This window comes from Hemiscyllium ocellatum, chromosome 42, assembly GCF_020745735.1.
Source record: "Hemiscyllium ocellatum isolate sHemOce1 chromosome 42, sHemOce1.pat.X.cur, whole genome shotgun sequence".
In the NCBI taxonomy this organism is placed as follows: Eukaryota; Metazoa; Chordata; class Chondrichthyes; order Orectolobiformes; family Hemiscylliidae; genus Hemiscyllium; species Hemiscyllium ocellatum.
In genome coordinates, this window is record NC_083442.1 from 10,660,705 (window position 1) to 10,804,883 (window position 144,179).

General features: G+C 42.6%; 4 protein-coding genes across 5 annotated transcripts in view; 3 read left to right on the forward strand and 1 right to left on the reverse strand.

Annotated features, from left to right (window-relative positions):
- Positions 1 to 4,797, forward strand: part of idh3a (isocitrate dehydrogenase (NAD(+)) 3 catalytic subunit alpha) — a 48,822-nt gene extending 44,025 nt beyond the window's left edge. The window contains exons 10-11 of the mRNA XM_060853625.1: positions 952 to 1,104; positions 4,250 to 4,797. Of these exons, the coding sequence (XP_060709608.1) occupies positions 952 to 1,104; positions 4,250 to 4,333 (237 nt within the window). The 3' untranslated portion in view covers positions 4,334 to 4,797. The remainder of the gene's footprint in view (positions 1 to 951; positions 1,105 to 4,249) is intronic.
- Positions 4,798 to 22,571: 17,774 nt separating this feature from the next.
- On the forward strand, positions 22,572 to 59,673 carry LOC132834763 (uncharacterized). Of its 2 annotated transcripts, XM_060853751.1 has the most exons (6): positions 22,572 to 22,768; positions 33,056 to 33,185; positions 36,616 to 36,798; positions 55,331 to 55,501; positions 57,079 to 57,452; positions 58,284 to 59,673. In XM_060853751.1, exons 1-6 carry the CDS (start codon positions 22,622 to 22,624, stop codon positions 58,350 to 58,352), a joined length of 1,074 nt encoding a protein of 357 aa, XP_060709734.1. In that variant the 5' UTR covers positions 22,572 to 22,621; the 3' UTR covers positions 58,353 to 59,673. The 2 variants fall into 2 exon arrangements, with proteins under 2 accessions (XP_060709734.1, XP_060709733.1); XM_060853750.1 differs by having other exon boundaries at positions 57,079 to 59,673.
- Positions 59,674 to 64,363: 4,690 nt separating this feature from the next.
- Positions 64,364 to 103,827, forward strand: LOC132834660 (dnaJ homolog subfamily A member 4-like). The gene is made up of 8 exons (XM_060853595.1): positions 64,364 to 64,547; positions 64,739 to 64,877; positions 77,384 to 77,564; positions 79,591 to 79,695; positions 95,590 to 95,817; positions 95,917 to 96,147; positions 103,400 to 103,500; positions 103,591 to 103,827. Exons 2-8 carry the CDS (start codon positions 64,746 to 64,748, stop codon positions 103,798 to 103,800), a joined length of 1,188 nt encoding a protein of 395 aa, XP_060709578.1. The 5' UTR covers positions 64,364 to 64,547; positions 64,739 to 64,745; the 3' UTR covers positions 103,801 to 103,827.
- A 20,339-nt stretch (positions 103,828 to 124,166) lies between these two features.
- On the reverse strand, positions 124,167 to 139,557 carry skic8 (SKI8 subunit of superkiller complex). Its single transcript, XM_060853716.1, has 11 exons — positions 139,417 to 139,557; positions 138,364 to 138,412; positions 138,248 to 138,275; positions 135,773 to 135,878; positions 134,159 to 134,331; positions 132,223 to 132,371; positions 131,040 to 131,133; positions 126,060 to 126,153; positions 125,854 to 125,946; positions 124,708 to 124,786; positions 124,167 to 124,565 (listed from the first exon to the last, which is right to left on the reverse strand). Exons 2-11 carry the CDS (start codon positions 138,373 to 138,375, stop codon positions 124,476 to 124,478), a joined length of 918 nt encoding a protein of 305 aa, XP_060709699.1. The 5' UTR covers positions 138,376 to 138,412; positions 139,417 to 139,557; the 3' UTR covers positions 124,167 to 124,475.
- Positions 139,558 to 144,179: the final 4,622 nt, after the last annotated feature.

Genomic DNA, 144,179 nt, shown 5'->3' on the forward strand with positions numbered 1-144,179 from the left:
TTACAGTTGGAATACTGTGAACAGTTTTGGCCACCTTATCCAAGGGAAGATGTACTGACACTAGAAATAGTCCAGAGAAGGTTCATTTGGTTGATTCTGGATATGTAAAGATTTTCTTGAGATGGAGTAATTTGGACATGTACTCATTGGAGTTCAGAAGAATGAGAGGTAACCTTATTGAAACATAAATAGATTCTTGAAGGACTTGCCAGGGTACATATGGAGAGATTGCTTTCCCCTTGTGGGCAAGCCATGAACAAATGGATCAGAATAAGAGGTCATCCATTTAAGACATGAGAAAATTATTCTTTTGGATAATAGTGGATCTGTGAGATTCTTTACCACAGGGCTTTTGAAGCTGGATTCAAGGCTGAGACAGATACTTAATCAGTATGGGGATGAAGGTTATGGTGTAAAAGGCAAAAGTGGAGTTGATTATCAAATTAGTCATCTCATTAAAGGACAGAGAAGATCTGAAGGGCTGAATGGCCTACTTATGCTCCTATATCTTATGGAGATGCAAGAAGAGTGAGGGTTCAAAGCAAGATGTGTTCACTGATATTTGTTTGAGATAATACAGGGCAAATAATCCTGGCTTACTGAAGGACCTCATTCAGCCATCATCTAATAGAATGGTAGACCAGGCTTGAACTGCTGATGGCTCCTGTTCTCAAGTTCCCTGGCCAACCTTTGGAATCAGGAACCCTTTTATAATGTCATGATCACTACTACTGGCTAGCTTTTGGATTTAAGTTCCACCTTGGCCTTCACCTCCTGATTACGCCATTACCACTGCATCACCCTCTCCTCTTAGCATCACTGTAAAATTGTGGACTTGTTCAGTGCAACTAATAATTTTCCTGTATCTTGTGAAAAATTAGAGGCATTTGTGTAAATGCTTGCACTAGGATCAAGTGTGCTTTGCTGATTGCCTTCTGTTGTGTTCTCCAGGTTCATGGAACTGCGCCAGACATTGCTGGGTTGGATTTGGCAAATCCCACAGCACTCCTGTTGAGTGCTGTAATGATGCTGCGACACATTGAACTCCATGATCATGCTAAAAAAATAGAAGCTGCCTGCTTTGAAACAATTAAGGATGGAAAGGTAGGTATGCTACAAATAAATTCCAGAAACACATCAGCATTTCAGGACCACTTGATCCTCTTTCAACAACTGAGCACTTATAAACTTGGTTTACCTCCAACAGTCAGTGCCTTCCCCAAACCTGACAGCCATAAGCTCTGTTTGTGAAAGGTGCATTACAAAACTGATTTCTATAAAGATAATAGGATTGTAATAGGGGATTTTAACTTTCCAAACATGGATTGGGACTGCCATAGTGTTTAGGGTTTGGATGGATATGTAGATGTACCTACTTGTGAAGGAAAAGTAACTGAGATGAGTGGGGGAGCATTTTAAGGCAAGTGATCATAATTGTTAGTTTTTTAAAATAATTATGAAAAAGGATAGACCTGATCCAAAGGTTCAAGTTCTAAATTGGAGTAAGGCCAATTTTGATGGTATTAGGCAGGAACTTCTGAAAGTTGATTGGGGAAGGAAGATCATGGATGAAGTGACAGTTGAAAAACGGGAGACCTTTGAAAATGAGTGTTCAGAGACAGTATGTTCCTGTTAGTTTAGGGTGTAGGTTTGCTCGCTGAGCTGTAGGTTTGATATCCAGACTTTTCATTACCTGGCTAGGTAACATCATCAGTGGTGACCTCCAAGTGAAGCGAAGCTGTTGTCTCCTGCTTTCTATGTTTGTCCTGGATGGGGTTCCTGGGGTTTGTAGTGATGTCATTTCCTGTTCGTTTTCTGAGGGGTTCATAGATGGCGTTGTAGTTGGAGTGCCAGGCCTCTAGGAATTCTCTGGCATGTCTTTCCTTAGCCTATCCCAGGATAGATGTGTTGTCCCACTTGAAATTGTGTTTTTTTTTCCCGCCGTGTGTAGGGCTACGAGGGAGAGAGGGTCGTGTCTTTTTGTGGCTAGCTGGTGGCTAACGTTTCTTCCTGTTTGTCCTACATAGTGTTTGTAGCAGTCCTTGCATGGAATTTTGTAGACGACTTAGGTTTTGTCCATGGGTTGTACTGGGTCTTTTAAGTTTTAGTTTTTGATTGAGTGTTGGTGGGTTTGTGTGCTACTCGGATTCCGAGGGGTCTTAGTAGTCTGGCTGTCATTTCTGAAACATATATGATGTATGGAAAAAAGGGGTGCCACCGAGGGGTGGCAGATGGAATTGAATTTAGATAAGTGTGAGATATTGCATTCTGGTAGGGTTTGATCTATAGGTAAAGGCTGTATAGGCTGGGGCTTTTCTCCCTGGAGCTTTTGGAGGCTGAGGGGTTATCTTTTCAAAGTTTATAAATTCATGAGGGACATAGAATGAATAGTCAAGGTCTTTTTCTCAGGGTAGGGAGTCCATACTAGAGGGCATACATTTTAAAGTGAGAGGGGAAAGATGTAAAAGGGACCTAAGGAGCAATAACACTCAGATGTCTAGTTGCACATAGAACATGCATGTTCTGTTCTAAACCAGGCAGTACAGTGAAATAGTAAAACACAAGGCAGTTCAGTAAAGTTGTAAGTAGTTAGAGAAACTGAGGGGAGTTTATAGATGTTGGTGAATACAGAGAGATCCAGAGAATCTCTACAGTTTGGAAACAGGCCCTTCAGCCCAACAAGTCCACACCGACCCTCCAAAGAGTAACCCACCCAGACTTATTCCCCCTACCCTATATTTTACCCCTGACTCATGTACCTAACCTATACATCCCTGAACACAATGGCCAATTCCTCTAACCTGCACATCTTTGGACTGAGAGAAAACCGGATCACCTGCAGGAAACCCACGCAGGCATGAGCCAAACACGATCCAGGGCCCTGATGCTGTGAGGCAGCAGTGCTAACCACTGTGCTGCTCTAAAATACAGGCAGTTTGAATGGAGGTGTTTCTCTGAAGGACAGAGAAGGCATGGAGACACGTGCTGCAGCAGCCCCTGCAGGCAATATCTATTCTCATCTGGGCAATGGGATGTTTGGCATGCTTATAAGAGTTGAATTTTATGTAAGTGAGATGATTGTATGGGCTTTGTTGCAATTAGACATTGCTGATATATAGAAGCAAAACATTGTGGTCAAAATCTGTATTTGTCATGGAATTTGTTTCTGCTTCTGAGAAGTAACAACTGGAAGAGTTGCACTTATTCAAGATAAATGCTGTGCAACATGCCATTCAGAAACTTCAGATTTCTGTGAAAGCTTTAGTTTGCTATTCTGCTTCCACTGCAGCAGCATTGGTCTCAAAATATTTATCCTGTCAATGGTTATGTTACCTCATTGAGGCCATGTCCTTTTTATGTCTGATGGAAAAACTTCTCAAAGTTTATTCAGCTTGCCAAACCTTTCCATTATCTTCCCTCATTCTTAACATTCACTTTTCAAGAGAAAGTTCTCACCGTTCTTTTCAATGGGTTCTGATTAATCTGTAAAGGATAGCTGGTGTGAGAAAATCCCAGGATGCTGTCCAGCATAATGTTGGGATAGATTTGAGGGAGAAGCTAAAATCTGGCAGCACCTGTGAGAAAAAGCAGAGTTTTTAGTCCAGTGACCCTCTTTCAGTTCTGCTTAACTCTACTTTCTCTCCACAGGTATTGCCAGGCCTGCTGAGTTTCTCCAGCAATTTGTTTCTCTTTCAGATTTCTTTGTTTTATTTTACTGTAATAGCAGTGTTTTCCCTAATTGTGAAACTTTCAAACCAGGAGGATTTGGAATAGAAATCTTCAGGTTGCTAGAATTGAGAAGTTTAGGCCATAAAATTGTCTATACAGTTTGAGGGAGAAAAACTAGAAGGTGTCATTTTAAATGAGACTGAGTTGAGATAGGAGAATATTTTTCTGGACTTGATTCTCTAATGGATAGAATTGGGGGGACAGTTAGAATGTTTAACGTTTGTTGAAATCTATCTAACTGTATTTTCTTTTGTAATAGAATGTTATGTTTTGTTCAAGAACATCTGCAACCTCTATTACAGTAACTAACCAAGTTAGCTAAACAAAGTTATCACAGATTTGACTTGGCCAGTATTTCCATCAGCTTAGGTCACAATAGGAGTCACACCTGTTAGTATACAGATTTCATGGCTATTTTCCATTGTGAGACAATGGATATTGTGCATGTCTGACAACTCTAGGTTCCATCAGTCCTTTCCATGTGTCTTGCCCATGCTAAACCATGCTGATCTTTTTCTAGGTGCTGACCAAAGATCTTGGAGGCAATTCTAAATGTTCAGAGTTTACCAGTGAAATCTGCCGAAGAGTGCGAGATCATGATTGAGTCACCGTTCATTTTCTTGCAATACCAGTTCCAACATAGATGGATTCTCTGTTACTGCTATGCAAACAACTGCTGTATATTGTCAAATGTCCTGCAACATTTATCATAACTTTTGATTGAAAGCTCTGATTTGCTTTCATTAGTGGCATTCCAGTTTGTTTTCTATTTAGAGTATTTTTTGTTCAGACTGACTGTGTTGATTTTTTTATTGAAAGCTGCTAATGAGATTGGTCATGAGATTTCATTGTTCAATGCCATTCCCTTTAATTAAAACGTATTACAACATGTCTTCTCCCATTTTGCCAACTCCTTGAAAGGCTGTTTTTAAATGTTGTTGCTTTAAAGACTGGACATTGCTTCTATTCCACTGTTGAAGATGGGAATCACAAATTGAGCTGCTTTTGTACTTGTTTAAGGAAACATTTTGCTGTAAACTGGCTCCAACCATAAAATTGATCACATCACATCACCATTTCAAATCTTTATCTAATTGCACACATTTGCTGACCTTAAGTTATGCCCTTTTTCAGACATAAGGGTGCATTTTAAAAGCTTTTAAATATTTTTTAAATTCGCTAAAATATTGACTACACCAGTGAAACTAATATAAAGTGTTCTGTACAGCTTTTAAAAGTCATTTTTAGTTATTTAATGAATGCTGTTATTCAAGTATGGTGGACTGATTATTGATTCGAAATGCTTATTTTTGTGAAATACCCATAATCAGCTGTATTAATAAAGCTATATGCACCAAGTTATTACTAAAATATATCCAGGAATATTTTCAATATAAATTGCCTTTAGGATTACTGCCCACTTGCACTAGTTTGTTATAGAGTTTACATTTGGTGATAATGAAGTTCAGCAGAAACTCTAGCAAAATAATTGACTTGGCAAAACCCATAATCTAAGTTCAAAGCAGTAACTGTTTGCTCCCCGTAATTAAGCTTCAAATCAGATGAGCAGTCATGTTGATGACTAGGGTTGAAACCATTTCAAACTAAACAAGAAGTTAGGAACTTGAATCCCAACTGAGTTGAGATCAATAAAGCAGCGAGGAGAAAGTGAGGACTGCAGATGCTGGAGATCAGAGCTTAAAAATGTGTTGCTGGAAAAGCACAGTAGGTCAGGTAGCATCAAAGGAGAGGGAGAATCAACGTTTCGGGCATAAGCCCTTCTTCCTGAAGAAGGGCTTACGCCTAAAACATCAATTCTCCTCCTTTGATGCTGCCTGACCTGCTGCCCTTTTCCAGCAACACATTTTTTAAACCTAAACAAAGCAGCACTGAGGAAGTGGGTCGTGAGATTCACCAACTCCCATTGATACGTCCTGCTTTCTCCTGACCTGCTGTCTGGAAGGACTTTGTTCCATTTTGCCAGTTGTGCTATTTCCATTCAGGTGATGAGAGGCTATGCAGAGATTAGAAGACTTAGTTTCATAGCTGCTCATTGGCATCAAATTATCAAGCAACATCAAACACTGAAGTGTTTTGCAGACATTGATTTTGTTTTTGTAAAAGAAGGAAGGCCATGACAGCTATTGGATTGTTTGGGGATAACATTGAAAGGCTGGCCATGGACATTCTCTACAAGGATCAAATTTGTTTAAAAATGCATCACTGAAAGAGAAATATTAATCTGCAAAGGGAAGAATTCTGAGGAACAACATTAATGGTGTAGCCTTTGTTTTTAAGAAGTTGCTGCTGTGTGGTAGAAAACCACCTCCATATGGTCAGATAGCTCTTTCAAACTGCTTTCCAACTCTGTGTGAATTAACAACAACTAATATATTGTAACTTCCATTGTAATGAAACATCCCAAGTGGCTAAACAGGAACATAGAACAGTACAGTGCAGAACAGGCCCTTTGGCCCTCGATGTTGTGCTTGCCTGTGAAATATTCTCAGCTCATCCCCCTACACTATCCCATCATCATCCATGTGCTTATCCAAGGATTGTTTAAATCTCTCTAATGTGGCTGAGTTAACTACATTGGCAGGCAGGGCATTCCACGCTCTTACCACTGAGTAAAGAATCTGCCTCTGACATCTGTCTTAACTACAAATTGAGGGGTGAGATTTATGCCCCATCATATGTCATCATCCTAGGAAAAAGACTTTCACTGTCCACCCTATCTAATCCTCTGATCATCTTGTATGTCTCTATCAAATCCCCCCTTAGCCTTTTTTCCACAATGTTCTAAAGTAAAATAAGACACCAAGCCAAATAATGAAAAGCTATGTCAAATAAGTTGCTCTAAAGAATGTCTTAAAGGTGGAAAATAAATATCAATGATCCATTTACTGCTCCGTTACACAGACCAGTGTTATGAGTGAAGATCTGGACCATGGCGGGGAGGTGGACAGTCTCTCGGTTCCATGATTGGTCAATAAGCACTCACAATCAGTCTGGTTCTTTAAGACTTCATTCTTTATTTCTTCATACGGCCGGGTGAAGAGCGTCCAGGAACACAGAGGTCGTATCCTTCTGTACTCCTCGGAGGAGCTGCACACCTGGCTTAAAACAAAGACATTTTTATACTTAAAGAAGGGTACAGGCCATGATTGCAAAGTACATTCAAACAATTACCAATCAACACAATACTGCCTTATTTGACAATTATTTGGTCCAATGATATTTCCTGGGAACCAAGATTGTTTTCCAACACTCAGGTGCCCCTTACCTCACTCACCGAGCCATTGCATCTGAAGGGCAGTTAGGATGGCCAGTGATGTCTTGTCTAGTTACTTCTTTGCTGTAAAGGGACCATTGTCTGCTAATCTCTATTGAGAGTAGGCTATAAGGCTGTCCTGCCTCAGACATCATGGGATGTGAATGGTAATTGAGAACAGAGAGTGACGACTTGAGCTTTACTATTACCTCAACTTTTGTGCAGCTAACATTTTCAGAATGGGCCAGGCCACAATGTGTGCGGGTGACACTCAAGATCAGGATATTGACACCAGCTGGACCATCTCTCAGTATTCTCAATATTTTCTGCTCCCACAATGCAGACTGTGATCAATCCAGCATGAGGTTCCAACTCTTTTTCTTCATTCCAGTAGAAAGACTACCTTGACACCATTGTCAGCCATGATGTCTGCCCAGATGAGAACTAAGCTTTACCAACCAAATTGAATGGATACTTTCTGGCAACTCTACATAGTGCAGATGTGACATGGATCATACTCTGAGACATAGTTTGCAATACTGTGTACTCAACATATGGAATGCAAGTATTGAAAAATACAACTGCTTTGAGGCTAACATCACTGTCATGGAAACTGCTATTGATGACACATAATTCATTCTAAATAATCCTGGGAGTGATTCAGATGGGAAGACAATGCATGCACAGCTGCTCACAGATTGCTCAATGCTGCCCCAGTATTGACTGGTTAAAACTGCGGGAATATTCAGATACTAGGAAACATGCGGATGTATCTGATTGGATCAAAAATACAACAGGTGCATCAACAAAGGAGACAGCTTCATTGAAACAAAAGCACAGGAGATTATAGCTGACTGATCAACAGGTGCTGAGATGGTTTAACACTAATGAATTGTACTCTAGGGAGAACAGTGTCCCTGCGGGAGCTATAACGTCACAGTTGGAGGAGCTTAGCAAAGCTATTGATCAGGTTGCTCCAGTTACTGATGATATACCACCTGACCTCAAGAATGGAAAGGTATCACTTAGGCAGCTGAACGAACTTCTTCATCTCTTCTGGACAGTGACCTGTTGCACAGGATAAAGGTGATGCAACAGTTGTAACCATGAAACTATCAGAGTGCCAGATTCATTCAGATTAAAAAAACGTGCGCCACTTTTTCCGTTTTAAAAGTAAAATAATTTATTGCAAATAACGTGGCAGAAATACGAATTGTGTTATGGCCAGGCCAGACTCCTACAAAATATTTCCAGAATGTAGCCTAGACTTTAACTTTTTCTTATTTTAAAGGCAGATGTGAAGTGGATATTTTGGATGTGATGCAGCTGGTTAAACCACTCAGCTTTAAGCAAACAATTTATTTACACACTAGACTTGAATCACGAACAAAAAAAAACTGAATTTAGAAGAACTCAACTATTGGAAAATTTAACCAACCTGATACAGCAACTTAACTCAGAAACTGTTCCAATCCAGTAACATCCCATGAACACATCCCTTGGCAAAAAGATAAATTGAAACACACATTCTTACGGGCAGGAGGGAACAACATCCAAAGAGATTTCAGAGGGAAAGTCAGTCAGGAATCATCTGCTGAAGTTTGCAACCTTTCCTGGACTCCAGCATTTTGTGACTGCCATAGCCAAACCAAACTAGAAAAAGCCTGTTGTGGAGAAGTGGCCACTCCCCTCCATTGTTAAACTAGGCTCTTCCGAGACCCCTCGGCATCTCTGCCTTTACGACTTCTCAAAAAAAATCCCAAGGACAAAAAAACCTTATTAATGTGACAGCAACGTCACAATTGTTAACTGTTAACTTTAAAACTTAAACTCTATCGCTTTTTTAAAAAAAAGTTCCCAACCCCACACAAATAAGCACACAAAGGGCCAAGTAACAAATGAGGTACAAAGAAAATTACAGCACAGGAACAGGTCCTACCGCCCTCCAAGCCTGCGCTGATCCAGATCCTCTATCCAAACCTGTCGTCTATTTTCTAAGAACCTGTATCCCTCAGCTCCCTACCCATTCATGAATCTGTCTAGATACATCTTAAATGATGCTATTGTGCCCATCTCTACCACCTCTGCTGGCAACGCGTTTCAGGCACCTCACCCTCTGCGTAAACAACTTTCAGTGTGTTTCTCCCTTAAACGCTTCCCCTCTCACCTTGAACTCATGACCCTGAATAATTCAGACCCCTACTCTGGGAAAAAAGCTTCTTGCTATCCATCCAGCTTTACTTCTCATGATTTTGTAGACCTCAATCAGGTCTCCCCTCAACCTCTGTCTTTCTAATGAAAATAATCCTAATCTACTCAACCTCTCTTAATAGCTGGTGTCCTCCATACCAGGCAACATCCTGGTGAACCTCCTCTACACCTTCTCCAAAACATCCACATTCTTTTAGTAATGTGGCAACCAGAACTGTACGCAGTATTACAAATCTGACTGAATCAAACTCCTATACAGCTGTAACATGACCTGCCAACTCTTGTACTCAACTCCCTGTTGATGAAGGAAACTATGCCTTATGCTTCTGGACCACTCTATCGACCTGCGTTGCCTCCTTCAGGGTACAATGGACCTGAACACCCAGATCTCTTTGTATATCAATTTTGTTATAGTTAGACATAGATGTTATAGAAAAGTACAGCACAGAACAGGCCCTTAGGCCCATGATGTTGTGCCAAGACTTAATCCTAATGTACAATATAGTAACTTAACCTACACACCCCTCAACTCACTGCTATCCATGTGCATGTCCAGCAGTCGCTTAAATGTCCCAATGACTTTGTTTCCACCACCTCAGCTGACAACGCATTCCATGCATTCACAATTCTCTGCGTAAAGAACCTACCTCTGATGTCTCCTTTATACGTTCCTCCTAGGACTTTTCCCCAGGACTTTTCCATTTGCTGTATAGTTTGCTCTTGCATTGGATCTTCCAACATGTATCACCTTGCATGTGCCCGGATTGAATTCCATCGGCCATTTCTCCGCCCAACTCTCCAAACTATCTGTGTTCTGCTGCATTCTCTGATAGTCCCCTTCACTATCTGTTACTCCACCAATCTTAGTGTCATTTGTAAACTTGCTAATCAGACCACCTATACCTCCCTCCAGATCACTTATATATACATATGACAAACAACAGTGGTCCCACGATGAATCCCTGTGGAACACCACTAGTTACAATTCTCCATTTTGAGAAACTCCCTTCCACTACTACTCTCTGTGTACTGCTGCCCAGCCAGTTCTCTATCCATCTAGCTAGTACACACGTGGACCCCATACGACTTCACTTTCTCTGTCAGCCTACCATGGGAACCTTATCAAACGCCTTACTGAAATCCATATACAACTGTATATGATAGCTTACACCCCTTCACTCAACAATCAACTTTGTCACTTCTGCAAAAAATTTGATTAAGTTGATAAGACATGACCTTCCCTGCACAAAACCATGTTGCCTATGACTGATAATCTCATTTTCTTCCAAATGGGAATAGATCCTATCCCTCAGTATCTTCTCCAGCAGTTTCCCTACCACTGACATCAGGCTCATCAGTCTATAATTACCTGGATGATCTCTGGTACCATTCTTAAATAGGGGGACAACATTAGCAATTCTCCAGGCCTCTGGGACCTAACCCGTGTTTAAGAATGCTGCCGGACCTGGGGACTTCTTCACCTTAATGCCTTTTAGAATACCCAATACTTCCCTCCTTATGGAGTCATAGATATGGAAACAGACCCTTTGGTCCAACTCGTCCATGCTGACCAGATATCCCAACCCAATCTAGTCCCACCTGTCAGAACCTGGCCCATATCCCTCCCAACCCTTCCTATTCATATACATATCCAGATGCCTTTTAAATGTTACAATTGTACCAGCCTCCACCACTTCCTCTGGCAGCTCATTCTGTACATGTACCACTCTCTGAGTGAAAAAGTTGCCCCTTAGGTGTCTTGTATATCTTTCCCCTCTCACCCTAAACCTATGCCTTCTAGTTCTGAACTCCCCCACCCCACGGAGGAGACTTTTCTATTTATCATGCCCCTCATAATTTTATAAACCTCTATAAGGTCACCCCTCAGCCTCCAACGCTCCAGGGAAAACAGCCCTAGCCTATTTAACGTCTCTCTGTAGCTCAAAACCTCCAACCCTGGCAGCATCCTAGTAAATCTTTTCTGAACCCTTTCAAGTTTCACAACATCCTTCCGATAGGAAGGAGACCAGAATTGCACGCGATATTCCAAAAATGGCCGAACCAATGTCCTGTACAACAGCAACATGACCTCCAAACTCCTGTACTCAATACTCTGACCAATAGAGGAAATCATACCAAACGCCTTCTTCACTATCCTGTCCACTTTCAAGGAGCTATGAACCTGCACTCCAAGGTCTCTTTGTTCAGCAACACTCCCTAGGACCTTACCATGAGGTGTATAATTCCTGCTAAGATTTGCTTTCCCAAAATGCAGCACCTCGCATTTATCTGAATTAAACTTCATCTGCCACTCCTCAGCCCATTGTTCCATCTGATCAAGATCCAGATATAATCTTCTTCGCTGTCCATTTCACCTCCAATTTTGGTGTCCTCTGCAAACTTACTATCTGTACTTCCTATTCATTTGATGAAAAGTCGAGGACCCAGCACCAATCCTTGTGGCACTCCACTGGTCACAGGTCTCCAGTCTGAAAAACAACTCTCCACCACCACTTTCTGCTTTCTACTTCGAGCCAGTTCTGTATCCAAATGACTAGTTCTCCCTGTATTCCATGAGATCTAACCTTTCTAACCAGTCTCCCACGGGGAACCTTGTTGTACGCCTTACTGAAGTCCATATAGATAATGTCCACCACTCTGCCCTCATCAATCCTCTTTACTTCCTCAAAAAACTCAGTCAAATTTGCGAGACATGATTTCCCACACAAAAAGCCATGTTGACTATCCCTAATCAGTTCTTGCCTTTCCGAATGTACATCCTGTCCCTCAGGATTCCCTCCATCAACTTGCCCACCACTGACGTCAGGCTCACTGCTCTATAATTCCCTGGCTTGTCCTTACCACCCTTCTTAAACAGTGGCATCATGTTAGCCAACCTCCAGTCTTCTGGCACTTCACTATGACTATTGATGATCCCAATATCTCAGTAAAAGGCCCAGCAATCACTTCTCTAGCTTCCCACAGAGTTCTAGGGTACACTGATCAGGTCCTGGGGATTTTATCCATTTTTATGTGTCTCAAGAAATTCAGCACATTCTCCTCTGTAATATGGACACTTTTCAAGATGTCACCATGTATTTCCACAGTAAACACATGCAAAATACTCATTTAGTATCTCCCCCATTTTCTGTGGCTCCACACAAAGGCCGCCTTGTTGATCTTTGAGGGGCCCTATTCTCTCCCTAGTTACCCTTTTGTCCTTAATGTATTTGTAAAAACCCTTTGGATTCTGCTTAACTCTATATGCCAAAGCTATTGCATGTCTCCTTTTTGCCCTCCTGATTGCCCTCTTAAAGTACACTCCTACTGCCTTTAAACTTTTCTAAGGATTCATTCGATCTATCTTGTCTATATCTGATATGTGCTTCCTTCTTTTTCTTAATCAAACCCTCAATTTCTTTAGTCATCCAGCATTCCCTACACCTACCAGCCTTCCCTTTCACCCTAACAGGAATATACTGTCTCTGGACTCTTGTTATCTCAGTTCCGAAGGCTTCCCATTTTCCAGCCATCCCTTTAGCTGTGAACATCTGCCCCTAATCAGCTTTTGTAAGTTCTTGCCTAATACCGTCAAAATCAGCCTTCCTCTAATTTAGAACTTCAACTTTTTGATCTGGTCTATCCTTTTCCATCACTATTTTAAAACTAATAGAATTATGGTTGCTGGCACCAAAGTGCTCCCCCAATGACACCTCAGTCACCTGCCCTGCCTTATTTCCCAAGAGTAGGTCAAGTTTTGCTCCTTCTCTCATAGGTACATCCACATATTGAATCAGAAAACTTTTTTATACACACTTAACAAATTCCTCTCCATCTAAACTCTTGACATTATGGCAGTCTCAGACAATATTTGGAAAGTTAAAATCCCCTTCCGTGACTACCCTATTATTCTTACAGATAGCTGAGATCTCCTTACAAGTTTGTTTCTCAATTTCCTCTGACTATTAAGTGGTTTACAATACAATCCCAATAAGGTGATCACCCCTTTCTTATTTCTCAGTTCAACGCAAATAACTTCCCTGGATGTATTTCTGGGAATATCCTCCCTCAGTAGAGCTGTAATGCTATCCTTTATCAAAAACGCCAAACCACCTCCTCTCTTGCCTTCCTTTCTGTCCTTCCTGTACATTTGTATCCTGAAACATTAAGCTGCCAATCCTGTCTATCCCTGAGCCACGTTTCTGTAATTGCTATGATAGCCCAGTCCCATGTTCCTAACCATGCCCTAAGTTCATCTGCCTTCCCTGTTAGGCCCTTTGCATTGAAATAAATGCAGTTTAATTTATCAGTCCTAACTTGGTCTCTGCTTTGTCCCTGCCTGTCCTGACTGTTTCACATACTTCTATTCTCAATTGTACCAGTCTCAGATTGATCTCTTCCTTCACTAGCTCCCTGGGTCCCACACCTCCCGATCTTAATAGTTTAAATCCTCCAGAGCAGCTCCAGCAAATCTCCCTGCCAGTATATTAGTACCCTTCCAATTCAGGTGCAATCCTTCCTTCTTGTACAGGTCGCTTCTACCCCAGAAGAGATTCCAATGATCCAAAAATGTGAATCCTTCTCTCATATAGCAGCTCCTCAGTCATGCATTCACCTGCTCTATCCTCCCATTCCTGACTTCACGAGCTTGCAGCACCAGGAGTAATCCAGATATTACTACTCTCAAAGATCTCCTTTATAAATTCCTGCCCAACTCTGTATATTCTCCCTTCAGAATATCAACCTTTTCCCTTCCTATGTTGTTGGTTCCAATGTGGCCAATGACCCCCTGTCCCCCTTGAGAACATTCTGCACCCTCTCTGAGACATCTTTGATCCTGGCACCAGGGAGGCAACACACCATTCTGATTTTTAGCTGCTGGCCACAAAAATATTTGTCTGTGCCTCGGACTAGAGAGTCCTCGAACACAATTGATCTCTTAGAACCCAACGTTTCCCTCATTACATTAGAGCCAGAAACTTGGCTGTTTGTGCTACATTCCCCTGAGAATCTATCACCCTCTACATTTTCCAAAATAGCATGCTTGTTTGAAATAGCCACCTGGGATAGCCACAGAAGACTCCTGCACTAACTGCCTACCTCTCTTACCTTTCCTGGAGTTAACCCAGGTTAACATAGATGGCTATGTGACTGTACATGATACTTTCCTCCATTCCTATAACTTCCATCCATCACATCCTCTTGCTCTTGTAAATTCCTCATTGCCTCGAATCCATTCAATTTGATAGGATTTGCAACCAATGGCATTTATTGCAGATATAATCCTCAGTAACACATAAACTCTCTCTAAACCCCTACATCCGACAAGAAGAATATATCACTCTACTAAAGACCATTTTTGCTTCTTTCAATCTACAGACCCAGAAAATACCTCTGTCTTATTCCTCTACAAAACACTGCTCCAGTCTAATATAATACTTACGGCTTACATTTTTAAGTTTAATCAAGAGACATATCTCAATAAAACATATAATCAAGAAAGAACTTACTCTATTCACTACTGCAGATTTACTGTAAATATTCACTTCTGTTTCTGTGCTGTGACCTCTCCCAAACAGGTTCCTCCAAGATTAGTTGTGAATTTCACTGTTTGTACATTTTCCCAGACGCACTCCAATGTCCACTGATACATGAATTTAAACAGCAAAGGCAGTAACTGCGCAGGTTCACTGCTGTATCCGTTAGCAGTGTGGGTTTCCTCTCTCTCTCTCTCTGTCTCCTGCACCGACCTCACCACGTGCTGCCTTTGTCTGTTCCTCTCCCTTTTACAAGTGCTGTTGTTTTGACTTATTTTTTCCAAAGTTCCAAAACAATGCAACAACATATAAAACAGTAATCGCTGCTCCTGGAGTTTGAGGAAATCACCTCCAACACTTAAAATACCTCAAAAAAGGTGCAGCCTGTTTACAGCCAGTGCCGACTTGACCTAGTGTAATCAAACGTCCATCCCTAACCTCAACATCTGTCAAGTCCCTCTCCTTGGTGAATACTGATGGAAAGTACTCATCATGGATCTCACCCATTTTCTCTGTCTCCACACATAATTTTCCTCCTTTGTCCTTGAGTGGACCAACTGTTTCCCTAGTTACCCTCTTGCACCTTACATATGAATTGGGATTTGGGATTTTCCTTATCTGTTTGCTAAAGATATTTCATGACCTCTTTTAGCCCTCTTAATTCCTCATTTCCCAATATTCTTCCAAAGCTTCATCTGTTTTCAGTCACCTAGGCCTTATATATGCTTCCTTTTTCCTCTTAGCTAGTCTCTTAATTTCAACCTGTCATCCATGGTTCCCTAATCTTGCCATTTGTATCCCTCATTTTCATAGAGACATGCCGTTCATGCACACTAATCAACCTCTCTTTAAACTTCTCTTTGCATGTCAAAAGTGGATTTACCTTCAAACAGATGTTCCCAATCCACATGCCCCAGCTCCTGCTAAATTTTGCTATAGTTGGCATTCCCGCAGTTTAGCAGTCTTCCTTTAGGACCACTCTTGTCTTTGTTCATGACTATTCTAAAATTTACGGAATTGTGATCACTATCCCCAAAATAATCCCCTCCTGAAACTTCAACCACCTGGCCAGGCTCATTCCCCAACACCACGTCCAGTATAGCCCCTTCCCGAGTTGGACTATTTACATACTGCTCTATAAAACCCTCCTGGATGCTCCTTACAAATTCTGTTCCATCTAGACCTCTAACACTAAGTGAATCCCAGTCAATGTTGGGAAAATTAAAATCTCCTATCACCACCACCCTGTTGCTCCTACATGTTTCCATAATCTATATACATATTTGTACCTCTATCTCACGCTCACTGTTGGGAGGCCTATAGTAGAGAGCCCCAAGATTGTTACTGCATCATTTCTATTTCTGAGCTCTGCCCATATTGCCTCACTGCACGACTCCTCCATAGTGCCCTCCTTCAGCACAGCTGGGATATCCTCTCTGACCAGTAATGCAATGCTTCCACCCCTTTTACCTCCCTCTCTATCCCACCTGAAGCAACTAAAGGATATTTAGTTGCCAATCATGCCCTTGCCTCAACCAAGTCTCAGCAATAGCAATAACGTCATATTCCCAGGTACTAGCTCATCGGCCTTACCTTCTACACTTCTCACCTTAAAACAAATGCACCTTAGACCACCTGACCCTTCGCATTCATCATCTGCTCCCTGCCTACTCTTCCCCTTGGGAATTGGTTTAGCTTAGTTGGCTGGATTGTTGCTTTACACAGTACTGTGATGCTAACAATATGGGTTCAATTCCCACCACTGGCTCTCCTTCTCAACCTCTTCCCTCAGGTTAAATCACCACCAGCCACTTCTCTCTAATGAAGAGAGCAGCCCCTATGGTCTGGTAAGACTACAACAATTCTTCCTCTTAGTCACGCTGACTTCATGACCTTGTTCCCCAAAGCCTTTAATTACTACTTCCTTACTGTCCATTAACCTTCTCATTTGGTTCCCATCCCCCTGCCACATTAGTTTAAACCCATCCCAACAGCATTAGCCAAAGCATCCCCAAGGACATTGGTTCCAGTCTGGCCCAGGTATAGACTATCCAATTTGTAATACTCCCACCTCCACCAGAACCGGTCCCAATGTTCCAAAAATCTGAACCCCTCCCTCCTGAACCATCTCTCAAACCACATATTCATCCTGATTATTCTTTCATTTCTACCCTGACTAGCACGTGGCACTGGTAGCAATCCTGAGATTACTATCTCTGAGGTCCTACTTTTTAACTTGGCTTCTACCTCCCTAAATTCTGCTTGTAAGGCCTCATCCTGTTGTTTTACCTATATCGTTGGTGCCGACATGCACCACGACAGCTGGCTGTTCACCCTTCCCCTTCAGAATGTTCTGCTGCTGATCTGAGACATCTCTGACCCGTCCACCTGGGAGGCAACATACCATTTGGGAGTCTTGTTTTCAATCACAGAACTGCCTGTCTATCCCCCTTACAATAGAATCCCTTATGACTGTAGCCCTTCTACTCTTTTCCCACACAAGGCTGTAGCCTCTTTCTCCAGAACTAACCATGTTGAGCTCTCCTCATCACATAACAACTGACACCAATTTAATGATGTCTCTGGGCAGAACTACCCTGAACTCTCTCAACACTAGTTTATCTGGGATTTTCCCTCGCTGCTCAAATAAGGTAATATTGTACATACAACTCTCAGTGTCTTCCAGTAAATTGCTTTTAAAACAGCCAAAACTTTCCACCACTTCTTTGATTTAAAGCAGTATTGATTCCCAATTTCAGTGTACAGTCTTTATATTGTTTTATTCTTCTCAATTGTTATTTACTTTAATTCATCCAAAACAGTGTATATTTACACATTAGCATTGACTGAATGCTATTTGCCATTGCCAGACTGAAGCCAAAAGCAGGCCAAGTCTCCATCAGAGAGTTGCTCGACAGTGATGTAACTCATTCCATCCTGAAGAAACAGACAGACTCTCACACTTATAAAGACCTGGTTTAACCATTAACATCAGGAAGACAAATGACACAGTCACATAGTCAATAATGTTAAGCTGAAGATTATTAACATGTTCACCTATCTAAGCTAAACATTTACCAGCAAGCTGTCTCATGAAGCTGAAATCAACACATACAGAGTAAAACCTGCAGCGGTTCTATCGAAACTGAGTACAAAAGTGTGGAATAGCAACTTGAGTGGGCACATAGATAATGGCAACAGGAGTCAGCCATTTAGCTCTTCAAGCCTGTTCCACCTTACAATATAATCATAGCTGAGTCATCCAATTCATTACCTGATTCCTACTTACCACAATCCCCCATAACCTTTGATCCCTTTAGCCTTAAGTAATATACCTAACTCTTTCTTGAAAACATTAAGTGTTTTGGCCTCAAGTGTTTTTGTGACAGAGAATTCCACAAGCTCACCATTCTCTGCGTGAAGAAATTTCTCATCCCAGTCCTAACAGATATCATTAGATATCATTAGACTGTGACCCGTGGTTCTGGAGGGACAAGCTTTACAGTGCATATCTCCAATGTCATGGTTCTGTGACAATAGGTAGATGAAAAAGGTGAACCCACCTTATCTGCCTCAGACATGCCTTGGCATCTCTAGACTGGAGAAGATGACCAACTCCAAGGAACTGTCGCATGTTATTTCCATCAGCAAGCATTGCTAAGCCAGTGATGTCTGTGCTTACTTGGCCATTTTCATCAGACAGATTTAAAAAAAACAAGAAACAAAAGAACAATGGATACTGGAAATCAAAAATAAGAAACAGAAATTGCTGGAAGTGCTCAGCAGGTCTGGCAGTATCTGTGGAGAGAAAGCAGAGTTAATGTTTCGGGTCCAGTTTTTATCATCGGGCAGATGATAGCCATATTCCTAAGGACTTTCTGCACAGTGAACTGACTACTGGTGGCTGGATGTCTATGACTCCACTAACAATGTCCACAAGCTAGATTTAATGATGAGAGTGACACCGACAGTCTTCACCAGTGATGACCTCTGGGGGCTGACTGTTTAGAAGGGCATTTGAAGAGAAAGAAAAAGCTCAGCTGCCAGGAAGAGGTAACAGAGGGCAGGAATCACACACCTTCTCATCCACTGTCTTTCTGTGCTGCAGATGTGGCAGGGACTATGATGTTAAAGTAAAGCTCCTGAATCAAACCAGGTGAAACTCAGTACAGAGTTGAACATCATGGGGTAAATCATTGTCAGGTTAGATCGAAGGCTACCAAAGAACATTTAGATTTAAAAGAGAACAAAAAAAGTGTATTAAATAAATCAATCAAACTTATGTTCACTAATCTGTTGCTCCTTGTTTTCAAATCCCCTCACCCCTCCCAATCTCTCTCTTTCTCTTCTAACCTCACAGTGGTCCATGAGGACTGCACTCCTTTAGCTCTGGTTTCATATCTATTCCCAATTATAATCATTCAACCATTGGTAGCCATGCTTACAGTTGCCTAGATTCAAACTCTGGAATCTCTCTCTCCACCTGTCTACATCTTGTTTTTCTTTTCTTTAATATTCCTTAAAACCTCTTAAGTAGATCAGATAACCAAAATCTTGGCCAAAGATACCTGGCTCAAACTCTGTTTTGCTCCTGTGACTTGCTTTTCATTGTGTGCTGTGCAAGTACGAGTTGTTCTTGCTACATGTTGGCTTTGCAGAACGTCACCATGCAAAAAGGATGTGTGACCCTGAAATCCCATCACCTGTCATTTCAGTTCTCTGCCGTGCCTGTCTCTGGCCTTTCTATGCTACATTGTTTGAGGTACTGCACCCTGACCTTTGACTCAGCACATTATCCAGTCTTCTGGATGAAGATTTACATTCAACAATTTTAAATCATACCATCTTCCAACATTCTGTTTCCTTCTGTACTATTATTTTTCTCTCTCATTTCTGTGCTTTTGCTTTCAGATGGCCACTGTTTAGGATCCTGCCATTTACACCCCCTCTTTTGTCTGTTTACCCATTCTCTCTTCCTTTGCCTTTTGGACTAAAAATCTTACGTCATTGATTCTCTTCCAACCCCTACCCTTTGCTTTTGTTCTTCCTGCCACCTCCATTTCATTTTCTCAAAATCAAAACATAACTAAGTTCTGATAAAAGATCACAGACCTGAAACATTACCTCTGTTTCTCTCCCCACAGCGGCTGCCCCCCCGCTGCTGAATCTTTGTAGCACTTTCTAGTTTTATTTCAAGTCTCCATGACAAATGGACAAGAAGGCAGCTCACCACCACCTTCTCCAGGGTGGTAAGGGATGGGTCTTAAATGTTGGTCCAGCCAGCGATAATAACTTCCTGTGAACACATTAAAAATAACACTCGCATTTTGATTTTGATATAGTGTCCTGCACACTATCTATCCCTTATAAATACCACAAGTACACATTATATCAGAGTGGTGTTTGTGATACCTAACATTTCCAAATTGGCTGCTGTATTTCTTACAGCATTTACTGCATTTCTGAAGAGTATCATTGGGCTATAAAAGTGTTGTGGAAATGAAGCCTTCTATCATTTCATTATTTGCTTATTAGACCAATCCACATGAGATGCCACATCACTTCCATTCTCTCCTCCCGAGAACATCTTGACACCAAGAACAGCTATGTAAGAATTCTACTCATTGACTACAGTTCAGCCTTCAACACTATATCCGCTCGAGACTGATTACTAAACTTAGTGATCTCGGACTAAGCCTCACTTTCTGCAACTGGATCCTCACCTAGCCAGGCCACAATCAGTGAAGACTGGGGACAATATTTCATCCTCACTAACACTCAACATTGAAGCCCCCCGGGGGTGTGAACAGCACCCTACTGTACTCACTGTATACCCATGATTACGTTGACAAATACTAGACTAATGCCATTTACAAGTTCGCTGATGACACCACCATAGTCAATCGAATCTCAGATGGCGACGAAACAGACTACAGACGGGAGGTCGAAGACCTGGAAAAATGGTGCACTGAGAACAACCTAGCTCTCAATGCCAGCAAAACCAAGGAACTCATTATTGACTTTTGGCGGGATGTTACTCATGCCCCCCTACACATTAATAGGACAGAAGTAGAATGAGTGGAGAGTGTCAAGCTCCTTGGAGTGGTCATCCACAACAAGCTTTCTTGGACTCTTTATAAGGATACACTAGTTACAAAGGCCCAACAACATCTCTTCTTCCTCAGGCAGCTGAGGAAATTTGATAAGACAGTGAATACCCTTGCCAACTTTTATAGGTGCGCCATCAAGAGCATTCTGTCTGGATGTATCACTACCGGTTATGGCAACTGTACCATTCAAGGTCGGAGATGGTTAAAGAGTGGTGAACTCGACCCGGACAATCACAAAGGCCAACCTCCCATCTATAGAATCTATCTACCAGGCCCGCTGTCAAGGAAAGGCCGCTAGCATTCTCAAAGATCTATCCCACCCAGGTAATGCTTTTCTACAACCTCTACCATCAGAGAGAAGATACAGAAGCCTGAACACATGCACCAGCCAGTTTCAAAACAGTTTCTACCTTACTGTTATTAGAATACTGAATGGTTAACATTCACCTGTACCTGTGTTTTTGTTTTTGCCACTGTTTACCTATTATTTACTTATCTATGCTATTTAGCTCTGTGATCTGCCTGTATTGCTCGCAAGACAAAGCTTTTCACTGTGCCTCGGTACTCATGACAATAAATTCAATTCAATTAAAATCAAAAGAGTGTATGAATAAACAAAACAAAACTCATTGCAAGGCAGGCAGTGACAATAATCTCATTGTATGTGCATTCCAGAGACCCAGAGACAAATGTTCAAGTGACAGCTGGAAGAAAAAGTTAGCCAAAGAGTGACCATGTAACTATAGATTAGGTTAGATTCCCTACAGTGTGGAAATGGACCCTTTGGACCAGCAACCCTCCAAAGCGTAACCCAACCAGATCCATTTCCCTCTGACTAATGCACCTAACACTATGGGCAAGTTAGCATGGTCAATTGACCTAACCGTGGGACTGTGGGAAGAAACCAGAGTACCTGGAGGAAACCCACGCAGACACGGGGAGAATGTGCAAACCCCACACAGTCACCCAAGGCTAGAATCAAACCTGGGTCCCTAGTGCTGTGAGGTAGCAGTGCTAACCACTGAGCCACCGTGCCACCCCATAGTTATCAAAAAAGAACTGGTTCACTAATGTCCTTGAGGGAGGAAAATTCACAATCCCTACCTGGTTTGGCTTGCGAGTGACCCCAAATCCACAGGAATGAGCTGAACCTTAAGTGCGCGCTGGACAATAAATGCTACTCCAGCCAGCGATACCCACATCCCATGCATGAACAAGAAAGAACTACATGGAAATGACGACCAAATAAACCTTAAAAAGTGGTGGCACGCTGGCCCAGTGGTCCATTGGTTAACACGGCTGCCGCACAGCACCAGGGAGCTGGGTTCAATTCTTAGCCTTGGGTGACTGTGTGGAGTTTACATGGGTTTCCTCCCACAGTGCAAAGCTGTGCAGTTTAGGGTGGATTGGCCATGCTAAATTGCCTATAGGAATTCTATGAAATGGAAAATAAAGGCATTTGGCAATAAGAAGGAAACCCCAGAGCATTTTCCATCCAATTGCAGTTTTAAAAGTGTTCTTTGCTGGCAGCCAATTCGCATTTAGCCAAAAGCCCACGGGCAGCAGCAAGCAATTTTCACTTCGGCTGTCTTTGGTGAGCAGTGTATTTAATCCCATTGCTTTTGCAGAGCCCAGGGGTGTGTACAGACGGAAGTTGGCACTATCCCCATTTGTGTGACGCCTGTTTGGGACTTCCCCGTGTTACCTGAGCAATGTTCAATGTTGTTGGATGATGGCACCGGGTTAAAGTTGCTGTCGAGATGCAGTCGGACCCGATCCAGTGGGCTCCTAGAGAGTACAGTCTAAAGGAATTTCTGACAGAATTCTGCTCGTCCTTACCGAAAATTGTGAAAGTCACCGAGGGCTTCCTGGGTGCCCGAGAGTTGGAGACACTCAGCGCCGAGACAGTGAGTAATTCATCGGTGGGAGAGCGTGAAACTGCAGCTCGATCAGGCAATGTTATCACATTATGTGGCGAATTCCGAACGAGGAAGTGTATTTTTCCCGGGGAGAAAGTTGTCAAACTTTATATAGGAATATGTACAAGATTCTTCCTGGATAGAAATTCAAGACTTTTTTTTCCCGAACGTTAACTATTAAACGAATAGACTTCCTCCAGGACAATGATTTGGTGTCTCTTCAATGCAGAAGTTTAATTTGGTACAAAATGCATTGTTTGCCCTCATTGAGGGAGTTTGGATGTTTCTTCACAGGATATGGTCCCCTCTGGTTGGATCAGCACTTAGTACCTATCCCCAAACATGACTTACTGCAAATGTGCAGGGCCACACCTGGAATATTGTGTGCAGTTTTGATCTCATTATCCGAGGAAGGATGGTCACTCTATGGAAGGAGTGCAGTAAATGTTTATCAAATTTATTCCTGGGGTGAGGGAACTGATAGATGAAGAGAAATTGAACTGTTTGGAATAATAGTCACTTGAGTTTAAAAGTGGTGGTTGTACTGAAACCTATAAAATTCTAACAGGACTGGACAGGGCAAGTGCAGGAGCTGTCAAGGTGAGGGTGAGGTCCCTTCTTGTCCATTTAGTCATGAAGGCTTTAGATAAAACCAGGAAGTGTTACAAAGAATTAGCAGGTGAGGTAGCCTGTGGGTAGAGAATATTTCGGATCAGTTATCAGAATTTCAAAAAGTAATGTTTTAGTTTTGAGAAAATGAAATGGAGGTGATGGGAAGAATGAAAGTGAAGGGTCATGCCTGGGTAGGGGCAGAAGAGAATAAATTATGCAAAATTTCTTGGTGCAAAAGGCAAAGGGTTTGGGAATGGTTAAAAAGACAACAGGCGTATCTAGAAAAGGTGTAAATGGCAGGATCCTAAACAGCTGCTGTCTGAAAACAAGTAAGAAAATGAAAGCAAGAGAGAGAGAAGTACAGAGGGAAATGTTGGCAAAGATTATGATCTGAAATTGTTGTTCGGGTTTGGCTGTTTATTCAGCACAATGACTTGTTCCCAAAGTTGCTAGGCCAGGAGTTGAGAACAGCATAGGTCAATAGGACAAACTGCCTAAACTAGGGAGATTCACAGAATTTGAAATGAAGATGGAGAGTGGAGAATCGGATGGAGTCTGAACAAATATGGAAACAAAAAGAGGAAATAAAATTGGATTGAGAGAGAAAATAGAAATTTGGAAAGTAGAAGCAGTTTAGGCCATTCAGCCCTTTGAGCTTGCTGTGCCATTAAATATAATCTTAGCTGATCAACCAACTCAGTCCCCTGTTCTTTCACTTTCTCCCCATACCCTTTAATTTATTTAGCAGAAAGAACTGTGTCTAACTCCTCCAAAAGATTCAATGTTTTGGCCTCAGACACTTTAATGTGACAGAATGTTCCACAGATTCACTACTCTCTGGATTCAGAAATTTCTCTTCATCTCAGTCCTAAATGGTCTCCCCCACAGTCATAGTCTATGACGAAAAAGTGAGGTCTGCAGATGCTGGAAATCAAAGCTGAAAATGTGTTGCTGGAAAAGTGCAGCAGGTCAGGCAGCATCCAAGGAACAGGAAATTTGATGTTTCGGGCATCTCAGATATGGAGATCAAAACTGCACACAATATTCTAGGTGTGATCATGTATAATTGCAGCGAGATGTGCCTGCTCTTGTACTCAAATCTTCTCGTTATGAAAGTCATCATACCATATGTCTTCTTCACTGCCTGCTGTATCTGCATGCTTACTTCCAAAGACTGTTGTCCAAGGATACCTAGGTCTTGTTGCATCTCTCCTCTTCCAATCTATCGCCATTCTGATAATAATCTGCCTTCCTGATTTGTCTATCACAACGGATAACCTCACATTTAGCCAGAATATACATTGTCTGCCATGTACAGAGGAACCTCAATTCCTCTGTACATGAAAGGGAGTATTTCAATTGGTTAATCGAATGCTGGATAACCAATGCCGGATAACATAGTTAGCCACGGATCGGGACCCGACGATCTTGTTCGAGTCTTCTGAAACTTGGCTCATCGAATTCCGGATAATAGAGGTTCCTCTGTATTTGTCCACTCGACTTGTCCAAATCACACTGAAGCATCTCTGCATTCTCCCACCCAACTTTGCATTGTATGCAAACTTAGAGACATTATGCCTTGTTTCCTCATCTAAATCATTAATGTGAATAGCTGGGGCTTGTTGTGGAAGAATTACTCAATGCTCTATTAAAAAAATTACCAGGAGACACAGAAAATCCTTCATGAAATTAAACTTTAATCTTGCAAAATCAAAGCTGTGGAAGCCAGCAAAATGTCTTCCTGACTGTCCAAAATCTTTTTGTTCTCCTGCAATTTATACAATTATTTTTCCCACACTTATCTGATGGCCTTAGCATACCCAATCATGCTGCCTTGCTTCGCCTTTCTAAACTAATCATCGTCTGCCACTAGTTCCCTCCATCACATTTAACCTATCACATTACAACACCATCATCTTCAGCATCAGCTCATCTCCCAGTCATTTAACTAACCCATCACAGTGCACTATTATTATCTGTTACTGGAGCCCTGTAACATGATCCCAAACATGCATTGCAACACCATGTTAACCACATAACTGCCAGAATAACTTCCATAGGCTCTAAACACTGATCCATGCGATACCCTACTAGTCACTGCCTGCCACTCAGAAAAAGACCTGGTTATTCCTACCCTACATTTCCATCCTGCTAACTGGTTCTCTATCTATGTCATATACTATATCCAGTTCTCCGTACTTTAATTTTAACATGGGACGTTATTGAAAGTCCTCTGAATCACATCCACTGGCTCCTCCTTATCTATCAGTTGCTATTTGCATCCTCGAAGAATTCCAGTAGATTAGATTCCCTCCAGTGTGGAAACAAGCCATTTGGTCCAACAAGTCCACACTGACCCTCCAAAGAGTAACTCACCCAGACCCATTTCCGACATTTGCCCCTTACTAGCACTATGGGCAATTTAGCATGGCCAATTCACCTGACCTGCACATCTTTGGACTGTGGGAAGAAACCGGAGCTCCCGGAGGAAACCCGCACAGACACAGGGAGAATGTGCAAACTCCACATTCAGCCACCCAAGGTGGGAACTGAACCCCAGTCCCTGGTACGGTGAGGCAGCATTGCTAACCACTGAGCCACCATGCTGCTGCCCATTTGTCAAACATGATTTCCCTTTCATAAATCCATACTGACTCTGTCCAATCCTGTCACTGTTTTTCAAGTGTTCTGCTATTAAATCTTTTATAACGGACTCTGGCATTTTTCCAACTACTAATGTCAATGTAGTCTATAATTCATTGTTTACACTCTGCCTCCTTTTTTCAATAGTGGGTTATCAGTTACCCTCCAATCCATAGGAACTGTTCCAGGGTATATGGAATCTTGAAGTATGACCACCAATGTGTCCAATATTTCTAGGCCCATCTCTTTAAGTACCATAGGATGTAGATTGTTGAACCCTGGGGATTTATTGGCCTTTAATCCCACCAATTTCCCTGGTACAATTCCCCACTAATATTGATTTCCTTCAGTTCCTCTCTCTCACTAGACTCTGTGTTCCCCAACTTTATTTGTGTCCACCTTTGTGAAGATAGAAAATACGTGCTTAATTGGTCTGCCATCTATTTGCTCCCCTTTATAACTTTTTCCATTTCTGACTCTGAGGGACCTAGTTTTATATTCACTAAGGTTTTTCTCCTCACATACGTGAAAAAGACAGAAGGGAAATGAAAGAAAAAAGGAATTGAAATTTTGACAAAAAAAATCCCAAAAAATTCACCATTTGAAGGAATGAATTTTTTATAATTTATTTGTTCAGGGAATGTAAGCATCGCTGACTTAAAACAAAATTTCCCATTACATGTTGTGGCACATCTCCAGCTCGGATGTGAGTTGAACCTTATGACCTAGATATAGGGGTCTACGTCTACACACCAAGATACCCAGCATCATTGCCAGCTATTTCCCTCTAAGTCTTTCTCTACGGTTCAGACCTCTTTGCACTGCAGGCACATCCAATTTGGAAGTCAATTCATGGAGCATGTCAGCACGCAATTCACTGTGTGTGGAATGTCAGATCAGCTACACAGTCATGCAGCTTTGCTAACCTCTATTGCCCATCCCTAGTTGCCTTATTGAAGGTGGTGGTGGTGGTGAACTGCATTCTTGAATCACTGCAGTCTTTGTGCTGTTAGACCCACAATACTATTAGGAATGGATTTCCAGGATTTTGCCCCATGATGCTGAAGGAGCTATATACTTACAAGTCAAGATGATGTGTGACTTGGAGGGGAATCTGCAGCTCGTAATCACTGGTCTAACATTCATATTTTCTATCTACCTACTGTACTTTATCTCCCATTCCGATCAGGTGCCAAAGAAACTTTTCTACCAGTGGTGGTACTAAGAGACTGCACCAGTCTTCCTTCAATGTGATTTCCTCCCTCTGCACATTATCTTCCAAAAATGCCACAAATGAACCCATTCCCAGATACTTGGGAAATGCACTTTAGTTAATGAGATTCTGTGGATCATGCTATCATCTAAGATTACCTTCAGATAGTGGACAGAGGAGTGTATTTGACTTTACAAAATTTCCAGAGCTGAGATGTTGTGTGACATGCCATAGTTGAGAGAAAATATCTTTAACATCAAGACTACATTCGACCAAAGGTCATCTCAAAGAGCTCTAGCAAAACTGGAGTCAATGTAAGTAAGGATATATGTTCGACACTGCTATTATTGCTTTTCCATGTCGACTCGTAGAGGATGAAAATAGACCTTTTGGTCCAATTCAGCCATGCTGACCAGGTTTTCCAACGTAAGCTAATCCCACTTGCCTGTATTTGACCTATGTTCCTGTAAACGTTTCCTATTCATGCACTTATTTAAATGTCTTTTAAATGTAGTAACTCTACCCATATCTGCCATTTCCTTGAACAGTTCATTCAACATACAAACCACCCACTGTGTGCAAACGTTGCTGCTCAAGACCCTTTTTAAATCTTTCCCCTCTCATTTTAAACCTATATCCTCTACCCTGGAGAAAAGACCTTGGCTATTCACCTTATCGATAGCCCTCATGATTGTAAACATCTAAACAGTCACCCCTCCACCTTCTAGGTTCCAGTTAAAAGAGTCCTGGCCAATGCAGCCTCTCCTTATAACTCAAACCGTCCAGTCCCAGAATCTGTCTGGTAAGTCATTTCTGAACCCTCTCCAATTTAGTAATATTCTTCCAGAACTGTGCACAGTAATTCAAAAGTGGCCTCACCAATATTCTGTGCAACCACAACATGACAACTCAACTCCTATACTCAAAGGATAAAGGTTAGCAGGACAGGGAAGTGATTGAAATCAGGATAGGGTTTTTTGAATTCCTTCATCTTATCCCTCTCATCCCATACCTATCATCACAAGTAATCTTTATGTTTCTTATTTAAAATCTGCCTGTTCAGAGTAGGTTTTGGTCATCTCTGGAGTGGGTATAACTTGAACCCAGGTCTCCTAACTCAGAGATGTGGACACTATCATTGTGCCAAACTTATTGCAGACTTTGTACAAACTAGTCATCAGATTTTATTGTCATGGAAATAGACTTTTTCTTTGAAATTATTGATGTTAATTCAAGCTATAACTCCTATGGCACACTGACAGATAACCTTTTTCTTCATTCGCTCAGGGAATTTGGGCAAACCTGGGTGGGCAAATAGTTATTGTCCATTCTTAACTGCCCTTGAGAAAGTGGGGTGAGATGCCTTCCTGAACTATTGCAGTCCATGTACTGGAAGTAGGCCCAGCATGATGTTAGGGAGGAAGTTCTGGGATTTTGACCCAATAACAGCGAAGGACCAATGACATATGTCCAAGACAGGATGATGAGTGTTTGGAGGGGAACTTGCAGGTGATGGTACCCCCATGTATCTGCTGTCCTTGTCCTTCTAGATGGCAGAGGTTATGAATTGGAAGCTGCTGTCTAAAGAGTCTTGGTAGATTTCTGCAGTGTATCTTCTGTATGGTACACACTGCGGCTATTGAACATTAATGGTGAAGGAAGTGAATATTGAAAGTGGTGAAAGAGGAGCCTGTCAAGTGGGTTGCTTTGTCGTGTCAAGCTTCTTGAGGGTTTTTGGAGCATCACTCATGCAGGCAAGTAGGGAGTATTCCATCACACGAAGTGGCCAACAATTGGTTCTCTCCATCTTAAAAAACAGTACAAACTTAACAGTATGATTGACTGGATATTAACAAATTATCAACACAATCTTAGTCCAATCAATGAGTTGCCCGATATCCAGCATTTTAAACTTTTGCAAGCTGTACCTATTATGTGGAAAAGTGCTCAAAGAATATATCTCAGTGCAAGTGGCTGTATTAATTATACTGATCAATGAAAGCCTGTTAAGTCCAAAGAAGAAGTAAAGTTTAGAATAATTACAAAATGTTTACACAATGTGGCTTCAAGAGGTCTGTTTTGACCTTTTTTTCAATGAAAGGTTTTAAGACAGAAGTCCTGACATGTCTATTAAAAACTTGTCAACAACTTTTGAGGCCTTGGGTTCATTTTAAGTTGGAACAATAGAAGCAGCCTGAAAGGGTGCGGTCAAGTTCCCATGAACCAGGGTTTTAAGTTTCTTAGTTTTTCAGTAGCAGTTGTTGTTGGGTCTGTTGCTGAATGACATCGCTCCCTGCTACACTTTCTCTGAGTTTTCTCTTAATGCTTTTCCTCCTGGGCTACTAAAATTACGTGTGAGACAATCTATTTTATTGACTTCACCTTTGCCAAGGGAGTGTTTATGGGGTGTTATTGGAAGAGTTAATTAATAATAGCTATTGTATCTGTTATTTGTTAAGCATTTCAACAGTTACAGTTGATGCCAACAGCACAGATTAGCCAATTAAAATGTTCCAACAAGAGTACCAAGTACAAGTACTAATCTCACGCACCTCATATCAAGAGTCATTAACACACTGTGTTTTACATCGAACTATGCTGGAATTGTGCAGGAGGCCAAGTAGAACATTGGACTGAGAGAGGGTGAAGTGTTGGCTTAGTAACAGAAAGGAAGTGATCAGCAAACACATTGTGTTTAAATCCTGATGCAATGATAAACTCCCTGTACTGACTAAAGGAACTAGTTTTGACTTATTATGTCACAGAAAGGGATTGTGTGGGTCATGGGGTAGCAGCTTTGGAATTGAACAACAGATAAATGTTCCTTTAAACAGGAAGCTGCAAAAGGGTTACAGTGCCACATTGTATAGGGATGAGGCAGTGGCTCAGAGGTCAGCACTGCTGCCTCACAGTGCCAGGGACCCGGGTTCAACCCCAGCCTTGGGCAACTGTCTGTATGGAGTTTGGAAGTCCTCCCTGTATCTGTGTGAGCTTCCTCCAGGTGCTCCAGTTTCTTCCCACAGTCCAAAGATGTGCACGTTTGGTGGGGTGGCCATGTTAAATTGCCCTGTAATATTGAGGGATATGTAGACTAGGTGGATTGGCCATGGTGAAAGTGGGATTACGAGGATAGGGTAGAGGTTTGGATAGGATTCTCATTGGAGAGTCAGTGCAAACTTGATGGGGTGAATGGCTGTAGGGCTTCTATGATATCTTGAGATGCCATAATATTCAAGCAGGCCAGGTGAACTGGCCATGCTAAATTGCCCATAGTGTTAGGTGTATTAGTCAGAGGGAAATGGGTCTGGATGGGTTACTCTTCAGAGGGTCAGTGTGGACTTGTTGGGACAAATGGCCTGTTTCCACACTGTAGGGAATCTAATCTATGGGCCAAGTGCTGGAAAGTGGGATTAATGTAGATGGATCAGTGCAGACTTGATGGACTGAAGGGTCTCGAAAAGGTTGACCAGTGCTCAGGAGGTAAAGGAGAATGAGGGAGGAATGGAGAGGGTTGGAAAAATTGATTTGATGCTGAAACAATTGTGATCAAACAATCTGTTAAATTTGGAGAGTAGTGGGTGGAAACTGAGGACAGATTACAATTTTTGAAGAGAAAATGAGGTTGAATGCTCAGAGTCACTTAAGGATCCATATTCAACCAGCAGCTAGGTCAGATGCCACAGAAGGATAGTTCAGATGCTGTGATATGTAGATGACATTTATGGTCCAGAATAAGTGGAGAGGGAATGGAATATTGCAGGTATATTGGATGCAAGTGAGTTTGCAATGGAAGACAGAGGAATAGACCTTTTAAAGGGTGGAGTGGGAAATTAAATCAAAATTGATTTAAAAATGTCAAGAACAATGCAAAAGCAAAACGTGACTCCGAAAAATCATAAACACATAATAAAGCATTTGGAGCTGAGTGGATTCAGAATGAAAAATGACATATCCTCCAAGGAAACAGGCCAAGGTGTTGAGTAGGCTTGAAGAAACTCACATGCGGAACATGACTTCCAATGTAGATGTGATGGTCAAGAAGGCAGGTCAGGAAATTTGGCATGTCCACAAGGACCCTCACCAACTTCTACAGAAGCACCATTGAAAACACACTATTCAGGTGCTCTGTCAACTGCTCTGTCCAGGACCTAATGAAGCTATAGAACATGATGTATAGAGCCCAGACCATCACGGAAGCCAACCTTCCATCCATGGACTCCATATACATAGCTTGCTGCTGCAGAAAAGACCCATCACACCCTGGTAATGCTCTCCTACAACCTCTTCTGTCAGGCAGAAGACAAAGGACATATACTGAACACACACCAGTAGGTTCAGCAACAGCTTCTTCTCCGCTGTTATTAGATTGATGAGTGGACTCTCTAGCTTCAAATAATGCTGATCCTGCTAACATTGATCTCACCTCATGCATGTTCTGTGCAATGTAACCTGTGTGCCTCTGTCCAAGTCTTTTCAATCTGTTCATCCTTGTTTAATATGACCTGCCTGTACTGTTCGTAAACAAAGGTACATGTGACAATAAATAAATTAATCAACCAAAGAGGTTGAACCAGGTAGCAGCCGTTGAAGACATAAGTATGTTTTGAAGGAGGAAAGAGGAAGTTAGAGAAATAAATCTGTTAAAATAGCAGAGAGCATCAGACAAGTCTCCATTGCAGTTAAGGAGTAGAAATATTTAGACTAGATGTAAAATTATTGTCACTTATCACAAGTACAGGCTACAAGAGTACTGTGCAAAGTGTGCAATGACCTTGGTACAAAATACCTGGCTACAAAATGATAGTTACACAAGTAGAAAAATTAAGACATCCATTATAAGGTTCAGCACTACAGTTTTCTTGGTATAAAAGTAGAAAAATAAAGTTTACAAAGTTAAAAGTTACATTAAATAGAGATGAGAAGGTGAATTAGGTGGGGGAAAGGCAGGAAGGATTAGGGAGAGTCGTTAAGGGTGATGCAGACTCAAGGCAGTGGTATTGGTAAGATTGAACCAAGGCTTTAGACATCTCAATAACCTTTCTCTGCACCTAGCAACAACTGTGAAGTAAATACTGTGCTATTGAAATACCTGCTTAAAAACAAACTTTCATTTGATTAACTTTGGAACTTTGAAGCAGACAACATTAGAATCCCTGGTGGTGCATGTTCAGTTGAGGTTATGTTGAGATCAGACACATTGCACAAGATGTTCTGCCCCATTGACAATGAGTCATTGTCCAACATTGTTTTCATTCTTCTTAATTTCACTGGGCAATTTGCCATACTAATTATCTAGAAGTTTCCATTGTTTTGAGCCTGTTTTTTGAGTTGTTTGACACAGGAGCTATCTGCTCCGCTGACTGTTTCCAACCTTCTCAGTGTCTATTTTCACATTTTCAGTATCTGGGTGTGTTTTGACTCAGAGTATTAAGCCTGCCCTCCTGAGCCACTTTACTGAAATAGATTCAAAGAATGAATGATTAGTTTTCCAAGGCACTAGTTCGGTTCCTAGCTGAGTGGAACTGTAGTTTTATGAAGGTATAACATTCTCTTGCACTTAATGAAGGCTCAGTGCTGCCCTGCCCTTCTGTCCTAATGTATGGCACAGTACATGGAGTCATACTGGTGTAAAAACGTAGTGTTTTTACACCAGTGAGAAATTAAATGAATTTGTTCAGAAAATTCTTTTTAAAAAAATCAAAGAAAATTCCAAGTGAACTGAATAGGTGTTGCCTGACAAGAGAAAATATGTGTTAGTATCTGTACAGTTTAGCAACAAATCACTTTATATCTCTTTGTTTTTGCAGATTCTTAGGATTCATTCCTTGTACTTGCAAAAGAGAGCCATTACAGAATCCCACAATCAAACAGTCCTGTCGATTCCTGTAAACCTAGAGTCGGTGATGTTTGATGTGGTACATCAGAAACATAAAACTGGTAATTTTTATTTCTTAAACACTGCAGTCACTACTCATGGGAACATTGAATCAGATTGTACAAAAGCTCAATTAGTGAAACCTACTCTCATCCATTGATCAAATATTGATTTGAGCCTCATTTGCATGGCAAATATACCAATTTAAAGCTTTTTCCCTCCACTCCAGTCTCAGTTAATATTCTTCCTGCAAACCAAAAAAAATCTTATTTCACAGGATGTAGAAGGCCATACTGACTGTCCACTTTCTCATTGTCGTGAGAAGGGGTTTGTGCATTTTCTCCTGGGGACATTCAGGATCTTGATAGAACTTCAAGATATTGTAATAAATCTAGTGTGGGGAAGGCAATGTAACCGGATTTCCTTCCGGTAATTACAATGTAAGGTTGTTGGACATTCAAAGATAACTTTAACATGATTTAGGTCCGAGTGCACCAAATAGCCAGTATTGTGAAGTTTGGCACTTTAATTGTAGTTTGGGAGGCAGGACATTAGAATTTGGCATTTGTAAAATTGTAAAAAGCTGGGGGTGGGTGGGGAATGAATTACATGGTACGATAGTGATTTTTCTGTGATTAGAGATTTAAAATGGATGTCTAAGAGCAGCAGCTAGAAAGTTTACAAGGACACTACAGCACCCAAACTGAAAACTTGTATCGAAAGGCTGTACAGTTAGCAGGCCAAGTAGTACTTTTTAATCAAGACAACGGGTTTTTGAATTTAGCCAAGCAATTCAAACCGACACTTAGATACCAAAAACCTATTAAATTCAAATCTGATGGTTTTGACAGCATGGGACCAATCCTATTGTATGAAATGTTGAGAAGTCATCATGGGTATAACAGACGGGGACAGTTGGACGAAGACCCCCAAGCAAGCTGCCATCCACCAGAGCTAACGGCTCTCAGCTCTCGAGAGTGAATTGCTGGCTCTCACAGCCTCATCCATGTTTTAGAGAAAGCACCATCTAAATAAGAACAATACAAATGAAGGAGAAGGCATTCCTCATGGAAGAAATGACAGAGAAGGCATTCCTGACAGAAGAATCGACAGAGAAGGACAGAATATTCCGGAAGACATGTAGTCTGGTTGTAATTTCAAGAGACTAAATTCTATTTTATTATATGAGTGGGACTTGTATTTATTGGAACAACATACCATTAGAATTTTGTTTTATTCAGGAATAGTTGGTAGTTAGAAGGGATTTATTTGGTTTGTTAATAGTTTAGTTAAGTTGTTCACTGTTAGAATTAGATAAACAAATTGTTACTTGTTGATTTTAAAATGATGTTGGGGATTTATTTTATTTCACCATTAGAAGTTGTTGAAAAGCAGGTTACACCAGTCTTCACACTGCTTTTACAGATTATAGGATGAGGTGCTCTTCTTTCGGTGTTTCAGTTTTAATTCTCAGAGGGGGGTCAACCTCTGTTTCATAACACCAGCAACATTCATACCACATAAGTGTCAGACAATGATCATCTCCAACATGAGAAAATCTAATCTTCTCTTCAAGTTTGGCTGTGTTAATGATAGGGTTAGAGCTATTCCAAGAAAGGTCGCTGTCTGTCCCAATGATACTCTTCCAGAAGCAGTGTAAATGAAAAACACCATCCAGGATGTAGTCATTAAACAGCTGCTTTCATCTAGCTTCACTTCCCTGGAGTCAAAGAATGGTGGCACAGTGGTTAGCACTGCTGCCTCACAGCGCCAGGGACCTGGGTTCAATTCCCGCCTCAGGTGACTGACGGTGTGGAGTTTGCACGTTCTCCCCGTGTCTACGTGGGTTTCCTCCGGGTGCTCCGGTTTCCTCCCACAGTCCAAAGATGTGCGGGTCAGGTGAATTGGCCATGCTAAATTGTCCGTAGTGTCAGGTAAGGGGTATATGTAGGGGTATGGGTGAGTTGTCGCTTCGGCGGGTCGGTGTGGACTTGTTGGGCCGAAGGGCCTGTTTCCACACTGTAAGTAATCTAATCTAAAAAAAAGTGGTGCTGAAAAAGCACAGCTGGTCACGCAGCATCCAAGGAGCAGGCGAGTCGACATTTCGAGAGGGAAAATGGTAAAAGTGGTGAAATCCACATTGATCCCGTGTGGTTGGCAGGTCTCAAGGCAGAAGATGAGACATTCTTCCTCCAGGCGTCAGGTGATTAGTGTTTGGTGGAGGACGAGGCCTCAGACTTGCATGTCCTTGGCAGAGTGGTAGGGGGAGTTGAAGTGTTCAGCCATGGGGTGGTGGGGTTGTTTAGTGTCCCAGAGATATTCTCTGAAATGTTCCGCAAGTTGGTTCCTGTCTCCCCAATGTAGAGGAGACCATATCAAGAGGAATGGACACAGTAGATGACATGTGTGAAAGTGCCGGAAAATCTCTGCCATATATAAAAGGATCCTTTGGGGTCTTGGACAGAGATGAGGGGTGGTATGGCGTAGGGTCTACCAGTTCATCTTACTTCCCACCTATCCACTCCAACTTCCTCTCCGACCTATCACGTTTACTCCCACCTTCATCTACCCATCACATTTCCAACTACCTTCCCCAAGCCCCACACCCTCCCATTTATCTCTCAGCCCCTTTGAGCCACCCCCACTTTCCTGATGGAGGGTTTACACTCAAAACGTCGATTCTCCTGCTCCTCAGATGTGCCTGACCTGCTGTGTTTTTCCAGCACCACACTCTCAACTCTGATCTCCAGCATCTGCAGTCCTCACTTTCTCCTTCACTTGCCTGGAACCATCCTTCATGTTGAGAGGAATAAAAAGCTTTCTCTTGGCAAGTTGTGGCAAAATTTCTCAAATGGTCGGCAGGTAGGCAATTCCAGGATTTTGACCCAGTGACACAAAAGGAACAGCAATATATTTCCAAGTCAGGATAATGAGAGGCTTGGAGGGGAACTTTCAGGTGGTGTGTTCCATGTGTCTGCTCCCACCAGCCTCCCCCCTCCCTTGTCCTTCAAGGAGGGTGTAGAGGTCATGGGGTTTGGAGGTGCTCCTGAAGGACCCTTGCTGATTTTCTCCAATTCATCTTGTAGATGGTACATAGTGCTACTGCTAACGGTCAGTGATGGAGGGAGTGAATATTAAAGGTGGTGGATGGGATTCCAATCAAGTGGGCTGCTTTGTCCTGGATGGTATCAATGTTGAAGCACTCATCCATTTTGGGCAATCCTCAGTCAATATCCCCACTTCTAACGTTTGGATGGAAAGTAATTGAAGAAGTAGCTGAAGATGATATGCATAGATTAGTATTACACTTCTGCAAGGCACTCTGTAACCATATTTACAAAAGCTCTGCATTCAAGATGGTGCCTCCTTCAGAAAATTAAATAGAATCTGAAAGTTAACAGAGAACAAAAACAGAAATCATTGAGTACCAAAGTTGACAAAGACAAATAACCTTGTCTTATTCCACTTTTTCATATGTCATTCTCACAATAGGTCCTTTTACAATGAAGGAAGTGTTGCAACATTTCAACTTACCTGTCACAATCTCACCAACGGATAAACTGATCTATAAAGAAATGAACAATCCCAAGTCAAAGGATCACAAATTGCGACAGCTCAGTGTGAAGCAGATATACGAACAGAAATTCTTGTTGGGTCATAACATCATTAACAATGGCAAGTACATAATTTATTGCAACATTTATTGTTGTTATATATATCCTTTTTTGACCCTTTAATTTTTATTCCTGTTTGTGAAGGTTTGTAGCTCAGGTTGAGGTTTATATGTTTGTCCTGGGTTTTGTGGTGATGTCATTTCCTGTTTGTTTTCTGAGGGGTTGATAGATGGTATCTAAGTCGATGTGTTTGTTGATGGCGTTGTGGTTGGAGTGCCAGGCCTCTAGGAATTCTCTGGCATGTCTTTGCTTAGCCTGTCCCAGGATAGATGTGTTGTCCCAGTCGAAATTGTTATATTACCTGCAGACAAAGGTCGGCTCACAGTCATCCTGAACAGAAGGGACTACATAGAGAAAGCCAATGCACTACTCACAAACACCAACACCTACCAACAGGTGGCGCTAGACCCGACTCCACAATTAGGAAACAAAATTACATATCTCCTGAAGAAGGGCTCATGCCCGAAATGTCGATTCTCCTGCTCCTTGGATGCTGCCTGACCTGCTGCTCTTTTCCAGCAACACATTTTCAGCTACATATCTCCTAAGAAAATTACACAATTCCGGACAATTAAACAAGATGGAGTTCCAAAAAACTGAAACCAGACGGGATCAACACCCCCGATTCTACGGATTACCGAAAATCCATAAACCAGGAGCCCCCCTCAGACCCATAGTCTCACTACCCAGAACACCAACTTACAGACTGGCCAAAGAACTACATGCACAACTGAAATACCTAGTAGAAGAGTCACAGCACTCCATCCACTCCACCCAGGAATTCCCAAAAATCATCAAAAACACCAAAATAGAGGAAGACAAAACAATTATCTCATTCGATATAACAGCACTGTTCACCTCCATCAACATCGACCTGACAAAGGAAACATCTACCACACTTTTAGAAGAGACCATCACACACATCCCAACACCATCAATCACATTACCAATGAAGACATCATGAAGCTAGTGGACCTGTGCCTCACCACCCACTTCACTTTCAACAACGTAGTCTACAAACAAACCAACGGCACACCCATGGGATCTCCGCTATCAGGATTCATAGCAGAAGCGATAATGCAAAGACTAGAACAAACAACCCTACCAACCATCAAACCAAAAATCTGGGTCCTCTACATAGATGACACCTTTGTCATCACAAAACAAAACAAAATAGAAGAGACATTTAACATCATCAACAACACCCTCACAGGCATAAAGTTCACCAAGGAGGAAGAAACAGACAACAAACTCGCATTCCTGGTCGTCAGAGTCGAAAGAACAGACAACGGAGAACTACAAACCTGCGTATACAGAAAACCAACAAACACTGACCAAATACTTAACTACACCAGCAACCATCCCAACACACACAAACGAAGCTGTATCAGACCACTATTTCAATGAGCCATCTCACACTGCAGCACAGACAAACTTCAGAAAACAGAGGAGAACCACCTATACAACATATTCAAGAAGAACGGATACTCAAAAAATACAGTCCGCAGATTCCTCAAGAACAAACCACAACAAGCAGACCAAACACTGCCAGAAACCCTAACCACCTTAACATATATCAAAGAAGTTTCAGAAATGACAGCCAGACTACTAAGACCCCTCAGAATCCTAGTAGCACACAAACCTACCAACACTCTCAAACAAAAACTAACAAACTTAAAAGACCCAGTACAACCCATGGACAAAGCCAACGTTGTCTACAAAATTCCATGCAAGGACTGCCACAAACTTTACGTAGGACAAACAGGAAGAAAGTTAGCCATCAGCATACACGAACACCAGCTAGCCACAAAAAGACATGACCCTCTCTCCCTTGGAGCCCTACACACAGAGGAAAACAAACACCATTTCGACTGGGACAACACATCAATCCTGGGACTGGCTAAGCAAAGACACACCAGAGAATTCCTAGAGGCCTGCCACTCCAACTACAACGCCATAAACAAACACATAGATCTAGATACCATCAGAAAACGAACAGGAAATAAGATCACCACAAACCCCATCCAGGACAAACATATAAATAGAAAGCAGAAGACAACAGCTTCGCTTCACTTGAAGGTCACCACTGATGATGTTACCTAGCCAGGTAATGAAACGTCTGGATATCAAACCTACAGCTCAGCGAGCAAACCTACACCCTTTTATTCCTGTTTCCTGCATTGTAGTTCTTAGGATAATAGAGAATTCTAGATACCATGTACTGAGTGGGACAGATCCATTTTTAAAAATTCATGTTTCAGGTCACACATCAAAACACTGGAATAAATAAAGTATGAAAACATATTTTCTCCTCTCCAAACTTTTAAAACAATGTTCAAATAAGTTGACTGCATTTAACTTCTCTTCTGACTGTGTTTGCAGTTCTAGGGAATATGACTGTTGAGAAAGAACCAGGTTAATGTTTCAAGTCAGCTATGACTCATCCTCAGAACAGGGCTTGCACAGTGGTCCAGTGGTTAGTGCTGTTGCCTCACAGTACCAGAGATCCAGATTCAATTTCACTGTCAGACAACTGTTTGTGTGAAGTTTGCACGTTCTCCTTATGTCTGGGTGCTCTGCTTTCCTCCCACAGTCCAAAGATGTGCAAAGATGGTTGGATTGGCCATGCTAACTTGTCCATCGTGTCCAGGGCCATGGAGTCTATGGGGGACTAGACACGGAAAATATAGGGTCACAGAGATAGTGCCAAGGGATGGGTCTGGGTAGTATGTTCTCAGAGGGTCTGTACAGATTCAGCGAGCTGAATGGCCTGTTTCCATGCTATAGGATTCTTAAAAAAACACTCACAACAGGTCCTGTTCTGAAGAACATTCCACAATAGGTTCTGAGGCAGTCATACTGGACTCAAAACATTAACTCTGTTTCTCTCCAGAAGATGTTGCCAGATCTGCTGAGTTTTTCCAGCACTTCATGCTTGTTTCAGTCTTCAACCGTTCTATATCTCCGGAGGCATTATTTCAGTAGAGTTGCTGTGAAGAAAATCATAGCTGATTTCCCTCTATCGCGGACAATGGTCATCAGGATAATTGTGCTGCGATAATGCACCCTACCTGCGAGTTTATAAGCTTAGCACAGATGGGATATCTAACCTGAGATGATCTAAATGACACAACCTGAGACAGACCAAATGACAAAATCTGAGGCAGACCAAATGACAAAACCTGAGACAGTCCAAAATACATAACTTGAGACAGTCTAAAATACAAAACCTGAAACAGTCTAGATGACAACACCTAAGACAGTCTAAATTACAAAACCTGAGACAGATAAATGACAAAACCTGAGACAGCCCAAATTATATAACCTGAGAAAGTCTAAAATACAAAACCTGAGACAGTCTAAAATATAAACCCTGTTACAGTCTAAATTACAAACTCTGAGACAGTCCAAATGACAAAACCTGAGACAGTCTAAATGACAAAACCTGAGACAGTCGAAAGTACAAATCCTGAGACACACTAAATGACAAAACCTGACACACTCTAAAATACGAAACCTTAGACAGTCTAAATGACAAAAACTGAGTCAGACTAAATGACTAAACCTGAGACAGTCTAAAATACAAAACCTGAGACAGTCTAAATGACAAAACGTGAGACAGTCTAAAGTACAAAACCTGAGACACAGCTGAAAAATACGGGGTAGACCATTTAGGGCAGAGATGAGGAGAAACGTCTTCACCCAGAGAGTGGTGGCTGTCTGAAATGTTCTGCCCCAGAGACCAGTGGAGGGCAAATCTCTGGATTCATTTAAGAAAGAGTTGGATAGAGCTCACAAGGATAGTGGAATCGAGGGTTATGGAGATAAGGCAGGAACAGGATACTGATTAAGGATGATCAGCCATGATCATATTGGATGGTGGTGCAGGCACGAAGTTCAGAATGGCCGACTCCTGCACCTATTGTCTATTGTCTATTGTCTGAGACAGTCTAAAGTACAAAACCTGAGACAGTCTAAAATACATAACTTGAGACGGTCGAAAATATAAGACCAGAGGCAGTCTAAAATAAAAAAACCTGACACACTCTAAAATACAAAACTTGAGACAGTCTAAAATACAAAACCTCAGACAGTCTAAATGACAAAACCTTAGACAGACTAAATGACAAAACCTGAGAAAGTCTAAAATACAAACCCTGAGACAATCTAAAATACAAACCTGAGACAGTCTAAATGACAAACCCTGTTACAGTCCAAATGACTAAACCTGAGACAGTCCAAAATACATAAGTTGAGACAGTCTAAAGTACAAAACCTGAGACAGTCTACGTGACAAAACCTGAGACGGTCTAAGTGACAAACCCTGAGACAGTCCAAATTATATAACCTGAGACAGTCTAAAATACAAACCCTGTTACAGTCTAAAGTACAAAACCTGAGACAGTCTAAAATATAAGACCTGAGACAGTCTAAAATACAAAACCTGAGACAGACTAAATGACTAAACCTGAGACACACTAAAAGACAAAACCTGAGACAGTCAAAATGACAAAACCTAAGATAGTCTAAAGTACAAAACCTGAGACGGTCTAATTGACAAACCCTGAGACAGTGCAAATTATATAACCTGAGACAGTCGAAAATACAAACCCTGTTACAGTCTAAATTACAAAACCTGAGGCAGTCTAAAATACATAACTTGAGACAGTCTAAAACATAAGACCTGAGACAGTCTAAATGACAAAACCTGAGACAGTCTAAATGACAAATCCTGAGACAGTCTAAATGACAAAACCTGAGACAGTCTAAAATACAAACCATGTTACAGTCTAATTTACATAACCTGAGACAGTACAAATGACAAAACCTGAGAACATTTAAATTACATAACCTGAGAGAGTACAAATGACAAAACCAGAGAAAATCTAAATTACATAACCTGAGACAGTCTAAAATACAAACGCTCGTGCAAGATAAATTATATAACTTGAGACAGTTCAAATGACAAAACCTGAGACTGGCCAAATTACCACAAACTGAGACAGGCAAAATGACAAAACCTGAGACAGTCTAAAGTACGAACCCTGAGACCGGCTAAACTACAAAACCTGAGACAGTCCAAATGACAAAACCTGACACACACTAAACTACAAAACCTGAGATAGTCTAAATGACAAAACCAGAGCCAGACTAAATGACTAAATCTGAGACAGCCTAAAATAGAAATCCTGAGACAGACTAAATGACAAAACCTGAGACAGTCAAAATTACAATCCCTGAGATGGTCTAAATGACAAAAACTGAGACAGTCCAAATTATATATCCTGAGACAGTCAAAAACACAAACCCTCTTACAGTCTAAATTACACAACCTGAGAGAGACTACATGACTAAACCTGACACCATCTAAAATACAGAACCTGAGATGCTCTAAATTACACAACCCAAGACAGTCAAAAGTACAAAACCTGAGACAGTCTAAATGACAAAACCTGACACAATCTAAAATACAAAACCTGAGACAATCCAAATGACAAAACCTGAGACAGTCCAAATGACAAAACCTGACACACTCTAAAATACAAAACCTGAGACAGTCTAAATGACAAAATATGAGACAGTCTAAAATACAAAACCTGAGACAGATAAATGACAAAACCGGAGACATTCTAAATGACAAAACCTGAGACAGTCTAAACGACAAACCCTGAGACCGTCTAAAATATATATCTTGTGACAGACTAAATGACAAAACCTGAGACAGTCTAAAATATGAAAACTGAGACAGTCTGAAATACAAAGCCTGTGACAGTCTAAATGACAAAACCTGAAACACGGCTTAAAAATACGGGGTTGACCATTTAGGACAGAGATGAGGAGAAACGTCTTCACCCAGAGAGTGGTGGCTGTGTGGAATGCGCTGCCCCAGAGAGCAGTGGAGGCCCAGTCTCTAGATTCATTTAAGAAAGAGTTGGATAGAGCTCTCAAGGATAGTGGAATCAAGGGTTATGGAGATAAGGCAGGAACAGGATACTGATTAAGGATGATCAGCCCTGATCATATTGAATGGTGGTGCAGGCTCGAAGGTCAGAATGACCTACTCCTGCACCTATTGTCTATTTTCTGAGACAGTCTAAATGACAAAACCTGAGACAGTCTAAAATACAAACCATGTTGCAGTCTAATTTACATAACCTGAGAGAGTACAAATGACAAAACCAGAGGAAGTCTAAATTACATAACCTGAGACAGTCCAAAATATATAACCTGAGACAGTCCAAAATATATAACCTGAGACAGTCTAAAATACAAACACTCGTGCAAGATAAATTACACAACCTGAGACAGTTCAAATGACAAAACCTGAGACTGTCCAAATTACCACAAACTGAGACAGGCAAAATGACAAAACCTGAGACAGTCTAAAGTACAAAACCTGAGACCGGCTAAACTACAAAACCTGAGACAGTCCAAATGACAAAACCTGTCACACACAGTTATACAAAACCTGTGACAGTCTAAATTACATAACCTGAGACAGTCTAAAATACAAAGGAGAACGTGAGGACTGCAGATGCTGGAGATCAGATCTGAAAATGTGTTGTTGGAAAAGCACAGCAGGTCAGGCAGCATCCAAGGAGCAGGAGAATCGACAGTTCGGGCATGAGCCGTTCTTCAGGAATTCCTGAAGAAGGGCTCATGCCCGAAATGTCAATTCCCCTGCTCCTTGGATGCTGTCTGACCTGCTGCGCTTTTCTAGCAACACATCTCCAGTCTAAAGTACAAACCCTGTTACAGTCTAAATTACACAATCTGAGACAGTCCAAATGCCAAAACCTGAGAAAGCCTAAATTACATAACCTGAGACAGTCAGGGGCGGCACGGTGGCACAGTGGTTAGCACTGCTGCCTCACAGCACCAGGGACCCGGGTTCAATTCCCGCCTCGGGCGACTGTCTGTGTGGAGTTTGCACATTCTCCCCGTGTCTGCGTGGGTTTCCTCCGGGTGCTCCGGTTTCCTCCCACAGTCACAAAGATGTGCGGTTCAGGTGAATTGGCCATGCTAAATTGCCCGTAGTGTTAGGTAGGGGGTAAATGTATGGGTATGGGTGGGTTGCGCTTCGGCGGGTCGGTGTGGACTTGTTGGGCCGAAGGGCCTGTTTCCACACTGTAAGTAATCTAAAATCTAATCTACATCACCTGAGACGGTCCAAATTACATAACTTGAGACAGTCTGAATGACAAAACCTAAGAAAGTCTAATTTACATAACCTGAGACAGTCCAAATTATATAACCTGAGACAGTCCAAATGACATAACCTGAGACAGTCAAAATTACATAACCTGAGACAGTCTGAATTACAAAATCTGAAACAGTCTAAATGACAAAACCTGAGACAGTCCAAATGACAAAACCTGAGAAAGTCAAAATTACATAACCTGAGACAGTCTAAAATACAAAACCTGAGGCAGTCTAAATTACGTAAGCTGAGACAATCTAAATGTCAAAACCTGCGAAAATCTAAAATAAAAAAACATGAGACAGTCTAAATGACAAAACCTGAGACAGTTTACATCACATAACCTGTGACAGTCTAAGCGACAAAACCTGAGACAGTCTAAATTCCATGAGACAGTCTAAAATACACAACCTGAGAGAGTCTAAATGTCAAAACATGAGATAGTCTAAAATACAAAACCTGAGACAGTCTAAGTTACATAAACAGAGACAGTCTGAATGACATAACCTGAGACACTCTTTAATACAAAACCTGAGACAGTCTAAATGACAAAACCTGAGACAGTCTAAATGACAAAATCTAAAACAGTCAAAATTACATCACCTGAGACAGTCCAAATTATATAACCTGAGACAGTCCAAAATACAAACCCTGTTACAGTCTAAATTACATAACCTGAGACAGTCCAAATTACATAACATGAGACAGTCTAAAATACAAAACCCCAATGAACCTTCACAACGGCTTTGTTGTCTTCCTTTCCTATCCACTCTTTTACTTTTGCTCTCTTGCTCATTTTTATTGTATACTATTCCTTTTTCTTCTTTGTTTTGAGCAGGTAGCCACTTCCTTTTGTTTGTGATTTTTTTTACAGATGAAATGCAAAGGAAAGGTCTGCGCCAAAATATAAACAAGTCAGGCAAAACCTTGTGCTTAATATATTATGGAATTCCTAATTACTGTTAATAAAATCTATGCAAACTGTTCCACTTACATGAAGCATGACTTATAAAGTAGACTGCATATTATTGAGGAACTGAAAATGTGTTGCTGGAAAAGTGCAGCAGGTCAGGCAGCATCCAAGGAACAGGAGATTCGACGTTTCGGGCATAAGCCCTTCTTCAGGAATGAGGAAAGTGTGTCCAGTAGGCTAAGATAAAAGGTAAAGAGGAGGGACTTGGGGGGGTGCCATGGAGATGCGATAGGTGGAAGGAGGTCAAGGTGAGGGTGATAGGCCGGAGTAGGGTGGGGGCGGAGAGGTCATGAAGAAGATTGCAGGTTAGGAGGGCGGTGCTGAGCATCTCCAGCATCTGCAGACCTCACTTTCTCCTCGAAGATATTATTGAGGAACTGTTTATAAAAATATTATTTTTCTCTGTTTATCCTTTAATGTGATGTGAGTACCATTCACAAGGCCTTTGCTCATCCCGAATTTTCCTGGAGAGTGTGGCAGTGAGGCCCCTTATTGAGGGTGTCCTTATGGTATAGTGAGAATGTTAGATTTTGACCCAGTGACACAGAATGAACGGTGATATATTTCCAAGTCAGAATGGTGAGTGGCTTGGAGGGGTCCCTAACCCTAGCCCTTGCAGATTATGGACAGACTTTGTGGAGTCAGAAGGTGAGTTGCTCTCTGTAGGAATCTCAGCCTATGACCTGCTCTGTAGCCACAGTTTCAATATAGTTAACCAAGTTGAGTTTCAGGTCTAACACCAACTCCCCCAGAATGTTTTTTGTAAGAGATTTAGTGATCCCACTGCCATTGAATGTCAAGGGGCGATAGTTAGATTCTCTCTTATTCAGCATGGTTGTGTCCTGACGCATGTATGGTGCAAATGTTACTTGCTAGTTCTCAGCTCAAGCCTGATATTGTCACACCGTTTCAGTTTCTGAGAGGCTGAGAATGTTTCTGAACATTATCAGCGAACATCCCCACTACTGTCTTATGATGAAGGGAAGGTTAATGATGAAGTAGCTGAAGATGGTTGGGCATAGGACAGCACCCTGAGGAACTCCTGCAGGGATGTGCTGGAACTGAGTCGATTGACCAGCAACAACCACAAAGTCATTGAATCATACAGCACAGAAACAGGTCCTTCAGCCCACCATGTCTAGACCAACCCAAAAACACCAAACTACACAGAAGGTGGTGGGAGAAGGGTGTTTTTCCAGTTAGAAATCTGTGACTTGTGGGGTTCTGCAGCAATCCATACTGGGACTTCCGCTGTTTGTGACATATATAAATTACTTAAATGAGAATGTGGGTGGGTTAGTACGTTTATAGATGATACAAAGATCAATGGAGGTGTGGATTGTGTTAGAAGATTGTCAAAGGACACAGCCGAATATCAATCAGTTGCAGATATAAGCGGAGAAATGGCAGATGGAGTTTAATCCAGATGTGAGGTGCTGCACTTTAGGAGATCAAATGTTAAGGAAAAGTATACTGTTAATGATAGGACCCTGAACAGCATTGATGTACAGAAGGATCTTGGGTTTCAAATCCATAGCTCCCTGAAAGTGGTCATGCAAGTAGATAGGGTGATAAAGAGGGCCTACGGCATGCTTGCCTTTATTGGTCAGGGAATTGAGTACAAGAATCAGGATGTCATGTTGCAGCTTTAAAAGACTTTGGTTAGGCCAGACTTAGACTATTGTGTTCAATTCTGGTTACACACTACAGGAAGGATGTGGAGGTTTTGGAGAGGGTGCAGAAAAGGTTTACCAAGATGCATTAGAGGGTACGAGCTGTAAGGAGAGGATAGAAAAATTGAGGTTGTTTTCTGTTGAGCAGCAGAGGCAGAGAGGAGCCTTGACAGAAGTCTATTAAATTATGATATGCAGAGACAAGATTGATGGTCAGAATCTCTTTCCCATAGTTGAAATGTGTAATATTAGAAGGTATGCAGTTAAGGTGAGAGGGAAAAAGCTCAAAGGAGATATTAGACATTCTCTAATGAGGGGCAAGTTTTTTACACAGAGAGTGGTATGAGTGTGGAACGCACTGCCAGGGTTGGTGGTGTAGGCAGATACATTAAGAGCATTTAAGGAACTTTTAAATGAGCATGGAATATGCAAGGAATGGAGGGATATGCATCAAGGGCAGGCAAAAGGGATTAGGTGCATTTGCGTAATGTTCGACACAATATTGTGGGCCAAATGGCCCATTCCTGTTCTGTACATTCTGTGTTCTATGTTCGACACTAAACAAGTTTACCCGCATGGTCCATTGCCCACTCTGCCGTGGTATTTAAATACCAATCCAGATACTTTCTAAACATTGTGAGTGTACCTGCTTCCACTATCGTCTCAGGCAAAATGTTTGATATTTCTACCACCCTCTGGGTGAAAACATTTTCCTCATACCCCCTCTGAACCACTTACTCATCAAATTAAACTTACACCTGTGGTCTTAGATAGGTCTGCCACTGTAATGATCTACTCAGTTCTTGCCTTTCATAATTTAATACACCTCAATCAAATTCCTCTGCCTCCTCCGCTCCAAGGAAAATGAACACAGCCCAGCCAGTCTGTCTTCATGACTGAAACTTTTTATCCCCGGCAACAGCCTGGTGAATCTTCTTAGCACCCTCTCCTTTGCAATCACATCCTTCTGATCACTTGGCAACGGGAACTGCACACAGTATTCCATCTCTGGCCTAACCAATGGTGTACAAAGTTGTAACAAGACTTCCTTGGTCCTATATTTTATCCTCTACGAATGAAGGCAAACATTCCATACGCCTTCTTCACTAACCTGTCTGCCTGTGCTGCCACCATAAAGGATCTACGAACTTGTACACCAAGGTCCTGTTGCTTTTAAGTACTCTGTGGAGACCTACCATTTATTGTGTACATCCTTCCCTTATTATACCTCCCAAAATGTATCTGTATTCACCAAGGAGAAAGACACTTAGCAGGATTAAATTCCATCTGCCATTGCTGTGCCCAATATCCCAGCTGCTCAATGTCAGACTGCAGCCTAAGACCATTCTCCTCACTATCATCAACACCACCAATTTTCATATCATCTGCAAACGTATTAATTAGACCTTCTCTATTCACATCCAAGTCACTAATATACATAACAAACAGCAAGTGTCCCAGCACCAATCCGTATGGTGTACTGCTGGTCACAGACTTCTATTCACAGATTTACACCATTATCTTTTGCCTCCTATTTGCAAGTTAGTTTTGGATCCAGTTTGCCAACTTGCTTTGGATATCACAGGGTCTTTTTTGGGCCAGCCTTCCATGAGGGACCTTGTCAAAGATGTTTCTGAAGTCCATGTAAACCACATTTACCTACTCTACCCTCATAAATATATTTTATCATCTTTTGAAAAATCTCAATTAAATTAGTCAGACAGGATCTCCCCAAATGTTTGCTGATGATTCCTGATCAATCTCTGGCTTCCCAACTGTTGATTAATCCTATCCTTCAGAAATGTTTCCAATAATTTCCCTATCTCTGACATCAGAAATCGCATAGCTGTTCTTCTTGAACAATAGCTATTATACAGTCATCTGTCACTTTAACTGTGGCCAGTGAAGTCTTAAAATATATTCACCACGGCTTCAGCAATCTCCTCCCATGCCTCCTGTGACAGACTAAGATATATTTCATCAGGCCCTGGGGATTTATGTATCTTGATGGTGGCTAAAACATCTAATACCTCTCTTTATTAAACTTAACATGCTCTCAAATAGAGTCATAGAGCCATAGAGGTGTACAGCATGGAAACAGACCCTTCGGTCCAACCCATCCATGCCGACCAGATATCCCAACCCAATCTAGTCCCACCTGCCAGCACCAGGCCTATATCCCTCCAAACCCTTCCTATTCATATGCCCATCCAAATGCCTCCACCACTTCCTCTGGCAGCTCATTCCATACCCGTATACCACGCTGTGTGTGAAAAGGTTGTCCCTAAGGTCTCTTTTATATCTCTCCTCTCTCACCCTAAACCTATGCCCTCTAGTTCTGGACTGCCTGACCTCAGGGAAAAGACTTTGCCTATTTACCCTATCCATGCCCCTCATAATTTTGTAAACCTCTATAAGGTCACCCCTCAACCTCCGACACTCCAGGGAAAACAGCCCCAGCTTGTTCAGCCTCTTTCTATAGCTCAAATCCTCCAATCCTGGCAACATCCTTATAAATCTTTTCCAAACCCTTTCAGGTTTGACAACTTTCCGATAGGAAGGAGACCAGAATTGCCCACAGTATTCCAACAGTGGCTCAACCAATGTCCTGTACAGCCGCAACATGACCTCCCAACTCCTGTACTCAATACTCTGACCAATAAAGGAAAGCATACCAAACGCCTTCTTTACTATCCTATCGACGGGCGCCTTTACTTTCATGGAGCTATGAACCTGCACTCCAAAGTCTCTTTGTTCAGCAACACTCCCTAGGACCTTACCATTAAGTGCATAAGTCCTCTTAAGATTTGCTTTCCCAAAATGCAGCACCTCACATTTATCTGAATTAAACTCCATCTGCCACTTCATAGCCCATTGGCCGATCTGGTCAAGATCCTGTTGTAATCTGAAGTAACCCTTTTCGCTATCTACTACACCTCCAATTTTGGTGTAATCTGCAAACTTACTAACTGTACCTCATATGCTCGCATCCAAATCATTTATGTAAATGACAAAAAGTAGTGGACCCAGCACCGATCCTTGTGGCACTCCACTGGTCACAGGCCTCCAGTCTGAAAACCAACCCTCCACCACCACCCTCTGTCTTCTACCTTTGAGCCAGTTCTGTATCCAAATGGCCAGTTCTCCCTGTATTGCATGAGACCTAAGCTTGCTAATCAGTCTCCCATGGGGTCCCTGTCAAACGCTTTACTGAAGTCCATATAGATCACATCTACTGCTTTGCCCTCATCAGTCCTCTTTGTACTTCTTCAAAAAACTCGACCAAGTTTGTGAAACATGATTTCCCACGCACAGTCATGTTGACTATCCCGAATGAATCCTTGCCTTTCCAAATACATGTACATCCTGTCCCTTCGAATTCCCTCCAACAACTTGCCCAACACTGAGGTCAGGCTCACTGGTCTATAGTTTCCTGGCTTGTCCTTACCATCCTTCTTAAACAGTGGCACCACGTTTGCCAACCTCCAGTCTTCCGGCACCTCACCTGTGACTATTGATGATACAAATATCTCAGCAAGAGGCCCAGCAATCACTTCTCTAGCTTCCCACGGAGTTCTCGGGTACACCTGATCAGGTCCTGGGGATTTATCCACCTTTACCCGTTTCAAGACATCCAGCATTTCCTCCTCTGTAATCTGGACATTTTGCAAGATGTCACCATCTATTTCCTTACAGTCTATATTTTCCATATCCTTTACCACAGTAAATACTGATGCAAAATACTCAGTTAGTATCTCCCCCATTTTCTGAGGCTCGACACAAAGGCCGCCTTGTTGATCTTTGAGGGGCCCTATTCTCTTCTCTAGCTACCCTTTTGTCCTTAATGTATTTGTAAAAACCATTTGGATTCTCCTTAATTCTAATTGCCAAAGCTACCTCATGTCCCCTTTTTGCCCTCATGATTTCCCTATTAAGTATACTCCTACGTCCTTTATACTCTTCTAAGGATTCACTCGATTTATCCTGTCTATACCTTACATATGCTTCCTTCTTTTTCTTAACCAAACCCTTAATTTCTTTAGTCATCCAGTATTCCCTATGCCTACCAGCTTTTCCTTTCACCCTGACAGGAATATACTTTTTCTGGATTCTCGTTATCTCATTTCTGAAGGCTTTCCATTTTCCAGCTGTCCCTTTACCTGCAAACATCTGCCCCCAATCAGCTTTCGAAAGTTCTTGCCTAATACCATCAAAATTGGCCTTTCTCCAATTTAGAACTTCAACTTTTAGATCTGGTCTATCCTTTTCCATCACTATTTTAAATCTAATAGAATTATGGTCGCTGGCCCCAAAGTGCTCCCCCACTGACTCCTCAGTCACCTGCCCTGACTTATTTCCCGAGAGTAGGCCAGATTTTGCACCTTCTCTCGTAGGTACATCCACATATTGAATCAGAAAATTGTCTTGTACGCACTTAACAAATTCCTCTCCATCTAAACCTTTAACACTATAGCAGTCCCAGTCTGTTTGGAAAGTTAAAATCTTCTGCCATAACCACCCTATTATTCTTATAGACAGCTGAGATCTCCTTACAAGTTTGTTTCTCAATTTCCCTCTGACTATTAGGGGGTCTATTATACAATCCCAATAAGGTGATCACGCCTTTCTTATTTCTCAGTTCCACCCAAATAACTTCCCTGGATGTATTTCTGGGAATATCCTCCCTCAGTACAGCTGTAATGCTATCCCTTATGGAACATTCGCTGCCAGTCCTGCCCATCTCTGAGCCATGTTTATGTAATTGCTATGATATCCCAGTCCCATGTTCCTAACCATGCCCTGAGTTCATCTGCCTTCCCCGTTAGGCCCCTTGCATTGAAATAAATGCAGTTTAATTGATTAGACCTACCTTGTCCCTGCCTTCCCTGGCTGTTTGACTCGCTTCTGTTCTCAACTGTACCAGTCTCAGATTGATCTCTTCCCTCACTATCTCCCTGGGTCCCATCCCTCCACCTTACTGGTTTCAATCTTCCTGAGCAGCAATTTTCCCTGCCAGTATATTAGTCCCTTTCCAATTTAGGTGCAATCCGTTCTTCTTGTACAGGTCACTTCTACCCCAAAAGAGATTCCAATGATCCAAAAATGTGAATCCTTCTCCCCTGCACCAGCTCCTCAGCCATGCATTCATCTGCTCTATCCTCCTATTTCTGCCCTCACTAGCTCGTAGCACTGGGAGTAATCCAGATATTACGACTCTCGAGGACCTTTTTAAATTCCTGCCTAACTCTCTGTAATCTCCCTTCAGAATCTCAACCTTTTCTCTTCCTATGTCGTTGGTTCCAATGTCTTCCTGGCCCCTCTCACCCTTTGAGATCATTCTGCACGCTCTCTGAGACATCCTTGATCCAGGCACCAGGGAAACAACACACCATTCTGCTTTATCGCTGCTGGCCACAGAAACGTCTGTCTGTACCTCTGACTACAGAATCCCCGAACACAATTGATCTCTTGGAAGTCGATGTACCCCTCATTGCATTAGAGCCAGTCTCAATACCAGAAACTTGGCTGTTCGTGCTATGTTCCCCTGAGAATCCAAACTCACCATCTAACTGAAAACTCCAGTTACGGTGTTTTTCTCCTTGGTGAATACAGATGAGATATAATCCTTTAAGACCTCACCCACATTCACTGGGTCCACTCACAGGTTGCCCCTTTTTAGATTAGATTAGATTCCCTCAGTTTGGAAGTAGGCCATTTGGTTGCTAATAAGTCCCACTCTTTCTCTGGTAATCTTCTTATTCTTAATATACATATAAAATGCCTGGGGATTTTCTTTGAAACTGTCAGAAATATTTCATGACATCTGTGGTAAGTAAGTTACTTGAGAAGATATATATGAGATATATATGAGAAATAAGACATACAAGCATTCGGAGTAGGCAACATGGCTTTGTGTGTGAGAGATCACGCCTCACAAATTTGTTTGAGTTCTTTGATGAAGTGACCAGGAAGATTGACAAAGACAGGGTGGAAGATGTAGTCTTTATGGATTTCAGTAAGACCTTTGATAATGTTCCACATGGTAGGATGCTCTGGAAGGTTAGATTACATGGAATCCAGGGAAACTGGCAAATTGGATACATAGTTGGCTTGTTGATAGGAAGCAGAGGGTAATAGTAAAAGGATGCTTGTCGGATTGGAGGCCTGTGACTAGTGGAGTGCTGGGCCCATTGCTATTGTTATCTATATCAATGATTTGGATGAGAACATACAAGGCACAATTAGTAAGTTTGCAGATGTCACTAAAATTGGCCGTATCGTGAACAGCGAGGAATGTTCTCAGAAATTACAGCAAGACCTTGATCAGCTGGGGAAGTGGGCTGAGAAATGGCAAATGGAGTTCAATATAGGTAAGTGTGAGGTCCTGTAGTTTGGAAAGTCAAATCAAGGTAGGATTTCATGGTGATTGGTAGGGCTTTAAGGAGTATAATGGAACAGAAGGACCTTGGAGTTCAGGTGCACAGTTCTGTGAAAGTGGAGTCATAGGTAGACAGGGTAGTGAAGGAGGCTTTTGGCATTCATCAGTCAGGGCATTGAGTATAGGAGTTGGGAAATTTTGTTGCAGCTGTACAGGACGTTTGTGAGGCCACACTTGGAGTATTGCGTTCAGTGTTGGTCACTTTGCTATAGGAAGGATATTATTAAACTGGAGAGAGTGTAGAAGAAATTTACAAGGATGTTGCTAGGACTCAAGGGTGAGTCGTAGAGAGAGGTTGGACAAGCTAGGACTTTTTTTTTACAGTGTAGGAGACTGAAGGGGGGATCTTATAGAAACATATAAAATCATGAAAGGCATGGATAGGGTGAATGCAATCAGTCTTTTTCCCAGGGTTGGGGAATAGAGGACGAGAGGGCATCAGTTTAAGGTTAGAGGGGAAAGAATAAAAGGGAACCTATGGGGCAACTTATTTTTTACACAGAGGGTGATAGACATATGGAATGAGCTGCCAGCAAAAGTGGTTGATGCATGTACATTAACATTTAAAAGGCATCTGGACAAATACATTTGGATAGGAAAAGTTTAGAAGGATATTGGCCGAGTGCAGGAAAGTTGGGTTAGCATGGATGGATATTTTGTTCAGTGTGGACCTGTTTGGGTCAAAGGGCCTGTCTCCAAGCTGTAGGGCTGTATGATTTCATGATCCTCTTTTCCTTCCTAATTTCCTTTTTAAGTGGTCTCCTACACTCTCTATACTTCTAAAGGGCCTCACCTCTCTTTAATGGTCTATACCTAACAAAAGTTTCCTCCTTTTTCTTTGTCAAACTCTCAAAATACCTCAACATCCAGTGTTCTCTGGACTTGCTGCCCGAGCCCTTCGCTCTTAGAGCAATATGTAGGCCCTGAACTTTTACTGTACTACTTTTAAAGGATTCCCATTTTCCAAATGTAGACTTTTCTGCAAATAGTTGCTCCCTCTCTGTTTGCTAGATCCTGTCTAATGATATTGAAACCCCGATCTTTCCCAATTTAGACACTTAACTTCTGAACTATCGCTATCTCTTTCCATAATAACTTTGAAACTTAGGGTCACTATTCCCAAAATGCTCACCCACTGACACTTCAAATACTTTATTGCCTTCATTCCCAAGAATTAGATTGAGCATGGCACCAGCTCAAGTAGGACTATCTACATACTGGGCACCAAAATCTCTTCTGAATGCACTTTAAAAATTCCACCTCATCTAATCCTCTCACATTAAGGCGATTCAGTTAATATTAGCAAAGTTGAAATCCCCTACAATCCCGTTTCTCTAACACCTTTCTGTGATTAGCCGACATGTCCACTCCTCTATCTCCCACTGACTGTTGGGAGGCCTGTGTTTTAATCCCATCAAAAAGTGATAGCCCCTTTTTTTAATTCTTCCTTTGTGCCAGGTATGATTCCAATCAATCGAGAGGCTTCGCTGCCATTCCCATTGACTAACTTTGCCAAGGTCTCCTTGGTGTTACACGTGGTCACATGTAACCCAGGTATCACTCTCACCCCGCCTTAGATTTTGAATCTGGAGCCAGTAAAACACCTTCAGCAACTAATACTGAAGTCAGAAATGTAACACAGTCACAGCTTCTTTAAGTTGATTAAAATGCAGAACATTCTGAAGAGTTATTGAACTCAAAATGTTAACTCTGTTTCTCACTTCACAAATGCTCCCAGAATTTTTTGTTTTTAGATTAGACTTACAGTGTGGAAACAGGCCCTTCGGCCCAACAAGTCCACACCGACCCGCCGAAGCGCAACCCACCCATACCCTTACCTAACACTACGGGCAATTTAGCATGGCCAATTCACCTGACCCGCACATCTTTGTGACTGTGGGAGGAAACCGGAGCACCCGGAGGAAACCCACGCAGACACGGGGAGAACGTGCAAACTCCACACAGTCAGTCGCCTGAGTCGGGAATTGAACCCAGGTCTCTGGTGCTGTGAGGCAGCAGTGCTAACCACTGTGCCACCGTGCCGCCCTTTTTTTCAGCAATTTCTATTTTTGTTTGTTTCAGATCTCCAGCACAAGCAATTCATTATTTGATTATCGTTTTAATTGCTTGTTGTAATTATTTTCAGGAAAACTGTCAATTTGATACCCAACTGTGATCCCAATGCATATGAAAGAAATTAAGTTGGTTGTAGATATAGTTTTAATTGCTTGTTGTAATTATTTTCAGGAAAACTATCAGTTCGATACCCAACTGTGATCCCTATGTATTTGAAAGAAATTAAGTTGGTTGTAGCAGAAGGACTTAAAGGTAAAAGTGAGACAGAATGGAATATTATGTGCAATCATTACAACAAGGTTGCCAAAGACCTTGGGAACTTGGATCATTTCATTTGCTCAGGTTTGTAAGTCTCAATATTCTAGGGTTTGAGACATATAACAATTGTTAAAATAATGAAGGTTTCTGAAGTACTTCAATTTACTAGTCCAAAGTTTTCTGACTTGACAATGGTTGGGGATACTTTTCAAAATGTTGCTGTTTCCATATATCTTCTATGTTCTATATCTGCCATATCCTTCTTCACAGTAAACACTGATGCAAAATACTTGTTTAGTATCCCCCCTCATTCCTGCGGTTCCACACATAGGCAGCCTTGCTACTCATTGAGTGGCCCTATTCTCTCCCTAGTTACCCTTTTGTCTTTACTGTATTTATAAAATCACTTTGAATTATCCTTAACCCTTTTCGCCCTTCTGATTTCCCTCTTAAGTATACTCCTACTGCCTTTATACACTTGTAAGGATTCACTCGATCTCTGCTGTTTATACCTGACATTGTGGCCCCTCAAATTTTGACAGGAAAGATATTGCATAATTTGTTCATTTTACTTTCCAAAATGGAAAATATTGCATAATTTGTTCATTTTATTTTCCAAAATGGTCAATTAAAGCTCCAAAATAATTTTAAACTTTCAAGAACGGATAGATTTCGGACAAGTGTTAGTCAGACATTCTTTCCACAGGATGCCAGGGAAGGCTATTTTGCTGAATCGAAGATTGTGGTGCACATCCAGTCAGGCAACATCAACTAATCTTTTACTATACATCTGTGTCCTATGATCCTGCTCCACTGATGCAGCAGCAGTCTGAAAGCTTCTATTCCAAATAAACCTGTTGGACAATAATCTGGTGTTGTGCCCAACACCAGCACCTCAACATTTTAACTGTCAAGGCACAGTGGATTAGGGGAAATCTTTATTAAATCTCAATCATGTTCCACGTGGAAAGAAAACAGAAAATATGGAATTTGAAATAATTTAATTCTCGTCTTAGTTTTGATTTCTGAAGGTGGGTCTCTCTCTTTGATGCACCTTTGATGTCCATACAGAGCAGAGGCTAAAAGCATAGCATGGTATCCTGTTCAAAGTCCTTCTAAAACCACTAACTAAAAATACTCATGAGCAAATGCAGAACAAATGTGGTTCAGTGATACTCCTTTCTGATATACCCAATCTCATGCTGCTGGTTTACTGAGTGAATCAATATAACTTGTCACTGGCCACTTGGGTGTTTCTTTTCTTCCTGGTAGTGGAAACAGAATAAAGATTTGCGCATCTTGTGTCTTTCACTGTGTCTCACAACATGGTGCTGGGGAATAAATAAAGCACTACCACAGTTAGGCGGTAGTGTGGGGGAAAAAAAGAAAAAAAAAACAATATAACTGGTAAGGGAAGCAGCACATGACCACTTAAGCCAGCAGTGATAGAGATCAGCTATTGGAAACAATGAATTATTTTTTATAATAAGATAACCAGAGTAAAATGACAAAGAATAGGTTTTGTTTCTCCATTTCAAGTAAATGAGAAAACATGATTTACGGTAAAGTGTACTTTTGTTTATTCATACTGAATGCTTTGAAACAATACTGGTTGTTTGTTTTTAATTTACTGTGGTTTAAAGTGAGATTCCATGTTGCAGATATTACTTTGCTGGACACAGATGAGCTGGATCTGTACATGGGAAAATACTCTGAAATAGAGCCAATATATGTCGATATCTGCAGAAAGACGTCAGAAAACAAGTATGAGACAATACATCCTCAGCAGAGCCTATCAGAGGCCCCAAAGTACTATTCGATTCAAAGTTACGGAGAAAATAAGCCACAGATATCCCCAGAACGAAACACTGAAATCAACTATTCTCAGCTGAATGCACCAGCCACACTAAGAAGCAACGTTAGATCATTGTTCAAGTTCTCACGCGGATCAAGTTCCATGCAAAAACCTGAAGCAAAATATATTGCCTGTATGAGTGAGGTTCCAGATGACATACAACATTTGAATGTGGATGAGGTCTGTGACTGTTTGAATTTATTAAACATGGGGGAGTATACTGAGATCTTTCAGTCACAGCAAGTTGATGGCCAATTGCTTTCTGATCTGGATAGAGACATGATGCTCAACACATTTGGGATGAGTAATTTCCATGTCACAAAATTAATACGTTTCCGTGAAGGATGGAGACCAAAGTAACTAGGAATAGTCTCCTCTTTCAAAAACATTGTGATGAAGCATATTCTGAAGTGCTCATAATCAGAAAAATTACAATATAGGTAGTTCTCCTCTAATGGCCTAGTTGCGTGCCAGTGAAATCTCTACTTAATAGAAAATCACTTAATAGAAAAAATAGGGCCTATGGGAAAAGTGGGGTTAGATTAGATTAGATTACTTACAGTATGGAAACAGGCCCTTCGGCCCAACAAGTCCACACTGACCCGCCGAAGCGCAACCCACCCATACCCCTACATTTACCCCTTACCTAACACTACGGGCAATTTAGCATGGCCAATTCACCTGACCCGCACATCTTTGGACTGTGGGAGGAAACCGGAGCACCCGGAGGAAACCCACGCAGACACGGGGAGAACGTGCAAACTCCACACAGTCAGTCGCCTGAGTCGGGAATTGAACCTGGGTCTCAGGCGCTGTGAGGCAACAGTGCTAACCACTGTGCCACCGTGCCGCCCACAAGGGGGCAGACCAACAAAGAATATCATTCACGATCTCTCAAAAATCGCCCAAAAGCTAATGTAAAGTATAGCACAGCTTGAATGAAGGTTTAAATCATATTTGTTAACAAAAGTAAATTTAATCAAGTACATTGAAAAAATATTCTTAATGCAGGGACAGAGGATCATCATCACTACCACCTTCAAGTCAGTTGTGGTCGCAGAAATAGACAGCTGCGGTTGATTGTCTTCTGCTCTTTCTTGGGGTTGATTTAAAAAGGACATCCAGTTTTTGCTGCTTTGACCTTTTTTTTCCTATCTTGAAGAAACTGTTCATAGGGTTACAGATGATGTCTTATTAAATAAACTGCTAACCCTGCTGTAATCATTGTCCGCTAAGAGCTGCAACAGCCCCTCAATTTCCCTCAGGATAGAAGACAAAAGAGATATGGAAAGCTGTCATGGTGCTGCATCCTGGACTTCATCTTTTTCATCTCCAGCTTCCACTTCCCCCTCAGTGACAAGCTGTTGTAGATCAGCTGTAGAGAGTTCTTCACAGTGGGATTCAAGCAGCTCTTCAATATCCTCACCTTCCACTTCTTCAAAGCCAACTTGCTTTGCAAGGTTAACACAATGCTCTTTGATTTTTGGGAGCTCCCTTGACAGTTCACATCCTTTAAAATCTTGAAAAAAATTCCTGGAGGAGCTGCCACCAAACTGCATGCAGGTAGTCTTTATTGGTATCATTCCTCGTGAAGGGCTTTTGCCCGAAATGTCGATTCTCCTGTTCCTTGGATGCTGCCTGACCTGCTGTGCTTTTGTAGCACTACACTCTCGATGCTGAGCTCCAGCATCTGCAGTCCTCACTTTCTCCTAGTTGATGTCACCCTAGCCCTCCACAATAATATCAATAGCATTCTTGACGTTAAAGCTCTTAAAAAATTGAAGAACACTGTCCTTATTATCCCTGTCAGTAGCTGCAATCAGCCTCTTAAATATGCGTCTTAAATAATATGCTTTAAAAGCTGATATTGCACCCTGGTGTATGGGTCGAATGAGAGAGGTTATGTTTGGAGCTAGAAGTAGCACTTTGAAGTTTTCAAATGGTGTATAAAAGTAACGCAGGAATTATACATGGTTTTAGAAGGAGAGCAATGAACATTCATAAGTTCAATTTTTACGATGAAGATGCTCAATGTATAGTACTGTATCTCTCACATGCTCTGATGGCAGCTGGCATCAGAATGGCATGCAGACTTTGGTGCTGACATCGCAAAACAATCACTGCTGAAATCATGCGATTGCAAATAGAGGTAAGCATTCTCAAAAATACAGTTCCTCAATTCTTCAGCGACATTTTAGCCAAATCAAACTGCCAAAACACACTTTATACAAGAAACATCTGTATCAGCATTGTACAACTTTACACTAAGCATATCTTTGGTGGAGAAACAAGTAAATTTTGTAAAGTGAAAGAATCTGTAAAGTTAGTGTAATAATTTTGAAAATGCCACCAACATCTGTATCTCAGCTCAAAGGTTAATTTGAAATGTCAATAAAAGAAAGAATTGACTGACTGCCGCCTTGAAGTCTGCATGAATCCACTGTAATCTTTTGCATGAGTACTGTTGGTGCTACTCTTCTAGCATAGTGGTTGAATTTCGCTAGGACAACATTGCTGATTTATAGCTCTTACGGCAGTAGTGCTTAATCTGCACCATCCCAAGGATGAAAAATGTGGCACAGGAAAAGCATAGCAGGTCAGGCAGCATCCAAGGAGCAGGAGAGTCAATATTTCGGGCATAAGCCCTTCATCAGGAATGATGATAGGCTTATGCCTGAAATGTCGACTCTCCTGCTCCTTGGATGCTGCCTGACCTGCTGTGCTTTTCCAGCACCATGTTTTACAACTCTGATCTCCAACATCTGCAGTCCTCACTATCTCCTACCAGTTTTTTCATAGGTATATATTTCATAGGCTGTAAAAATGCTCATTTGAGGTACTTACATTTTCTTTGTTCCATTCCTCTGCACAAAATTACACAGATGACGTCACAAGCAATATATGGAGTTCCTCCTGATGTTGAGCTATACACAAAGACACAAGAAATAGTCCTGAAGACTTGTGCTCCAGACCTTGCCATTCCCCCACCCAAGCAGTTCCAATATTGGCATCTACCTGACGATGTGGAAAATTGCCATAGTATGTCCTGTCCATAAAAAGCAGGACAAATCCAACCGAGCCAATTACCTCTCCCCACCCCCCCACCCCCACCCCCATCTGCCTACTTTCCATCATTAGTAATGCGATGAAAGGTGTCATCGATAGTCCTATCAAGCAACACCTGCTCATCGATAACCTGCTCAGTGACACCCAGTTTGGATTCCGCCTAGGCCTCATTACAGCTTCGGTTCATACGGGAGAGTGACAGGTCTTCACATCAAGGCTGCATTTGAACGAGTATGGCATTAAGGAGCTGTAGCAAAACTGGAATCAATGGGTATTAGGGATCAAATTCTTCGGTAGTAAGAATCATACCTGACACATAGGAAGATAGTCAAGGCTGTTGGAGGTCAATCATCTGGAGTCAGAACATATCTGCAGGAGTTTCTCAGGTAGCGTCCTTGGCCCAACCATCTTCAGCTACTTCATCAATTACCTTCCTCCATCATAAGGCCCGAAGTCAGGATGTTCGCCGATGATTGCATAATGTTCAGCACCATTCACGACTCCTCAGAAGTTGAAATAGTCCATGTCCAAATGGAACAAGATCTGGACAATTCTTGGGGAAACAAGTGGCAAATAACATTTACACCAAACAAATGCCAGGTTATGACCACTACCAATACGAGACAAACTAACCACTGCCCCTTGACATTGAATTCCCCCCCTACCAACATCCTGGGAGTTATCATTGATCAGAAACTCAACTGGACTCAACACTTAAATACATTGGCTACAACAGCAGGTCAGAGGCTAGGAATACTGCGGCAAGTAACTCACTTCCTGACTCCTGAAAGTCTGCCCACACTCTGCAAAACACAAGTCAGGAGTGTGATGCTATACTCCCCACTTGCCTGGATAAATGCAGTCCCAACAATACTCAAGAAGCGTGATACCATCCAGAACAAAGCAGTCTGCTTGATTGGCACTGTATCCACAAGCATTCATTCCCTCCATCACCAATGCTCAGAAGCAGTGTGCACTATCCACAAGATGCACTGCAGAAATTCACCAGAGATGCTCAGAAAGCAACTTCTACATCCACAACCACTTCCACCTAAAAGGCCAAGGGCAGAATATACATGAAAACACCACCACCTTCAAGTTCAGCTCCAAGCCACTCACCATCCTGACTTGGAATATATCGGCGCTCCTTCATTTCGCTGGGTCAAAATCCTGGAATTCCCTCCCTAATGGCATTGTGGGTTAACCCAAAACAGGTGGACTGCAGTGGTTCAAGAAGGCAGCTCCCCACAACCTTCTCAAGGGTAACCAGGGGCAGGCAATAAAATGCTGGCCTGTCAGCAATGCCCACATACCACAAAATGAATAAAGAAAGGAAAGAATGCAGCAGGGACCATGACCACCTGACTTCAATATTGGTGCACATTTAGTACAAGCTGCCTGTGTTGTCAATTCTCAGTTTTCTCTTCCCGCCCTGTCAATCAATTTTTCTGTGTCCACACTGATGCAGGTTTCCTAAATACAAAAATACTGGAGAGCAGTCAGCTAGCAATCTACACTACTGCTTAGCTTGCATTGATGATGCATGGAACATGAAAAGTCAGGACAAAATTGATAGAAAGGAAAGGAGGAAAAGGATCCCAGCTCAGCTATGAATGGCAGAGAGTTGGAAACCATTTGCAAAAACTTCAATTGGAGGACCTGCTACAACCACCCACATTCACACTCTCATTTAGTCACTAACATGAGTCTCTAGCACTCCACAGCTTCACCCACCCATACCTACATAGAACATAGAATATTACAGCACAGTACAGGCCCTTCGGCCTTCGATGTTGCACTGACCTGTGAAACCAATATGAAGCCCATATGACCTACACTATTCCATTCTCGTCCATAGACCTATCCAATGAACATTTAAATGCCCTTAAAGTTGGCAAGTCTACTACTGTTGCAGGCAGTACATTCCATGCCCCTACTTCTCTCTGAGAAAAGAAACTACCTCTGACATCTGTCCTATATCTATCACCCCTCAGTTTAAAGCTACATCCCTTGGCGCTAGCCATCGCCATCAGAGAAAAAAGGCTCTCACTGTCCAACCTATCTAACCCTCTGATTATCTTATATGCCTCAATTAAGTCACCTCTCAACCTTCTCTCTAACGAAAACAGCCTGAAGTCCCTCAGCCTTTCCTCTTCAGACCTTCCTTCCATACCAATGAACATCCTAATAAATCTCCTCTGAACCATTTCCAAAGCTTCCACATCCCTCCTATAACGTGGTGACCAGAACTGTACACAATAATTCAAGTGCGGCCATACCAGAGTTTTGTACAGCTGCAGCATGACATCATGGTTCCGAAACTCAATCCCTCTTCCAATAAAAGCTAACACACCGTATGCCTTCCTGACAACCCTACCAACCTGGGTGTTAGGTAAAGGGATAAATGTAGGGGAATGGGTCTGGGTGGGTTGCACTTCTGCGGGTCGGTATGGACTTGTTGGGCCGAAGGGCTTGTTTCCACACTGTAAGTAATCTAATCTAATCTTATGGGCAGCATGGTCATTCAGTAGTTAGCACTGCTGTCTCACAGCGCCAGGGTCCCAGGTTTGATTCCAGCCTCGGGCAACTGTCTGTGTGGAGTTTGTACATTCTCCCCATGTCTGTGCAGGTTTCCTCCCACAGTCCAAAGATGTGCAGGCCAAGTGAATTGGCCATGCTAAATTACCCATAGTGTTAGGTGCATTACTCAGAGGGAAATGGGTCTGGGTGGGTTACTCTTCAGAGGGTCAGTGTGGGCTTATAGGCATAGGACATTGAACATTACAGCGCAGTACAGGCCCTTCGGCCCTCGATGTTGTGCCAACCAGTCATACCAATCTGAAGCCCATCTAACCTACACTATTCCATGTATGTCCATATGCTTGTCCAGTGACGACTTAAATGCACTTAAAGTTGGTGAATCTACTACCGTTGCAGGCAAAGTATTCCATACCCTTACTACTCTCTGAGTAAAGATTCTCATAGAGTCATAGAAATGTACAGCATCAAACATACCTTTCGGTCCAACCCATCTATGCTGACCAGATATTCCAACCCAATCTAATCCCACCTGCCAGCACCTGGCCTATATCCCTCCAAACCTCTCCTATTCATATACTCATCCAAATGCTTCTTAAATGTTGCAATTGTACCAGCCTCCACCACTTTCTTTGGCAGCTCATTCCATACCCGTACGACCCTCTGTATAAAAAAGTTACCCCTTAGGTCTCTTTTATATCTTTCCCCTCTCACCCTAAACCTATGGTTTTGATTGGATTGAAGAGCAAAGATGATTCTGGAGAGGAGCAAGAGAGACGGGTTAGTTGTTATGGGGGACTTTAACTTTCCAAATATTGAATGGGAATGCGATAGTTCGAGCACTTCAGATGGGTTAGTTTTTGTCCAGTGTGTGCAGGAGGGTTTCCTGACACAGTATGTAGACAAGCCCACAAGGGGCGATGCCATACCAGCGGATTTGGTACTGGGTAATGGTCCTGGCCAGGTATTAGATTTGGTGATAGTGACCACAATTCAGTTTTGTTTACTTTACATTGGAAAGGGATTGGTGTACACTGCAGGGCAAGAGTTATATATAGCTGGCCCTCTCCAATCCCTCTTCTCCCCTCACCATCATCTCCCCTCTCTTCTCATCATCCCCGTCCCTTTCACCACCTTCCCTCTCACCACCAACCATTCCTTAAACTCGTTCGGGGCACAAACATTTTTCAGATTCACACTCTTCTCTGAGATAGTTCCAAAGCAGCGGCGAACTTTCTAGAAAGTTCTTGGGAGCACAAGCAACTTCCCCATCTCCATGGCAACCCGCTACCAACGTCATGCGGGTAGGAGGCTGGGACAAAACGGTTGGGCCAGTGACGAAAGCTGGGCGGCACCAATCGGGTCGGGGCGGGGCCGTAACGCGTATAGGGCGTGTCGAAGCGGTGGGAGGGCGGGGCATAGACCGAGAAATACTTCAAATGGCTATAGAGGGGGAGGGGCAGAGGCTCGTCATGGGCGAGGCATCAGCCAGGGGGCGGAGGCCATCTAGAATTTTCTGCCGCTTCGGTTTAAATGGCCAGAGCAGAGTCGCGCGTGAGCGCGAGGTAGCGCGGAATTGAAGACGGTCGGAGGTTGTTTCTTTGATGGTGTGGGCTTCGGCTTCAAATCATAATAAGAATTAAACGGCGGTCTGTGATCCGATATTAAAGGGTGAGCGGCCGCGATACCCGGGGTCATAATGGCGGTGGTGATGGTGAACAATATTTGTTCACCTCTGAGTGTTGTTACCCTATACGATGTTTCATTCCCATCCCAGGAGGAAGACCGTTGTTAATATTGGAATAATTGAGTGAGCGCGGTTGTTTTTAAAAGAAACTCGCTGTTTCTAATTTAATTTATAGGGTAGCCATGGTGAAGGAGACAGCTTACTATGATATCCTGGGGGTCAAACCCAGCGCTGGTTCTGAGGAGATCAAGAAGGCGTATCGGAAACTGGCCCTGAAATATCACCCCGACAAAAACCCCAACGAAGGGGAGAAGGTACGGTAGGAAAACGAAACGGGCAATCAGACAGGCACTGGCGATCCGGACACTTCGAGAACATCCCGTCTGATCGGAATGAATATTTGAGGTTGAGACTCAAACTGAGTCTCGTGATCACCCAGGCTTTCATCCTGGCTCTTTTATTCCATAGGAGAAAGTGAGGTCTGCAGATGCTGGAGATCAGAGCTGAAAATGTTGCTGGAGAAGTGCAGCAGGTCAGGCAGCATCCAAAGAACAGGAAATTCGACGTTTTGGGCATTAGCCCTTCTTCAAGAATGAGGAAAGCATGTCCAGCAGGCTAAGATAAAAGGTAGGGAGGAGGGACTTGGAGGTGAGGTGATGGAGATAGGAGACCAAGGTCAGGGTAATAGGCTGGAGTGGGGTGGGGGTGGAGAGGTCAGGAAGAATGAGGGCAGATGATATGCTGTGTATGTAGGTAGGTGAGGTGGTAGGTTAGGAAGGCGGTGCTGAGTTTGAGGGAATCGACTGAGACAAGGTGGGGGGAGGGGAAATGAGGAAACTGGAGAAATCTGAGTTCATCCCATGTGGTTAGAGAGTTCCCAGGCGTAAGATGAGGCGCTCTTCCTCCAACTATTGTGTTGTTATGGTCTGGCGATGGAGTCCAAGGACCTGCATGTCCTTGGTGGAGTGGGAGGGGGAGTTAGTGTTGAGCCACGGGGTGGTTGGGTTGGTTGGTCCGGGTGTCCCAGAGGTGTTCTCTGAAATGTTCCGCAAGTAGACGGCCTGTCTCCCTAATATAGTGGAGGCCACGTCTGGTGCAGTGGATGCAATAGATGGTGTGTGGAGGTGCAGGTGAATTTGTGGCTGATATGGAAGGATCCCTTGGGGCCTTGGAGAGAAGTAAAGGAGGAGGTGTGGGTGCAAGTTTTGCATTTCTTGCGGTTGCAGGGGAAGGTGCCGGGAGTGGAGGTTGGGTTGGTGGGGGGTGTGGACCTGACGAGGGAGTCACGGAGAGAGTGGTCTTTTCGGAACGCTGAAAGGGGAGGGGAATGAAATATATCCCTGGTGGTGGGGTCTGTTTGGAGGTGGAGGAAATGACGGCGGATGATACGCTGTATATGGAGGTTGGTGAGGTGGTAGATGGTAGTTACCAGTTCCAAAATGTACAGCCCAGATGGCCTCCTTCAAGGAACGTAGATTCCCCCCAGACGTAATCGACGATGCCCTCTACCACATCTCCTCCACTTCCCGCTTTTCAGCCCTTGAGCCCCGCCCCTCTAACCACCACCAGGACAGAACCTCACTGGTCCTCACCTACCACCCCACCCACCTCCATAAACAGCGTATAGGGGAGTATCAGCGTTCCGAAAAGACCACTCCCACCGTGACTTCCTCGTCAGGTCCACACCCCCCACCAACCCAACCTCCACTTGGGTTGCAACTGCAAGAAATGCAAAACTTGCCCCCACACCACCTCCCTTACTTCTCTCCCAAGGGATCCTTCCATATCCGCCACAAATTCACCTGCACCTCCACACACACCATCTATTGCATCTGCTGCACCTGATGTGGCCTCCTCTATATTGGGGAGACAGGCCGCCTACTTGCGGAACATTTCAGAGAACACCTCTGGGACACCCGGACCAACCAACCCAACCATCCCGTGGCTCAACACTTTAACTCCCCCTCCCACTCCACAAGAACATGCATGTCCTTGGACTCCTCCATCGCCAGACCATAACAACACGACAGTTGGAGGAAGAGCGCCTCATCTTCTGCCTGGGAGCCCTCCAACCACAAGGGATGAACTCAGATTTCTCCAGTTTCCTCATTTCCCCTCCCCCCACCAGTCTCAGTCAAATCCCTCGAACTCAGCACCGCCTTCCTAACCTGCAATCTTCTCCTGACCTCTCCGCCCCCACCCCACTCTGGCCTATCACCCTCATCTTGACCTCCTTCCGCCTATTGCATCTCCATCACCCCTCCCCCAAGTCCCTCCTCCCTACCTTTTATCTTGGCCTGCTGGACACACTTTCCTCATTCCTGAAGGGCTTATGCCCGAAACGTCGAACTTCCTGTTCCTTGGATGCTGCCTGACCTGCTGCGCTTTTCCAGCAACACGTTTTCAGCTCTTTTATTCCAGTCTACAAGTTAATTGCAGACTCTGATGATCCATTGTACTCAACTGCTTGTGATGATTTATTACCTTTTAATGTCCCATACTCCCAAATAGAGATCAGTACTTGAACAAAATTCAAGATTGAGCCACTTCAGGGGATAATAACAATAAGGTGATGGAATCCTGCTAGATCTGCAGGTATAGTAATCCACAGTCACAAGGCAATGTTCTGGGGGCATAGGTTTGAATCCCACTACGACAGGTGAAATTTGAATTAAAGGGTAGCCAGGGAACGAAACGTTTGCAGCAAAAACTTCCAGCTCGGCGAGCAGAACCACAACAACGGATACCCGAGCTATAAATCTTCAATCAGATTTTAAAGGGTACTCTAATAGCTTGCTATGACAATAACATGGTTACTATCTAGCTTGTTAATGCCCTTCAGTGAGAAATCTGTTTACATTATGTAGCTTCTGCATGACTACAGATACATAGCAATGTAGCTGACTGTTAAATCTCCTATGAAAGTGCCTAGAGTGCTAAGATGTTCATGGGGAAACTAGGGAAGGCAATACAGCCAAACTTTCACTGGTACCTACATACTGTACAAGATTAAATAAAGCTATTGAATGCTTAGACATGTGAGCCTTCTGAAAGGAGGAGAGATGAGGGTTTGAGGGGGAATCCTGGGTGAAGGCATGAAATTAATAGTGTACTAATAATCTAGGATGTTCAAAAGGCCAGACTTAGATGAGCATGGCTGTCCATAGAAGCCATAACAATAACAGCATAGAAGGGGAGCATCCAATCCATCTTAGCCATACTGACCTGAAGATGTCCAGATGCCTGTGCTAGTCCTGTTGTCCTGCACATAACCAATTAATCTTGCAGCTTACAGCACCTAATGTGCAAATCCAGCTATTTGAGTTTAGGGGGTTTGCCTCTTTAAACAGCAAATTCCAGGTACCTATCACCCACTGTAAAGCTTATTTTCCTTCTGTCCCTGCTCATCCTTTTGCCACTTAGCTTGAATCAATGACCTATAGTTTTTGAACTCTGCCAGGGTTCGCAGGTTCATCTTGTCTATTCTACCCCCCCTTGCTTTTGTATGTTGCAATCATGTCACCCCTCAGCTTTCTCTATTCCAAAGAATATAGTCCTAACCCTTCATCATCTTGTAGTTAGTTTTCTAGCCTGGCAGCATTCCATTAATCATCTCCATTCCCTCCAGAGCATTAAAGTTTTGGGATAACCCATGTTTTGGCAGTGAGATTTGGCCATAGAATTAGGAAATGGTATTTTTGAGAATATTTTACCTCTGCTTGCAATAGCGCAATTCCAACGGGGGTCAGTTCGTGTACTTTGATGCTGTGCTGTACTGTGCATGCACTGATGCCCACTGCCAACAGAGCAGGTTTTGGTGAGGTACCGCCCAGTGGTTTTCTTGTGTTTTTAAATGTACTGTTTGAGATTTACTTTTGTTTTGTTAATACACATGATTTCAACCTTCAGGCAGTGCTTTCATTGCATTTGACCTTTGGGCGATTTTTGATCGGTCATGAGTAATTTCTTTTGCTGATCTCCCCCAGCCCTACTTTTTCCCAAAAAACCTTGTTTCTGTTAAGTGAATTTTCTATTAAGTGACTCAACTAGGAGAACTAACTGCACATCGGGGTGGCACGGTGACTGGTTAGCACTGCTGCCTCTCAGCACCAGGTCCAAGGTTCGATTCCAGCCTCTGGAGACTGCAAACTTCACACAGACATTCTCCCGGTGTCTGCATGGGTTTCTTCCGGGTGCTCCAGTTTCCTCCCACGGTCCAAAGATGTGCAGATTAGGTGAACTGGCCATGGAATATTGCCCATAGTGTTAGGTGCATTAGTCAGAGGGAAATAGGTCTGGGTGGGTTACTCTTCGGAGGATCGGTGTGGACTGGTTGGGCCGAAGGGCCTGTTTCTGCACTGTAGGGAATCTAATCCTTCCCGAAGTGCAGTGACCAGACCTGTGCACACTACAGTTGTGGTCCCACCAGTATCTTGTACAGTTTCATCATAAGGGCTTTTGCCTGAAATGTCGATTTTACTGCTCCTCGGATGCTGCCTGAACTGCTGTGCTCTTCCAGCACAACTAATCCAGAATCCATTCATCATTATATCCCTACTTGATATTCTATACCTTTCCTCAATGAAGGAGAGCATTCCATATGCATTTCCTTATAAATTTATCTAACTGTACTTCCTACTTTTAAGGATCTGTGCACCTCCATGCCAAGATCTCTCTGCTCGTTAGCCCTTCTCAGTATATTCTCACTTAACGTTTTCTAGTTTACTGTTTGGTCTTGCATTACCCCACACGTAATCAGTTGAATTGCATCTGCCACTTTCCTGCTCACTCCAGCAACACATCTCTATCATTTTGGAGCTTATGGCTATCCACTATACAATCACTTTTATCATCTGTAAATTTGCCAGTTATAGCTCTCCAGTTTGTCAATTTTGTTAATAACACAGTAGGTGGGTCTGGTGGGGATTAGAACAATGAAGGGGGAATATGACTGAAGCTTGTAGTGTATAGAATGGATATGCAGAAAATGCTTCACAAGTGGGAGAAACTAGACATGAGGGTGAATCCTCAGTGAAAACTGAGATGAAGAATTTCTTCAGTCAGCACTTGGTGATTCAGTGGAACTTGTTGCTGCAGAGGGGTGTAGAGGCCAAGTCATTGATTGTACTTAAGATATGTTCTTCTTTGGTAAGAGGATCAAGGTAATGGGGAGAAGACAGGAGAGTGGTAGGCTCACTTAGAAAGTAAGGAGGCATGGAATACAGGGAAATTTGGCTGTCAGGATACAGAATTGTCTGGCCCATGGAGGAGAGGGTGGTAGTAAATAGAAAGGATTCAACCTGGAACTTAGTGACCAGTGGTGTTCTGCAGGGATCTGTTCTGGGACCTCTGCTCTTTGATTTTTATCAGTGGCTTGGATGAGGAAGTTCGAAGGGTGGATTAGCATGTTTGCTGATGACAAAGATTGGTGGAGTTGTGGATATTGTGGACGGCTGCTGTAGGTTGCAATAGGACAATGACTATGCAGAGCTGGGCTGAGAAGTGACAGCTGGAGGTCAACTTGGAAAAGTGAAGTGATTCAATTTGAAAGTTGCATTTGAGTGCAGATTACAGGGTTTTTGGCAGTGTGGAAGGACAAAGAAATCTTGGGATCAATGTTCCCTCAAAGTTGCCACCCAAAGTGATAGGGTTGAGAACCCATAATGGTGTGTTGTCTTTCATTACAGGGGCATTGAGTTTAAGCCACGAGGTAATGCTGCAGCTCTGAAGCCTTAGTTAGACCACACTTTTTTGAATATTGTGTTCAGTTGTGGTCGCGTCATTATGGGAAGGATGTGGAAGCTCTAGAGGGTGCAGAGGAGATTTACCAGGATGTTCCCTGGACTGGAGGGCATGTCTTATGAAGAAAAGTTGAGGGAGCTAGGGCTTTCCTCATTGGAGTGAAGAATGATGACAGGTGACTTGATAGTGTACGAGATGAGGAGAGGCTTCGTGGATAGCCAGAGACTTTTTCCCCAGGGTGGGAATGGCTATCATGAGGGGACATAATTTGAAGATGTACGGAGAGCAATTTAGGGAGATATCAGAGGTAGGTTCTTTAAACAGTGGTTGTGTGGAATGCATTGTCAGCAGTGGTGGTAGTTAATATGTCAAGGACATAAGTGACTCTTGATAGGCAATTGATGATAGTAAAGTGTAGAGTATGTAGGTTAACCTCTTAAAGTAGGATAAAAGGTCAGAAGGCTGAAGGGCTTGTATTCTGTGTTTGTGTACAGTTGAGAAACATCAGTCATGATTGAATGGTTGAGCAAATTTGAGCCTAATGCCTAATTCTGCACCTATATCTTATGGTGTTATAGATTGATAGATAATTAGGAGAATGTTACATGATACTAATCATCTAAAAACTCTGATCAGGGTCATAAATCCTATTTCCAAACCATGATCAGATTTCAAAAGGTGAGGGTTTTTGACTTCTGTGTTAGAGGCTTCTGAGTGTGGACTTACTTGTCCAAAACTTGACTAGGAGTCTTTGAATCCAGCAGTAGAGGAAATCACGTTTGCAACCATGCCATCTTCTGCAGCATCTGAGTCCCATGATCTGAAGTTTAAATGTTCAGAGAATACATTGAAAGCTACGGAGTAAACATGCAAAATAAGCTGAGGGGGAGTGGATAAGTGAGTGGCTATTTGGATAGGTGGAACGGGGAGTACCTACTGCAAATCCTCTTGCAAAGATGCCTGCCTTGAAGTTTTTCTCCTCTCTCTAAGATTCTTATCTTATGGAGTCCCCCTCCCACTGCAAGTCCCAGATCACTTCTGCCCTGAAGCTCTTATGCTACTTTCTCCCCACCTCGACCCCCCTCTAGCTTATCTCTCCACACTTCAGGTTCTCTGTCTTTTATTCCTGATGAAGGGCTTTTGCCTGAAACGTCGATTTTACTGCTCCTCAGATGCTGCCTGAACTGCTGTGCTCTTCCAGCACCACTAATCCAGGAACAAGGGAGTGTCAGCTATGGCAGGTGGTGGGCACCCGCACCAATCGACCATACCGCCCTGTGGCCCAACATTTCAACTCCCCCTCCCCCTCCCACTCTGCCGAGGACATAGAGTTCCTGGGCCTCCTTCACCGCCGCCCCCTCACCACCAGATGCCTGGAGGAAGAATGCCTCATCTTTCGCCTCGGAAGACTTCAACCCAGGGCATCAATGTGGACTTTAACAGTTTCCTCATTTCCCCTTCCCCCACCTCATCCTAGTTCCTAACTTCCAGTTCAGCATTGTCCCCATGACTTGTCCGGACTTGCCCTACCTGCCTGTCTCCTTTTTCACCTGTCCACTCCACCCTCTCCTCCCTGACCTATCACGTTCATCCCCTCCCCCACACACCCATTGTCCTCTATGCTATTTTCTCCCCACTCCACCCTCTAGCTTATCTCTCCACACTTCAGGCTCACTGCCTTTATTCCTGATGAAGGGCTTTTGCCCGAAACGTCGATTTCACTGCACTTTGGATGCTGCCTGAAGTGCTGTGCTCTTCCAGCACCACTAATCCAGAATCTGGTTTTCTGCAATCATTGTTTTTACCTGCAGGACTGGTCAGGCAAGAATAGTGGGTTTGTTATTGTGTGGTTGCCAATTAGGGTGTTTTGTTGAGTGGTAAGTATGAGGAAGGGGCATGGTTCAATAGTTAGTCTGGAGTTGGCTTAGATTTTAACCTGTAACTTCTGATTGATTAACTATTATGATTAAGTGAGCCAGGTTCTTCGCAAATCTCTTGACTGCAGTGCTTTTTCAGCATTCCAGATGCCAGGGAAATTTTCAGTCCCCAGTTTGGGATTTCTGTATGGTTTCAATTTGCAATTGCAGTTAGATCTTTTACAACCACTCTGGCCATCAAAGTATCTGGACAGTTGTCCCCTAAGATAGAGACTTAGGGTTAGGGTCAGGGAGAGTAGTTGATAGTTGATTGGCCATTAGTTTAATAGGAATAGGATCTGGGAGAGCAAGAAGTGGGCTTCACGGTGTTGAGTTTGGAAACATTGTGCCAAATTGTCCTTTTGTTAAATAACTGGTTGAGAAAACTACAGTGTCAATGTAGACCATGCCCATTATTTCACTGAAATTGAGACTTAACCACGCTTTCTGAATTGCTTTTCCTGAACTTACTGTACCCTATCTTCCCCTACCTCAAACTCTGACCTCCCTTCAAGTTACTTCCTCCCCTAGCTTTTGAACCTGTCTCTACTTTGGCATTGGTTCTTTTTGGAATTAATATTTAATGGAGAACTTGGAAGATGTGTAAGACTCTGGTGCGGCGCATCTGGAGTATTGTGTGCAGTTTTGGTCACCATACTATAGGAAGGATGTGGAGGCACTGGAATGGGTGCAGAGGAGGTTTAACAGGATGTTGCCTGGTATGGTAGGAAGATTGTATGAGGAAAGGCTGAGGCACCTGGGGCTGTTTTCATTGGAGAAAAGAAGGTTTAGGGGTGACTTGATAGAGGTGTACAAGATTAGATTAGACTTAGTGTGGAAACAGGCCCTTCGGCCCAACAAGTCCACACCGACCCGCCGAAGCGCAACCCACCCATACCCCTACATTTACCCCTTACCTAACACTACGGGCAATTTAGCATGGCCAATTCACCTGACCCGCACATCTTTGGACAGTGGGAGGAAACCGGAGCACCCGGAGGAAACCCACGCAGACACGGGGAGAACGTGCAAACTCCACACAGTCAGTCGCCTGAGTCGGGAATTGAACCCGGGTCTCAGGCGCTGTGAGGCAGCAGTGCTAACCACTGTGCCACCGTGCCGCCCACCGATGATTAGGGGTTTAGATAGGGTTGACCATGAGAACCTTTTTCCACGTATGGAGTCAGCTCTTACGAGGGGGCATAGCTTTAAATTAAGGGGTGGTAGGTATAGGACAGATGTTAGGGGTAGATTCTTTACTCAGCAAGTCGCGAGTTCATGGAATGCCCTGCCAGTAGCAGTGGTGGACTCTCCCTCTTTATGGGCATTTAAACGGGCATTGGATAGGCATATGGAGGATAGTGGGCTAGTGTAGGTTAGGTGGGCTTGGATCGGCGCAACATTGAGGGTCAAAGGGCCTGGACTGCGCTCTGTTTCTATGTTCTATGGTGACCCCCATGCATCTGTCTGGGAAGTGGAGCTAGTGAATTTGGATGCTGCTGCTAAACAATCTGGGTCAAGTTGTCTACAGCAGACATAGCATGTTAATAGTGGAGGAGGTGGATATTTATGCAAATGAAGTACCAGTCAAACTGATCGATCTTGGGTAGTATTGAATTTCTGTACAGGCCTGTAGAGATTATTCATCACACTCCCATATCGCATCTTTGAGGTGGTGGAAAGACTTTTGACTTTGGAGGTGAGTTAGTTTCTTTGAAAATACTTGTGCTTGATTTTAGTTGTGTAGTTGTTTCTGGTAAGTGTTGTCCACCAGTATATTAGTAAGCTCCTTACATTCTCTTTAACAAGGAATCGTGTGAATCTTGTTGATTTGCAGCCCAGCCCAAGTATTGGACAGCTTTTGCTGAATATATGCATGGTCTGCTTCATTATCTAGGAAACAATGTATCTGGATATCAATAATGGGCAGCCTCATTTCGGACCTTGTGATCTAATGGGTAAATTAGATAGCTTACTCTGGAAAACTCGAGTAGCAACATCCTGAAGCTGAGTTGATTAATCTCCCACTATCTCAACCTTTGTCAGGCCTGACTGCAACCACTGAGGAGTGTCCTCCTAATATCATCGATTTCTGTTTTACCTGTGTTCCTTAGTGTTACCATTTGTGGGCGGCACAGTGGTTAGCACTGCTGCCTCAGTGCCAGAGATCTGGGTTCAATTTCCCATCTCAGGCAACTGTCTGTGTAGATTTTGCACATTCTCCCCGTGTCTGCGTGGGTTTCCCCCAGGTGCTCTGGTTTCCTCCCACAGTTCAAAAATGTGCAGGTTAGGTGATTTGGCCATGCTAGAGTTGCCTGTAGTGTTAAGTGTAGGGGAATGGGTCTCGGTGAGTGGTTCTTCGGCAGGTTGGTGTGGACCTGTTGAGCCGAAGGGCCTGCTTCCACACTGGAAGTAATTTAATTATGTAGGTGGTGCTTTCATGTCAGGTGCAGTCGTGACCACAGAAGCTGGATTTCACAAATGAGAAATGCTAATCTGAAGTTACGATCTTAGCAGAACCCAAACAAAGCATTGGCAAGAAGATTAAACTGCCAATTTGTTGCCATTGACTCTTTTTTTTAAATTATTTTGGTTGGGTGTTGACTTATGGAGCAGTAGTTGACTGGGTTAGATTGGACAGACCTCTGGCCAGTAACTGTTGAAAGCTCAACATTCTGATTTTCTATTCCTTGCACTGCATCAAAACAAACTTCAATTGCCTCTCATCCTCTAACTTTTTTGACTGTTTATTATATCCCTCTTCAATATTTCTCCTCACTTGCCCTACTCACTTGCGATTGTCATATCTAGAACCTCTGCAGCAGTGGTTTCTGTTCCTGCCATTGCCTTATTGCCGACCAGAATCTATGAAGTTGGAACCTGTTTTACTTTTTCTGACAGTCAGCATCATCTGTGGCTATGGGATTAGTTTCCAAATGTAACATTCAGATCAACCTGCAACTCCTTTGACTGCTCCACATCCTCTAGCGTTAAACATTATTTCCATTCAGCAAACTAAAAGGTTCTCCTCAACTTGTATCACTAATTCTACACTTTCCCTGGTCTCTGTTTGCAACCTTTAGTTTGTTAATTGAATTGAGTTGAACATTAAAAGCCTCACTATTGACCCAGACCTCCTTAAACCTTGCTTTGGAAGCACTTCAGCTCAGGAAGTTCCATAACAAGTATCTGATCCTGCATAGAAGTTTTTGAATTTCAAGTGCCCAGAAAGAAAACATCTCCAGAAATGGAGAAAGTAGGTTGAGGAAGTTTAGAGGTGTGAAGGATACCTGGAAACAATCAGATCTAGCACTTTCTGAGACCAAATCGAGAGAGCAAAATAATATGCATGTTGGAGGTCTAAGGCTGTGGCAATACCCTGCATGTCCTGCAAAATCCATTATGAAAGGTAATTGACCTGAAACATTACCTAAGGGGTGAAATGGAGTTAATGCCAGAACTTGATCGTTCCTAGTAGTTTGATCTTTGAATGGGATTAGAAAGGCCATTTTAGGCAGCAACTTTTAAGGGAGTGGCTGATCGTGTTTGGTGTTTGTTTGGAGGAAAAAGATTTGGGGATGGACACTAAATGCTGGCCTAGCTAGCAACAGGCATATCCTATGAACACAAAGTAACAAGATGATAGTGAAGTGGAGAAGAAAGCAAGGTGAGTTGACATAGGGGTTGAAATTACCAAGTATAGTCACAAGAGAAGGGAAGATTTCTCTGGGTGCTAGACACTCCACTCGCTATGAGATGCAAGTCAGAAATATGATAATTTTTCCTTTGTGTCTAGCTCCAATATTGCTCAAAGTTCAACACCACCCAATGAAAACTCCTGTTTTGAAACCCCATGCATCACAAATATTTAATTCCTCCCAAATCCATGTACTGAGTGCAGCACATTGTGTTGCACTACAAAAAATACTTCATCCATGTAGAAGGGCAGGCCAAATGTCCATGGGAACACCACCTTCCACATTCTTATCTAAGCTTTGCATATTCTGACTTATAAATGTAACAATTCCTTCATTAAGATCAAAATCATGAAAATTCCTCAATTGGATTGTTTAGTGCAATTATTCAAGAAGGCAACTTACACCATCTTTCGCCCAGAAGTCTTTAACCCATAGTATGTTTTGTGGTCAGTTAGATATTAATTATTGCTGGGTTTGCCAGTTACTATCCACAATCTGAATTTACAATACCTAACTTTTCAAAAGGCTTGCTGAAAACTGGAAATACCTTGGTAATGAGGTTTGGGAGATTAAATCAATAATGGGCTAAAAGAACAGTTTAAATTAGAACAGTTTGGAATTATTTTGTTCACTTTGCATTTGGGTGTTATATCCAGTTAGAATACTTCAGTGAAACAATTACAGTTCAAATTTTTCATGTTTCTCATGGCAATGCCTGCTATCAGTGAGAAACATTTTAAAAGCTTAGTGGTGTTCACAATGCAGCCTTGGAATGGGAATGTCTAGCTTTATCAAAGACAGGCCATGACAACCTGGATTTTGGATCTTGTTTTTTTTTGTACACTGCCCTATGGTTCTTAAAACTGCGTGGCTGGCTTGTTTGAATCCCTCTCAGGTTACTGATTTACTGAGTGATGGTCTTCTATCATTGTTTTCAAAATTTGATACTTAAAATTGGCAGTCATAAGAGAAATCTCTTTTTACAGCATTACAAAACAATATAATTGATACTGTATACAGCATTTCCTGTGACACCAGTTAATTTATTTCAAAAAAAAGTTTGCATAGATAACTAAGTCTCCCAACAATCCGGGCACTTCATTATTACATAAACTTCATTAAACCACTCCTTTTGGAACGTTGGCCCAGTTGGAGAGCAATAGCCTGGCTTGTTGGCCTCTGGATGTGTTCCAATGATAACCGAAATAGCCTTAAAGTTATGTTGGTGTTTTAAAACAATTACCATTTTATTCTTGTGGGAGAAATTGATATTTTACTAAGCTTTTTGGGCAAACAAAATTGTTTTCCAATTTTTTTCCTCATGCTGTATCAAAGATAGCATTTCAGAAAATAAAATGATCTTAAAATCTGTTTTGTTTTGAGTTAGAAATGTTTGCACCTACAGTAGATATTTCGAGCTTTTGTTCATTTCTAGTTACCTTCTTTCTTGCTTCTTTTCAATAGTTCAAGCTTATATCACAAGCCTATGAGGTTTTGTCAGATCCTAAGAAGCGAAATCTCTATGACCAAGGTGGTGAACAAGCCATTAAGGAAGGAGGAGTAGGGGGTGGTGGTTTCTCCTCGCCGATGGACATCTTCGACATGTTCTTTGGTGGTGGTGGCAGAATGCAAAGGGAGAAAAGAGGTACATGAAGTAATTTCCCTAGTTCGTTAAAGATTTGGGAAGGGAGGAGAAATTTCTCTCATTTGTCTTGTAGAAAGACAGGGTTGGTGAGTAACATTGCCACTTAAGAATACATATATATTTTTATCAGAAACCCAAAATTTCTAGCCATTTGCCTATATAATATTCCATTTGTCCAAACTCCGATCTTAGACGTTTAGAAGTCATGCAGTTTTTACCTCTTGTTTATTTTACATCAATTTTAAATTAATATTCCAGGGAGCTCCATCTTGCAAAATATTGCAGATGCTGACACCCAAGAAATGGTAGGAATACCCTGCAATGTTTTGGAGAGAAAATGAGTGTAAATATTAACATGCATATGACCTTTCATCTGAACTATGAAAATTTTGGAAATTCAATAGCTTTTAAACAAAAGCAGAGGCAGACAAATGGATAATGGAGGAAAGGACAAAAGTTTTGGCAGGGTGGAAGGTAGATGTGATTAAATAACAAAAAAGTTGAATGTACAGGGGTTGGTGGCTAGGGGGCAGTTAAACAAATGAGTCTGTGCAAAAATGGCAAATAATTAGTGGCAACTAATGTCTGAAGTAAAAATGGAGTGTGTAGGTTGTGATTGAAAGCTGTTGAACTTTATTTTGAAATCAGAAGGCTGTAAAGTGTCTAATTGAAAGATATCAGTATTCCTTAGACTTCCATTGAGCTTCACTGGATCAGTGTAGGGGGCTACAAGTAGAAATGTAATGAAGGCCTGAGCTCCATCTAGATTCTATTGTAGTTTGCTGTAACTCAGCTTGTTTTACTGCTGAAATCAGTGAGTTTGTTAAAATTAAGCAAATCTAAAGAACACATTTTCTCTTCTCCATTTACTACAATAAGTCTTCAGTTTATTTCCCCTCAAATGTGCAGTTTAAAAAGTGGTTATATAATCTTCCAGTAAACAAAAATACAATAATGAATGTTACCTGTTGAATAATTGGTCATTACAAATAGGTGTAAGGTTCACACTGGAAATGGTCTCTGGTATACATCACAAAGGTGTTTTCCATAATATTCAATATTATTCAATAATCCACCATTTTTTTAACCTGTGCAACATGTGCTTTTATCTAGCATTTGTACATGAGTTGTGACCCATAACAAAACTACAGTTCTCACTAAGTATTGGGAATCTCACTGACCTATACTTGAACTTTGTGTGCAGCTTATGGTGCAAGCAACATACTTTTGATTTGTCTGGGAGTCTTTTGTATATGATCTATTTCATGCATTGAGGACTTGCCAACTAATCACCTGTAAGTGGTTCTTTGTTCTTTGGCCAGGAGCATTTTGCATTTTCAAGTTTGTCAAACTAGTCTAATTGGTCCATAAATATTGGTTAAGAATTTGAGTGCTAGCTTTGATAATCTAATATGCAACTATACAAAAAGATGGAAGCTTTCAACCATTTGAAATTGATTTCAAGATTCATTGTGTGCCTATATTTAGGTCAAGGACACTAGGTCTAAGCATATTTTTCCATCTCAAGCCCTGGTTTTTGATTACTTCAATATGCATCCATTTTTTAAAACATCCTCATTGTAGAAACCATGGGTAAATGCATAAAATTGACTTAAGTGCCTGGAGGAGCCAAGTTAAGTAACTCAAATATAAACGTAGGACTTTTTTTCCAAGCATGCTAGTTTGGCAGCTTGAACTGTCGACAATGTTTTGCTTGTATGTCAACAAACTTAACTCTTGTATTAGCTTCATACTGGAGGAAAGCACTGTTTTAATTAGGAGAGCCTCTATTATTTGGCATTTGAATATCTAAATTTCGGACTATCCAACAAAGTCCCAATGCTTGGCTATACTCTTGTCCAACATTCAATTATCCAAGCATTCGACTACCTGACAAAATACACCCTGCCCGTGTCGTTTGGCTAATCAATGTTCCTTTGTACTTACCAAACACTTTTTTCTTACAAAAATCAGTGTCAGCCTTTGAATATAGTTTTATTTGTCTTGGTTGCATTTTTGTATCTAGGCAAGGATGTTGTTCACCAGTTGCCTGTTTCACTTGAGGATCTGTACAATGGAGCCACAAGGAAACTGGCCTTGAAGAAAAATGTCATTTGTGATAAATGTGATGGTGAGTATGCAATCTTATTTGGCTTGACCTTGAAATAAAACTCAACATTGAAAATCTGGCTAGCATCTATCCAATTAGTGTGGTGCTGACAGCTCAATAGCATTGCATAGATTGACAGATGGTGTAGTGGGGTGGTTAGTTTCTGGAATGGTGGATTGAGTTCTGCAGCAGGAACTCTTCACTGATGGTAAGACCTTACCTCATTAGAGTAGTTAGAGATGAAAAGGAGTGATTTCAACTCAAGATAATAGCAGTACTCGTGGAAGCAATGAAGATAAAATTCAGGGCAGTATGAAGGTGGAGAAATAGAACTTTGCAAATTAGAGAATTAAAAAAAAACGTGGTGGTAGTAATAGTCTAAAAGTAGCCCAGGAACTGGAGACAATTGAACAGGGAACATAGTTCATTTTATCAGACTTATTTTATATATGTTACTCTTACTCCAAAGGGAAAAGTTAATCAAATTATTTGCAAAAGTGTATTAATGTTTAGTGGTTCATGAAGATGAGAAAAAAATGGTTAGAAATTTATGATCCACCAAAATGTTACCAAGAAATTATTTAGGAGTGGAAGAAGAAAATTTGAATGTAAACTAGTGACAAATATGAAGGCAAGCAGCAAAAGGAAAGAGCTTTTGCAATGTGAAAAGGAAAAGGTGTGGCTAGGACAAATGTGGGTCCCTTACAGGTCTGGATATGAGCATTTCTAGTGCACAATAGGGAAACTACAAGATGCAGAAATAAGATGTGTGAAGCTGAGAAGCAAGTGAGGTGGACTTGCTGAATTGGTAAGTTTTTTTTGCAGATGTTTTGTCACAATACTAGTAACATCATTGTGCCTCCGGAGAAGCATTGGTGTTGAGAGGTGACTTGCCTGCTGTTTGCTTTCCTGGTTGGCTGAGGTGGGTGGTTGGTTGCTATTGGTTAGTAAGTGGGGTCTAACTCCAAATGATTTAGATTATTAGATTAGATTACTTATAGTGTGGAAACAGGCCCTTCGGCCCAACAAGTCCACACCGACCCGCCGAAGCGCAACCCGCCCATACCCCTACATTTACCCCTTACCTAACACTACGGGCAATTTAGCATGGCCAATTCACCTGACCCGCACATCTTTGGACTGTGGGAGGAAACCGGAGCACCCGGAGGAAACCCACGCAGACACAGGGAGAGCGTGCAAACTCCACACAGTCAGTCGCCTGAGGTGGGAATTGAACCCGGGTCTCAGGCGCTGTGAGGCAGCAGTGCTAACCACTGTGCCACCGTGCCATCCGAATGTTTGTTAATGGAGTTCCGGGTTGCATGTCAGACCTCCAGAAACTCCTGTGCATGTCTGTTGGCTTGCCCTAGGATGGGCATGTTGTCCCCGTCGAATTGGTGTGTCTCTTTGCATGGATACAAGTGATAGTTGATCATGGCTAGTTGGTGCTTGTATATCCTGATGGCTAGTTTTCTTCTGGTTTGTGTTGTATAATGTTTGTGGCAGTCTTTACATATTGTTTTGTATATGTTGGTTCTATTGGTTGTGAATGTGGGATCCTTAATATTGCATCTGTAGCTGTTGTAATGTATTTGTCAGTTTGTGGGCTACCATGATACTTAAGGGTTAGAATAGTCCAGTCATTTCTAATATGTCCTCTATGCACAGCAGGGTGACCAGTGTATCCAGACATGTTGTCTTCCTGTTGTGTAGACATCGGTGGATTATGCTTTTTGGATAACTATTGTTTTTGAAGGCATTGTTTAGGTGTTCTTCGGCTTTGCACATCCCTGGGATGCTACAGTGTTACGGCTCGCTTGAACAATGTTCTGATGCAGCTCCGTTTATAGGTGTTGGGATGGTTGTTGTTTAGTTCAGTACTTGATCTGTATGCATGGCCTTGCAGTATTTGCTGGTCTGGACCTCACCATGGCCTTGCATTCGAGGAGGTGCTGGTGTTGGACCATTATGTTCCGGAAGGGAAGTCTATTGTTCTCTTTAATGAACTTTATGCTGGTGAGGATGTTTGAGTTGATGGATTTCTCCTGATTTAGTGCACTTGGTAATAACAAAGGTGTCATCCCCATAGCGGATCCAAAGTTTAGGCTGGATAGTGGCTGTCCATTCTAGTTTAGGGTAACTGTAGTGTGGTTTTCCATTTGTGGTGTTGCGTGTTGCCATCTATTGATAAGTCTGCTAGCAGTGTTAGCTTTCTTGATGTAGTATGCATTTATATGTATGACTGTCATGTTCCTTTTGTTTGCAAGTATTAAGGGTGTTCCATTCATTTTTTCCTGCTTAGCTTTGTGGTTTGTCTACCTGATGGTCTGTCAGGTATCTTCAGTGAGTCTGTTGTTTCTAGAATAGATATTAATGCCCCAGAAAGTCAGTTTTATTGGCATATCTGTGGTTATAGTTCAGTCTGCATAACAGGACAGCTTTTTTGGTGTCTAAGCAGTCGGTCAACAGGTTCCTTATCCAAGATCAGTGTCATTGCTGCGGGTGAGTTTAGTTTCTCCTGTAGGGCCAGTCTTTTCATTATCTTGGTTGTGTATTGCTGGCAAAGCACAGTAGGTCAGGCAGCATCCGAGGAGCAGGAAAATTGACTTTTTGGGCTGGGGCCCTTCAGGAACCAAATCCTCTCGTCTGCCCTCTCGTATCTCCAGTATCTGCAGACCTCACTGTCTCCTTTTCATTGTCTTGGTCTTCAGTTGCATTATGGTGGTGCTCATTTGTGTTGTGGTCCATTCACGGTCCGTTGGGTTGGAATTTTTATGGCGTGCAGTTTTGTTCGTTTATGAAGGTGGTTGTGGGCATTCTGCTACCACTCAATTCAGCAAACCAGGAGACACTTATCAAGTGGGACAAAACACTAACTTTTAAGAGGTGCACTGATGTTACCTAGTATGGTGATTAAATGTCTAAGCAAACTTACCAGCTGCAGTGAGCAAGTCAACAATCATCCACACACACAGCTACAAATTGTCCCAGAACTGAGCCTACAAGCGCAACATGTTCAAACTAGTCTGACAATGGGAAACTAATGCTATCTGATGGAGTTCCACCATGCGCAACTTCATTTCCTACATAAATGTCTCCGAAAACAGGTACTACCACAGTACAAAATACAAGTCACCTCTCAGCACCCCACAAGCTCAGGACAACAGGTGCAGACTGCTATATACAGAACATGAATGGACCAGAACACTAGAATGAGCCATCACCATGAAACAACACCAGACCAAGACAAGGAAAATACTGGCCCTACAGGAAAAACTAAACACACTCTCTCAGCAACAACACTGACAAATTAGGCACTTGTCTGTCTGACTACTCACACCAAAAAAGCTGTCATGGTACAAAAACTGAACTATAATCATATGCCAATAGAACGGACTTCCTAGTAGCATTAGTATCTACTCTCCATTTTTTAAAAGGAAACAATGGACTTGAAGGAACTCAACAAACAATCAGGCTAAAGTAGCCACAATACTAACTAGAAAATGTGTGGAACACCCTCCACCACATTAGAGGAAAGCCCTAGTTGGACTCGAAAGTCAAGAACAGTAATCTTACTTGCAGACAAGAGGCACGTGACTATCATGAAGAGCACAATGTAGAAAAAGCAGTAGATACCAACACTTACCAACAGATGGTGACAGACCCAGCACAACTGGAAAACCACACTACAGCTACCCTGAAAAATCTACTCAAAATGGGGTGAATTCACAAGATTGGTTACAAAATAACTGAATCCAGAGCTGCACTGATGTTGCCTAATATAGTGACAAAACATCTGCAAACTTACCAATTCAGCGAGCAAGTCAACAATCTCATCTATGCCCTGAGCTAACAACCTTCCCAAAACATCAAACACCGATAGGTGCAAAATGCTCAAACTAACCTGACAATGGGAAACTAATGTCATCTGACAAAGTACTACCATGAGCGCACCCTCCTATGGACTCCCCAAGGCGCACAAACCAGAGGTCCCCTTCAGACCCAAAGTTTCACTTTAGGGTACACTGACATAAGACTAGCAAAAGAACAAGGGAGACTGAAACACCTGGTAAGCAGCTCAATCCACTCTATCCAAAAATTATTCAACATTAAAAACCCTAGAATAGATGCAGATGAGGTTATGATCTCCTTTGACATGACTGCACTATTTACCTCCATTGACATCTCCCTAGCCAAGGTAAACATTAGCCTTGCTGTTAGACTGATCAGTAATGCAGACTCTCAACAACACCAACACCATCTGCATGGACATCACCCTCAATTTACTGGATCTGTGCCTCACAACCCATCAATATAACCACATCCTCACCAGCATAAAGTTTGCCGAAGAAGAGAACAACAACAGACTTCTTTTCCTGGATGTAATGGTTGAACACAAGGCCAACTGTAAGCTGCAGATCATATACAAGAAAGGCCACCCTTACAGATAAAGTAGTTGTTGGGACGGACCCGTAGAGTCTCGTCTCCACGTGTTCTTTTGGAAGGAGAGATCAGACCGGCTAGAGTTTGGAGCAAAAACACCGTTTATTACAGAATCAAGACTGGCAAACTATACAACGAATTCAAAGGCATGCAATTCGTTGGAGAAGGCGTTCTCCCTCCCTCTACGGTCCTGGAGCAGTTATACTTCGCGCTTCCTCGAGTTCCCGGTCAGGTTCCCCTCGTTCGGATCTCTCATTGGTCGGTTCACCTGTCTGTGAAGGGATTAGTGTCTCTATTGGCTGCCCCGAGATACCTGTCCAGCTCCTGCTGTGCTGAACAATGGGCAGACATCCTGGGTTCAGCAGTTTCCGATCTTGTAATTTAAAAGTTTATTGTCTGGAAGGGTTTCCTCATTGCTATCCGCCTGGCTGTCTGGGTGTTCACAATAGTTCTCCATAGTTGAATATACAGGTATTATCATTTAACACAGGACCCGAATGAGTTTGACGTCAGCGGAGGCATTAGCAAGTACTTTATCAATCAAGTGTAGTATCGGTGCGATTTACACTATCCGATAGTTACCGGTTTCCTTTATTAACAATGAGATTGTAACAGGATGATCTGAAACTGACGGACATGTTCTAATCCCTAAGGAATGTGGCCTCAGGCAGTCAGTCCTGCAGTGGCTGGGTTTACTTTACATGGCTGTGTTTTAGCTGGTACCTGACAGTGTCTGCTTTAATAATGGTGCTTCCCCTCCCTAGCCCCAATGTAGGTACCCCGATAGCAGATTATCCCCAACATTCCCTCCCTTGGCCTCGAAAGAGGCCACACCCCCTTATCCCATAAAGAACGCAACCCCACGAGGCGACCGGTGTCCGGTGTTGTATCGACCTGACTCACCGGTTCTAAGGAGACAGTCATGTGGGGATGAAGGGTGCCCTGAAAAACGCGCCGCTACACAATTAAGCAATAGATAGTCACAGTTGAAGTAATTGAGGCAGTGTCTGCAGAAATAACGAAAAACACAGGATTAGACAAGCATTGCAATAAGTCATTCAGAGCTGGCGAAACGTACGCGAGTGCGTTAGAATGAGTAAGCCATTTAGTAAACAAGTCTGTAGTCCAAAGAGCCGGCAAATGTAAATAGGCGTTGTAAGTTTGGAAAGGGAGTAGGAACAGCCTGGTACCAGCAGCTAGGTACCCGCTAGAGATGTGAGACCCAGTGTGAAACTGTACTGTGCCCCGGTGGTCCCGTAGATCAGTATGCTCCAGAGAGCAGCAGTGCTGTCCAATCGTCCAACAAGGATGCAAGCAGGCAGAAATCTCATCAAATGGAGACGAACGGAGGCCAAACGTTCCGATGTCAAATGCGCGACTGTGCCTGTCTTAGGTTGTCCCTCGCCCAAGGGATCTTACCCGTCATTGGCTAACCAGACGTGCTGCATTGAGTAATAGATGGCGACATCCATTTCACCGCCACAAGGACAGACGTGGGCAGCTCAGTAGCATGGTCAGTGGCCTCCGAGAGTGGCTGAGGCCAGTCAGGAATATTGGACAGTCCGCAAGGGCCGCTTGCGAGAACAGCAGTGTTTCGATTGCCAGGGCGCACAGTACATCTCCCCCACCCGCTGTTATGGAAGGATCAATTCACATATCCCCAATTTAGACGGGCAAAATAAATGAGTAGGGGCTCTTTGGACAACCAGGCTTCATTCAATGTACATGAAGATGAAAGTTTAGTCATGAGCACAACAGGATGCACAACAGGAGCATATGAATTCGAAAGAAAACCATTGAGGGAGCCGACACGCCCCGGAGAGAGAGCCTCTACTCCGCCCGAACCCTGAGCTCATGCAACGGCGGTACTATAGCAATGAAGAAAAGAATTGGGAGGTCCCCACTCGCCCGCCCTTATCGCAACCAGCCGTAAGCAAGAAACCCGGTATCATGGCTCATGAGCGGAAGTCGCATTACAGCATGTATTGGATATGTCCCTGTCCGTTTGTAGGAGGTCACACACAGGCTGTCGTGTTGTCGGAGTTGGTGGCAGCGGCGTCTCCTGGTGGAGCTCAACGTATGGGGGTCCGGTTGAAAAGTAATGATACCTCATCACCTTTAAATCAGTGAGATGGGGCTGTGGGAATGCAGTAAAAAGGAGTCCCCGCATCACCAGGGTGATATATGGCAGGGTCAGTCAGGAACTATGTGACTACAATGGGAAATAAAGTGTTGTGTTGTATGGGGTCTTTGGGGTGGCATGTCTGGGAGACCGGAATGGACGGGAGGCAGTCCCCAAATTCTCCAGTCAGTACTCCTGAACATAAGGTCTGTGCTCATGTGGACTGTCAAATGCAACCAGGAAGAGTGTACTCAACCATTTGTGTAAGAGGAATGGGGACAGATATAAAAAGACAATGGTGAAAATAATGAAGGTAGTCTGAAACCCTTAATCATTCTTATGAGTTGCGGACCTGTACGTGGCAGTATTTCAATGAAAAATATCCACCGAAAGGAGTCACATGAAAATAGAGAGAACTCTGTGTGAGGTAGAAGGAGTGGTTTCATGTAAGGGAAAGGGTACAACTTTACACAAAGGAAGTCAGAGGGATTCGTGATCTCAAATCAGAGAAAAAGGCTCCTCAGCAAGGGCTGCCACAAAAAGGCAGTCGAGGCAGGGGTAGCCAGATTTTATAGTATAGGTGTTTTAATGTTCGTCGAATTACGAAGAGGCAGAGGAAAAATGTAAAAACGTAATCATGACACTGGTCCAGTGTCGGTGAGGTAATTGCGGGGAGCAGTCACGCAAAAGGTGTCAAGTCGCAAAATTCTGACAAAGTTAAAATCAAGTGTGCGCAGACTGTGGAAGACAATTAGTAGGATAATCCGTGTCCATCTGAGCAGCAGCACTACACGGGGTAGATGAAAGTCGGGACACTGATACAAATGCAAGGTAGTACGAGTGGCAGTTATGACTCGGTGGGAATGTGTGCTCGCAGGAGCGCAGGCGCTTGTATGTTTTAAAACGCAATGTGTGAAGAGTAAAAACATTCGTCCAGGAGTTGTCGAAAAAATAGAGTAAGTCCCTCGAGAGGGAAGTGGGATTGGTAATAGTGAGAAGGGAACCACAATAGACGGCATAGGGGAAGGCAGACGGTACGCTTTGATAATGTACAGTAGGGGACACAAGTAGTTTCGATTATCACACCGGGGAACTGCCGGTGCTCAGGGCGCACAACCAAAGGTGTTGTCGTAGGACAATCGTTCGATGAGGCGCCCATGGAGACCGTTTAGTATAAAGGTGGAAATGATGGGGATCCCGATCAACTCTGTGGCAATAGGACAGTAGAGCAGGTGAAATTCCAGTGTGTGGTTAGGGCAGACAAAGCGGAGGAGATGCCCCTAGCCCCTCAGGGCGCGCAGAATAAGCGGCAAGGTAGCCGGGAACCCCCTTTAGCAAGCAGGGCGGGATTGTTGCCCTCAGACACTTGGGTAGGATATTGGAGCGATCCGCGACTGAGGCAGAAAGTATTGGTAACATCAGGAAAGGCGCCTATACAATGGAGAAAGACCAATGTAGATAAAAAGGGGGTTGAGCCACCAGCTAAAGGGCACAACCTTATCCTGGCGGCTATTTGCCCGCTCGAAGCGGAGTCCATCATAAACAAGGTGGATCTCTTAAGATAAGGCTGAATGAAGAGTTTAGAGAGCGGAATAAAGTACACGAAGAGTAAGGATATTAGTGAAATGGACCCATGTCGGGCCGTGTGAAGGTGGGGCTGCATGTTTCCAGCTCAGACTGCACCTCCCCATCAGGTCGTGTCTCATCGAGTGATTTTAGAGATATATTAGGTTCTGCTGACCTGGAGCAATGAGAGAAGTGGTGCGTGTAGTGGCGTATGTGTTTCCAGCCAGCTCGGTACAAGATATGATGATGATGATTATGGAGCGGGGCCGTTCTCACTGGGAGCCTCGTGAGCAAAGCAAAACTCTGGGCAATTGGGAGATTTGCGGTGGTACGAAGTTGGACCAATTCCCTGAGGGGGCTTGTTGCCCTGAATGAGGCGCAGAAGGAGACGTGCAAGGACGATCCTGGCCTAATGAAGAACCTGTTTGTGAGAGGGGCCGTGTGCTCTAGCCAAAGGAGTGTGCGCAGGTGCTGCGGGCATGTTGGCTGGTCAGACCGGTCAGGGCAGAAATTGGCTGTGTAGCAGTTTCCTACGTGAAATACATGAAGATTTGGTGAATTTGGGGGAAGTAGCAGCCTTTAAAAGATACCCCTAGGAGAGGATTCATAGAGGAACCTGGTCACCCTGCCGTTCTCAGTGTGAACCTGCGCGTCGCAAAAGATATGAACAGATGGATTGGTGAGGAGTACTCGCAGTTGAGGAGACTGAAGGATTTGGGTAGGAGCTGAGTATTGATCCCCATGGGGGCATTTGTATGCCTTGAAGCAAAAGGCGACGGCAAAGTGCTGCCGAGACTGTAAGTGCGGTGGAGGACAAAAGAGAGCGTTGGCAAGGAATGTGACCGAGAAAAATGATAGGCCGGTGTGAGCGCCCACAGTGCAACAGAGGGGTCGGAAACCTTTAAGTTTGCAGTGGCGGTGGACCCATTTATTATTTGGAGATGACGTGACGAAACCTGGTAGCAAACCTCAGGGAGAATAAGACTTGGGAAAGACCTGGTAGCAAACCTCAGGGAGCATGAGAGTGGGGAAGGTCCTGGTAGCAAACCTCAGGGACCTTAAAACCTTAAAAAGAGATGGAGCGTAGGGATCAGCGGATCCTTGATTCAGTGAGAACCAGGTGAATTCAATGCAGGCTGAGTGAAAGACAAAGCTAAGACGACCTCAGATCCGGCGGAGAACATAAAGTGTGTAGGTTTGGGAGAAAATGATGAAGGGGCGTGACCATGGCGTGGGGAATGGGGAGCGGGGTTGTAGGATAGGGCAGTACACTCGGCAAGAGGAGTCTGTACGAGATTTCAATGGGAAGGTTTGGTACTGACTGGCAGTTACAGGTTGCATGTTCAAAGCATTGGAGAGTGTAGCCTCAGACAGGTAGACTGGCTGGCATCTTCTCCCCGCATGGTTGCCAATACCCGCTTTAGGGACTGGAAATGGCCGTGTCTGTGGCAGGAGTAGCTCAACCCTCCCTAGCCGCAAACTTGAGGAGGGGGGGGACAAGTAGCAGGAGGAAATTGCTTTAAGATGAGCGTCCATAATGCTTTAGCGAAAGCAAAAATCTGTGGACTTGGGAGAAAAGATAAAAATGGGTGCGTGAGAAGGGGCTTTAAAATTTGGAGGGCATAGACGGAAGAAGGAGTAGGTGGGCCCACCCTCGTTTTTGGCATGTTGTGAACACGAGGGGAAAAGGGATGGCCTAAACACACATGCCGGCGGACAAAAAGATGAGTGAGCGGCCGCGAGGAAAAGAGATGGGCCAAGCACCCCGCTGTGTGCTGAGTAGCAGGTCCTAGTTGGAGGCCTGAGGCCTGTGACCAGCGGGGGAAAAAGAGAGAGAGACAAAAATAAGTGGGTTGGGGGATATTTGGGCAGTGGGACGGCCAAACACTGGACGTACAAAACATTGTAAATGAAAACGCACAGTATGGCGATACGGCAATGCGCATGTTGTTGGTCGGGACATTATAGTTAAAAGTAAAAGGTACAACCTGTCAGACTAGATGTGGTTAGAGGCATGATTCATATCGACATCTCAGTAACTGAAGTGGACCTGTTCATCGAGTAATCCCATGGAGTAGGGCAATGACGCTTGAGAGACCCATCGGTGTAGTGGTGGCGCAGTAGTTGAGCTAATAGGGTGGCGGAACGTCCGCAGGCGAGCAGCCCCTTCTAGACTGTGCAATCCTGCCAAGAGTGAGCATTCGCGCCAAAAGCGAACGGGCACCGCCCCAACTGAGCGTTCGCGCCAAAGGTCAGCTGGCCCCGCCCAACCTGAGCCTTCGCGCCAAAAACAAGAAAGCCCGCCAAGAACTGAGGTGACCCGCCAAAACTAGGGTGAGCACGGGACACCCCGGGATTTTCCGTCTTAGGATTCCACAACCGTAGTGTTATTAAAATAAAAAGCTCCACCATCCCTTCCTGCGCCCCCTCCCTACATCCAGGTATTCCTTTCCAAGTATAAGAGTAATTAAAAGTGATAGTGGGGGAACAAGCGGTATTTAATCCTAAAAATCAAGACGAGACTATGGAGAAAAATCCCAGACCATTAAGTGATCAATCCCAAACCGCTAAGTGTAGGGAACAACACTCACGTACTCCGCCAGCAGTAAAACTGCTTTCGGCTGCTGGGCGGCTTCCCACGGTCCCTCTCCGTCACTCAGGCTGTCGGCGCCGGTCCACTGTACACAGAGACCTGGGATGAAACATTTGCTGCAACACCTCCGTTCGCCACGTCTGTTAAAAATCACTGCACTCACTCACTCACTCCCTCTCTCACTGGGCCAGCCCCACACTGGTTTTCATCCACATACATGCCAATCCACGCATACTGTCGGTGTGTCCGTACTCTCGTCTCAGCCTGTCGCAGTCCCTTGTCCCTAGTTTTAGTGACATGTTTCGAGGCATTATATCCTCGCAGAAACTGACAATCTGTGTGAAATCGTAGCAAATCTCGGTCGGGGGCGTCCGAAATGGCTGGGGCTGTGGTGGAGGTACAGTGGCCCCCTTGCCACTGCGGGTTGAATGTGACTAACAGTTTCGTCTTCCACCCCAGGGATTTATCGGCGGTCAGTGGTGCCCAATCAGTAGGGGGTTTCCCTAGGGCTATTGTTTGCCGCACTGAATATTGTGGCGAGAGTAGGAGACTGTTTAAAATCTTGGTCATTAGCGCCGTATCAGTGAAGGTCTCTTTTAGTCTCGTCAATATCAGGTCTTTTTGGGCGGGCGCTTGGTTAAACACTTGATCCAGTGCTGTCTTGTGCACTGCTATACTGTCCAGTAATAATTGGGCATGCCAAATTACGTCTGTGCCAACCGTGAGGTGCCACCAGGGCACTCCGGGGCGTAATGGTCGAAAATGGGTCATTTTTTGGTGGTCCAAAGTTCAAGTCCCCCATGACGGATCTCACCTGGTGGGTACCGCTTTAAAAACAGAGCGTTTTTCAAAAGCCTGACCTTCGCGTGGCAGATCTCTGCTCTTAACAACCGGTCTAAGGCAAACGCCTATGCAGGTAAACCCTAACCAGGAGATGAGATCCGCCCTCTGTCCCCTTTAGGATGCTAGCAGCGAGTGTGTCTATCGATAGGTGTCAGAGTTAAAGTGCTTATTAAAAAGAGAAAGGATCCAATCAGTCAAGTGCGGTCAGCGCTGTATTAATTAATTTCAAAAAGCGTCCAGGCTCCGTAAGTCACGCTGTACCTTAACTCAGAAAGCTGCGTCCAGGATCCGAAATCCATGCATAAACTTAACTCAAAAACCGCGTCCAGGATCCGAAATCCATGTGTAAAACTCAACTCAAAAAACTGCGTCCAGGATCCGAAATCCATGCATTAACTTAAGGCTAGCCATGGATCAATTAGTCACTTCAGTACCGCAAAAACAGGCAGGTATTAGTGAAGAAGTGAGAAAATAGCTTACCAGTATGGACTCTGCAACGTTGCTGCCAAACTGATTTAAAAGTACTGTTTGTGTTGGTGAGGATCAGGGGGCAGACAAAGACTGACTAACTAAAAAATTTACCTACTGGAAGTCTTTGCTTTAACAGGCGCTTCCTCACCTTTTAAAAGTTCGGCCAAAAGTTTGTCTGCCCTCTGGTCCGCCAACGTGGCCAACTTGCGGTCGTCTCTTTCCCTTCCCACGTTCAGGCTCACCATCTGTTGGGACGGACCCGTAGAGTCTCGTCTCCACGTGTTCTTTTGGAAGGAGAGATCAGACCGGCTAGAGTTTGGAGCAAAAACACCGTTTATTACAGAATCAAGACTGGCAAACTATACAACGAATTCAAAGGCATGCAATTCGTTGGAGAAGGCGTTCTCCCTCCCTCTACGGACCTGGAGCAGTTATACTTCGCGCTTCCTCGAGTTCCCGGTCAGGTTCCCCTCGTTCGGATCTCTCATTGGTCGGTTCACCTGTCTGTGAAGGGATTAGTGTCTCTATTGGCTGCCCCGAGATACCTGTCCAGCTCCTGCTGTGCTGAACAATGGGCAGACATCCTGGGTTCAGCAGTTTCCGATCTTGTAATTTAAAAGTTTATTGTTTGGAAGGGTTTCCTCATTGCTATGCGCCTGGCTGTCTGGGTGTTCACAATAGTTCTCCATAGTTGAATATACAGGTATTATCATTTAACACAGGACCCGAATGAGTTTGACGTCAGCGGAGGCATTAGCAAGTACTTTATCAATCAAGTGTAGTATCGGTGCGATTTACACTATCCGATAGTTACCGATTTCCTTTATTAACAATGAGATTGTAACAGGATGATCTGAAACTGACGGACATGTTCTAATCCCCAAGGAATGTGGCCTCAGGCAGTCAGTCCTGCAGTGGCTGGGTTTACTTTACATGGCTGTGTTTTAGCTGGTACCTGACAGTGTCTGCTTTAATAATGGTGCTCCCCTCCCTAGCCCCAATGTAGGTACCCCGATAGCAGATTATCCCCAACATTTGATCCAGTGCTGTCTTGTGCACTGCTACACTGTCCAGTAATAAATGGGCATGCCAAGTTACGTCTGTGCCAACCGTGAGGTGCCACCAGGGCTCTCCGGGGCGTAATGGTCGAAATTGGGTCATTTTTGGTGGTCCAAAGTTCAAGTCCCCCATGACGGATCTCACCTGGTGGGTACCGCTTTAAAAACAGAGCGTTTTTCAAAAGCCTGACCTTCGCGTGGCAGATCTCTGCTCTTAACAACCGGTCTAAGGCAAACGCCTGTGCAGGTAAACCCTAACCAGGAGATGAGATCCGTCCTCTGTCCCCTTAGGATGCTAGCAGCAAGTGTCTATCGATAGTTGTCAGCGTTAAAGTGCTTATTAAAAAGAGAAAGGATCCAATCAGTCAAGTGCGGTCAGCGCTGTATTAATTAATTTCAAAAAGCGTCCAAGCTCCGTAAGCCACGCTGTACCTTAACTCAGACCCAGAGTTTTTTCCCCACTAGCGAGTCGGGCCTGACAAAATCCCCCATTCAGAAGAAAATTACTGCAGTACTGGACGTCTCGCGTGTCAGAGCCTTCGTTACTTCTGAAGACAGTCCATCAGGGCACCTTGTTACCTCCGAAAATTGTCCGTCAGAGCACCTTGTCACCTCTGAAAATTGGGCTGCCGGAATCACTTATTACCTCCGGGAGAAACACACTTTTTAAAAAAACTCACATACCGCGTCCAGGATCCGAAATCCACGCATAAAACTCAACTCAAAAACTGCGTCCAGGATCCGAAATCCACGCATTAACTTAAGGCTAGCCACGGATCAATTAGTCACTTCAGTACCGCGAAAACAGGCAGGTATTAGTGAAGAAGTGAGAAAATAGCTTACCAGTATGGACTCTGCAATGTTGCTGCCAAACTGATTTAAAAGTACTGTTTGTGTTGGTGAGGATCAGGGAGCAGACAAAGACTGACTAACTAAAAAATTTACCTACTGGAAGTCTTTGCTTTAACAGGCGCTTCCTCACCTTTTAAAAGTTCGGCCAAAAGTTTGTCTGCCCTCTGGTCCGCCAACGTGGCCAACTTGCGGTCGTCTCTTTCCCTTCCCACGTTCAGGCTCACCATCTGTTGGGACGGACCCGTAGAGTCTCGTCTCCACGTGTTCTTTTGGAAGGAGAGATCAGACCGGCTAGAGTTTGGAGCAAAAACACTGTTTATTACAGAATCAAGACTGGCAAACTATACAACGAATTCAAAGGCATGCAATTCGTTGGAGAAGGCGTTCTCCCTCCCTCTACGGACCTGGAGCAGTTATACTTCGCGCTTCCTCGAGTTCCCGGTAGTCTATTTAAACAGCAACCATCCCAACATCCACAAATGGAGTCCATCAGAACATTGATCAAGCAAGCTGTAACACAATGCAGCACTCTGGAGCTGCGCAGAGGCAAAGAACAACAGCTAAACGGCATCCTCAAAACAGTAGTTATCCAAAAAGTGTAGTCCGCTGGAAATTGGCAACTTCACTATGACAACCACTTATAACGCACAAAATATCATGTAAAGACTGCCACAAACATTGCATAGGGCAAACTGGAAGAAAGCTAGCCATCTGATACACTAGGAGGAAGTGAGCACTGCAGATGCTGGAGATCAGTAGTGTGTAGTGCTGGAAAAGCACAGTGTCAGGCAGCAGCCGAGGAGCAGAAGCATCAGATGTCTTGGGCATAAACCCTTCATCCGGAATGAGGCTTGTGGGCAGGGGGGCTGAGTGATTAAATGGAAAGGAGGTGGGTCTGGAGGTGCACCACACTTGAAACTAATATGAAACTGGCCACCAAGTGACATCATCAACTATTACCTGTGTCCGTACACACTGACGAAGGATACCAGTTTGACTGGGACAATACATCCATCATAGGTCAAGCCAAACAAAGACATGCACAGGAATTCCTTGAGGAATGGTACTCAACTCTGAACTCCATTAACAAACTTGTAGATTTTAGACTCCTTGTACCAACCAATGAAACAAAACCAGAATTGATGCTACCCACTTCAGCAAACTGGTGTGCGCACATAGCACGCAGGACAGAATACCAACGATTCACCGGAGGTGGCCTGAGTATGGTGACAAAGTACTTGGTATAGTGACAAAGCATCTGCAAACAAACTTAGTAGCTCAGCAAGCAAGTCAATGACCTCATCCACAACTGAAGCTACAAATCTTCTCAAGAACGCCAATGCAGTTATGGGCCAGATGAGCTTCACATTTGAGGTGATGAGAGCTAGTGGATGCGTTGGTAGTTATCTTTCAAAACCTAATAGGTTCTGCAAAGGTTCCTGCAAACTTGGAGTTAGCAATTGTAACCCCATTATTTAAGAATGGAGGAAAAATGCAATCAGATTCTAGATGTTTCTTATTACTGTTATAAGGAATGTAATAACTGGATATTTAAAAGATTTGAAAAGGTAGTATTTGATAAATCTGTTGGGATTTTGAGGAAGTCGCTTCTAGCATGGATAAAAATGAACCATTGATGTATTTTGATTTTTTTGATAAACCACAGGTTTTATTGATCATTGTTTATGATACAAACATTAAGATTTCTGGAAGCTAATGACAAAGCACAGTCACTAGTTGGCAATTAGGGAAAGTGGCATTGAGGTAAATGATCAGCCTTTATATAATTGAATGATAAAGCAGGCTTGACAGGTGGCAAGACATTGTGATCAAAAAGAAGTAGCAAATGAAATTAAAGGAGCGGCAAAGCAATTAATGTTAAGTTTATTCCCAGTATGTAAACTTTCTACATTACTATGATGGGGAAAATGCATAATTCCATATTTAATGCTTTTTTTTAAACACAGGTTGTGGAGGCAAGAAAGGTGCTGTGGAAAAGTGTCCAAACTGCAAAGGTAGAGGGATTGAAATCCATGTACAACAAATTGGACCTGGAATGGTGCAGCAGATTCAGACAATGTGCTCAGAATGCCATGGACAGGGTGAACAGATTAATCCAAAAGACCGCTGCAAGAATTGTAATGGACGAAAAATAGTGAAAGAGAGAAAAATACTTGAAGTCTATGTAGACAAAGGTAAAATAAGTTCAGGAAAGATGCTGTGACGTTTGTTCATGGAACTGGTATGCACATCAATTAATTGCATGTCATCAAATTATTTTGATATTTCTTTAGGTATGCAAGACGGACAGAAGATAACATTCCGTGGAGAGGGAGATCAGGAGCCTGGATTAGAACCTGGTGATGTTATCATTGTGCTTGATCAAAAGGACCATGATGTATTCCAAAGGCATGGAAATGACTTGGTGATGAAAATGGAAATCCTACTGGTGGAAGCTTTATGTGGTTTTAAAAGGACAATAGGAACACTTGACAGAAGGACATTGCTGATTTCTTCCAAGCCAGGTTAATACCAACATTGCTTCAGAGCCTTTACAATGCTAAGAAAGTAATCAAGTGGTAATATTACTGAAAGCTTTATTGCCTTTTCTCAAATTTGATTTGGTGCAATTATTTTCTATTCAGTTGCAATAGCACAAACTTTAGAGTTATAAAACAGACTTTAAAATAATTCTGTTTTACCATCTACTATGCATAACTTATTTTTTTTATTTTTCCTGTTCCTATATAAAGATGAGTGGTATTATCTTGTCACTGCAATTTGAGTTTTTTAAGCATTTCAAATTTGTTTAACCTTTCACAACTCCTGACTAATGAGTTAAAGGGCAAGTTTAATAAATGATTTGAGTAAAATATTACCTTGGGAACAGTGACCATGACATGGTAGAATTTAGTATTCCATTTGAGAGAGAGAAACTCTTGGAAAGAAGTGTTCTGAACTTTAAGAATTACGTAAGAATGAGGGCAGAGTTGGTTGGAGTAACCTGAGAAGTGTGCTCAGCAAAAAAAACAGATGTGGGACAGTTGCAGATATTTAAGAAAACGCTTCATGATTCAGTTACAATCTATCCCAGTGAAATGGAAGGATTCTAAGAAGGATATAAATCTACCATGGGATTCTATGTAGGGATTCCTACAGTGTGGAAACGAGCCATTTGGCCCAACAAGGCCACACTGTGACCCTCTTGAGTATCCCACCCAGACCCATTCCTCTAATTAATGCACCAAATCTACACATCTCTGAAAACAATGGGCAATTTAGCATGGTGAATTCACCTAACCCTCATCTTTGGTCTGTGGGAGGAAGCTGGAGGAAACCCACATGCAGACTGGGAGACTGTGTAATCTGCACACAGTCACCGGAGGCTAGAATTGAATCTGGGTCCCTAGTGCTGTGAGGCAGCAGTTCTAACCACTGAGGCATTGTGCCACCCTTAACCAAGGAAGTCATTGGTTTTATGTATTTTTCCTTTCAATTTGATAGCGTGGTAAAAATTAATGTAAGCTGGCGGATTGGGGAAGTTTTAAAAGCCAAAGATGACAAAGGAAAAAAGCAAACTAACAATAATTTAAAAATACAGTCAGAGCTTTAAATATATAAAATGGCAGAGGCCAAAATGAGCATGTCTCTCTGACGACAAGACAGAGGAAATAATGGGGAGCCAGGAAATGGCTGAGGAGTTGAATAAATACTTTGCATTAGTCTTTATGGTGAAGGACATTTTAAGTTTTACAAAAATCCTAAATAATCAAGGGCTAAAGAGAAGCAGGGAATAATACAACTATCCCTAGAGTAAAAGGATGAGTGAAATTAATGGGGCTGAAGGCTGCTAAATCCCCTAAATCTGATGTGTTACATCTTAAGATTTTAAAGAAAGTAGCCAAAGTAAAAGATTGCTAAGCCACTGGCAAAGATCTTTGCTTCCTCACTCTCCACAGGACTCGTACCAAAGGATTGGCAGGAGGGGAATGTTGTTCCTCTTTTCAAGAAGGGTAATAAGGAAATCCCTGGCAATTAAAGACCAGTCAGTCTTGTCTGTGGTCAGCAAGGTTTGGGAAAGAATTGACGGGTTGGGGATTTATGACTATTTGGAAATGATTAAAGGTGGTCAGCGTGGCTGTGAGGGGCAGGTCATGCCTCTCAAATCTTATTGGATTCTTTGAGGAGCTGATGAGACAGGTCAAGCAGTGGATGTGGTGTATGTGCACTTCAAGGCATTTGATAAGGTTCCCCATGGTAGGCTCATAAAGTCAGGAGGTATGGGATACAGGGCGATTTGGCTGTCTGGATTCACAATTGGATGGCTGAAGAAGGCAGAGAATGGTTTTAGATGGAAGGTATTCTGTCTGGAGGTCAGTGGTGAGTGATGTCCCACAGGGTTTGTTCTTGGGCCTCTGCTCTTTGTCATTTTCATAAGTGCCTTAGATGAGGAAGTAGAGGGGTGGGTTAATAAATTTGCAGATGACGACAACGGTTGGAGGTACAGTTGATAGTATTAAGGGCTATTGCAGGCTGCAGAGTGACATAGAACGCAGAGCTGAGCTGCGAAATGGCAAATAGATATCAACCTGGATAAATGCGAAGTGATGCATTTTGGAAAGCCGAACTTGAATGCTGAATACAGGATTGGCAGTGTGGAGAAACAGCAGGATCTTGGTGTTCAGTTGCATAGATCCCTCAAAGTTGCCACCCAAGTGGATAGGGTTGTTAAGAAAGCATATGGTGTTTCGGCTTTCATTAACAGGGGATCGAGTTTGAGAGCAACAAGGTTTTGCTGCAGCTCTACAAAACCGTGGTGTGACTACATTTGGAATATTGTGTCCAGTTCTGGTTGCCCTATTAGAGGAAAAATACGGAGGCTTTGGAGAGAGTGCAAAGAGGATGCTGCCTGGATTGGAAGGCTTGTCTTATGAGGAGGTTGCCTAAGCTCAAAAGTTTCTCTGGTGAAGAGGAGGAAGAGAGGTGACCTGATTGAAAGAGATAAGGTAATGAGAGGCATGGATAGAGTTGATAGGGCAGGATCATAGTTTTAAGGTGTTAGGAGGAAGGGTATAGAGGAGATATCAGAGGTAGGTTCTTGACACAATTGTGAATGCATGGAATGTGTTGCCAGCAGTGGTGGTGGAAGCGGAGTCATTAAGGACATTTAAGTGACTGTTGGACATATGGACAGCATTGAATTAGGGGTGCATATGTAGGTTCTTTTAGATTAGGAATAATCCTCTACACAACATATTGGGCCAAAGGGCCTGTTCTATGCTGAACTTTTCTATGTTCCATCCCCCACCCCCCACCCCCAATCCCATCTGTACCTGTATAAATTTTTATGGTGAAATTCTATTTGTTTATACCACTATCTCTGGCAGCCCATTCGAGACAATCTCCATGGTCTGTGAGAAAATATTTCCCCTCTGGACTCTTCTGTATATCTCCCCTCACTATAAACCTATGCTCTCTAGTTTCAGACTCCCCTATCCTAGGGAAAAGCTGTGGTTGAGTGGAGTGCCTCAGGTTGGTACTGGGTAAAAACAATGACTGCAGATGCTGGAAACCAGATTCTGGATCAATGGTGCTGGAAGAGCACAGCAGTTCAGGCAGCATCCAACGAACAGCTGACTACTGTTTGTATTATCACTGACTTAGATAATGTACCAAACATTATTTGTCAGTTTGCAAGTGACAGTAAAATGGGCAGTTTTGTAGACAGTGTGGAAAGTTATCGAATTGCAGCAGGACCTTGATCAGCTGGGGAAATGACAAATAGAATTTAATAGAGATAAGTGTGAGATCTTGCATTTTGGAAAGTCAAATCCAGGTAGGAGTTTCATGGTGAATGGTAGGGCCTTAAGGAGTGTAGTGGAACAGAGGACCTTGGCATTCAGGTTCACAATTCTCTGAAAGTGGAATCATGGGTAGACAACCATGAAGGAGGCTTTTGGCACACGATCTTCAGCCAAGGTATTCAAGTATTGAAATTGGAAAGTTATGTTGCAGTTCTACAGAATGTTGGTGAGGCTGCACTTGAGGTAGTGTTCAGTTTTGGTCACCTTGTTATAGGAAGGATGGGGAGTGGTGGGGGTACATTATTAAACTGGAAAGAGTGCATAGAAATTTGAGGGTGTTGCCAGGACTCGGTGATCTGAGGAGACAAGCTGGGACTTTAAGAGCATGGGAGACCAAGGAGGAGACCTTTTTATAAAGGTGTATAAGTTCATGGGGTATGGAGAGGGTGAATGCACTCAGGTTTTTTTCCCCAGTGTTGGGGATTTGAGGACTTGAGGGTATCAACTTATGGGTAGTGGGGAAAGAATAAAAGGGAACAGCGGGGCAACTTTTTTTACACTGTGGTTTGCATATAGAATGAGGTGGAAGTTGCTGAGGCAGGTGCATTAGCAGCATTTAAGTCATTTGGACAAATACTTGAATAGGACAGGATTGGAAGGATATGGACCAAGTGCAGGGAAAGGCAGTTAGCACTTTTGTTGGCATGGACCAGTTTGGACCAAAGGGGCTATCTCTGCTGTAAGTCTCTGATCTATGGCTACCTAACTTACCTATGTCTCCCATGATTTTATATGCCTTTATAAGGTAATTCCTGTCTATTAAGCTCCAGGATGGCAAAAGTCCGAGCCTATCCAACCTCTCAACTCAAACCTTCCAGTCCCGGTAGCATCCTTGTCAACCTTTCCTGCACTTTATTCTAATGTAATATCCTTTCTTTTGTCAGGTGACTGGAACTACACACAGTACTCTAAACACGTGGTAGAGTACTCCTACCAAGTCTTGTAGGAGAAAGTGAAGACTGCAGATGCTGGAGATCAGAGCTGAAAATGTGTTGCTGGAAAAGCACAGCAGGTTGATTCTCCTGCTCCTTGAATGCTGTCTGATCTGTGCTTTTCCAGCAACACATTTTCAGCTCACCAAGTCTTGTACAGCTTCAACAAAATATTCCAACTGCTTTATTCAGTGCCCTGGCCAGTGAAAGCTAGCATTCCGAAAGTCACCTTCACTGCCCTGTCTGCCTGTGACTCCATTTTCAAGGAGCTATGAACCTGTACTCATATGTTTGCTCTATAACATTCCCCAGCTCTCTACCATTTGACTATTAAGTCCTGCCATGATTTGCCTTGCCAAAATTCAACACCTTGCAATTATCTCAATTAAACTCCATCTGCCACTTAATCCACTGGTGCAGTTGATCAAGATCTTGCCGCATTCCCAGATAACCTTCACTGTCCGTTATACCAATCTTGGTGTCATTCGCAAACTTACTAACCATACCTCCTGAAATTCTCATCGACATTGTTTATATAAATGATGAATCTCAGTTCCTGTGGCACACTGCTGGTCACAGGCATCTAGTCTGAAAACCAGCCCTCTACCATATTGGCTAGCTGTTCCTGGAACCTGAGATTTAACATTACTCAACAACTTACCGTGCAGTACCTTGCCATCCACTGCACTGTCCTCATCCACTTTTAATCAAAGTCATGAGACATAATTTCCCCCACACAGCCATGCAGACTATCTCAAATGAATCTTTGCTTCTACAAATGTCTGTAGATCTTGTCACTCAGAATCCCCTCCAATAACTTATCACCATGGACATTAGGCTCACTGGTTTGCCATTCGCAGGCATTTCCCTGCAGCCTTGAATAGTGGCACAACATTAGCCACCCTCCAGTCTTTGGCACTTCACCTGTGGCTGTTGGTACAAATATTATTGTGAGGGGCTCCATAATTTACTCCAAGTCTCCCACAAAGTCCAGGGATATACTTCAGGTCTGGGGAATTTATCTATCTAATGCATTCTAGACTTCCAGCACACCTCTTTTGTAATGTGGACACTCTTCAAGACATTTATTTTCTCAAGTTCCTTTGCATCCATACCTTTCTCAACAGTAAATACTGATGAGAAATATTTAGAATCTCACCCATCTCTTGTGGCTTTGCACACAGATGACCTTGTTGATCTTTCTCTCCCTATTTATTCTTTTGCCACCTTGTACTTGCAAAATCTCTTTGGATTCTCCTTTACCTCATCTGCCAAAGCTGGCTTGTGTCCCCTTTTAGTTTTCCTGATTTTTCTTGAGTATACAGCGTGTTAGAATACACGAGGAATTCATTTGACCCCAAGCTCAGACAGTGTTTCTACATGAGTTCTACTCATTTTACCAACATCAGACTAAAGGCTAACTGATATAACGTTGTAGCTTACCCTTTACCTTTACAGATACCGCTGTTACCTTAGCTACTCTTGACATTGTAGTTCGTCTGTTCCAACCAACCGGCTCTAAAGAAGGGTTTTTGTTAGGCAGTTGAAGAACCAAGGCTATCATGCAGATTGACCGCTATTTATTGAAATAACAAAAATTACAAGATGGGCAATTCATGTTCCTAGGTCCTGATTAATCTTGTCATCTGTGAATAATGAGCTTTACAATTCTGATCCTACTACTGGTTCTAATATTCTGAAATTCATCACCTTTTTTTGAAATGTCAAGAAAATTGACATTGGCTGCTCTTGCATCACCGCATGGTTGTCTGCTGTTTCAGATCATTGTTACTAATGACTTGTGCAAATATACTTTTAAAGAATTTTTGTCTTTAGCCTGCCTTATTTAATCTCCCTTACTAAATAAATATTTCCTTTTTACTTTTCAAGCTTGCTCTTTCATTCCCTGAAATCCCATCCTTCAATGTATTCACTCTTTCTGTATTTGTTCTGTTTTAAATGTCTCATTACTCGCTAACTGCTCAAGGATATAGACTGGGCAGAGCCTCTTGTAGCCAAATGTTCAGACAACAAACAAATATTGGTATGGCAGGATGGATGCAAACACTTTAGATGTTAGTTATTCTGGTAAGCAAAATATGTGGTGAAAATGTGAAGCTATTCATTTTGTAAAGGAGAACAAAACTATTATTTGGAAAACTGAGGAAAGCTGTTGAAGGGACAGGGAGTACTTCAGCATGAAATACACAGCTGGTGCAGCAGGTAACCAGGAAAGCTAATGGAATGTTAGCTGTTACTCAGGTTGCTTGTGAGACCAGACTTGGAGTTCTGTGAGCAGGTTTTGATCCCTTATTTGAGGAAAGATTTTATATCAGGAGAGGCAGTTCAGTGAAGGTTCTCTAGGATGAGGATTGTCCCATGACAAAGCTAAACTGGTTGGGACTGTACTTGATGCTGAATAGACACACTCCTTATGGGAGAGTCTGGGACCAGAGGGGACAGTCTCAATGTGTTGATTCAAGGCTGAGATGGGAACTGAGTTGTCTTTGAAACTACTTGCTACTTGTGGGGTCAAAGTCCTTATCTACCTCAGTCTTAAATGTATATATGTTTTTATCAAGGGAATAGATGGGTTATGGAGAAAGGCAGGAAAGTGCATAATCCTAATGCATGATTTGGAGATGCTGGTGTTGGACTGGGGTGTACAAAGTTAAAAATCTCTCAACACCAGGTTATAGTCAACAGGTTATTCAGAAGCACTCTAGCTTTCGGAGCGACGTTCCTTCATCACCTGATGAAGGAGCGTCACTCCGAAAGCTAGTGTGCTTCCAACTAAACCTGGTGGGCTATAACCTAATCTTAATGCAGACTGGGCTTGGTGTCAAATGGCAAATCTCGTTCCTATTTCAAATGTTCTTATGGTTTTCCTCACCCAGTCTAGTGTCCTCTGCATTTTTAATCAGTAAGTTTGGCCCAGTGACCTGGTATTTTAGTTTAATTTTATTTGAATTTTTTTTTAGGTGAAGTTATAAAAGTTGGAAGCCTTAAATGTGTTCGTAATGAAGGTATGCCTATTTATAGAGATCCATTTGAGAAAGGGTTGCTGATCATTCAATTTTCAGTAAGTATCATCACTGCATGCGATGATTATTGAAGAGAAGATTTGATTTTTTGTCTTTTTGGTCGTTACTTATTCTTGCCTCATCTGCAGGTGAAGTTTCCTCCATATGGCTGGATTCCATCACAAGACCTGGCAATGTTGGAGGATTTGCTTCCACCACGTCAAGAATTAATGATCACTGATGACATGGAACCTGTGGAGTTAACAGAATTTGTCTCAGAGCAACATAGAAGTTATCGTGGGGAAGTGTATGAAGAAGATCAAAAGCCTAGAGGTGGTGTCCAATGTCAGACATCCTAAACAATTGGTGACTAGTGTTTTAAAGATTCTGTAGTGCATCAAAGCTATTTTAATATTAAAAAAAATTACATTGGTTATTTGCAAAAAGGACTGCATTATTTCTATCATAACTACTGAACATAATAGTGGTCTTTTCCCTTGATTTGGCAGCTAACAGACTTCAGTTTTGTTGTTAGTTATTTGTAGTGACGTGCTGTGTGCTGGTCTTTGTTGTCATTTGCCTGGTGTATGTGATAAAACATCCAAAGTTGTCCATGTGCACTTCTAATATCGTATCTGGTAGCACTTGTCTGGGGTCCAGATATCATATCTGGAGCAACGTTGTTTTTCTGGTCTTCCAATATTAAACTAACCTTAAATAAAGTTACAGATCAGTTTTTTGAAATACTGTAGTTGGAAAAATCTTGTTGCAGTATTCAGTAAATTCTTCAAAATCCAGAAGAAATTCAAAGTTAAAAATGGAAAAATGCAAAGATCTGACTGTATAAATCTTCAAGGCAGGACAGATGAGGAGGTTGAGGGTTCAGGATTCATTTTGGGGAATTAAATCTAATCCACACTTGGTCCAGTCCAGTACAATACTGAGTGTTCTTCTGTTGTCAGTCATAGCATGGAGTTGTACAGCATGAAATAGACCCTTCGGTCCAACTTGTCCATACTGACCAAATAACCCAAACCAATCTAGTCCCACCTGTCAGCATCTGGTTCGAAACCCTCTTAAACCCTTCCTATTCATATACCCATCCAGATGACTTTAATGTTGCAATTGTCCTCCTCCATTTCCTCTGGCAGCTTGTTCCATAATGCACCACCCTCTGCATGAAAACATTGCCCCTGAGTTCTTTTATATCTTTCCCCTCTCGCCCTAAACCTATGCTCTCTAGTTCTGGATTTCCCCCACCCCAGGAAAAAGAATGTCTATTTATCCTATCATGCCCCACATTTTATAGACCTCTATAAAATTATCCCTCCGCTCTGAAGTTCCAGGGAAAACAGCCCTAGCCTATTCAACCTCTCCCTGTAGTCAAATCCTCCAACCCTGGCAACATCCTTAAATCTCTTCTGAACCCTTTCAAGTTTCACTATCATTCCAGTAGGAAGGTGACCAGATTTGCATGCAGTATTCCAACAGTTGTCGAATCAATGTCTTGTATAGGAGCAACATAGCCTCCAACTCCTTTGCTCAATACTCTGACCAATAAAGGGAAGTATACCAAATGCTGCCTTCATTATCCTTTCTACGTGTGACTCCACTTTCAAGGAGTTATAAGCCTGCACTCCAAGGTCCTTGTTCTGCAACAGTCCCAGGACCTTCCTATTAAGTGTATAAGTCCTGCTAAGATTTTGCTTTTCCCAAAATGCAGCATCTCATTAATCAAAATTCAACTTCATCTGCCACTTCTCAGCCTGTTAGCCCATCTGATCAAGATCCTGTTGTAATGAGGTAACCTTCTTTGTCCCCTACACCTCTGATTTTGGTGTCATCTGTAAACTTAGCTCTTAGGCTCCCATCTAAATCGCTTACATAAATGATGAAAAGTAGCGGACCCAGCTGCCTTTCAGATGTGATGGTTGCAGTCTTGGCTTTTTGAGCAAAATATCAGCAGGTAGCAAGATAAATTGAGCCAAAATACTGTTCCATATGCCCAAGGTCTGATGATGTGCTGGTTCTGATTGCAAAATGTTCAGCACTGCTTTCAACTCCTCAAATACTGTAGCAGTCCATCTTCAGATGCAGTAAGATTTGGAGAAAGGCCAGGCTAGAGCTCACAAGTGGCAAATAACATTGCTGCCACAAATGCCAGGTCATGACCATCTCAGACAATCTAATGACTACTGACATTCAATTGTTTGCTATTCCTGAATCCTCATGAGGGGATTTACCATTGACCAGAAACACTCTGGAATTACTGTATAAACACAATAGCCACAAAGCAGGTCAGAGTCTAGGAATGCTATGATGAATAACTGCCTTGGCTCCTCAAAGCCTGTCCATTTGAAAGGTGCAAGTCAGAGGTATGAAAGCATATCCTCACTTGTCTGCATATGGGTAGTTCCATTATCGTTCAAAAAACTTAGCATCCAAGATGCAGCCACACCCACCATGGGCAGTTTGTTCTGCCTACACTTCTGTAATGAATGACATGGGCAGCAGGTACATGGTTTGGAATGTCACTATCTGCAGGGGTCACAGTCTAAGGCCATGCTGTAGGCCATTTAGGAATGAAATGAAAAGTTTCCTCATCCAGAGACTGGAATTCTCTGCCACAGAAAGCAGTTAAGGACAAAACATTATTCTCAAGGACAAAAGCAGCTAGATACCCTTTTTTGTAACGGGTTAAAATGTGTGATGGAAAAGTACAGCTGGTCAGGCAGCATCCAAGGAGCAGAAGCGCCAACATAAGCTCTTCAGGAATGCTTGGATGCTGCCTGACCGGCTATGCTTTTCCAGTGTCACACTTTGTGACTCTGATCCCCAGCATCTGCAGTCTTCGCTTTCTCATCCTTCCTAAAGGGGTCAAAGCTATGGGAAAGGACAAAAACTGGAATTGATTTGGATGGTCAGAGTAAGCAAGTCTGCAATCCTTGTATTTGCAATGAAGACGGTCCAACCAGAGGATGAGAAACTGTAAACATCTGAGTGGGAGCAAAGACATCGAAGGTGACACTAACTAGGTTGCTGGATTATGGGCAGAAATCTTTGGCAAAATGAGCTAATTGACAATTTGAAAATAAAATTAAAAGCCCCCAGATTTTGTTTTCCCTCCAAATACAATAGGAATGGGCTTAGACTCTAATTGGAGGATATAGAACATAGAGCACTTTGGCCCTTGATGTTATTGCCAACCTTTTATCCTACTAAGAAATTCCAGGGACTAATAACTCAATCATGAAGTGTCATATTTAATAAGTAAGAGAGGCCACAAGATGACTAGTATGGAGGGGTGTCTGTGATTAACAGTGGGAGAATTTAAATTCCGAGAAAAGATGGGTAGGATAGGGAAGTCCAGATGTCAGAGAAAGCATGCAGAATCAAAATTAAAAACACTTAGGATGTCACAGTGCAAATGCCAAAGGGGGGTAGCTGAGGGAACCAATCAGATAACAAAATTCTAAGCTTGCTCCACTACCCTATAATCAGTCCCTGTCAACAATCTACAAGATGCAGTTTAGGAGTGTGATGGAATACTCCGCTTGCTTATGCTCCATCATTCCTCTCAAAGGAACTCAACACTTTACAACACTAGCCAGGCCATCCACTATTCCCTCTGGCACACTGTAAACTACATCTCCACTTCGATGGGAAGTACACTCTGGGAATCAAGTTCCAATATTATGGGAGTCACCACAAATATGAAAGTGACCAATTCAATCACTAGAATAGTTAATGCTTGAATGTGATAAATCACAATCCAAGAAAAAAACTTACATCAGATTTCATCAATGAGCAAGAAAACAAAATATTCTATAATGTGGCAAAGTTACTAAATATGCAAACATAAACCATATCCCATTTAAATCCAAAGATGCCCAGATTCATTCACAAACAGGATAGATAAGGCAAAGAAGGCGGGCAGTTCTGCAGAAATATTGCGGGTGGAAAAACTTAACCAAAAAGAAATTAATTCTGTCGAGATCAATCCATAAGGATGGAATGAGGTGACTTTTGCATATTTAGTTTTTTGACAATGATCCTCTTGTCAGTAGCTTGTGAGTTGAACCAAGGTCTTTTGTTACAGTTGGACTGTTTTCACTGTACTTTCATGTTACTTTCTTTTCTACCTGGCCTACTTGCAGGCTTTTTGAAATTCGTGTCCCCTGCTGTCTTCTCGATTATGTGACAAAACTGCCATATGTAACCAGTCCAAAACACATTTTCTTTTCAATCCAAAGATATTTTGTGATAGTTTGTCTCAGCTGGGCAAGGACACCTACATCTGATTCCTGCTTATCAACTACAGCTCTGCCTTCAACATCATTGTCCCCTCCAGACTGATCTAAAAACCTCTTGGTCTCAGCTGTGTCCTCTGCAACTGGATCCTCAGCTTTCTGACCCACAGACCGCAATCAGTGAAGATAGGTAACTGCACCTCTTCCACAATAGCACTCAACACTGGAGACCCCCAAGGATATGTCCTTGGCTCCCTACTGTACTCTCTGTACACCCACAGCTGCGTTGCCAAGTTTAAAATGATCACCACCTACATGTTTTCTGAAGATACACTAGTGGGATGGATATCTAACAATGATGAATCAAAATACAGAAGGGAGTTAGAGGGTTTGGTGACGTGGTGCAGTGAGAACAACCTCTCTCTCAACTTAGGCAAAACTAAAGAACTGACTACTGACTTTAGAAAGAAAGGAGGAGAACACTCCTCAATCTATAACAACAGTACTGAGATTGAGAGGTAGGAGAGCATCAAGTGACAATAACTGACTACTTGTCCTGGACTTTGAACACAAATGGTCCAGAAGGCACAACAACACCTCTTCATCCTCAGATGACTCAGGAAATTTGGCGTGTCCATAAGGACCCTCACCAACTTTTACAGATGCACCATTGAGGGCATGCTGTCCAGGTGCATAACAGCCTGGTACAGTAACTGCTCTGCCCAGGACCTTAAGAAACTACAAATAGTGGTGTGCACAGCCCAGGCCATCATAGAAGCCAATCTTCCATCCATGGACTCCAATTACACAGCTCACTGCTTCAGAACAGCTGCCAACATTATCAAAGACCCCTCACTCCCTAGTAATGATCACCTATAACCTCTTCTGTCAGGCGGAAGATACAAACCTGAACACGCACCAGCAGGTTCAGGAACAGCTTCTTCACGGCTATTATTAAACTGATGAATGGACTGTCTAGCCTCAAATAATGTTGATTTTGATACTGCTGTTCTTGCTTAGTGCATGTCCTGCACAATGTAAACTGTCTCTGTCTATGTGTTGTTGATCTGTACATCCTTGCTTACTATGATCTGCTTGTACTGCTCATAAACAAAACTTTTCACTGTACCTTGGTACATATGACAATAAATAAATCAATCACAGAAATATCAAATCCAGCTCCTCCAAATGTTACATGCTCTTATGTAATTAATGAGTGACCATCACATAGTTCCACTTTTATTAAATTAATATACAACATTGGAATCCAATCTTCCAGCTTCCAGTTTATGTTTCAAATAAAATTTGTAGTCCTTAAATGGCTTCACTCTTAGAGGTGAAACATCAATTTTAAATGAGTTTCATCACACGGTTAATGTGGCATATAGACAATGAAAGACAATTAAAAAATCCTTATTCTTAACGCAGCATTTATATAATTACTTGTCAACTACACAAGTTTACAACCTTGATAATATAACTGTAACTACGTTATCATTTCTGCTTATAAGATTGAATTGAAAAATTTCATCAGCTTTAAATTTTTAATTAAAGTTTATGGTCAGTGTTTAAGATTTTAGATTAGATTAGACTTACAGTGTGGAAACAGGCCCTTCGGCCCAACAAGTGCACACCGACCCGCCGAAGCGCAACCCACCCATACCCCTTACCTAACACTACGGGCAATTTAGCTTGGCCAATTCACCTGACCCGCACATCTTTGGACTGTGGGAGGAAACCGGAGCACCCGGAGGAAACCCACGCAGACACGGGGAGAACGTGCAAACTCCACACAGTCAGTCGCCTGAGTCGGGAAATGAACCCGGGTCTACAGGCGCTGTGAGGCAGCAGTGCTAACCACTGTGCCACCGTGCCGCCCAAATAACTGCACTTATTTGTAGTCATGACCTCAAAATATTTAACAGGCAACCAAAATCCCACAGTCTCCTTTTCCATTGTAGAGTATGTCTTCTTAAGGTGGTTTGATTTGTTAGAAAAGTAAGCGAAAGTGAGGACTGCAGATGCTGGAGATCACAATTAAGATTAGAGTGGTGCTGGAAAAGCACAGCAGGTCAGGCAGCATCCAAGGAGCAGGAAAATCGATGTTTCGGGCAAAAGCCCTTCATCAGGAATGAGCAAAGTACCCCATTTGTTTCTGTGTTCCTGATTGACCACCTTGCAATATTACCCTACCCACACCTAAAGCACAGGCATTAATTATCATTTTGAGACCTTTGGTAAAATGAAGGGCAGCCAATTGTCTTCAATAACTGAAAAGGCGTTTGGTACTCTTTTGACCATATTACCATTTGCTAGCTTTGGCAATAAATTTGATAAAGTTGCAGCAATGGTGCTGATGTTAGACTTTTACTTTACTTTTACTTTTCCTTTTATCATAACTTTTACTTTTGTTGTTCTTGGCAACCATATGCCTTTGCCCTAGAATGTTCCTAGGTAATTGACTTGCACAAAAACTCAGTCATAGAAAGGTTTATTACTAAAACAGCTGACTGTAATCGCTTAAATACAGGTACCAAGGTACAGAACTTACGTACAAGTAGTGACATAGAGGAACAAAGTTAAAAGTAAAGCATTACTGTTGATCTGGTAAAAGTAGAAAAATAAAGCTAACATTCCAGTTCTTTCTAATATTAAGTGGAAAAGTAAAGGAATACAGGTAAAAGTTTAACAGTCTTTCTTAAGTACATTCCTTGCAAAGGTTTGGTCTGCTCCACTTTGGTCTGCTGTCTGGGAAATTTCAGGCTTGCTGTTCTTTACACCGCAGATGCTAAAAGGAATCAACACACGATGGGCTGAATGGCCTAATTTCTGCTCATGTCTTATGGCTAACTCTAACCACATTGAGCTCAGGACCACTGCTGTTTCCCTGCACAGAGCCTCGAGCCAACATCACTCCAGACCCACAGACACTCTAGGCATTTGACCTCCAGCTTGACACTGCTTGGCACCCATGGTTGTTGCCATACTCCCCGCTATGCCATCACTGCTGCTGCTGTCTCCAGAGCTCCAGAAGGTAACTAAAAAAAGGTTGAGGAGAGAGAGGAAAAAGACAGCATCCTCGATGGATCTGAGAGAACAGAGCCATGTAAGAAGTTGAGGTCTGGGCCCTCATTCCCTCTGGATCCAAGGTAGGGTCCTGTCATTGGCCAGAAGCACAAGGAGCTGCTGATGGGTGCCGTGTCTTTTCTCCAGTGGATAAAAGGGTGAGCTGCAGTCCAGGTCTTCACACCTGCCCCGGAATCCAATGAGCTGCAAGTCTCAAGAGCGCAGCCTTCTTCTCTTCATTCACCCCCCTCGTGGCCGGGTCAACAGGTGCTAAGATGTGACACCAGGCCAAGCACTTGCTTCTCCACAGCTTTGATTCTGCATTTCTGCCTCTTTGTCATAGAATCATAAATCCCTACAGTGTGAAATTCAGACCATTGAGTCCACACTGGCTCATCTGAAGAGCATTTCATCCTATCTCTGTAACCCTGCATTTCCCATGGCTAACCTACCTAACCTGTACATCCCCTGGATACTATGGGCAATTTGGCATGGCCAAATCACCCAGCCTGCACATCTTTGGACTGGGAGAGGAAACTGGCGTACCCAGACAAAACCCACACAGGCAGTGGGAGAATGTGGAAGTCCCACATGGGCAGGTGCCCGAGGCTACAATTGAAACTGCTGCTGTGTGGTAGCAGTGCAAACCACTGAGCCACCATGCTGTCCCTTTGGCTTCTCCTGACAGAAGACACATATGTGAGCCTTGCTCATGTTCCCCTAATAGTCTCAATGAGGGGAAGACCCCCTGCTTCCTTCTCCAGCCAGTCCAGAAGTGATGGAATGAATCCCAGAACCTCTTGTCCTCCAGCAGCAGGTCGTTAATGTTCCAATACATAGACACGAGCCAGATGCAGAGTGGAGTGAGCTGTGCCCATGGTACCTGGCATTGAGGTTACCAGGATGCAGGAGATGTACACCCATAAAATGTCAATCCTTCAACCTCAGCTCTCACAAAGGTGATAGCAAGGGATTCAGGATGGTGATTTCACCAGTTGTCCACCAGGTCAAAGGATTTGATCAAGTCTCTCGACCTCCTCCTCAGCACTAGATCAGACTGGATAACACTGCGGTACCACTCCTTGAGAGTGCAGTTAAAATCCCCACATGAGGATAATGCTGTGGCTTTCATCGATGGAGGCAAAGTGAGCAGATACTTTTTCAAAGAAGTATGTTTGCATCAGCCTGACCAGAGGATTGTACAGGTGTAGCAAACAGCCTAGCTCTGGCTCCTTGACCCCCAAAGAATGAAAATGTGGGGCCAACAAGATAGCCACTCCACCAGAATTGGTGATGAAGTGTCTCATGCAGACCCCTCCATGCTACTCTACAAACTTCATCTCCCAACGTAGTGTTGGTTTCTTGCATGAAGCTGCATACTTCCTGCCCTGGAGCACAGAGAAGTTCTGGAAGTTGCTTTGTGGTTTCCTGGTGCCATTGATCTTGAAGCTGGCCATGATGTCTTCGTGTCAGCAGTACTGTACCACAGTCTCCAACAGCCTCAGTGTATGCAGGAAGGATGGGTACATATGGTCCTCATCTTCCTCAGGAGTGGACTAAGGCATATCCTGAAGACCACTGGATGTGCTGAGAGCTACCCGGTACACAAGAGACCAGCTCAAAATCCTTCCAGCAGTCCAAAGCTCTATCGCGGTAAGCAAGGCTTCTCCCCCCCAGAAACTCTGAGTTCCTCAATGGCGATGCGGATGAGCTCAGTGGGGGCACCTGGCGTTCCATACTCTCAGACTTACATCATCCCCAGTAGTTTTCCTCTGGATGGTTATCCTCAGCCACCGACTTATCTCCCCGTCCGGGACCATCAAACACTTCCATTCCCCCAGTGGCTCCACCCAAAGGGTCAACAGCAGAGAGTCCATTGATGGACTTCGAGGTGGGTTCTGAAACACCCGGAGCAGGGGGGGATTTGGGACCCCAGCATCTCTCCCAACACTGGATCATCTGGGAATATTCTTTTATTCTTCACCAATTATGCCACATCCAATCTCACATTATCCACATTCAAAGATGCCACACTGACCCCCTGAATGTTTGTCATGAGCCTGATGGGAACAGTGTATCAAAACTTGAACCATATTGCATCAAATGAAATATAACCACTTTAATCATCAGGATAGTTAATGTCTGTGACCACTAAGATAAAATAAACTCACACCAGGTTTCAACAACAAAGAAAAATAAATCATAGCAAACAACTCTTCCAACATTTGGCAAATGTGATTATTCATTGCTAATATGCAGGCTTAAACTATACCACCATTAAATCTAAATGTGCATGCATTCATTTAAAAATATAGGCAAAGGAACACATTCTATGAGTCAAGTGTCCAAACTACTTACATGCAATGAAGTGACTTTCTCACAGTTCCTTAAGTTTTCGCTACATGTTGACTGCAGTAATCAGCAGTCAGCAGACGGTCAGTTGGACCCAGGTCTTTGAGGGGTGTTTGGATGTTGACCCCAAGATTCCTCTGTTCCTCCACACTGCCAAGAATCCTGCCTTTAGCCCTGTAATCTGCATTCAAATTCGACCTTCTAAAATGAATCATTTCATACTTTACTAGGTTGAATTCCACCTGCCACTTCTCAGCCCAGCTCTGCATCCTGTCAATGTCCGTTGTAAACTACAACAGCACTCCACACTATCCATAACTCGACAAACCTTTGTGTCATCAGCAACTTACCTATCTTGCCACTTCGTTATCCAAGTCATTTGTAAAAATAACAAAAGAGCAGAAGTCCCAGAATTGATCCCTGCAGAACACCACTGGTCACCAACCTCCAGACTGAATACTTCCCATCTACTACTGTCCTCTGCCCCCTTCTATAGCCAGCCAATTCTGTATCTAGACAGTCAAATTTCACTGTATCCACAAAAACCCACATACACCACATTCACTGCTCTAACTTCAATGTGTTTTGTCACATTCCTTAAAGAATTCAATAAGGCTTGTGAGGCATGACCTGTCCCTCACAAAGCCATGCTGACTATCTCTAATCAAACTGTGCTTTTCCAAATAATCATTAATCCTGTCTCTCAGAATCCTTCCCAATAATTTGGCCACGGCTGATGTAAGACTGACTAGCCTGTAATCCCCAGGATTCTCCCAAATCCGTTTCTTGAACAAGGGAATGACATTTGCCACCCTCCAACCATCTCTGTCCTATTCCAGTGGACAATCAGGAAGCAAGGATCATCACCAAAGGTCCAACAATCTTTTCCCTCACTTCCCTAATCTTGGGTATATCCCATCTGGATCAGGGAACTTATCTATCCTCATGTTTTTCAAAATTTCCAGGACATCCTCCTTCTTAACATCAACCTGTTTGAGCATATCAGCCTGTTTCACACTGTCCTCACAAATGACAATGTCCCTTTCACTAGTGGATACTGAAGCAAAGTATTCATTAAGGACCTTCCTGCCTCCTTTGACTCCAGGCACAGGATACCTCCACTATCCCTGATCAGCCTTACCCTCACTCTGTGGGGTGGGGTTGTTTAATGCATTTTTGGCCACGGGGCAGATCCGTTGCTGCTGATCTCTTCTGCATTGGGAAGGACGTCAACTTGCAGAACATTTCAGAGAACATCTCTAACATATATAGAGAATATATATGTTCTTAAAAATTCTTAAAAAACCTAAACTAGATTTTTAACTAAATAAATAAATACCTAATAACAAACAAATAAATAGTAATAACTCAGCCCAGCCAAACAAAACACTCATACATTCACAGTTCCTCCTACCTGGATGTTGGACTCATGAAACACAATCGCTACAGCTATATAAAAGCCCTGGTTAGTGTGGCAGATAAATCTGTGTCCAGGTATTTCAAAAAGGGTTGCCATGTCTTGTAAAAATTCTCAGTTTTGTGATGTACCATATTTGTGAGAAAATCCAGAGGAATATGTTCCATAACAATCTTCCGCCAACTTGACAGGCTTTGGGTTTTTTTCTGATTTTAAACAAGCAAGATATTCTTCCTTGCACAGAACGTAAGGATATTGAAAAGTATTTTCTTATGCGAGTCTGCAGGAAATACAATGGGTAGGCCCAAAAGGAGCGAAATAGGGTCCTTCTCCAGCCCTACACCTAAACTCCTCTCCATTACACCCACCACAGCGCTCCAATATGTTTGGAGCCTGTCACAAGACCAAAGACAATGGGTAAGAGTACCCGTACAGACCTTGCACTTGGGGCATGCTAAAGATACCCCTGGTTTAAATTTTGACAAACAGTCTGGGGCTAAGTGGACCCTGTGGAGAATCTTCAACTGTGAAGCATGGGTCCTATTGCAAATTGATAACTTCCTTGCATTCTCCCAAATATCCTCCCATGCCTCTGAAGAAACTTCAATACGCAGCTCTCTTTCCCACATCTTGCAGAGTCGATCAGACTCATCTGAGGTGGCAGCCCCCAACTGGTGATATAGAGTACTGACAGAGAGTGTACTCTTAGCCCTTCGTACCCCTCTTTCTATGTCAGATTTGTAGGGATCAGTCAAAAGTGTGGCCTTTTTTTGAATAAAATCCCTAACTTGAAAAAAACGAAAGAGGTCTCTATTAGGAAACTCGTACTTCCATACTAACTGATTGAAGGACATCATTACATCTCCCTCAAATAAATCACCCATGCAAGATATACCCCTAGTTGCCCAATGTTTACATCCTGAATCTATCATATCTGGTTGAAAACTCGGCATACCCACTAAAGGTATAATAAACAAAGATGTTTTGCCAATATTACCTTCACTCTACCAAAGTGCCCTCCATGCTTTAACAGTATTGATGACTATTGGATTATGGCAATATTCCCTAACTGTCCTCACCTTGTCCAAAAACAGCAAACTGGTAAGGGGGCACCTTGCCTAGGAGACTTCGATATCTAGCCATATTGAAAGAGGCTCCCCACAAACGCAATCACTCACATAGGTCCAAAACAAACTTAATTGGTAATTTTTAATGTCCGGAAGGTCTACTCCCCCCAATCTGTGAGGCAACTGCAGTTTGGCTAATTTAATGGGGGGCCATTTACAGTGCCAGATAAAGGAGCTGAACCAACTGTTCAGTCTCCTGAGTGTTTGTTTATTGAAAATCAGGGGGAGCATCCATGTAGGGTATAGCAAACGAGGGAGAATATTCATCTTAATAAGCGCTATCTGACCCAACCATGAGACTGAAAGTGCCTCCCATCTTTGGAGATTTTGTTGAATTTTTTCAAATAATTGAGTAAAATTGGCTTTGAACAGCCAATCCAGAACTGGAGTAATGAATATGCCCAAATACACAAAACCCCGCTGTGACCACCTAAATGGGAATCTATAGTCATTCTCAAGAGCCAACCCTTTCGTAAGACCACCCATAGGCATAGCCTCTGATTTAGCAAAATTAATCGTATACCCTGAAAAAGTGCCAAATGCGTGAATGCATTGTATCAGGCAAGGCACTGAGACTGCTGGATTTGTCAAGAAAATTAGAACATCATCTGCATACAGCGAGATCTTATGTAATTTTGACCCCACTTCTGGAGCTGATATATTGAGATCCCCATGAATGGCCTCTGCCAACGTAAAAAGTAATGGTGAAAGAGGACAGCCCTGCCGGCTGCCCCTAGAAATATTAAAATTGCTTGATCGTACCCCATTGGTAATGACCACCGCGAGGGGTACGCTGTAGAGAACCTTTACCCATCTTATGAAAACTTTGCCCAGACCAAACCAGTTTAGAATATAGAAAAGGTACGGCCACTCAACTCGGTCAAATGCCTTCTCTGCATCTAAAGAAATCACCAATCCCTGTATTGACTGCTGTTGGCATGCTTGAATTACGTTAAGCAGCCTCCTAACGTTATTGGAGGATCTGCGACCCTTTATGAAGCCCGTCTGATCCTCTTTAATAATAGAAGGTAACACAGTCTCCAGCCTTAACGCAAAAGCCTTAGAGAGGATCTTAGAGTCTACATTTAAGAGCGAGATGGGCCTGTATGAAGCACAGTCTTCCGGATCCTTCCCTTTTTTAAGGATAAGTGAAATATTGGCCTCTCTCGGAGATGGTGGGAGACAAACATGACTGTATGAATCATTAAACATATTCAGCATCGGGCCTGACAGTATACTTACAAATTCCTTATAGAACCTAAGGGGCAACTTTTTTACGCAGAGAGTGGTACATGTATGGAATGAGCTGCCAGAAGATGTGGTGGAGGATGGTGCAATTGCAAAATTTAAGAGGCATTTGGATGGGTATATGAATAGGAAAGGTTTGGATGAATATAGACTGGGTGCTGGCAGGTGGGACTAGATTGGGTTGAGATATCTGGTTGGCATGGACGGGTTGGACCGAAGGGTCTGTTTCCATGCAGTACATCTCTATGACTCTATGACTCTAATTCGTTGGAAAGTCCATCAGGACCTGGCACCTTTCCACTCTGAAGTTGCCTCACAGCTTCCTGCACTTCTTGCTCTGATAATGGGGCATTGAGAAAGGACTGTTGTTCGGGAGTCACACCCGGGAGCTTCAGATCTCTAAAAAAGGATTCCATTTTGGCCTGCCCCTCCTCACAATTCTCAGACTGATATAACTTAGAGTAGAATCTCTGGAACGCCATATTAATCTTTTTAGAAACACATGTTAGGTTCCAGACCCTTCTCTAATCGCTGTAATGGTTTGTGGGGCACTTCTCTTTCTGGCAAGGAATGCTAAGTATTTGCCTGGCTTGTCACCATGCTCATATAACTTTTGCTTTGCAAAAGCCAGCTCCTTCTTTACCGTCTGCGTGAGCACGGAATTTAGTGTAGACCGCAGTGCTGTAATCCTCTGTAGTTTGACCAACGAGGGTCTGTCAAAATAGGCCTTCTCGGCTGCCTTCAACCGTGCTTCTAGGAGACATTGCTGCTCACCTTTCTGCCACTTCCTACTTGTGGAATATGAAATAACTAATCCCCTGGCATAAGCTTTGGCAGTTTCCCAGAGAACAGATGAGCTATCAACCGAGCCTATGTTGATGTCTAGGAATGCCCAAAATTCCCTAGAGAAATACTCCACAAACTTGCTGTCCATGAGAATAAAGGGGTCCATTCGCCAGTACCTTGAATCCACTGTAACATCCTTAATCTTAACCATGAGGTACACTGGAGCATGATCGGAGATGGCAATATTACCAATCGTACAGGATGCCACCAGATCAGGGTTACCGCAAGGGTCAGAAAAAAATCAATCCTCATGTGACACCTGTGCGGATTGGAGAAAAATGTGAAATCCCTACCTGTAGGGTGGAGACACGTCCAGATGTCCACCAACCCTAATTCCCCACACAAACCCAATAACTGTTTAGTTTGTGCAGAGGGTATCAAGGGACTTTTAGGCAACCTGTCTACTGTGGGGTCCATGAGGCCATCAAAATCTCCCCCTATAATGATGTGCCGAGACTTGAGACTTATCAATTTAGAAAAAGCATCTACCAAGAATTTAAGAGGATGAGCTGGGGACAGTAAACATTTAAAATGCCATATTCTTCCCCATTTTTCAAGGCTTTAAGAATTACAAACCTCCCGTATGTGTCTTTAACACATTCCAACAATTTAAATGGGAGATTTTTCCTAACCAATATAGCCACTCCCCTACTTCTGGTATTAAATGATGAAAAACAAACTCGGTCAAAGCCATTCTAGATGCTCCTTGTCATCCAAATGTGTCTCCTGTAACAAAGCAATATCCACCTTCTCCTTTCTAAGACTCAAGAGTACCTTCTTCCTCTTAATTGGTGAGTGACTTCCCTTGGTATTCCAGGTACACCATTTAATCAAATCATTAGGCATAATCTTCTGCAATTACATTTAACTTCCAGAAAGGAGGAACCTGAACCACAAATTGCTGAGCCTTAGTGTCGCATGATCCACCAAATATAAAAACTACATAAACTACATTTAACAAACATACAAAATTATTAAAAATAAAAAACATCAAAAACCAGAAAACAAACCAACATATAAAGTGCCAATAGCACTGAGTAGGGGAACTCACCCCCTGCCCGGAGGGGGCAACTACCCATCTCGAACTGCCCATAAATAGGCATCTAACCATCTCAACCAGCTTCACTTCTCCCCTAGAGCCGCATCGCAAGCACAAGCTAAATAGAATAAACACCCCATAGAATATCAATATGAATAAAAAAATTATTTTATATAAAAAAAGGGGAATAAATACCCCACCCATCCTTTCGTATGTCCTAACTTAGAAATTTAAAATGTACATCTTAATCACCGCCAGACATAGCTTGAACCAAATTATTATCAATAGAGGTAAAAAAAGGGCAAAAACAAAGCTCCAACCGGATTTCCTCCATTTCTTTTACAGAATGATGAACGCATACCCCAGCAACAATATTTAAATTAGGTTGGTTTGTCCACAAAGTCTCCTGCCTTCTCCGATGTGTCAAAGAGATGCATGGATCCATCTAAGGTGATCCGAAGCACTGCCGGATATCTCAGGGAGTACTGAATCCCAAGCTCCTTCAATCTTCTCTTGACACCATCATACGATTTTCATTTCTAGATCACCACCGCTGAAAAGTCCTGAAAAAACATGATCTTAGACCCCTCGTAAATTAGGGCCTTTGGATCCTTCCCCTGGAGTCTGGAAGCCTCCATGACTCTCTCCTTATCCCGGGAATGATGGAACCACACCAGGAAAGGATGAGGGCGTTGACTCAGACCCGACCTCCGTGCTGCGATCCGGTGAGCCCTCTCTATCTTCAATCCTCTTATGCCAGTCTCCAAATCAAGGAATTTCGGAAGCCAATCTTCAACAAATTCCGCAGGCTGCTCACCTTCCTTACCCTCGGGCAGACCGATAATCCGAATGTTATTTCTCCTGTCCCTGTTTTCAAGATCATGCACTTGGTCACGCAAATTGCGGACCTGCGTCTTCAGGGCTTGGATTTCATCCTTGAATGAACTGGCATCAGCTTCCACCACTGTGACCCTGTGCTCCACCTCATCCGTCCTCTTCTCCAAGTCTCCCAGCTGCTGCTCATGCTTCTGCAGCATGAGAGAGACTGGAGCCAGATTCTCTTCAATCTGTTTCCCCAACATCTCACGCGATTTCGAGAGCTGTTTCACCAGGTCCTGGAGAGTAATCGGCTCCAAGGCTGCTGCAGGCGCAGTCTCTTCCCTTTTTAGGCATTTCTGGACAGCTGAAAATACAGGTAAGTCAATTTTTAAATGTTTCTTGGGGCTCCAAAATCTTTCCAATGCCCCAAGAAATCCTGATGACCTGGGATGGGTGGGTTAAAGGACCGTCCTGCTCCTGCTGCGATGCGAATCTCTGCAGTGTGATCTTCTCAGATCGCCGCCATCTTAGATCCCTGGCCAAACACTTTCACTCACCCTCCCACTCCGCTAAGGACATGCAGGTGCTGGGCCTCCTCCATTGCCAAACCCTAATCACCCAATGCCTGGGGGAAGATTGTCTCCTCTTCTGCTTTGGGACCCTCCAATCACACGGGATCAATGTAGATTTCACGAGTTTCCTAATTTCCCCTCCCCCCCGAACTTTGTTCCAGATCCATGTTTCAATTTGGCACCGTCCTACCCATCTATCTGCCTTTCCACCTAACCACTACACCCTCCTGTCTGACCCATATCTTTCACCCTCACCTCCATCTACCTATGGCATTCTCAGCTACCTCCCCCCGCCAGCCCCATTCCCCTCCCATTTATTGCATGAATGAATGAAACTCATACCGGCAAATAGTAAATAAATCTCACAACCCAGCTGCAGTAATCAGTTTAATATCCTTATTCTTTTATAGATTAGATTACTTACAGTTTGGAAATAGGCCCTTCGGCCCAACATGTCCACACCGACCCTCCGAAGAGCAACCCACTCAGACCCATTCTCCTACATTCACCCCTTCACTTAACACCAAAGGCAATTTAGCATGGCCAATTCATCTAACCTGCACATCTTTGGACAGTGGGAGGAAACTGGAGCACGCGGGCTCTAGTTCCAATTGCTTCTGTAGTCTGTGATAATAGCTCTGAACAGATTGATCAGAACTAAATATGGTGTCGTGGTAGTGTTCTTATCCCTAAACCAGGAGACCCAGGTTCAAGTCCCATCTGCTTTAGAGATATATTGTAACACCACTGAACCACTCAGTTAAAACTCCCTACAAATGTGAAGTAGGCCTCTTCTGGAGTACTAACTAGCGAGGTTCAGAAAAGATTTACCAGAATGTTGCCAAGGATGGTAGATTGGAGTTATAAGAAGAGGGTGGATAGTTTTGGAACCTTTTCATGAAGCGTAGGAGGTTGAGGGGTGACCTTATAGAGGTTTCTAAAATCATGAGTGGTGCAGATAAGGTAAATGACAGGTGCCTTTTCCATAGTGTTGAGGATTTCAAGGAGGCATATTTTTATGTGAGGAGAAAGACTTAAAAGGAGCAACTTTTTTTTAAAAACACAAAGTCATAAGTGGCATGGCAGCTCAGTGGTTAGCACTGCTGCCTCATAGCGTCAGGTTCAATTCCAGCCTTGGGTGACTGTGTGGAGTTTGCACATTCTCCCACTGTCTGCGTGGGTCCCCTCCGGGTGCTCCAGTTTCCTCCCACAATCCAAAGATGAGCAGGTTAGATGAATTAACGGTGTTAAATTGTCCATAGTGTTCAGGGATGTGTAGGTTAGATGCATTAATCACGGTAAATGTAGAGTAATAGTGTAGGGGAATGGGTCTGGGTGGGTTGCTCTTCGGAGGGTCGGTGTGGACGTGTTGGGCCAAATGGCCTGTTTCCACACTGTCGGGATTCTATGATTTTATGTGGAATGGATGTGGGTACAGTTACAACATTTAAAACCACATTGGCATAAGTACGTGAATAAGAAACGTTTGGTAGCATATGGGCCAAGCACAGGCAGATTAGACTCGTTTAGTTTTGGATTATAGTCAGCATGGACTAGGAGATACTGTTTTTTATGGATTGGAGGAGACTATACAAGGGAGTGGGTAAATTCCTCAACACAAACACTGACTAGCATAATGGTTGTTACAAGTGGAGGATCATATGTGATAGTATGAGAGTGCGGTGCAGAGGATTTATAAGGATATTGCCTGGGCTGGAGGGTCTAAGCTAGGAGGAAAGATTAGGTAGGCTGGAGTTGTTTTCCTTGGAGCAGCAAAGGGTCAAGGGGAACCCAATAGAGGTGTACAAGATTGAAAGGGATAGACAGGGTGAACAGGAAGGCACTTAGAGTCATATAGATATACAGCACGGAAACACTTATGCCGATCAGATATCCTAACCTAATCTCGTCCATATCCCTCTGAACCTTTTTACTCATAGACCCATCCATATGCCTTTTAAATGCTGCAATTGTACAAGCCTCCACCACCTCCTCTGGCAGCTCATTCTATACACTCACCATCCTCTGCGTGAAAAGGTTCCCCTTTCACCCTAAACCTATGCTTTCTAGTTCTGGACTCCCCCACCCCAGGGAAGAGATTTTGTCTATTTACCATTTCCATTCCCCTCATGATTTTATAAACCCCTATGATTTCACCCCTCAGCCTTCAACGCTCCAGGGAAAACAGCCCCAGCCTGTTTAGATTAGAATACTTTACAGTGTGGAAACAGGCCCTTCGGCCCAACAAGTCCACACCGACCCGCCGAAGTTCAACCCACCCATGCCCCTACATTTACCTCTTACCTAACACTACGGGCAATTTAGCATGGCCAATTCACCTGACCCGCACATCTTTGGACTGTGGGAGGAAACCCCTACAGCTCAAATCTTCCAACTCTGGCAAAATCCTTGTAAATCTTTTCTGAACCCTTTCAAGACCCAATACATGCTTCCAATAGGAAGACCAGAATTTCACTCAACATTCCAAAAGTAGCCTAACCAACATCCTGTACATATGCAACGTGACCTTCCAATGCCTATATTCATTGCTCTGACTAATAAAGAAAAGCATACCAAACACCTTCTTCACTATCCTATCTACCTGCGACTCTACTTTCAAGGAGCTATGAACCTGCACTCCAAGGTCTTTGTTCACTCCCTAGGACCTTCCTGTTAAGTGTATAAGCCTTGCTAAGATTTGCTTTCGCAAAATGCAGCATCTCGCTGCATTAAACTCCATCTGATCAAAATCCCATTGTAATCTGAGGTAATCTTCTTCGCTATCCACTACATATCCAATTTTGGTGTCATCTGCAAACTTCCTATGTTCATATCCAAATCATTTACATAAATGACAAAAAGTAGTGGACCCAGCACCGATCCTTGTGGCACTCCACTGGTTACAGGCCTCCAGACTAAAAAACAACTCTCCACTACCACTTTCTACTTCTACCTTCAAGCCAGTTCTATATCCAAACGGTTAGTTCTCCCTGCATTCCATAAGATTTAACCTTGATAACCAGTCTCTCATGGGGAACCTTGTTGAACACCTTACTGAAATCCACACAGATCAAGTACATCGCTCTGCCTTCAATCTTCTTTGTTACTTCTTCAAAAAACTCAATCAAGTTTGTGAAACACTATTTCTCGCACACAAACCATATTGACTATCCCTAATCAGTCCTTGCCTTTCCAAATGTGTGTAAATCCTGTCTCTCAGGATTCACTCCAACAACTTGTCCACCACCGATGTCAGGCTCACAGGTCTACAGAACCCTGGCTTGTCCTTACCACCTTTCTTAAATAACGGTATCATGTTAGCCAACCTCCAGTCTTCTGGCACCTCACCTGTGACTACTGTCTTCAATTAGAGGAGGGGTCAATAGTGGAGGCAATAGTTAAGTGTTGGAAAGTTAAATGGAGAGTTGAACAAAGTATGCTGGGTATCTGGAACCCACTACTGTAGTGAATAGAGTCAGAAATTATTGTAACATTTAGTAATGTTTAGATGGTCACTTGCATTGCCATTGCCTCCAGGGCTATGGGTTCAAGAGCTGGAAAGTAGGATTGGTGCAGTCAGATTTTTGTCTACCAGTATAGATCCAATGGGCCTCCCTTTTGTGCCTGTAAACACCAATAAAGTGCCAACTTTCAAATGCAAGTAATCTAAGCTTCAGCCCAGAACTAAGCAACACTGACAAATTAACCCATAAAACAGTTTAAACCAGTGCTTCGAAAAATGTTTCCCAGCACTGACCCTCATTTCAATGTTTGAAAGTAGTCACAATCCCTCGGTTACCTGTGAAAGCAAGAGGAGAAGACCTAGGTGAGGCATGAGGTGAGCAGCGCAGTCAGCCATCACTGCTTTGGAGCTCACGGCTCCACTGGAGATCCTGACACCCCTTTGGGAAGCCTTGGTCTAAACAGCTCATCAGCTATTGTTCCTATCAGTGCAGGGTTTTGGCTGCATTAAATCACAGTACACCACATTTATAAAACACGGTTTATTCAGGCAACCTCATGAATAAGAACAAAAATCAAGCCTTAATGGGATACAACATCAACAGAAATACAATAAAAGTTCCTTTTGTGGGAAAAGCCAGATATACTAAATTAAAACAAATCTTGGAACTGTTGAACTGGTTCAAACAGGACTCCATGATCCCTCCTTTTGGTTCCATAATATTTCAGTCATTATAAAAAGCAGCTTATTGGCTTTCACCCATTCCCACATAGGCACCACTCTGAGCTTGTGCACGGAGAACTCAGGGTGCAACTTTACGTAGTGCAAGCAAACTTCAGATAGGACAGTCATAAATATGGATCTCACGATCATCTGCCACGGAGACAATTTTTGATCCATTCCCATTGTACTTTGCACCCCAGACCTGTTGAGAAAGCAACATGGTTTTACTTAGAATATCTATGTAATGAGGCATTTTTAAAGATCAAAAGAGACAGAACTACAATATTTACTGCTGAGAATTCAGGGATTCAAAGTGTATACTGGCAGATTGGAAGGACAGTTACCTGGTCCAGGTGATCGAAGAATGTGTGCACACAACTTCTTGAGGCAACATCCCAAACCTTTACGCTTTTGTCAGAAGAGCTGTTGCAGAAAACATGCAATTGGTTACAAACAAACCGACTAGGAACAGGAGTAAGCCATACACCTCTAACTCAAATTGGTGAATCATTCACAGGGTTATGGGAACAGAAGTGTCAGGCTAATTACAAGAACTAGACAGCCAGCATAGCACAATGTGTTGAAAGGCCTCCGTTACTCTATAATCCCATAGGGAGGAGATTGAGAGTTTCCTCAGTTTAGTCGACTGACTCTGTAGTGGCTGGGCCACAGTCAAGAAAAAGCAAAAAAAAAGTAATCCCACAAGCAGCACGGTGGCACAGTGGTTGCCATTTCGGTGACTGTGTGGAGTGTGTACATTCTCCCCACGTCTGTGTGGGTTTCCAGTGGATACTCTGGTTTCACCCCACAGTCCAAAGACGTGCAGTTATGTGGATTGGCAATGCTAACATTCCCATAGTGTCCAGAGATGTGTAGCCTAGGTAGGTTAGCCATGGTAAATGTGGATTATAAGGTAGGTGTAGGAGACATGCTCTTCTGACAGTCAGTGTGGATTCAGTGGTTGGAGTGGCCTTTTTCCACACTGTAGGAATTCGACGATTTCACAAATCAGCACCTTGATTACACAGTGAACGTAAAAGAAAATACTGTTGTACATTTTACCACATTTATCTTTCAACTAAATGTATTTGATCAGAAATCACCTCAAACCGGTAGGAAATACAGCACATATATGAAGAAACAACAAATGTGCACCAAGGTTCTGAAATTATTATTGCTACTCTCAGATTAAAAACAAGGTGCACCAATCACAAGTTGTTCTGTTGAAAGGGTTAGAGACCAACTGAATAGCCTTAGAAACCTTAGTTTTGGAATTCAGTAGGACACTCAGGCTGCAAAGCCGCAATATTGGACACTAGTGCACAAATAAAGCTAATCTGAAATTCCCCAACCCATTAATTTAAACTAGTGAATGTCCCCACTGAAATGGCAGAGAGAATCTCAAAAAAACTCTCAACGACGTATCACAATTTCAGGTCTGAGAGTTTGAAAGAATATTTCAAAATTTAAAACATTCATTCCACCATTACCTTGATACAAAATGTGCGTCATCTGGACAGAAAGCCACACTCAGTACCCAAGATCCATGACCACTTAGTGTACCCGCAAGACTGGCATGTTGGCTGTAGGAAGATCAGATTTAGGAGTTGTATTAACTGCGCCCACACCATGTATGGGAAGTACCAGAACATCATCTCATACAAATAAATGGAGTGAGTATAATACAATCTCTTACACATCATAAATCTTGATGTAGCCATCATCAGAGGCTGTAATTAGAAGCTGAGAATCCGGAGAGAAAGTCAGAGATCGAATTGGCTTGGCGTGACCTAAAAGTAAAAAACAAACTATTTTAAAAAGATTGCTGACAAAAGACACATCTTACCAAAGTTTTTTTAAAAATTAGAACAATTTACAAAAATACCAATGTGAAAAGAATCAATGTTTTTTAAATAACGAGATGCTGATTGGCCGACACCATGGAGAATAATTGCTGGAAAAACTCAGCAGATCTGGCAGCATCCGTGGACAGAAACCAGAGTTCACATTTCAGGGCCGCTGATCCTTCTTCAGAACTGATTGTAATTAGGAAAAGGTTAGCATATATGCTAGAGAAGGGTTGGGGAAGCAGTAAATGGTAGGTGGACATGGAACCCAGATAGAGAGGGAGAGAGAAAAGCAGTGGAGCAGACATAGCAGTAGCTGCTAATGGGGATTAGGGACTGACAATGGGTTATTTATACAGCAGCCAATGTGATGGCAAAGCCCAGATGTACGGGTTGGGGTAAGTGATCAGGCCGCAAAATTATTGAACTTGATAAAGTCCAGAAGATTGCAGCGTTCCCAAGTGAAAAATGAAGTGCTGTTCTTCCAGTTTGCGCTAAGCTTCACTGGAGCACTGTAGCAAGCCCAAGACAGAGATAATGAGCAGGGAACTGTGGGTTGAAGTGGCAGGCAAACCGAAGTGCAGGGTCATTTTTGTGAACAGAATGTGGGTATGCTACAAAGCAGTCACCTAGTCCAAGTTTTGTCTCTGTAGTGTAGAGGAGACCCCATCATGAGTAGTGAATACACCAGGCTAGACTAGACAGAGTGAAAAGCAAGTAAATTGTTGCTTCACCTGGAAATGTATCTTAGATAGTAAGGAGAGAGGAAGTAAAAGGGCGGGTGTTACACCTTATGTGATTACATTGGAAGGTGTCATGTGCTGCGGGGAGATGATGGGAACGGAGGAAGAATGGACAAAGCTGTCCCAGAGGGAATAGTTCCTGTGAAATGCTGACAAGGGAGGGGAGAAGAGGAGAACGTCTGATGGTAGCATCTCACTGGACATGATAGAAATGGTGGCGAATGGACCTTTGAATGTGGATGCTGATGGGTGAGGACAAGGAGGGTGCTATTGGTGTTGTGCAAGGGAACAGAGGGGATGAGGGATGAAGTGAGGGAATTGGGTTGGACACGCCTAAGGTCCCTGTCAATCACAGGAACACTCAGTTGAGAAAAGTGGTAGACATTTGGAAGATCCCTCTTTCGAAGTTAGCACTATCAGAACAGATGCGATGGAGGTGGAGGAATTGGAAGAATGGGACAGAATCTTTGCAGGGAGTGGGGTTTAAGCATGTATAGTTGAGGTAACTGTGGGAGTCATGGGTTTGTTGCAATACTTTAGCCTCATCCCTCATATATCCCATCTTTAATGTGTGTAAAAAAAATTAAATGATCTTCCATTAGTGATCATTGACTTTCTGCTGGGTGCCCCTTAGAATTCTTTAAAAAGTGATTGGTTGCTTGGACAACCTGAAGACCCCACACTGAGACACTACACAGCAACAGAGGTGAAATTCTTGTTAGAGAGGTCACTTGATTGTTCATTAAAGTTTATTTTATGCAACAAATATCATTCCTTTGTCACTAACAACACATACCAAGCCACAAACTCCTTAAAGACCACTGACGCCCCAGTCAATGCAACACTGATTGCTGGTGCTTAATGGCCTCTCACCTTCCACAGAAAATAACCACATGAAGGATTACAAGCCTGAATCCATACTTTTCTGTTCACCCAATTTCATGCCATAGCTAAGAAATGTTTATTCTTGGTATGTGCAGGCATCCCTGGCTATTGCTCATCCCTAATTTCCCCTGAGAAGGTGGTGGTGAGCTGCCTTGTTGAATCATAGAATCCCTACAGTGGAATTCAGCCCATCAAATCCACACTGACCTCCAAAGACACGAAGTACACCCCTTCCCGTTCCAACCCTGTAACCGTGCATTTCCCATAGCGAATCCATCTAGCCTACAGGTCCCTACACACTACAGGCAATTTGGCATGGCCAATGCATGCACCTCTCTGGACTGTGGGAGGAAACTCATGTTGGAGAGAATGTGCAAACTCCATAGTTGTCCAAGACTGGAATCAAACCCAGATCCCCGTGTGTTGTGAGGCAGTACTGCTAATCACTAAGCCATTGTGCCATGCCTTAATTGCTTACAGTTTGTGCACTCCAATACAGGAACATAGTACAAGAACAAGCCCACAGGTCTACCATGTTTGTGCCTACCATGATGCTAATTCCATCTGCCTACACATGTCTGTGTCCCTCTATTACCTGTCTGAATGCCTCTTAAACACTTATCATATCTGCTTCTATCACCCTTCCAGGCAATGCATTCCAGACACCTACTATCCTCTCTATAAAAATCTATCCTTGTACTATTCCTTTAAACTTTTCTCCTCTTACCTTAAAACTGATGTCCCCTAGTATTTGATATTTCCAACGTGTACACACCTTCTTCAATCACCTGGATCAGGTAACTATCATTTCAATCTGCCAGAGTACACTTTTCTGTATACATTCCTTTTACATTTGACCTCTCAAATGCATCATCTCACACTTGTACGGCTTAATCTCCATCTGCCATTTCTTCACTCAGTTTTTCAACAGATCTATGTCCTGCTACATGCTTTGACGACCTTCCTCACTTTACACAACTCCACTAATTTTTGCATTGTTTTCAAATTTAGTAATCAGACTATTCACACTTTCATCCAAATAACTTTTATCAAACACTAGAGGTCCCAGCACTGATCCCTGGAGAACACCACTGGCCACAAACCTCCAGTCAAAAAACACCCCTCCACAGCTACCTTCTATCTTCTATGACCAATCCAATTTTATATCCAACTTACCAAAGCACTGTGGATCCCATGTAGTTTAATGTTTTGTATCAGCCTAGGAGAAAGTGAGGACTGCAGATGCTGGAGATCAGAGTCAAAAACTACAATGCTGGAAAAGCACAGCCGCTCAGGCTCATCTGTGCAGGAGAGTTGACTTTTCAAGCAGAAGCTCTTCATCAGGAATCTGACGAAGGAATCAGCCTACTTGACCCTGTCAAATGCTTTAGTGAACATCCACTGTCCCACTCTCAATCAGCTTCATCACTTCCTCAAAATCCTCAATCAAATTTGTGAGAAAAGACCTCTCCTATATAATGTAACACTGACTATCCCTAATAAGTCTATTATTTTCCAAATGTGAGTAAATTGTGTTCTTAAGAATCTTCTCCAATAATTTCCCTACTAATCTTGTAAGGCTCACTGGCCAATAATTTCCTGGATCATACTGTTGCCATTCTTGAACAAAGAAGCAACATAGTTTATTCTCCAGTCTTCTAGTACATTGCCTCTGGCTAATATGGATGCAAAGATATCTGTCAAGGCCCCAGCAATCTTCTCCCTTGCCTTCCTCAGTATCTTGGGACAGAATCCATCAGGGCCTGGAGACTTGCATTGATATGCCCGAGAATATCAACATAGCCTCCTTAATCTTATCATCCACGCCTTTCTCCTTGGTGAATACCGATGAAAAGTAATCATTAATGACCTCACCTACTTCCTCTGGGCTACACACAAATACCCTTGTTGTTCTTGAGTGGATCTACCCTTGCCCGAGCTACTCTCTTGCTCCTAATGTACATATTAAATGTCAAGATTATCCTTAAACGTACTTGCCAGGGTAGGCATACTAATTCTTTGTTTGAGTTACCTTCTGTTCCCTTTATATTTGTTAAGAGGCTTGCTTGATTTCAGTTTCCTAAATGTTAGATATACGCTTCCTTTTTCTTTTTGACTAAACCTTCAATATCTCTTGTCATCCAAGGTTCCTGAATCATTCCATCCTTATCTTTCAACCTCACAGGAAGATGCTGGTTCTGAAATCTGATCAATTGGCATTTAAAAGATTCCCATATGTTAGATGTGGACTTGCCCTTTAACTGTTGCCCCCAATCTCATTACGCCAGTTCCTGCCTAATACTGTTGTATTTAACCTTCACCCAAGGACCATTCTTATTCTATCCATTACTATCTTAAAAATGACTTAATTATGACCACTGATCTCAAAATGCTTCCCCAATGAAACTTTGATCACCTGACCAGTCTCATTCTCCCATATAAGGTATAGTACAGCCTATTCCTTAGTTTGACTATATACATATTGTTTCAAGAAACCCTCCTGGATGCACCTAACAAGTTCAGTCCCATCTAAACACCTGACAATAAGGGAGTCCCAGTCAATCTTTAAGAAATTAAAATCACCCATGACAACAACTCTGTTGTTTTTACATCTAAGATCTGCTTACATTCCTCCATCTCCCACTGGCTATTAGGAGACCCATAGCATAGCCAAATTATATTGATTGCACCTTTATATCCCTGAGTCCAGACCATATAGCCTTGCTGGATGAGTTCTCCCAGATATCCTCTCTGACACTCTCCTTAATCAGTAATGGATACATTCTTCGCTATCTAAATATCTAAATCCTAGAACACTGAGTTGCCAGTCCTGCCCTTGTCTCAACCAAATTCCTTTAATGACTACATCATCATAGTTCCCACCTCCTAATCGAGGCTCGAAGCTCATATGCCTTACCTGTCACATTCCTTGCTTTAAAATAAATACACTTCAGACCACCATCTGGCTATGTTCATTAACCTGGCCATGCCTGTTCTTCCTATTAGACTGACTTGACTTAATGTCGACCTTTTCCTCAATCACACCATATGCTGACCTACTGCAAGTCGAGCGTTTTTTTCCTGGATGTTACTGAGCTTCTTGAGTGCCGCTAGAGTCACATCATCCAGAAAATTTGGGATTACACATTGTGTCAGAATTGGTTTCCACTTATCGCTCATGCAGAACCCCAGCATTTTTACCTTCTAGCGTATGCAGAAGCTTTCCAGTTGCAATATCAAATATGTTGATGATACCGTCTATAGCACCACTGGCGAGGTACTTCCCATCGGGACTCTGCAGTGACCACAAGATTTTTTTTTTAACATGAATCAACATAGATTCCACTGCATATGCCATAAAAGAATGTCTCACATGATGCTCTCACATTCTGCACTGAGCAACACAGAATTAGTCATAAAACACAGATATTGTTAAAGAGCAAACAGCTTACTTTTCACTGAAACTAGTTAATTCTATTCAACTCCACCCAATAAAAGACTTCACCAGAGAGCAAAATTTAAGGGCATAATAAATCAGTGGCAATGGCCATTCAGTCCATTGTGAGAACTGACATGCTGCAATTGTGTTTAATAATCCTTTTCTGGAATGTGACATTTCCCACCTCCAAACATGGTTAAGGTCAGGTAGGTAACTTCCCATATGGCTATCAGACAAGAGCTTACACATTTTTCTTGTTCATGGTAAATAGACTCGTCTCTAATTGCCATTGGTCATTCAGTTTGAGCATGTCAAAAGAAAGCAGGCAAGATTTAAAACTACTGTTACTCTGAGCTCATTTACCGACTGTAACATAAAATAGTCATACTTGTATCAAGTCTCTTTCCATTATAATCTGCATTATATTAGACTGCCACAATTTTACAGTCTATGTGGTTACAGGCACAAGATTAAGCCATGCACCAACCTGCGCTTATATATTGCCTTTAACGCTTCATTGCAGTGGCATCAAACAGAATTTGGCTTCAAGTCACTCAGATCGAGGCAGATGGAGGCCATTAATAGAGCAGAACCTTTAATGGATCGTCAGGAAACTTATACAGAATAAAAGATCAGAATTGGAGGAGTATTTCAGAGCATTGTTTGGCTGAAGGAATAAATTACCAAGGTAGGGAGGCACTGAGATCATAAACTGTGTATATAATAACAGGCTTAAAGTATAATGGCCCCGATCGTGTTCCCAGCTAATATGCACGTGCAGTAAAAATAAACTCCTGAATTTAGGGGGAAATCTGGTCTACTTGCAGGAGAAAACTGTTGGAGATGGATTAGACAGAATATTCAGTTGAATTAGAAAGAAAATGCTTTACCGAGATTCAAGATAGCACATAAACTAAAGAAAATTAGTCTTCTGGTTTGTCTTACATATGCAATACTGAGGATGAATTTCCCTCTTGTATCCAAGGAAGATTCCTTCTTTCCACTTTCAACACCAAAGATATTAACTTTCCCCAAATGACTCCCTGTGGCTAAAAACTTGCCATCTGGAGAGAAAGCCACGGACCAGGCGTCAACTGAATGAAAACAAAGTACTTCATTAAAACCAGTGTTGGTTATTTAACACAAAACATAACATTAAAATTTGTGGAAGAGAGAAAAAAAAATCACTGCTGAGTAAACTAGAAAATCTAATTTGATTTGCAGCTGCTACATTCCTCGTCCTGTACACAGTTTGAACAAACTTGAAAACATGAAAGAGTTTCACAAGTCAGGAGCAGATAATAAGTCAGTGATAAAGTCAGACCATCTATTTGAGACAAAGAAAAAGAAAAACAAGAACAGAAACTGGTCTCCTTCCTATCTGAAAGATGTTGTGAAACTTGAAAGGGTTCAGAAAAGATTTATAAGGATGTTGCCAGGGTTGCAGGGTTTGAGCTATAACTTTTTCATGCAGAGGGTGGCACGTGTATGGAATGAGCTGCCAGAGAAAGTGGCGGAGGCTGGTACAATTGCAACATTTAAAAGACATTTGGATGGGTATATGAATAGGAAGGGTTTGGAGTGATATGGGCCAGGTGCTTGCAGGTGGGACTAGATTGGATTGGGATATCTGGCCAGCATGGACAGGTTGGACCAAAAGGTCTGTTTCCAAGCTGTACATCTCCATGACTCCATAACAGCCAGAGAATTAAGACGATCGTGAAAAATAAATTGCAGTTACAGACCTAAAGCCTCTGTCACACAACTGAACTGTAAAAGTTATAATAAACTAGCAATTCATTAACCTCACATTTCACTGAGAATGGAGTTTAACACTGCCCATCACTATCAGATTGTACACTGATATGAAGGTTCAGATAGACAAACTGTGTGAATTATTTCCCAATTTACAATTTAAATCTAACACACGACACCCAAATTCAAACACGCATTTAAACTGAAGTTGCTTTCCTAAGAGCAGAGGAGATTGATGGGGGACAGGATTGAGATTTATAAAATTATGAGGAGCATAGATGAGTTGACAGGAAGAAACTTGATGGAGAGATCAATAGTCAGGAGTCTCAGATGTAAGGTAAAGGGCAGAAGCTTTCGAGGATGTGTGTGGAATCCGGAACTCTTTCCCTGTCAGGGTGGTAGCTGCAGAAACCCTTTGAACATTTAAGACATATTTAGATGTGTATTTGCAATGCCAAGACATACAGGAAATTGGAATCCGAATGGAATCGCAATGAGCCCAAGGATCCTTTTCTGTGCTATAGATCTCTGTCTTTTACTCTGCAGATTAACTCTCAGAAAACTGAATCAACTTCAGATTCCTCTTCAAACCTGTAGATTCTTGTGACTAGACTGGGCTGTTCATTGAGATTTTAAACAATTGATCAGTTTTCTTGGCTGTGTTTATCACTATTTGATCTTCAATCTTGAATCCTCCATTTCATCCCTCCACCACCCTGAAATTTCCTGAATTTTGAAAACTTGAGAATATAAAACAGCTTCTGAATTAATTTATTTGAATTTAATCTTTCTCATCTCTTCAAATCAGGAATATTTTGCAGAATAACATCAAGTAATCTGTCGAGTATCCACCAGGATACAGTAACATCTTATGTTGGATGGGAGCTGATCTCTACTGGCTGGAGATAGCATTTGAAATGACTACACAAAGTTCATCATGGCCAGACGCATGGAACAAAGCAGCAAGATTCAGCATTGACAGCAATATCCAGAGCTGCTTGATTCAAATTGTTGAGAATAACATGTGAACGCACAAATCATTAGAATTCAACCAATATTTGTTAATTATATAAGTTGCAGTCACAAATGTAATCAAGTAGCAGTAATTTATTGAAAACAATATTACCTGGTCCAGCATCCAAAGACTTAATCTGTTTGCCTGATTCTAAATCCCAAAGGCGGATATGTGCATCCAGAGAACTGGAAGCTGCAGTGGTGCCAGTGTGATTAATGTCAACTGACACAACACCTAGTTGATGACCCTCTAGAGTCCATTGCAGTTCCAGCTTCTCATCCACCCTGGAACAGAAGAGATACATGAAAACTGAAGCAAAACCGAAAAACAGAGCAGATCTCCTGCGTGCCACTCCCAACCAAAGTCCACAACAGTTCGGTCATCAGCCTACACTACAAAACCCATTACTCTACTGCTAATACAAGTTTCTAATCTCACAAGCTCAAATTTATACTTCGGAAAACAGGGTAATCACAAGGGCAAAGGGTTACTGCTGTTTTTGTGGTGACTGGATAAAGGTTTAAAATACTGATGGGACAGAGAGAGAAACTGTTTCCGCTAGCACTCGGAAGGATTGTTTTAAAATTGTGCAGGCAAATATTTTAGGAAGGAAATTAGAAAGTAATTTTTCACAGAATTCTCTTTCTCAAATGGCAATTGATACTTTATCAACTTTTAATCTTAGATTGATGGCTTTTTTTTGTTAAAGGTATTAAGAGACTTGATTTTGGTCAGAATAAGTCATTCAGCCCCTCAATTCTGCTCCATTCAATTAGAACATGCACAAATCAGGTTATGTGCAGACCTTTCATGTAATATCAATGGAATTCAAATAACATTATTTAGCATTTGGTGAGTTACAGGGACATTTGCAATACTGCCAGCAGCTTATATATGTGTGGGTGAATACTGTTTGCAACAAGTGAGGTCATGCAACAGGTCATTAGTTTACTACAGAATATACAAGTGAATCTGAATTCCTAACTGAGAAAATGTATCTAGCCAAGAATAAACATTCAGTAAAATACTGAATTTACAAAAATCATTTGTTAATTTATTTTTAGCTACTGGCCCTTTTCTATACTTCCAACCCGATGCCTCAGCATTACTCACGGCCTGGTTTAAGGTACTAAGCAAATTTACTAAAGAATTGAATAAAATTAATTCTCATTATAATAAAAAGATTATCTAACTCTCCTACTGGACAGTACAGAATTTTCCAGTGATAAGAATTCAGCTACAACAACTTGAAAATATATGAAGTTATTGTGTTTCTCCTTTAATATCTTACCACTGTGAGACATGGTAAGATTTTAAAGATTGTCATGGAAATGGAAATCAAAATTGATTCCACTCCTTTGTACAAGTTTGTACAAAATGACATCCCAGAGCAGAACCTTTAAGAATTGAGACACCACAAGCCTGCAGCATGTGAGATCTCAAACTAAATAAAAACAAGTCATCAGTCATGTACAAACTGATCCAGTCACTCAAATTTAAATTAATTTAGTCTCTAATCAACAAAGACAAAAAATTCAAACCATATTGACAGATTTGGTGGGCTGCAGCCAATAGTCCCCATGAAGGGAAAAGTACCAAACCAGTCCTACTTATTTCTCCAGTGTTCTTTAAAGTTAAACCATTAAACTATTTTGATCTAAGGATGCTGACTTTTGCACCAAGGCAAAGTTCCAAGTTCCACAAGTTGGAATATCAGACACTTACCATTTCCAGACTTTAACAAGGTCATCCAGTGACCCAGTCACTATGGTTTCTGAGCTATCCTTCTCACTTTTTCCCCAAGCCACAGACCAGATAGAATCTTCATGAGCTATCAAGATATTAGAACCAGGAGCAAAGTGTTGAATACTCATTTGAAGATCTTTATTTCAACAAATAAATGAGAGAGATAATATGCAGAAAGGATTGCAAAGCTTCCTTAACCTGGGAGATGAGAAATGGATGCAATTTGATTGGTAGCAGTTTTGAATCAATCAAAAACTAACATCCAGGACCAAAAAGTTATAGAGTTTGAAGCAAGATAATGAAAAGTTGGGCTAAACAAGCAATCAGCGGTGACAATGACAGGCAACAAAAACAGCAAGCAGGCAAGAAGAAAAGTCAGTGGGAGCAATCAATTATTCAGGCAAAGCGAAGTAACATCATTAAACTAATTAGCTACTCACAACATTGCTGCTTGTGGGAACTAGGATTCAAATTGGTTGCAATGGCCTAGATTTTCCAGTCTTCAGGTGATTGAAGACCAGAGGGAATCTGAAAGATGCACTGAGACCCCTTGAATCCATTCTTATCACCTACAGTTGTGTGAGGGGTTCAAATTTCTGATAGGTAATTAACTAGGGTCTGGAACCCTCTGAAAAAAAGTCACCAACTCTTGAGTTATTGACTTTAGGGAGTTCCAACTTACTAATCTTTAGAGTTAGCCAGGAAACGCCAGAGAGATTAAAACCTACTCTAAGGTTTAGCTCGTTATAAAACTGACTTCCTCACAATCCCCAATCAAACACTCAGACACCCAAACTCATCAATACCTAAAACATGCTACCCATTCCCTCATGCACTACTTGCCATGGTATCTCTTCACCCATCCACCGTCCTCCCTGTCCCACTTAGCTGCTCAGAGTAGCTGTCAGAGAGTTTGGAACTACTAAACATTTCATTTCCTGAAATACAGCAGCTACTACAGTAAGAAGGGGCATAGTTTCTGTAACAATCCATTCTGATGTTTGCTAGAATAGTTTGTTGTGACGGACTCCCCACTGAATGTCAACCTGGAAAATTCCTGGGAAGGTAACAGAGGAACTTTTGTCTGAGCTGCGTTGGAAACAAGGATTCTAACCCAGATTGTAAGATTCAGGCTAATTCCTACACTTTCAAAGGACTTCACTGACTGGTACAAAATCAGAGATTCATGTAACAAACATTTAGTCAATTCACAAACTGCTTCAGTTATAAACCCATAAGATCCAATGACCTCAAAATGTGGAATTCAACAACCCTACTCGACAGAATTACTAATCAAGTGGAAAATATCTCCTAGTGTTCTCAGTGATAAGATACTAGCAGGGGTATCAGATTATTGATTCCTCATTTCACTCCCACCATCACAAAGAGTCAGTAGCACCAGTATGTACCATACAGGAACACCACCACCTACAAGCTCCCCTCCAAGCCACTCACCATCCTTACTTGGAAATATATGGTTGTTCCTTCACCATTGCTGGGTCAAACTTCTGGAATTCTCTCCCTAATGGCATTGCGAGTGAAAGGTGGACTGCAGTGGTTCAAGAAGGCAGCTCACCACAATTTTCTCAAGGGCAACTAGGGATGGGCAATAAATGCTGGCCAGCTAGCAATGCGAACATCCCAAGTGAAAAGATTTTCAAAAAAAACTCATTTTCTAAAGCTCAAGGTTATCTTAAATACTATTCTTAAAACTCCTCCTTCTTGCTTTCTTTTTTGAAGTGGCACTCTCCAATCATAAATCTGTAAACTCATATGGAAATGAAGAGAGTTTGTAACATTAGGACTTAGCTATCCAGCTTTCCTTCCTAGCAATATATCATAGAATCATAATCGTAGAATCCCTACGTGAGAGGAAGCAGGCCATTCAGCGACCTTCTGAAGAGTATCCCACCCAGGTCCACCCCATCCCTTTAACCCTGTGTTTCCCATGGCAAATCCACCTTGCCTGCACATCCTGAATAAAAATATGGGTAATTATAATAGCCAATCCACCCAACCTGCTATTCTTGAGTGTGGCAGGAAACTGGAATACCCAGAGGAAACCCACATAGACAGAGGGAGAACATGCAAACCCCACAAAGGCAGACACTGGAGGGTTGAATTAAACCCGGGTTCCTGGATGCGACGCCCATTTCACGTACTGTTTTACATTATGTTTTACACACTTCTCTCACTTCTCTTCCTCAAGCTAATGCTTGACCTCCCATTCCATGCAAACATAATCTATAAATACACCGATGCATTCAATTTTGCAATTGTTACAACTGTGATAATCATAATCATTTACACTATAAATGATGAGTTGGTGGAGAATTTGATTTTCCCCTTTAATTAAAACATGCTTTTAGCTTGGTCTGCACAGCTGAAGCATTCAGATCTAACTTTTCACAATTTTTGGTATTTGCTTCCAAATGATAATGAAGAGACACTCACCATGCTCTTGCTTAAATAGGATACTGTACTGGAAACAGAAAGATAAATTCTGTCAGCAAATGAAGAGGATCCATGATAAACAAATCATTTCACAGCTTTTACAAATATTTCTTTACCTGGGTGGTCATTCTTCAAACTTTAAATCAGACCTCTGTGAACGTGACTCTGCAAAAAGATGAACATTGAGAAGAGGAGAAATAGGCCATTCAGCCATCAAACCTATTCTGCCAATCACATTAGTATTCCCTCTACTTATCTTCCCAGTTGTGTGGGCCTTTTAGGTCTACGTACACAAGAGACTTCTGGAACCTGAGGTTAATGGCATGCTGACCACCATATGCAGACCATGGGAGCGACTGTGCTAGCTTTGAGGGAATACTGATCAATATGATCACAGCTTACTCTCTATCTCAATACCTTATGCCTGTGCTCTCCCCAAAGGCCATGACCCTTAGCCTCCGGAAATCCATCTATTCTGTGATTCTTAAACATATTTGGTGACTTGGCCTCTACAACCTTTTCTGGTAAGAAATTCCACAGGTTAACTAATCTTTGGGTGAGGAAGTTTTTCCTTATCTCAGTCCTAAATGAGCTTTTCAATATCCTGGGACTGTGGCTCCTGGTACTAGAACCCCCCCCCCCCCCCACACACACACACTCAGAGAAAACATCTTCCCTGCACCTAGTTTGATGAAGGCTTTTTGCCCGAAACGCCGATTCTGCTCCTCAGACGGTGCCTGACCTGCTGTGCATTTGTTCGAGGAGAAAGTGAGGGCTGCAGATGCTGGAGATCAGAGCTGAAAATGTGTTGCTGGAAAAGTGCAGCAGGTCAGGCAGCATCCAAGGAGCAGGAGAGTCGACGTTTCAGGCATGAGCCCCTCGAAACGTCGATGCTCCTGCTCCTTGGAGGCTGCCTGACCCGCTGTGCATTTCCACCGGCACTCTCTCGACCCGAGTCTATCCTCAGCCTGTTAGAATTTTACATGTTTCTGTCAAATCCCCTCACGTCCTTCTGAATCTCTGGTAAATCCAGGCCCAGTCTAGCCCATCTCTCCTCACTGCCATCCCCCGTTATAAACCCAGTCAGCCTTGCTACACTCCCGCGGTGACGGATGAGGTTTATAACGGGCCCTGAAGCGAGACGGCGGGACTGGCGGCTCGGAGCTCACCTCCACCTCCTCCTCCTACCGCCGCCACCGAACCCCCGAGTAACATCAATCAAGAGGGAACGCTGCTTTGACTCCAGGCGGAGGCTCCACAAACACTCAGTAGGCCTCGAGAACCATGACAACACGGAGGAAATGACGATTCAGACGGCGGCGGCAGCTGCTTCCGGTTCAGGACGCCGCATGCGGGTAGGCGGGGCCGGTGTCGCGCGTGCGCACTGTGCTTGCCCCCTCACCGGTCAATTTTGGTTTTGTTTCATTCTTTAAGTCATTCTGGTTCAGAGATCAGGTTCTGGCTGTGAATGTGTTCACTTACAGAGATGGGGTGAAATGAGGGAGACAGGAGTTCACTGAGTTCCTCCCTTCCTGCCTCTCAGGAACTGTCATTAATTTGTTGCCAGGCGCACTCTGTTTGAAACAAAAACAAAAATTGCTGGAAAAGCTCAGCAGGTCTGGCAGCATCTGTGGGGAGAAATCAGAGTTAACATTTAGGATCGAGTGACCCATCCTCAGAACCGGGTCACTGTACTCAAAACATTAACTCTGATTTCTCTGCACAGATGCTGCCAGACCTGCTGAGCTTTTCCAGCAATTCTTTTGATTTACAGTATTTGCAGTTCTTTTGGCTTTTATTTAGTATCACACTCTGTTTGATTTTAATTTGGTGTATCAATAATAATGACCCATTAAGAAAGATAGGATTTGTTTCAGAGGCATGGGAGGATATTTGGGAGAATGCAAGGAAGATATCAATTTGCAATAGGACCCATGCGTCACAGTTGAAGACTCTCCACAGGGTCCACTTAGCCCCAGACCATTTGTCAAAATTTAAACCAGGGGTATCTTCAGCATGCCCCAAGTGCAAGGTCTGTACGGGTACTCTTACCCATTGTCTTTGGTCTTGTGACAGGCTTCAAACATATTGGAGCGCTGTGGTGGGTGCAATGGAGAGGATTTTAGGTGTAGGGATGGAGAAGGACCCTATTTCGCTCCTTTTGGGCCTACCCATTGTATTTCCTGCAGACTGCATAAGGCAAAACTTTTCAATATTCTTACGTTCTGTGCAAGGAAGAATTATCTTGCTCGGTTGGATATTAGAAAACCCCCTAAGTCTGTCGGGTTGGCGGAAGATTGTTATGGAGCATATTCCCCTGGATTTTCTCACAAATATGGTACACTATACAAAACTGAGAATTTTACAAGACATGGCAACCCTTTTTGAAATACCTGGACACAGATTTATCTGCCACACTAACCAGGGCTTTTATAAATCCGTAACGATTGTGTTTCATAAGTCCAATATTCAGGGAGGTGGAACTGTGAATGTGAGTGTTTTGTTTGGCTGGGCTGAGTTATTACTATTTACTTGTTTGTTGTTAGGTATTTATTTATTTAGTTAAATAGCCAATAAAGGTTTTTTAAAAATTTTATACTCTATATATCTTTATACATTCGTATGAGGGGGTGGGTTGGGTTTTTTTATTATTTGGGTTTAGTTTTGTACTATTTTTGTACTGTTTTGAATTGCATTGTTTTGTATTTGTTGTAATATTTAAAATCTATTTTTTTTTAATAAAAATATATTATAAAAAAAGAAAGATAGGATTTGTATTTGTGTACTACCTTTGGCAGCTTCACTCCATCTCAAATATCCGTTTTTGAAGTGTACACTGTTGGCTGTCTCAATTTAAGGATGATGTCTACTCTAGTGGCATGTTTCTTCTGTGGGTTTCCATGTTGACATGACAATTCTCAACCCACATATCTTTATGAGGCAGAAGGTCACATAAAGTAGTGGGATCAAGAGCACAGGATTTGCCTCAATTCCTTCTCCATTGCTCTGTGGCATCATTTATTTGTCTCAGAGTGTAATGCAGCATAATGGATCAATAGTTTACATTTTAATCAATTGGCAACAACTGCTTTCCTGTCATTAATGTAAATCCTGCCAAGGTCCAAGATGAGGAAGGGAAAAAATGTGTTTGTAAGAGCTGCTCCTTTTTTGATGTATTTTCAGTGCTGGAGCTGATTTCTTTGAATTCTAGGAGCAGTAATTACTGTATTAAAAGCTCTTGCATTGTTTTGGATCTTTGGGGAAAATAGATCAAAACAATGTCACTTTAAAAATAAGGAAGGGAGAGAAAAGCAGTGACAATTATAACATTTAAAAGACAACTGGATGGGTAATCAATTGGAAGGATTCAGAGGAATATGGGCCAAGTGCTGGCAAATTGGACTAGGTTTATGATCAGTGTAGATGAGTTGGACTGAAGGGTCTGTTTCTTTGCTGTATATCTCTGTGACTCTGTGATTCAAGAAGAGCTTCAGTGTCTTCTATAGAATTTTATTTCTCTTCGGCGGAACATTCGCCATTTGAATTTGAGAAAACATGATCTGGCTGGAGTCTTGGCTTTGAGTTGCCTTAACGTGATTTGGTTGGAATTTTGCCTGAATGCTTCCAGAGGTGGCTACAAGGACACTAGCACTTATTTGATGGTCCTCCCATTGAATCCAATAAATGAGGCAGAGACATTGCTGATGGAATTTGTTTAGTGCTATTTTGTTAAATGGGGGAAAAGTGTGTGGTCCCTTTAAAAGATGATGTTTTTCTCCCCTACACTTAGTGATTTGAAAAAAAAAAGAATGTCTGAATAGCAGTTTAAAGTGCTGGTACAGAGAATGTCTGAATTGAAACATTTTCCATCAAAGGCCATCGATTATCAAGACAGCAAGTCATAGAGTCCAACAGCATGCAGACAGACCCTTTGGCCCAAACTGGTCTGTGCCGATCAAAATGTCCATCTACGCTAACCCCATCTCCCTACACTTGGCCTATATCCTTCCAAACCTTTCCTATCCCCCATGTATTTGTTCAAATGCCCTTTAAATATTGTTAATGCACCCACCTCAACAACCTCCACTGACAGCTCATCCCACATGCGTATCATCCTCTGTCTAAAAAACATTGCCCCTCAAATTCCCATTTATTCTTACCCTTCTGATGTCCTCCAGTCCTCGATTTTCCAACCCTGGGAAAAAGACTGTGCATTCACCCTATCCATGCCTCTTATGATCTTATACACTTCTCTAAGTTTTTTCAAATTTAGCTAATCAATTTAATCCAAGCACTTAGATACTAAAACCTATCAAATTTAAGTCTGATTGTGTTGACAACCTCAAACCAATCTGATAGTAAAGACATTAAGAGGTCATTAAGGGTATAAAGATGAGGGCAGTTTGGAAAATTGGGGAGAGCCAACTGCCATCTGAAGAGATGATGAATGTAAGCTCTTTAAGAAAGTACCATCTATTTATAAAACATACCAGCACACTTTTAGCTAATATTCTAGACAAAAAGAATTACAGAGAAAACATCCCCAATAGCAGAATTCACAGAGAGCATGGTCCTGTCACAAGAATTTGACAGAGAGAGGCATTTTGGAAAGAAAATCAGCGGAGAGGATGACGAGCATTTCGGAAGATACCTTCTTTGTAACTTTGAGAGACTAAGTTTTAATTTATTATTTTCTTATTACTAGAACTTATAAAAGTGGGACTTGTACTTAATAGAAAAGCATCCTATTAGAATCTTGTTTTATTCGGGAATTGGTGATGAGAAAAGAATTGCTTGGTTTGTTAGTTGTTCTGTTAATTTGTTCACAGTTGGAATTAGATAAATAAATTGCTACTTGTTGAGAGTAGAGTGAGTGAATAAATTTCATTCCATTTAACCACTCCTTTATGAATGATTGGGGGATGAGAGGTAGGATATTCCGCTTGTCACACTTCTTTATCAGGTTATGAGACGAGGCAAGCTTCTCTGGTTGGCTCAGTTTTAATTATCAGAGGGGTGGCGACTCTGGTTCAGATGGGGTAAGGGATATAAGCCAAATGATGGCAAGACGACTATATTAATTTAGGATATCTGATTGGCATGGACAAGGTGGACCGAAGGGTCTGTTTCCGTGCTGTACATCTCTATGACTGTGCAATGCACAATGCTGTGTGCACTAAGACACATGTTGACTTATGGAGTTCTTTGTTGTCAAACTCTAGATGCTGCAGTTTGTAGCAGCTGCACTTGAACAACTGATCCACTCTTGGATCTCCTTGTCAATGGTGACCTTTTGAGAGGTGGTTGCCAAGGTATAAGGGTAATTAACATATTCTACAGACTGTCCTTCAACAGATATAAAGGATATGGTCTGTTATATTCTTCATAAAAAATCTAGTAGTTATCTGTATATATATCTTGGGATATCATATACACTGTTGCACATATACTAAAAGGCAAAAACCAGTAAAATATACAAATGATGTGTACTTGTTGAGAATGTGGTGCTGGAAAAGCACAGCAGGTCAGGCAGCATCCGAGGAGCAGGAGAATCGATGTTTCGGGCATGAGCCCTTCACCAGGAATGAATGAATTCCTGATGAAGGGTTCTTGCCTGAAACATTGATTCTCCTGCTCCTCTGATGCTGCCTGACCTGCTGTGCTTTGCCAGCACCACACTCTCGGCTCTGTTCTCCAGCATCTGCAGTCCTCACTTTCTCCTAGATGATGTGTACTGTTTCAACTTCAAAAGGAAGCATACAAGCAGAATGTACATTCCGTAGTTTTATATTTCTTTAAACAGCTTTTCCATCTGTAAGGCATCATGTATCAGTCAAGGAGCTAGTAAAAAACAGAAAGAGAACCACTCAATTCAGTCTGAACTGTGATTTGTTTGAACAAATGGTATCTAGAAGACAAAGCACAGATGTAT

Bases quoted from the DNA above. Each gene is read 5' to 3' on its own strand.
- skic8 (XM_060853716.1), bottom strand. The intron at 132,372-134,158 runs GTAATATTGTTT...GTTTTCATTCAG, and splicing joins GTCTTTGGATGCTGGACCAG to TTGACGCCTGGTCCGTGGCT. The intron at 131,134-132,222 runs GTAAGACAAACC...TGGTCACTGCAG, and splicing joins TCATCCTCAGTATTGCATAT to AGTCCCGATGGGAAGTACCT.
- LOC132834763 (XM_060853750.1), top strand. From the start codon at position 22,622: ATGCAGTCGGACCCGATCCAGTGGGCTCCTAGAGAGTACAGTCTAAAG. The intron at 22,769-33,055 runs GTGAGTAATTCA...TTGTTTTTGCAG, and splicing joins AGACACTCAGCGCCGAGACA to ATTCTTAGGATTCATTCCTT. The intron at 55,502-57,078 runs GTTTGTAAGTCT...TCCATGTTGCAG, and splicing joins GGATCATTTCATTTGCTCAG to ATATTACTTTGCTGGACACA.
- LOC132834660 (XM_060853595.1), top strand. From the start codon at position 64,746: ATGGTGAAGGAGACAGCTTACTATGATATCCTGGGGGTCAAACCCAGC. The intron at 79,696-95,589 runs GTGAGTATGCAA...TTTTAAACACAG, and splicing joins CATTTGTGATAAATGTGATG to GTTGTGGAGGCAAGAAAGGT. The intron at 96,148-103,399 runs GTTAATACCAAC...ATTTTTTTTTAG, and splicing joins GCTGATTTCTTCCAAGCCAG to GTGAAGTTATAAAAGTTGGA.